This window comes from Papilio machaon, chromosome 5, assembly GCF_912999745.1.
Source record: "Papilio machaon chromosome 5, ilPapMach1.1, whole genome shotgun sequence".
In the NCBI taxonomy this organism is placed as follows: domain Eukaryota; kingdom Metazoa; phylum Arthropoda; class Insecta; order Lepidoptera; family Papilionidae; genus Papilio; species Papilio machaon.
This window is the reverse complement of record NC_059990.1, coordinates 1856932-2001110: the sequence shown is the minus strand read 5'-3', so window position 1 is coordinate 2001110 and position 144179 is coordinate 1856932. Positions and strand designations below refer to the sequence as shown.

Below are 144179 nucleotides of genomic sequence, written 5' to 3'. Positions count from 1 at the left end.
TAATTTTTAATAATTATCACGAACAAAATAATTAATTATATAAAAGATGAAGCTAATGAAAGAAAAACGCAACCATTAATTTAAAAATTTGAAATCAATTTACCTAATACTTATTGGTGTAAAGTTGTAAATAATTGATCTTTTATGAGAATATTTTTTTTATTATATATACTTTAGGTATGTAATAGGATTAACCACATTAACAATGCTTAGCGGTAATGTTACAGACAATTTCTACTCGTCATGGCATTTGTAAGGATTTCGAGTGACGTAATAGACATTTCCTAATACTGTCGGGCTTACAGTGAGGCTTTCGCTAATGACAGGCAATTTAAAGCCTGGATCAAGCAAGGCGCCTACACTCTAACTATTATAATATAGATACAAAGATGCATTCGGTTTTTATATCTTACTAATATAATAAATGCGAAAGTTTAGATGGATGGATAAATGTTTGTTTAAGGTATCTACTGATTTTGATGTAATTTGGCACAGATGTAGAACATATCTGGAAGATCACATAGGCTATTTTTAAGATTTTTTTAATTCCTCGTGGACGGAATCTCGGACGAGAGCTAATAAATTATATTAAAACATTTGAATTTTGATTTGATATCAGATCCACTTATTGTAGATTAAAAATACAAATTGATTAATAAAGTAAATTTAATTGCAGTTAAATTGACGATTATTTTTTTACAGAAGGAGTGGCCGAAGCAAAACCGCGGTTACCTTGCCGCTTGGATTGCAACTTGCTGTGTCAGCAGCGCGGAAAGAACTCTGGGGTTTGTTTGCGCGGTCACTGCCATTGTAGGAGTCGAGTCTCTACCTGAGACCCAATTAAACATGTAATTTATTAAAAAAAATTGTTTTAGTTTATATACAATCCTGAGTTAGTTGCGCTTCCAAAGTAAATGAACTAGGAATGGAAAGTATTCTTAACTAGCTGTAGCCCACGACTCCGTCCGCGCAGAATTAAAAAAAACGTAATAAGTAGCCTACGTGTTCTACCATACTATGTTCTACATCTGTGTCAAATTTCATCAAGATCCATTGAGCCGTTTCGAAGATACCTTCAAACAAGCTTGCATCCATCCATCAATCATGGCTAAGCTAATAAAGTGATAGTTTCATTTAATATAAGATATCGATTTTATCGTTTTTTCAAATTTTTTGTTCATAAATAAAGTATTTTGATTTGTCAGTTTGTGTTTTATTTATAAATAACTAGCTTTTACCCGCGACTCCGTCCGCGCGTAATAAAAAAGTAGAAAACGGGGTAAAAATTATCCTATGTCCGTTTCCTGGTTCAAAGCTACCTGCCCACCAATTTTCAGTCAAATCGATTCAGCCGATCTTGAGTTATAAATAGTGTAAATAACACGACTTTCTTTTATATATATAAGATGATCACATAAACAAAAAAGTAATGAGAAAGTAAGCAGCTGGCTATAAAGGTAGAGGAAGACCAAAGAAAGTATGTATAAGAAGGCGGTGAACTCAGATATGACAAACTGTGCTGACCTTCCATAGGGACTAGGGCAGGTAATGACTTAGAGTTGTAGTTGTAGTTGAATGTACGTAGATTATTTTGATATATTAATTTTAAAAACTAGTTTGCTTTGACTTTAAGTATATCTAATAAGATAAACACTAAGTTAAGTGCTTCTGGCGTTTTTTTATCAGTTAACTCACAATATTTGCACTACGAATTATCACGTATTTACTTTGTTTGCAATCAAAGAACGTTTGTTCATTGTATGGTAAAATGATTCAACTATATTGTATGAATCACACTGCATCATATATGCTTGCTTGTATACTTCAGTATGTATGAATCAGTAATCTTTATCTCCCAGGACCTCCCCTAAGCTAGGCAACTCTTGGAATTTTGATAAAGAGTTTCGCACTAACCCTGTTATAATTATATAAATAATCATGTCTAGTGTGATGACTGCATTACGCTTTACTAGTAAGCATATATGATGCAGTGTTTGTACGGAATTCATTTTTTCATACTTTTCTCAGTCGTCTCGCAAATATTTTGCGATGACCAGGTCAAAAAAGGTAACTAATTACATTTTTCCTAGTTTTTTTTTTAAATAAGTGTATTGTTCTTAAATAAAGAATTTAACATAGATTACATATATGTAGAAATAAAAAAATGAAAAAAAAAACAGAAAATTGTATTTAGATTGAAAATATATTTTTTTTGTAGAATATCTATATAAGTAGGAAAATATGCTATTTCATATTGTTTTTTTTTTGTACAGGTGAAATTTCAACATATAATCACAGCACCACCATCAAAGCTTACAACATTGGAGTAGAATTAGGAATAATAAGTACCGAAAAGTATACATTTGATTCATTCCTAAACGATGAAAAAAATATATTCAAACCCTTATATGAAGAATACAAAGCAACGAATGGCACAGAACCGATTAACTATGAAGATTGGCTAATCGTGAACAATTATGGAATTCTGAGCGACACCCAAGAATCTTTATTTCAGAAGAAGATTTCAAAACGGAGTACCGCAGATAATAAAAGAAGATTCGTAAATTTGGTTAAGAAAGGAGATATTTTAATAACTGGAAGAGGAATAGGGGGTTTAGTTGGACATGCTGCTATAATGACAACTGACTATTGGGTGTTAGAAATGCCGGGAGGTAAAGGTTGGGAGAACGGGATAAGAGACAACAACAGACAAGTTCCTAAACACAAATGGTTTGATCAACACGCATCTGACTGGACTACCGTATATCGCAACAGAGATGCTTCAGTCGCTCGACAAGCTGCGGATTGGGCCGATAGAACATATTACAATCCGTCAGGTGGCGCCACTAAAACGAAACATATAACATACAAGATCAGTACAGACATTTGGTCTACTAACCCCAGCTATTGCTCCAAACTTGTTATACAAGCATATTACTTTGGAACGGGAAAGAAGAAAGTTATACGTGATTTATCTATTGTGGGAAGAATAATCGTTCCTTCGACAATACCGAACTACTTTTTACCGCCGTACACGTTGGTGAATAAAGGAAAATATTGAAATAGTTTTTTCTTGTTTTCTTGATTGTCGTTTAGGAGAAAAGTAGCTTGAATTTTAGTTCATAGAACATTTATTATAAAAGTATTTATATAGCATTAAACGTTATTGAAATAAAATAAATTTATATGGCAAAGTAATAGTGTTTTTTTGTACCTTTTTCATATAAAATTCCAAGTCGTTTCGGAAGATAACAAACGCATAATGTACACTCACGCATATTACATTACATCAACAATTGTCTTTATAAAATTAACTTTGATACTGATTCACAATTTTCAATTATCAAAAAAAATTCCACCTGTATTTTTTCAGAAAAGGAAGTAAGTTTAAAGAAAAAAAAATATCAGAAGAAAAAACTAAATACTAAGAAAAACAAGCCTGCATTGACTTCGAAAAGTCACCAGGTAATTTCTTTCAATCGGTGAAATAAAACAACCACAATATAGAATTATATTTTAGGTGAGCGGTGAATTCCCGTCCGCCTCTGATGAAGTTAGTCTCCGATTAATTTACCTAACGTTAATCACACGGTCGTCGCCCTTAGGATTGCATGATTAGTCTGTTACATCCTTTACTTTGTATTGTTTTTTAAGACTCAGTTTTCCGTTAAAGTATCAGTAATTTCAGATTTTGTTAAAGTGATTAAAATTAATAATTATCATAAACAGATTACTGAAAACCCAACAACACAGACCAATGTACATTTTTAAATCAACACAAAGGAATTCATGGTTTAAATAATGAGCGATTTCAGTCAGTATTAAATGTATTTATCCTAAACATTGACATCCATTGATGGTGCAGTAGCCACCGGACAGGTAGCCGCGCTGTCTGCAGCGAGCAATGCACTCGTAGAAAACGCAACCTTTAGGAGATTTTACAATAATCGTTTCACGTTTTAGTCTCGTTAGTAATGATGGTACTGCAATAATAAAGAATTGTTTAAACTTTCGTGAGACATCATAATTAATTAATTAAGAAACGGTTTAACTCACGTTTTGATCGTCCGGTGGCGGCACCGACTAGTTTCGGACCGCGAAGTGCTCGAATTAAACACTCGCCCTGAAGATGGACCCCCGATGGGTCCGAAACTAGTCGGTGCCGCCACCGGACGATCAAAACGTGAGTTAAGCCGTTTCTTAATTAATTAATAATAAAGAAATAAATAAGTCATTAGTAAAAAAAAAATAAGAAGCGCCAATGACTGTCTTCCTTTAATACACCGAGGAAATATTTCAGGAATATGAATCGATGGTGTCCCATATCGATTGAACTGTTTAGACAACAGATGATCACATTGGAATTGACCAACTGTCAAATAGTAAATATAAGTTACATAAACAACTTACGTCTGAATTCTTCTAGTGATAATGTGGCTACGAAAGTCAACCCAATTAATAAAAAGAAAAAAATGGTACGACCCTTCATCGTGTGTACTATGTGTTAATCTGAGGAGCAAATGGATCCAACTTATTTATATATCTCCCATCTCGACTTCCAATGCTTTCATACTACATTCTTTCAAAGAAAAATAACTAGAAACAATAACATCCCTAATACTACTATCCAATACTACTTCTACAATGTTTTGTAAAATCGTATAACATTATAAAACAGCAATGTAGCGTACAGGAAAGATAAAACACGAATCGTCGGTATTTTAAACAGTGACGTATAATAGGCATGCTAAATGTGGAATGTAAAGGGAATACCCGGCGTCAATTTCTCTCATAACAAATTGCATCCAATAAATCTATTTCTTTGCAGTACAAATTGAAAGTGTAATATTTTGCTAGCAAAGCTGAAAGTCGTTTTCGCGTATAATAGCATAGGTTAGGTTAGAAATTTGTGTTAAAATTGGATTCGAGATAAGGTGTCAGTCACATTATTTATTCAACCGTGTTTCGTTTGTTTGCGCAAAATAAAATCCATACGTCAATAAAATCCGATTACAATACCCATTTACAAAAAGTGTTTATTTTTTTCATTATCAGGCTCTAATTATACCATCGAGAATAAATTGAGATACAAGTTACAATGTTTTTATTTTGTAAATGTTTTGCTCGTACATTTCATTAAGACAAAGAAAAAATCTAAGAAAGAAACAATAAATTTGTGTACATTTAAAATTGAAACACAAAAACTAGCTTTGACTGTCCACATTTGACCATTTATTTTCCTTAGTATATTGAGCGGTCATTACGAAAGGATAGTTTTTTGCGGCTGCGGCCAGTGCCCGGGTCGAGTGCCGCTCGCAATTTATTTTATTCTAAGAGAGCAATTCACAATAAGTGGACATGATGACACTGACTGATATATTTCTTATTGGGATCGCTTTAGTCATGTTGACTCATATTTTCTTTCATATCAACTATTTATTTTATATTTATTTTGGACACAAGGTATATTTATGACGTCAAGTGAATTAACTATGTAACTGGTATAACAAAATAGTTATAGGTCAATAATGAACACAGCAAGAACAGTAAAACACGAGTCCTGACATCGGAAAATACAGTTACATTTCTAAGCTTTGTCTCGTGAGTGTTATAACACTATTTTACAGTCGTTTGCACGCAAATATTGTACTTGTACATTTTAGAAAAATGGAACTCACTCGCATTAATTTGTTATCAACTGTGATGAAATGTTATTCAATTCTTTGATTCATATTTTAATCTGTAACGCAAATAAAAGTTCGCTTGGAAACATAATTTGTGCTCGTTAACCGTTTGCAAACACCTTGGAAGCGGGCTTCAGCTTGTTTATTGACACAGCCGAGCTGTGTAATGGATCGCGGATTGTTTCGCTGAGAGCATTCCATTAACTGATTTAAGAGATTAATAAACCTAGAGTATACTAGTACTGTGGAATTTAAATAAAACATTTCATTGTTTGTGGTTTTACTAATTGATTTTAATAATTGATTTATACCATAGACTCTTTGATAACTTCTTTTTGTTGTCATCCTTTAATTTCATTTTTTGTTCTACTATATAAAGGTGACAAAGCACCTGTGACAGAAAAAGGTTATATTTTTTTAATTTTACTGAAATATATATTTGATAACAATTTGATTATCGATTAACATTAATAATTTTGCAAAGTTAAATGGCTATGAAATGGATTGATTGTAGTTAAGCTATGATATAATATTAAACAGTAGGTTGTGTCTTAATTAATAGTTTATGAGGCTCAAACATTATGGGTCTTAGTTTGTGTTAAATACGTATAATATTAAGACCGGACTTACGTTAGGATGTTATCGTCATGATAAAGCAGAATTGTATTGTATTGTATTTAACAAGGAGACTTAAAAACATGAGTTTAGAAAGCATATTTTCTAACCACAAGTTGGTTGTGTGTGAAAAAAAATTTGAAGGGAAATTTAATTTTAATTTAATTCATCCAACCCAACCAGGAAAGCATAGTGAGGTGATGATGATGAATTCAAATATGACGGGTGATAGAGATTGCAAAAGAAGTACATGTACTAACACTCCGTAAGTAAAAGGCGATGATTGATATCAAAAAGTTATATAAAATGATAAATATAAATCCTCTGTGGTAAACGTTACGTTAAGGGAAGAATCTTAGCAATAATGGTTTCAGGTGGGATTTACTGTAAGCCGTGTGCCGATATCGTCGCGGTTAACTCGCATTACGCATTCGTATCGCCCAAAGCCCGATAAGCTAAGAATGATAAGATTAATATCCTGGTGACTTACAAACAATTAAGTTACATTTAGATTTATTTTAAAAGAGAAAACAAAAGAGAACCTTAGATTTATTAAAATACCAAATAAATTTATTAACTGAACTTATCCGAACGAAACTGAAAGATGTACCAAATGATATGGGAAATTACTAATAAATTATATACTAATTTTAGACAGATGCCACAATTAATGATACAGTGAAAATTGGCTTATTATTGAAGAACTCTTGGCAGAACCGTGGAGAGAAGTCAAATTTTAGTTCTGGCTGCAAAATATTTGTTACCTGTCCACATTTGGAATGTAATTCACATAATGTATTGCTCTGTATATCTCATTTAAGATAAGTAACGTTATTTAAAAAGTAGACGGTAAATAAATTGAAAATTTACACCCCACTGAAATCAGTGTGATATAAATGATTTCGAAAATAAATGAAATTTCGATATCATAAGGACAATTTATTTCTTAAAATTGAATCATGCGTAAATATGAACTGTGTTGCAATTTTATACTCTAGTGCTATTCCAATAAGGTTAAAATGAACTGAAAATTTTAATGGTTTGAGCATGTTTTACGTATTGAAATTCAGTACATATAAAGGTGGAGAGGATTTCATCGATTTAACGTTTGTAGGTTTTGTTGAGGTTCAGTCATAATGATAAAATATAGGCTTTTTATATCAAAAGGTGGCAAAAGAGCAAGCGGCCACTTGAATTCACCAAAATAGCGAAGGAACCGTTACCCGTACATATCTGCGTTGCCTACCTTTAATAGACAGAGGAGGGGCGCACAGTTATTTTCCGTTCCTATGCGTCCACTCCTCTGTCAATTCCACTTCTCCATTACATCCTTTCTTTATAAGAAAAGGATGGGTTAAATGGGATGACTAAAATTAGGTCTCCAACACGCACACTCAACAGACGAAACGCGGAATTACTTAAACTTCAGCTTCTTCAACTTTAACTTCTTTTTTTTATAAGAGAAGGCGGCAAACGAGCAGCGGGAACACCAAGGTGTTCATCGACGCCCATGGACATCTACAATACCAGAGGAATCGCAGATGCGTTACCGGCCTTTGAGATGGTGATACGCTAGCTTCTTGAAGGACCCTAAGTCGTCTTCTTCTTCTTTCTAAGAAATTACATATAGATACAAAGTTTTATTTATTTAAATATGTGTTAAATTATTTTCTTATCTAGACGTACCGTCATATTATAACTAAACTCAGTCACAATAAAAACAAATGATTCGTAAAATACGAGCATAAATAATAGTTTATCACACGTTCAATTTATACAAATGTTTCCAACCGTGCTATGGTTTGTTGTAAAACTGCAAGCCAGTGCTCACAAAATTATAGTTCCAATTTTCACAATGTGAAAATAGATTTATCGTTTGCAATTTACAACTGGGAAATAAACTAGATTTCCTTTACACGTTGAACAAATATTTTCTCTAATATGTCACGCTTATATTACTTAAATTGTTAAAGAAAGTAAGAAGAATATTATTACAGAAATTGTGGATGAGATATCTTCTATATATATAAAAGAAAGTCGTGTTAGTTATACTATTTATAACTCAAGAACGGCTGAATCGATTTGACTGAAAATTGGTGGGCAGGTAGCTTAGAACCAGGAAACGGACATAGGATAATTTTTACCCCGTTTTCTATTCTTCATTCCGCGCGGACGGAGTTGCGGGTAAAAGCTAGTATTTTATAAATTAGTATTTTTTATGTTTATTAAATTGAAAAATGTTTTCATATTCAGTGTGATCAGGCCGAGATAATTCGTGACTTATGTATCAATATGTCTTTCCAGTGCTCACCATCTCGATAATGATAAAATAAAATCGTAACAGTTTGTGGTTCACAAAAAATGTAATACAATGTTACAAATTATTTTTCTAACTTCTATCCAGTGATTGTGAAAGAAACGAGAGCTTTTTATGACGCTTTCTACAAGTGAGCTCTTTGTAAAAAAATCTTTTTGTAGTGTTTCTTTGAGTGCTAAAGTACGTGACCCTCGGCAAACGCAAGGCGATGCTACGCACGTTCATTTTGCGTACACCTTGTATATACACCTAAAGAATAAGGTTTAAAGGTGTTTATTTTACATCGTACTCCGCATCTTTCTGTTGAGATAGGTTAGAAAAGCAAGCATTAAAATATTTCTCATCTTTCACATCGTTGAAACTTAGAGAATCACGTAATATCTTTATATGATATTTTATTGAAAAATGTTATAACAACAGCATTCGTCATATTCACGGGGGTTTTGCGAATATTACAGTTAAATCTCTTTGTTTGGTCGAACAGCCCGGTCTCTGTGCTTCGATAACAGAAGCGCTTGTGACAAATTACTGTGCGCTCACAAACGACAACTGTGGCCACGAATAAATTTTACTCAAATGTTATCTTCTTATATTGTAAATTGAAATATTATTTCAACTGCAACAGAAAATCTTATAAAATATATGGTACGTATTACGAATGTGAACAGTACACTAAAAATAATTTGGATGCATTTTGGAATTAGTAATGATTTTAAGGGTCTGAATTGGTAATTATGTAATAACTAGCTGTCGCTCGCGACTCTGTCCGTGCGGAATCAAAAAAAACTTAATAAATAGCCTACGTGATCTTCCAGATTATGTTCTACATCTGTGCCTAATTTCATCAAAATCAGTTGAACCGTTCCGGAGATATGTACCTTCAAACAAACATTCATCCATACATCCATCCATCTAAACATTCGCATTTATAATATTAGTAACACTTATACTCGATAGATTAGTTATGTTGTGGTAACTAGTCAATATCAATAGGTAGGTATAGATACTCCTCTTAATCTTCGCGTGAGAACAATATTACGTGTAATCTTTCCCCTTACTCATACTTCTGATCTTCGCAACAGTACTGATATTTAGATAACAAGTTTATTTTGTTTAATAAATATTAATAGAATTTCAGTTGACAATAGCATAATGTTAAGTAGCAAATTATCTCTTTGTACATAAAAATTTCGTAACAGAATAGAGAAAATGAAAATATTTTTATTTGTATACGACTTAAATAAATAGTTAGGCAACTCGTCGAGCTAGATCCAGCAAACAGTCTCTGAAGTAAAAACAAGAAGCTAATAAATTGAGTTGCCGTGACGTCCTGCCTGCGCCCCCCTCCCCCGCTCCCACCCCCGCCATCACCCCCGCGCCCATGCCACGTAATCCCACTACTCCATTTATATCTTCTATATTGTTTTCTTTGCGTCTTGAAGCCACTTAGAAAAATTACTGCTGTGCTTCTGTAAGCTGTTCATCTTTATCAACATTCATTTATATATTTTTTTTTTATCATGCGACGTACAGTTGTGGACATTCGCCGTTCATGACACAAAGGACATTCGGACGTTCGCCGAAATGACATCCTACCCGGATGTAAATGAATACCCAATTCGGCGAAATGTCATTTTACAGTTGGTTTCGACTGCCGAAGCACTTTTTGGAAATTTTATCGTCATCCAACTAGTTCTTTTTTAATAAAATAGAGACAAAAATATGGGTCAGTAAGTGACACTGACACGGTAGTGGAATTCCACGCTAACGGTAAAAATGCTATTACGTGGAAAACTTTTCATGGCAATATACATGTATATACATACATGTATATGATATTAGAAATATTAATTAAATCACTTAAATCCTTTCTATTATCTATATATATAAAAGAAAGTCGTGTTAGTTACACCATTTATAACTCAAGAACGGCTGAATCTTTTTGACTGAAAATTGGTGGGCAGGTAGCTTAGAACCAGGAATAGGACATAGGATAATTTTTACCCCGTTTTCTTTTCTTTTTTTTTTTTTTTATTCCGCGCGGACGGAGTCGCGGGTAAAAGCTAGTATTAAATATAAAAACATGTTATATATATCCTCAAATTATATTTAATTTTACTAATATTATAAATGCGAAACTTTAGATGGAAGGATGTATGGATGTTTGTTAGCAACTCCAAAGTGGCTAAATGGATCTGGTTGAAATTTGGCACAGTTACTTAAGTTTTTATTATACCGCTCGGACGCAGTCGCGGGTAACAGCTAGTATCGTTATTAATTGTATAAAACCTTTATTTCAGTAGTGTAAAATCTAAATTGTTAACGATCTAATCGACAGAAGTTTGTGATCATTTTAATAAATTATTAATTAATCAAACGTAAATTGATGCAAAACATTTTATTAAATGCAAAATAAATCTAGAAAATGATCAATTTAAGTTTAAATTTATATTATGTTTGTACAACATTTTGTAATTGATTGTATTTTGTTGAGAAGAATCGTGTTATATCCGAAATACAATTACATTTGGAACAATTGTAACTGTAATAACAACTTTGAAACGTTTGTTGTTTGTACAACCGATCGCTTTGTTCCGTTTAATAGGGAGAGCTCGTTGTCAGCGCGGGAGATGTGACGCCTGACAATTGTTAGTTCCATAACAGAACTAGATTTCCTTGCATTGAGAGCTATATTCAAATAGCCTTTGATAAGTAATTACATACTAAGTATTAATAGTATTTTTATTATGCTGAATAAAAAATACAGCAGAAACAGACTTTTTACATTAGAAAATAAAAGGATAGAAAAAGTACTGATTATATTTGACCTTTTCCTTTAAATTTAGAGAAATAAGAAACCGCGTAATATGACTCAATAACAATGTGATGATTGAATTCTTTGTAAACGTCATGACATGAACAAAATTTTTGAATTTACTCCTAAAAAGTTTTTAAGACCTTTTCTTTAATCTACGTCAAGAATAAACAAATCTGATCACACACAGTAAAAACTAATTGACTTAGTTTGACGTTTGGGATACGGCTTCTTTTTGGTCCTCCTATTATAAGGGTCAATGACCTAGTGTAGATAGCAAGAAGTCTTGGAATGTGAAAAGCGGATGACCTTACTCTGAAGAAGGCTTGTCCAGTAGTAGACCGACACAGGGTGATGATATCGATATTTTTATAATTGTGAACCGACATTAAACTAGTATTAGTTATATAGAAAATTCAAAGAAGGTGTATTGGTTACTCGGCATTTCTCTTTCTGTGATAAAATAGTAGTTAAATCCCAAATACGAAGGAAATTACGCCGTCTATTTATCATTAGAGTAACATTAAAAAAGCATGTATCAAATGAAAGGAAATCTTTGATAAATTCTAATTTGCAATTTTCTGCTTAATGTTCCCGTCGAAGTCGTAAATCTCTCTGTATAAACAAAGAAGCAATTTATTGGCGGCTGTTTTCAGGTTAAGGGCCAAGTTATGTTATTGTAACTTTCTACGTAAACAACTATATTCAAAGCTGTTATATGAAAAATATTAAATTCTCATTTATATGAAACTTATCTTTTAGAATCTAAGGTTTAGTTATTAAAATGAACGAAGAAAAATTTGATTTTGATAACTTGATAACTTTTTATTTTATTAACTTTAATCCAATTTATTAGTAATACTTATACCTTGTTGAAATAATTCACAAGAAAACTTATTTGCAGCTTAATAATTAACGCCAGTGGTGTACAAAGTGAGTTCGGGCGAGTATAATACACATCTAGTTAGGCGGGATCGATTGCTTTGTGGTGAAACACGATAGTCCGATAAGGCAATTACCATATGCCTTGTTGTTGCATTTGTACGCGACGTTATTGCGACGCCAGAGACCACTACTGGATCAAAGGAACTCTATGTCAAATTATTATGTTTGTCGCACACATTTCTTTTGTTATTTGATTCCGCGTATAATTTCGATGACATGACTCAAGATATTAATAATGTTGAAGTTTATGATTAATGAATAAAAAGAAAAAAATAACGTTTTCAACTGTAGCATTCTAAAATACTAAATGGGGACTTTTATTTCAAAAAATAATATGTAACGCGTCAAGAAACTGGGCACTAAAATCTTTTTTAACCCGATACATTTCTTATTATAGAATACGATCAGGCAAATATGGAAGTAGATGGACACACGTAGTATTAATAGGATAAAAGGAAATACCAGTCTTATTTTAAATACACTAGTTTAATTCATGTCTTCTTTTAGAGTCTAACTTAAACGCGAAGTTCAAGGAGTTTCTATGTGACTGTTGTCGCTGGCATTCAGGTAGAAGAAAAGTGATAAATAGTCTTTTTGCAGCTTCTGTTTGAGTCAGGCTCAATATCACTGAGAACATTTGTCTGACTGTCACTGCGCCATATATCTCACAAATAAAGATATGACTTGTAACAAATCAAACTTAGTGAAAAAGAGGCTGATTTAGTTATGTCCTTTGAAAAAATTGTGGACTAAGTTTATTTGAAAGAAATATCTTTTTATTCCACAAAGCAGTTAATTAAAAAAATAGACGGAGTTAGTAAGATATGAAAAGTATCTAATATTAAGCAAAACAAAACTAAAAAAGGTAAAACATAAAACATTTAATGTGTAAAAAAGACAAATAAAGGGCGATAAACCCATAATGTCCTTGAGAATTAACTCACGCCGGCAGTTGAAAGGTTAACTTGTCACGAATTCCCGTACCGTTCGCCTGAATAATGTATTGCACTCACAGTTAAAATGGAAGACTTCATTTTCGCATTCAGTATTATTTGAACGTGTATGGTTCTCTGATAAATAATTATTTTTATGTCACTTAAATAACGTAGAGAAAAAATAAGAAAAGGAATTCGAGAGAAGAGCATGATAATAATTATAATTTAGTAATATACTTTATTATTACAGCATTGATTACGATATTCCTTAGGTGCTCTCTGCCATAAACCTGGTTCGACTATAGATAGCTCTTCAAAGCCCTTGTCTTCTATCTATAGTCCTTACTTGTGTTTCAGTTACGGCAAAAAAATTAGGATCTTTTTAACATGGGTTGCGAAAAGATAAAAGTAAAGGATGCAAGAAATAAATCGTTCTGAAGGACGTAACGTCGAAGCTACGTGAAAGAGACACGACGGTAATCGATCAGGTAGCTTCTTCCTGGCAGGAGGCAGTAATCCTCACGCATTATGAATGTTATCAACGGACAGATCGACGACCGTACATCCCAAATCTAACCTTACTACCTTTGTTATACAGTTGATTTTGTCTTTAACACTAATTCCAACATTTTGTACACGTGTGATTAGAAAAATGTTTTTGTAGTATTCACGCCGATTTAATAACTTATCTGAGATTTGTTAATATTTTTCTGTGTAAGTGTAAACGGTGTGATTATTTTGAATTTGAGTTTTTTTTTTTTATCGTAAGGTGGCAAACCAGCGAGCGGCAACCGAAATTCACCAAAATAGCGAAGTGACGGCTTCCCGTAGACATCCACAATTGCAGATGTTTTGCCTATCTATAATCGACGAAAGAGAATCCCTCCGTCCAATCCACTTCCTTTCCTTATGAGAAAAAGGTTCGAAGGAAAAGAGAACTAAAATTAGGTCTCCGCCACCACACTCTTCAGACGAAACGCGGAAGTGCTTCCACTTCACGCCTATCTACTGTGTGGTCGTGGTAGGTATTGCACCGCGCGAGCCAGCCCTTTCATGCAACAGATATTGTTGTTGCTGGCGTCTACCACTGTTAAAAGTTTAGATGATTTATATAAAAATAATTTGATCAACAGAGTAAAAAATTGAATGCTAACTTGATAGTTGGCATTTCATTACAATGAGGTTTTTCATAATCTCTTTGTACCCCATTATTTGTAGTATGTATCCATTTTGTCCGTGATGTTCAAACTGTTTTTGTTGTTTTGGCGTGTAACAAGGTACGTGACGGATAAAAATGTTAATTTATTAACTCTTCACTCAACGTCGGATAGTCCGGTAAATGAATACCGCGTGTAGCCGCGATTTATGGACAAAAACAAGTTGCGCGCAACGTTCATGTCTCTGTTACAAAATAATTATGACATAGAATTTTTTATTGTTGAAACTTAAAATTTTATGATAGACTGATTAATATTAAACGACGGGGACAATATATATCTATGTGTCATAGATAACAAGAAATTTTAGGGTGAACCCTAACTAATCCTAATCACCTTCCACTATAATATAAACCTTCTATAGTTTGTTTTGTAAAAATAGCTGTAAAATTCTATTAACACCCACAAGTAAAGTTATATGATGACGAATCCAACACGTAAATTAAAAAAAGACTGACCAAAAGAATATAGAACGGATTTATTTATACAAGACAAAGAAAAATGCGAGATAAAAGAAAACTCGGCTGAGGCAATCCATCTTCACCTTTATACTAGTGTCCAATTCTGTTTCCCATGTAGCTCTCCGCTATAACGATAACGTGATGAATATGGTCTTTCATTTGTACACTAATCAGTCTTGTCTCTGTCATCAATTAATTATTAATCAATGTTTAACTATATTTTAAGCATGTTATTGAAGTGCCTATAATGTTAGAAAAATATAATTTAATTATTCCTAACTCACCATAGTATTTAATTTAGTGTTTTGCCCGATTCATAGAAGACTAATGATATCGCGGATTTGTATTTGAGTGTGTTTATGTGATGTGTTTTCTTCCTTGTAGTGTAGGAGTCAATGCAGGGTTCTCGGTTTTCACTAAATAAATAAGTGTAGGCGTTAAAATTCGTTTCCTTTTAAGCTTCATATCTTCAAGTTCATTTCATTAAGTCGCCTTCACAAGAAAATCTAAGCAATTCCATTTGGGTCGACCTAAAAGTTCAACGCATTACGCACATGAATGAGCAAATGTAATGGACCCTACATTAAAGACATTTTCACCCACTAACTTTTAATACTGAAGTAAAGAAAATTTGCAAAAAAAAGGACTTCAGATTCTAAAAAAAATTCAACACAGTCCTTTTATTTTGTAACAAAATAAACTTGAAAAATGTATTATTTATGGTACATATAAACCCGCGAAAACATCATCTTTCCATAAGTGTGTAAAACAATGTATTCATCCGTGCGCTGTTTTAAAGTTAAATTTCGAGCTCTACGCCTTGTTTAAATTGGATACATTCATTCAAAGTAAAATACAATTCCTATCGGCTTAGCTATTGTTCGAACATAGCGTTGTTCAGCACGCATAAGCTGGTAAGTAATTTTTTAATAAAGATGGATCTCGCTGCAATCGCACAACATAGGACTAATTGAATCTTCAAGGTCAGATATTTTAGGGTAGTCAGCTGAGAACAGAATACTACCAATTATTTCCATGCAATATCTATTTCCGAACCGAGTTTGTTCCGCTGATTCGACGCGACGAGAGAAAAATGACACCGATACGTAAAATGCGGCCTTTTTTCTTTTTCGCTTGCTGGCATTCATTGCCCCAAAGGAATTCAATCGGAAAAACTATCATAGACTAAGTCGATTGTGTAATAACCGTTTTCGTTTATATAAAATACGCTATAAAATGAGATCGCAGCACCGAAATATTATCTAGCCGTATATCCTACAAATGTAGACTACTGAGCTCAAACTTTACATTATTGTTAGTGTTAAATAAACATTAAGAGTTGTAAAGGGTTTAATAATGTTAATAAAATAATTAGTCATATTTAAATGTTTACAATAACATAAGACCTGTTTTCGATGACGTCATGGAGGAGATCTGGTACAATTTATAAAGTTTCCATAACAGATACCAATACAATACTGTTCTTATAAAAAATGTTAAGTAAAACTTTTCATAGCTATGTATAGTTTGCGCAGTTATTTCCTTATTTTAAAAACATACTTTGTACATCCTTTTTTAATTTTAAAAATATGTCTTACTAGCTGTGCCTTCGTCGCGACTTCGTCCGAGTGAAATTTCGTTTTCTGGTAATGTACTAACATTATAATTATTTGTTAAATAATCAGCCTATGTAATTAAAAATGCTACCAGAAAAAGCTAGTGATTTCGCCAGCGACTCAACCTTCAACCATCCATCCATACATCCATCCATCCATCGAAACATTCATAATATTAGTAAGATAACAACAAAATTTATTAAACTTACAAAACATTCACATAAACCTTAGACAATTTTCACTTTCTATGAGTATATTCAGTTGTAATGCAGTAATGATGAAAGTTATGATACATTTGAGGAATTTAAAGTTAAAAGTAAAAATTTTAGAACTTAATAAGAACTACGATAAAACATCCAATCAACATTTATATTTATGTAAGTTAAAAAAGACATTTTTAAACAAAATATATCCTATACAAATAAATTAAATACAAAGTGAACTGAATTTATGTTGCGGTTAAAACGAAAAAACGAGCATTTAGCAAATGGCAAATGTAAAACATTTTCAAATATCCGTTTTTCCCGCAATACTTTACCTTTTCCCATATATTTATCAATTTCAGATCAAGAACGAAACACATTTTATGTTCTTCTATAAGAACAAAAATAAACGTGGTTTAAACTATTTTATTAAGTGGGCCAGGATAGATATTATTTATAGTTTTAACAAAGATTAGACGATGTAGAGTGGAAAATAGTAATTGTTGATATTAATAGGAGGTTTTTATTTATTTTTTCTTTAGAGTTTATTTCTCGCTGCCAGTAATTTTTCTCTATGTTTTTGACAATTTTACAGTTGGGGCAGTTTTCATGATATAGTGTAATAACTCTCAAAACATGTTTATATATAAAGACTTGTACCATAAATAAATATAAGCTTCTCTTAAATAAAAAAAAGAAGAACAGAGTCGTATCTAAAGAGTAGTATTCTTAAGATAGAGAGGACGTGACCTATTCAACATAACATGGAACTGCACTCGGCTTGTTTTAAAATGCTGCAATTGTGAGCCAATCGCTTATTGATCTTCACTTAAATGTGGTCTTGTATTTACAATAGATTTTTACTAGACCTTATAAATTAAAATAAAAATATATTTTAAACACAGCTGGGTGAAGTCAATTTTCATACATTTTTTGTATTTGACTGCTCTTTACGGCAATTTATATTTAATTTGCATATGGAATTAAACTGGTATGATTTTTTTATATGGCTCAGTCTTCATTGTGAGATGAATCTAACGAATGTTTCATATGCTTTGATCATAATCTATTTAACTTTCTAATTTTAAACTATAATAGATGCAGATGTTATCTGTTTTGGCTGAGAAAATTTCAGGCAAAACTTTTTTTTTTATTAAAGCCCAGTCAAAAAAAGATATAATACAAGTAAAATATATAAAATAACACTTGTTTATAAAACCGAGGCCTGACATAAAACCAATTAGGTCAAGCGCTAGACCACTTGAAAGACATCGATACGCAGCCGTCTCTTTTTAGCAAATACTTTGTGAAAAATTGTTTCAATGTTCAATGATATAATACAAATAAAAATAAACTGTAAATAAACAACGTATTTATTGCTACAGGAAAACTGCAATAGAGAGAGACACGGTACAGATACCTACGTTTCGTAAGAGTAATGGCAAAGAGGAGTTTCAGTTGAGCCGTCTCTTTCTGTAAAAAAAACCACACACATCAAGTTAATTAAAATTATAAAACTCATATTATAAATGTTAATTATTTGTCACTGGTACCATCGACTCGACTGACATGGAAGTGATTGCGTAATTATATAGAGTCAAATCCACACTCGAATGTACGAAATAGTATTGTTTACTTTGAATGTACATTTGTGATTTATACCTAATGAATTCAGCGAGTTTAAAGTCAATATTGTATTAATATTTCCACTACAGTGTTAACAAACAATTTGTGAAAGGAATGGACGAATACGCTATGTACGCATAAGTCCAATTGTATAATTACCTGTACCTACTTGAAGAAAAATAATTATAAAGGAAAGAATTAAAATATCTGATCTAATCATATTGTATAACCGCTCACTTCATATAAGGCTGTTGCAGATTAAAATCATCATAGATTAGAGTACACTGGCTGAAATGAGGAACATGTAGAAATATAAAGGTGTCAATGTAAGAGACATTTTAGAGGTCGAAAAAGTAAAGACGTGTGTCTGCATAACTCCACAATAGTACCTGAAAAGTGAAACATAGTTTTATTAATAAGATCCCTCACAAAGAGCTTACGTATCATTGAAGTCTGTAGATGACCTTAAAATATTGATTCCAGTCAAACAATAATACCCAAACAATTTCAGAATTACTTCACTCTAATTTCAGTTCTGTACACAAGCTGCTCGAACTTACCCAGTTGTTAACAACATATATTGAGTTCAAACAAACTTCGCCACTAAAGATAAGGTGACCTCGAAATTAGTTACTTTTTGTTCGATGTCTGTGCAAAATGTTTGAAACACTTTGAAATTAGACACAATCAAAAAACTTCATGAATTAATTATGTAAACTGGTTAATTAATTTTGTTTAGGTTTACTTAAAAACTAGAACTTTTTAAATATGGTATGATTTTAGTATTTTTATTTTTGTTTAAAATGGCACTCTAACCGTGGGTTACTGTCACCAAAATCTCCGTTTAAAACAAATTCTTGTCTCTGTTTTGTCAAAGATGATGACAGGGGTGATGATATGTTTTATACAGAGATTATGGTCTCAGAAACCAACTGTAAGTAACGCGGGAACGGGCGCGAGAGCGAGCGCGGACACGGGCGATTGTCATTAACTAGTTGCGCCCGTGCCTTAGTGTACATATGTAACTCTCGACAAAAGAATGTACAGTTTGTCAACAGTTCGTTTGCACGATGTCGTTTTTGTTGATTCTTGCTCAAGGTCCAAGTTACTAACAATATTATCGCTTCAAAAATTCTAAAAAAGGAACTGTAAATAATAATATGTGAATCTAGAATTGATTTAGTAGGGTCGTAAGGGTTAATCTTTTACCCTTTTCCATGACAAATCTCTTCAACGTGTCAAAAACACAAAGTGGAATAAACGCTAAACGTAGTCATGCGAAAAAGCGAATCCCTATTTCTTGACCAATATTATTATGATGAGAATAAATATTAGTCTGGTCATTGGTATGTACATTTACTATAATTTATTGACATAAGATGTTAACCTATTTTATGTTTTACCAAATACACTTACAATTGAAATCTTAATATATTAACTGTAAGGCCCGAATCGGGTTGCGCCCGCTCCGCACACACAACGTTGAATCGTCGATGCGAGTCGTCTATTCGGTCAAAATAGGCATAGCGACTAAATATTAAATATAGTTTTGCTCCGCCATCTTGAAAAATCGAAGCCACTTCTCACGACGATCTTGACAAACAGGTTGCGAGCGACTTTGGCGATGACAAATAGAAATGTCGGCGATGCGCGCTGTACGAACCTCTAAGACATTGTATTGCGTAAGTCGCTCAACGTCTAAAATCGCCAGGTTTCGAAGATTAACGTGCCTTGTTGTGTAACGAAGGGCCTAAGGATACATATTTGACATTTTTTGTCGTTCATTTTATTTTCTCATTTGTCTTAAATATTATATTTTTCTGTGTAGATACTAAAAATTGTAACATAAAATTATGTGTGTGTGGTAAAATTAGTGAATCACGAAACTAATAAAATAGTCATAACAGCGGTTCGAACTGAATTAGAATTTTAGTTTGACGCTATTCAATGTTTTTAATTTTAATCCAATTGTATGAAAAAATTTAAAATATTATGACTTGCAAAATATATAATATACATTATGATCACAGTATGATGAGGGACGGGTTTCATTTTGACGTCAAGTTCGCGTGAAATGAGTTTACGGGTCATTCACGTTGTTGTATTATACAGATTGCTGCCATTTTTCATGACGCAAAATACGAAGCTTATATATTAGGTCCTTACATATGAAATTGGCGTTTTGTATGGGAGGAACAAAAAGTCGAATATTTTTTAATATAATATATTTAACTAATCAAAGTATGAACCATTATTTTCTATGCACTTTTGCCATCTTATAGGTAGTTCATTGATCCCTTTACTAAAAAAAACAGTCGGACAGGAATCAATAAAATCTTTGAAGGCGATTTGGACTGCCCCATCGGAGTTGAATTTTTTCCCTTGCAAGAAGTTATCCAAATTTCGAAAAAAATGGTAATCTGTTGGAGCAAGGTCCGGGGAGTACGGAGGATGTGTTAGACTTTCCAATTGAAGCTCTTCTAATTTAGTAGCCGTCTGTTGCGCAGTGTGTGGTCTAGCGTTGTCGTGAAGCAGCAGTGGCGTGGAGCGATTGACCAGCCTAGGTTGTTTAGCCGCTAGCTTTTCCATCATGGTTTGCAATTGCTGACAATAGACATCAGCCGTAATAGTCTGGCCAGATTTGAGAAAACTGTAATGAACAATACCGGCACTAGTCCACCAAACGCTTACAAGTAACTTTTTTGGGGTTAATTTTCGCTTGGGGCAGGATTTGGCTGGCTGGCCAGGATCCAACCATTGCGCTGAGCGATTCCGATTATCGTAAAGAACCCATTTTTCATCACAGGTAATGATTCGGTTTAAAATACCTTCATTATTGAGCCGGTTTAGTAATGTAACGCAACAGTCGACGCGCGTTTGCCGGTTTGCTTCAGTCAATTCGTGAGGTACCCACCTTTCAAGCTTTTTAATCTTCCCAATTTGCTTCAAGTGAATTAAAACAGTTTTATCACTAACATCGCAGCCTGCAGCTAACTCTGACGTGGTTTGCGATGGATCCGCTTCCACAATAGCCTTCAACTCTTCATTATAAACTTGAGTCTCAGGCCGTCCACGGGGCTTGTTTTGCAGATCGAAATTTCCAGAACCAAAACGTTGGAACCAAAAACGAACTGTGTTTTCTTTTGCAACACGACCGCCATACACATCATTCACCCTTCGAGTCGTTTCCGCAGTACTAGTGCCACGGCGGAACTCGTACTCGTAAATAATGCGATATTTTAAGTTTTCCGTTTTGTAAAATGAGTGACGCAAACAGAAAAAAACAGAAGAAAAAAACAAATGAATGATGGTCATCGAACCACAAATACATGAGTCTATAGCTGTACAAATTTGAATTTGGAATTCCTTACCAAAGAGGAGAAATTCGTGATTAAAGTGGCCAGTACGAAAAACGCCAATTTCATATGTAAAGACCTAATATAAACACATATTAACTATGTTATATAAGCATAGGCATATATGGTTTAAAATAAACATTTGATGTATAGCAAAACCAAACCAAGAAAGTATAGACTAGAAATGTTAGCTTGGACAAGTATTCGGTAGAAATTAAAGACTACTGTTCATTAAAAAGGTAAGTAATGACAAGTATAACTAAGTGGTGACAACACAAAGAAGAAATATGAACTTAAATACGTAGTATAATGTTACTAATTTAAATATGTAATAACTGACAAATCGACCGTAACGATTTTAATGTTTTGTATTTTATTTCATAATACATACATATTTTTTACACAGTAGCGAGACAAAAGAAGAATTCAGGGCTTGACTTTTAGTGTAAGAATGTACTGATTGCAAAAATATGTTTTCGCTTTCTGTAATATAAATCTTAATGCAAATTGAAGGAGGGCCTTGGTGTTGAATAATTAGTGGCACAATCAAAACCGGGACCTGAACAATAGCAGTGGAGTGTCATCCAGCACCTCAAGCCCGCTCCGCGCCTCTCGAGCCCTAACCCAAAGGCGATTGGTCACGTGCTCTTCTATTCATGAATAATTCTGCGAAAATCGATTCTGTTGAAATTTGTAAATTATTCAGATAATTTTTGATTACTTCAACTTTGTTTCTAGAGTGGTATAATGATAGAATCTAGGTATGTTAAAACATATTTTAAAGAAATACCTGGGAAAAGTGTTAAGCGAATTTTTGTTGTTTCCGAGATTGATTAATTATTTGATTTGTTCCCAAAGCTGTGCACCAAATTTTTTTTACTAACTATATAGATAAATTAAATAATGATATAATGAGTTGATTTGTAAAAAATCTGCAGTAGGTCATTTTCAATTCAGATGCACCTTGAGCCACGCATTGAAATTTCATTTTTAGCCGACTTCAAAAAGAAGGAGGTTTTAATCGAAAGGAAGTGCTTGCAGATGGGTCCCATTTTTATTTTTTTTAAATAACTAAAAGACTAGTAGATTTTTATTAAAACAAGAGGGCAATATGTTGACGGCAACTGTCGGAAGTCGCAGCAACTATCTCCAAACAACTCCCTGGCGAAGTGGCTGCATCCGACATTAAATGTTCAAGATATTTGAATTAGTCTTAGGATTAACCTAACCCATAGTATAACTACGATATGTTAAATTGTATAGTCGTAGGTACTGCAATCGGATGTTATTAGAATGAGTCTTCGAAGTTTTATTACAACGATAATGGAAAATTCGAAACTAGCCTCTTTGAAGAAACAATTTAAATAGTATGTTGGAATATTGACAATTTGTATATATTATAAATGCGAATGTTTGGATGGATAGATGGATGTTTGCTTGAAGATATCTCAAGAACGGCTTAACGGATCTTGATGAAATTTGGCACAGACGTAGAACATAGTCTGGAAGAACACATAGGCTAGTTATTGCGTTTTTTTCAATTCCGCGCGGATGGAGTCACGGGCGACAGCTAGTATAGTATAAAAATGTAAACAATAGTACGAGTATTTAAAAGTAGTATGAAAGAGATTTACACACATTTAACTGTTATTAATTGAAATTGAAAACTTAAAATGGACATGAAACTAACAAGCTAAAATGTCTTCAGTTTATTCGTAAGAAACAAAAGAACCTCTATTCCGCAGTTTTAGCAACGGAAGTCATAATAAGTTTTTCATGAAGCAACATCAAAAGTTCTGTAGCATTGTAAACTTGGCCGCATCTTTCTTTGCAACTCTTTAGCCCTCAGTTTTTGTTTCATTTCTATAATTTTTCCTTGTATATACTTTGAAAAGTATTAAAGTTATTAAATGTTGCTAAATACTGGATGTTATGAGTTATTTAAATGAAATGTTATGTTATGTTAGTTAAATGAAATTTGAAAACGCCCGTGTAAAAATTATGTAAGCTTAATTTTTTTTCAAACCCACAAAAGTAAATTTTTCTTTTTTGTAAGCGAGAATTAGAAATGAACTTGAATAAATTTGAATAATTCCCTTTGACTCGTTGCTTTGCTTAGGTTGAATAGTCAACATATTTTTTTGCTTCCATTTCAAAGTTAAACAAACTTTAATTTGAAGATCGTTGAAAGGTCTTTAGGCTTATTTTTACACTTATGTACTTTATTACAAATTCTGAAATAGGCTTTGTGTTTTAACAAACTGTTTATATTTGCTTCGGCTATGTAAATATATGTAAGTACACAATACAAATGACTAATTTACTTCTGTTTATTTCATATTATTTTTCTTTCGTGACCTTTTCCAACAAAACGTAATTGTGTTTTTGGCTTAGAGATTTATTTGTTTATTAAAACATTTTCTAAAAATAAAATTAATATTACATAGAACCTTAATTTAAGCACTATGTGCGGTAAAAACTAATTTTAAAACATGCATTATTTATATTTGTTCAAAATGTTCGCTCTGGAAATGAAACTTTCTCAATTTTCGTGGCGTTTGCGGTCGCGACGTCGTGATATTTGTATGAATAGCGACTTCTGTTATACTGACTTTAAAATGAAAGGTGAAAATAATACTATTTGTTAAGACTAAAAATATATCAAAACAATAGAGCGATAATAAAAAATAAATAAATAATGTATTGATGCTTAATAGTTTATAGTTTATTTTCCCGGCGACTCCAACCGCGCGTAATAAAAAAGAACTTAATTAGTAGACTATGTGTTTTTCCAGATTACATTCTACATCTATGCCAAATGTTATCACGATCCTTTAAGCCGTTACAGAGATACCTTCTAACAAACATGAATGCACGTTCATCCGTCCATCTAAGCTTTCGCATTTAGAATATTAGCAAGATATTTTTTTTAACTTAACAATGATATTATAAATAACAAAGTCAAGTTATACAACATCCTGTATGACCATGGACACAAGCTTTTTACAAACAAAATACTACGGGCCATTTTATTAATAACAATGGCTTGGGATGTAGTGTGTGGGCGGGGAGTAACTCTCCTTGCGGCTTTTTAACCGACCTCAAAAATCTCTCTGGTTCTCAATTTGCCTGTATGTTTTTTATAAATAGAATGGGCGGAAACTTTTAGTACAAGCGTTATCTTTGTGTGTGCGCGCACGCACACTGATACATTTATTGCAATCGATATAATAATTAGGTTCTTTTGTAGGACTATTTTTAGGTTTCTATTTGCTATTTTTATTTCTTAAATGTGTTTAGTATACTAAGGTAATGCTATTTTTTTCTGGTACTTAAAATAGTTGTGTAGATATATCGCATTAATAGAATATCATAGAAAATTGTAGATATAACGAGTACCCTAGAATGTCATAATAACAAGCCATTTAGTATCTTCCCCGTCCTTGACGGCCTCATTGTTACTACCTTCATTACGAATGCAAAAGCTTTTTAGTCATTAACATGTTTCACCTGATGCTGATGTAACGGTGCATATTAAATATTTGCGCTATTTTTATCACGTACAATCTACGTACTTTGTTAATAAAAGAGACGTCCAAATTACAATTTCATGACCACACATGTGTGTAAAGCATTATCTAGTTAAATAAAGTGATTGTTTAATAAGAATCCGTATTTTGTTAAATTATTTTTTTAATCTATTCCAGGATTTTGTCTAGGAAATTCTGAATTCAAGCACAGGCACGTAGTAACAACTTAATTTAATGCCTAACTGATAAGAGGTTAATGTTTTCACGGGCATGTTTGTGAGAATAACCATTCGATTAAAATTTTCTGCAGTATTTCTTTCTATGTAAAATTATAACAGATTTTTTTTAACTCATAAAAATATTTTTAGAAGTTAAAAGTACAGTATTTTCTCCTAAAAGTTTTAAACGTGTAATAAATCAAATGCAAATGTTATCAAATATAAGTTCTCAAATAACTTAGAGTTAAGATTATCATAGTATTGAGGTGTATCTCTTACTCAATGTGTCTCGTGAACTTCTAACCTTTGTGATATCATCCATAGTCTAGAACTTAAACAATATAAACTTTTTTTCTTTAAAGAGGGGAATGCTTTATTCATACGCCGTGTCCCGGTGGGGACATGGGAGTTATGTGGGATTCTCTCCCCTAAACGGGAGCATACCTACTAAACCACCTCTGTTCCTCCTACGCATGATGACGGGGCTACGGCGGCCCCGAAAACAATATAAACCAACGTTCGAATTCGAAAATACGTTTTTTTTTCATTGTTTATTTTTACACCGACAACAATGTTATAAAAATATTATTAATAATTTTTACGAATATTTGTTGTTCAACGCAATGATTATAAGTTCAATTGTACTATTTTTTAACCGAGAACATTTTAGACACAAATAAAAAATAAATTTCATATTTCTGCAAAAGTATTATCACTGGTATATGATAGGTATTATTACAAATACGGTACTGTAGACCTAGCACGAATTAGTGACAAGCGCTATCGTATCGTCTCGACGAAATTTGTTTTTTTTGCAGTGCAGCGTACAGCAAAAATCTCTTTCTAATTTTGACATAATTAACGATGACGGCACGAAGGCGCTTATCACAATATTCGTGTTAAGCCCATTAGTTAAAATATTATAAATATTTAACAGGTAACAAGTTATTTTTTTAATTGCGACTTTTTACAGCAATAAGTATTAAGTTTAGATTAAAAAAATTAATTTACCGAGGTTAGCGTTTCAGTGAGGTAGTCCTTCGAGGGCTGCACTTCACCTACATTTGCTGGCTGTTCCTTTAATGGCTTCTATTGAAATGACTTGCAAAGATCTCATTCAGTCCAAGATGCTTTTCAACGTCAATCTTTTCAAACAAGATTTTGTTTGACTTGTAAGAAATTGAGAACGACTTTTATGCATATATTTTTTTTAAAGACCAAAGATAGTACACATTTATGAGTCTAGTTACAAAGTACGCAATTGTTTGACTGTTTCAAACAATACGCAATAATGATAAGCGCGTGTTTTTAAGTGATTGGAAATACATTCCGGTTTAAAACGGCAAGTCTAAAAATACATGCTGAGTCCTCGTGTAAGTAATTGCGCAGTAAATTTATTATACAATATAACATTTAACTCCCATTTAATAAAACCCGTCATTTTATCGAAACGTCCTACGCATTTGTTCGGCATATTAAATAATAAATACTTCCTGTATGATTTTATTTTCACGTCCGATACAGGTATATAAAACATAATTAATAGAAGAACAAATAACAACTTATTTGAACGATTAATGATCACAAAACTAGATTACATGTGATAAGAACGAAACGAAATGATCGAGTTAAAGGAAAAACGATTTGTTTCGACGTAATTCTCTTGTTCTACTTTTTCATTGATGTAAGGAAAGTTTGTACTAGAATATTGTTTTATATGTTAGAGAGTCAGGACTTTGGAACTATGATAAACAAGTCGTATTATTAAAATATTTAATTAACCATAACCTACCAACATCGTAACCATAAAATAATAATGTACCGAATCGATCTATTTAAAATTTAGAAAAGCTGTTTTGCTGAATAAATAAATTTCTATATTTTTTGGTCTAAACAACCAGTATCTTTGATACATTTTATGAAACACATTATGGAAAAAGCAAAAGAGGGAATTTTATCCTTGGAGATAACAGATCCTATTAAGGGAGACCGCAGTGAATTAAGTTCCAGATTAACCATTATTAGGATAAGCTTGTGCCCGACCAGAGACTGTGGAATTGCCGAGACGACTAACTACTACTGCTTCGGTTTATCGTATCTTTAAACGATCTTATTTTGACTAAGCCTTTTATTTTAATGATGAAAATTTCATAAAAACTTTCGAATGTGGCAATTCTACAATATTTTCTATTGCAGAATTACTACAAGTAGCATTTTTTTTTTAGGAAATTGACGGGGTAAATTCAAAAATAATGATAACCAGTTCGTCGAATCATTCTAGTCTAGTATTAACAGAGTTTTTTTTTAAAGAATTAAGAACAAAGTACTTACTTAAATGTGCCTATATGAGAAAAAATGTACATAAAAGATAAACGTTGCTGAATTAGGATTTGTGGTATATTTATGAACCCGTCCAAAGTACTCGAAGAGCCAACATAAATTTGTCTTAAAGAGAGTTTAATCTGACATCATTATTCAGATAGCAAATAAGATTTATTAGCTTTTCGAGACACTTTATTTTAAATTCGAGTTAGTAATGAAATTCGATACATATCGAATAAAACTTTTCTAGATAACTGATATCTCAAATATGAAATGAAATAATGCAACAAAAATATTTGTTTAGCAATAAAAGGAACTATAATCTTACTTATAATATTATAAATGCGAATGTTTGTATGGATGGATGGATGGATGTTTGTTTGTTTGAAGTTATCTCCGGTACGCATCAAAGGATCTTGATGAAATTTGGCATAGATATAGAACATAGTCTGAAAGAACGCATAGGCTACTAATAAAGTTTTCTAGTTCCGCGCCGACGGAGTCGCGGGCGACAACTAGTTCATATTAAAAATAACTGTTATCAATTTTCGCAATGAACAATAACAATACCAATCAAATGAAAGAGTAAATATATAAACAATGTCCTTAAATATAGAACGTAATTGTTTGAAAATATTTATCGTCACCTTGATAAATTACGCGTATCTGGATCTGGGAATAACATGTTTCGTGTGTACTTTGTGATTCAGTTTATCAGTTGATTCACTCTTTCATGTTATAAAAATACTTGTACGGGAATAAATTGTCACAAAGTTTCTAGAAGCGTAATAATAATGAATAATACCATTTTCATTCTTTTAATAATCGCTTCATCAATATTAACTGCATCGACTATTGAAGGTTTGTTAATTTTAATATTATAAATGAATATATTTAAATGATTTAGTTCTTGTTTCGGTCTAATTAAAAACTGATTATGGTTATTTTTTTTCTTATATTTTATAGCTTTTTATGCCAGCTTTGTAACCCGTAAGCTATCATACTCTGTACAATGTGAAATTACTTTAATAATTATGACTCTTACTTGTGTTAGATATTCCTGATAGTATTAACAAAGATTTCATAACGTTTTCAGAAATTAGTGACGATGTCCTGAGTTCTGCTCAAGCCAGTCAATCGGATATTATAAAGTACAGAGTGAAAAGAAAACTATGCGACAATAAGAAATGTAATGATCAATGTAAATTTTTTAGTGGATTGCGAGGGAAATGTTATTTAATTTGTGTTTGTTATAAATAAAACAAACTTAGAAATAAATTATTAATTTTATTTAATATACTCCTTGTTTGATAACTTTTTAACATAGAAGATTTTTACGAATTTAAGAATACGAGTAAAACTTAAAGGAGCTTTAAATGAGCCTTAAATGTAAATTTATTTTTTATTTAGTTATTTATTTATGCAGTACATCTTATTTAATTGCAATACAATAATTTCGCCAAACTGCAAGAGCAGTTTATTGGCGAAAAACTGTACCTTAAATCCTTACAATACACTAATACTTATTACTACAAATGAGACACTACAATCTAATATATAAAATTCTCGTGTCACAGTTTTCGTTCCCGTACTCCTCCGAAACGGCTTGACCGATTCTCATGAAATTTTGTGAGCATATTCAGTAGGTCTGAGAATCGGCCAACATCTATTTTTCATACCCCCCATTTTTTAACTGCGCGCGGACGGAGTCGCGGGCGACAGCTAGTTTAAAATAAAAATATCAAATTAACCTATACAATACAAATGATACAATTACTTACTCGGCAGCGTAGGTATCTAGTAACAGCGCTTTGAATTTTTTCTTATCGCTGCCATTTCTCAGATGGTGATGACCAACGATGAACGGTATTGTGTAAAAAATGTTTATTTTGTACAATAATAATGTTGTCAATGAGGTTCGGGGAATTACATGTTTCATTTAATTCAATGTACTTTTATTCTCTTTATCAGTCATTTCACTCTTCGTGTTATAAAAAGATTTGAAATAAATCATTACAGTAAGTCTGAAGCAGTGATACGTGATAGTACGATTTTCATAACTTTAATGATCGCTTCAGTAGTATTAACTGCATCAACTATTGGAGGTTTGTCAATACATTTTGTATCTTATTTTTTAATAGCTTTATTATCAGCTACTTTTATATCTATCATCGAGGTTTCGACTAGTTATGGCATTACAAAATTATACTCTTCATAATGCGGTTTGATTTTTGACTTTACCAATAAAATTTCATTACATTTCAGGATCTTCTGAAGACGTCATTAGATCCTCTCAAAGTGATAAGGATGTCATGCTGCACAGAGTTAAAAGAAAAATATGCGAAAATTTTAAATGTAACGATCACTGTAGATTTCTATATGGATTGCGAGGGAAATGTTTCATTCTTTGTGTTTGTTACAAATAATACATTTTTTAAAATAAATTCCAAATAATAATCAATGTTAATTAATTAATTAATCTGATTAATTAATTTAGTTAATTTCTTTCAATTGTCGTTCAATTGATGTTAAAAATTAATGTAAAGTCAGCTGTAAGCCATGTTCGTATTTTTAATGGAGGACCTTAATCAATGTACTCTTTTTTGTTGTTTGTATCAACAAAATGCCTTTAAATGTATTTGTTGCGCGAAAAGGTTACGAAAAAAGGTACCGTTTGAAATAATGAGGTCGTTTCGTTTTGTTGCAAGATCCTTGAACAATGGACGACCCCTGCCGACATAAGGGTTGTGGGGTGACTTTTTATATTCAAAATACAGAAATAATTCGTAAATAATGAATTTAATAAAAAAAATGATAGTTAATAGGTAACATTTTTATATCATAAAGTGGCAAACGAGCGAGCAGCCACCGCCCATAGACGTTCGCAATTGCAGATGTGTTGCCTACCTCTAATCGACGGAGGAAGGAACGCACAAAATGAAAAGTTGAAGTCAACCAAACCGTACTGGGTGGGCGTGTTGGACTTAAGCCTAGTCACTTTTAACATCTGCTCCGAGGCCTTTGGTCGGGACGTGTACGAGATCGATTCAACAAACACAAGAGCAATAATATCCAGTACATCAATGTACTAATATTTTCAAAATATCAGAATTTATATCACAATTAATAATAAAACAGCATGATTAAATTAATTATAAGAAAATACTTATCCGAAGTAATTAATCTTAAATGAGATATTATATTAACTATACAACTAAATAAATGTAATCAACTATCTTAAATATAATATAAAAGCTAAAATATATCATTAAAAGGAGTCCCTTTAGGCAAGGTTCCGAAGATACTGGCAGCATTCCCCCTTTGAATAGCTAAACTAATTCTTAATCTTCTTAATTAGAATTCTTTCTTAATTAATCTTTAATTTTACGATTAACAATTAACTATTATTATAATAAATTGATAATAGTTAATTAATCACTTACTAAACAATTTAATAGCGATATAATTTGCTGCAAATGTTAGCTTCAGCATTACCAAATTTAACGGATAAATTATCTGATAGATGAAAGGATGTATTAGTACATGGATGTGCTTTTCTATAAAACATAGATTTGTTCGTTTTTTGCGTTTCTTGCAATAAACATATAGTTCAACATACGGTGAAGGACTTTTTATGAATCCTTTATTCCTATTACTTATATTTTTTCAGTCATATTGAATGAAATGAATAATTCCGTGTCAATACAAAATGAAAACTGAGAAATAACCCGAGAAGTATTCCTTTTAAAATTTCTATTTGAATAGTCTTTAAAGATGTTACGCAGTCTAGATTCCTTTTGACGTCTAGAATCTTTAAAACTAGATTATATTTTCCACGAAATTTAAACTTTGTTATTTCTTTTTTTCTTTTATAAAAAATTAATGAAATAGCTATCTAATTCCTATATAAGAGTAAAAGTTTTGTATTTGTATTTTTTGTATTTTGTATTTTATATGAACTATACTTCCGTAAGTAAGTAATATTTCCATGAAAATGTATTTTTCAACAGAAATAGATTTGGTAACTCAAAACTCTCCGAATACCAGAAGTACTTTAATAATTTATTTACACTCCTAGTGAGTTTCACAAAACAAACTTCCGTTTGAATATTTAATACGGCTTCAAAATTATTTTCCGAAGCCCACGTACCCTTTTACAGTTAAACAGCTCCGGTATACTCGGTCTTTCGTTTTTGACACTTTCATATATTTGTTACAAGCTTTTGGGCGCAACTTCAGCAGCACTGAAAAAAATACTTAATAGCCTATGTGTTCTTCCAGACTATGTTCTACATTTGTGCTAAATTTCATCAAGATCCGTTAAGCCGTTTTGGTGATAGGTAGTAACTAACATCCGTCCATCCATCCAAATTATCACATTTATAATATTAAGGCGAGTATGATTTGAATTAAACCTTTTCAAAAATGTGTTCAGTTGGCAAAAAGCGTATGTGCGTATGGCTGTCAGATTTTCCATAAAAAATTTACCACTATAATGTGCTACATGACTTAAGTTATTTTAGTTTAAACCATTATTAACACGATTAAAATTATGTTATAAAATAATTTTTGAATAAAGGCTTCGAAGTCATAGACTAACTATTAAATTATTGTTTATTTTAGTAAGTTACTTTGACAAAAAAAAAAAATCACTACAAAAATCTGATGTTCTTTTATACATTGGAATTTCAAAGGGATTTAGAATAACAAGAAAACAGGTATGTAATTTTTAATTGAAGGGTTGCGTTGGCCGCTGCGGCAAGCGCGTTGCCAAGCTGATAGCAGTAACTCCATTAAGAAGCAGATATAATATTACCGTTTCGTGCCAAATTGTCAAATATACTTTCATTTATGTCTACACTCTACTACCTGTATTAAGTTGTTGAAGTGAAACAAAAATATAAACCATTTAATGAATTATCAAGTTATGGCGTAATACGTGCTAATAAAATGAAACGTCTCATTAACCTAAAACAAACTAAAAATGTTATGGTATATTTTTTAATACTAGAAAATTTAGCCAGTAAAAAAGTACCTTTGTATTTATTATTTAATATTATAAATGTGAATGTTTAGATGGATGGATGTTAGAAGGTATCTTTAGAACGGCTCAACGGATCTTGATGTAATTTGGCACAGATGTAGATAACAGTCTGCAAGAACACATAGGCTACTAATTATTTTATTTTTTCCGCTCAGACAAAGTTGCGTGCGACAGCTAGTCAATAAATAATTCAAACATACGAGTAAGTACGTCATTTATTTACCTTTGATTTGCCTAAAATGTCTTCTATAAACAATAGCAATAGTGATTGTTATTTTTGATCGAAATAAATGTACAGAAATAGTCTTGCAAAATTTTAGATGTCTTACAGAAATATAACGTACAGATCTGAAAGTCGTTGAATTCGAGGAAATATAGTCGTCCAAATTGATACAAACGACTTCAGTGTTGATAAATCTGACGTTATCTTATACTCTGCTATACAGTTCACTGGTTGCAAAGATGAAAAGCAATTTATTAAGATAATTAAGTTTTTGATGTTGAATGAAGACAGCAGTATTTTTTTTTTCAGTTACGTTCAGTTAGGAAAATCAACAGACACCAGCAAGACGTGACACCATCTGCATTTTTTGTACGATGATAAGTCGAAACATTGACTTGTTTATTTATTAACTAATATTGAAAGAATGTTCTTGTTATATTGAGTTATATAGGTATGTATACAATATATGTATACTGGTATGAATAATATCATAAAAACTCTATATAAATTGAACGTACTTTTACTTGATGGGAAGACATATTTAATTTATCTATATATATATAAAAGAAAGTCCTGTTAGTTACACTATTTATAACTCAAGAACGGCTGAATCGATTAAACTGAAAATTGGTGGGCAGGTAGCTTAGAACCAGGAAACGGACATAGGATAATTTTTACCCCGTTTTCTATTTTTTTATTCCGCGCGGACGGAGTCGCGGGTAAAAGCTAGTTAAAAATAAATCAGTTATTGTGATTAAATAAAATTAAAAAAACATTGTAAGAGAAGGACAGAGCGGCCGTCGACATTCGTTTGCTTAGTATTCCAGTGACAAATTGTGCCGCAAGCACTCCGGAGTAATTAACTACGAAAAGAAAAAGCGGACAAGGAAAAGGTGGAGGGTGAAGTGATGAATTTTAAATAGGTCCTTACGAATGAGGTCTTTGTTGTTGTTCTTTGTGTTATATGTAAATGTTTGTAACATGAATAATAATTAACATGTAGTAAATCTAAGGAATAAGGTTTTTATATTAACTTTATAGTCTAAATTATAAGTAACCTATGTTTTCTTCCATATTATGTTCTACATCTGTGCCAAATTTCATCAAGATCCATTCATTTTATTATAATTTCAACTACGTTACTTAAAGTTTGCATGTTTTATATAAATATTTATTCAATAGCTAGATGATTCCTACATTGCTGGAATTGATTGTTGATGATTGTTTTCTATGATATGTCCGTTGATAATTTCTTCTGCGAGAAAACCTAATGTTACAATGTGGCATTTTAAATACATTTATAATTGACTATTTTGACAGCCCTAATTGAATCGGAGTTCACATATGCAGAAATGAAACTAATTATAATTTAAGTTCACGATCAGTTGGAGAGGTAGGCACATTCGCTAAGTTTAATAAGTCGTAGCAGCTACGCCTCGAATCATTTATTTCCAATACTAAGGAAATTAATTTTCCTTTAACATTCGCCACATGTTCGGAAAGAAGGTACTATGTACACTACTTTGCTTCAATAATTTAATTTGAAAAGAGAAAATTATTTTATAAACTTCCTTTAAATTTAAATTTTGCAGATTACGAAAAACAACCTGAGAGTTCTTATGGTGAAGGAAAACAACCTGCAAATATCGTTGATGTAATTTTAAGATATGTGTGAAGTCAATGGGAACTTTCTTCCCATTGGGAAGATCGAATCTATAAAATCAGTTCAATGATCGTAACCAAAGAATCAATCGTCCCAACGGGAAAACAATCCCATTGGGACGATCGATCAGTGGTCCGATTCAAGAAGCTTTACTTTTGTTTCTTCATGTCCCATGCATTTGACACGTTATTGCAGTCATATGAGGAAAGATCGTACAGATAAAGCAGTTTTAGGACCCCGATTGGCTGCCGACCCGTCGGCCGGCCCAGATACCGCTGGCGAGACTCCGTAGAGCTGGACCTGCGGGAGCTACAAGCGATGGAATGGCAGGGGACGGCGTAGGACAGTCGAGCGATCTTTTCTATCGGAGGTCAAGACCCAATCTGGGTCGCTGAGACAGCGGAGTAAACAAGTAAGTTGCGGTCATAAATATGCAGCAATTGTATGCATTGACAATTATAACTGTACATTTTAAAGGGATTTTAGTTCAGTGTAAAATGTAACAATTTTAAAATAGTGAAATAGGGTACTAAAATAAATGTAGGTACAATGAAAATTTTCAAAGTTAAATTTCATACACTGAATATTAGTTGTAGCACAATTAACAAACTTTGCGCCGACTGCAAGCTCTGATACAACTCTGGATGTGCACTAGTGATGCAACGGAAGTGTCTTAGCGGAACCAGAAACGGAAACAGATGTCAAAAATAAATTTTAGCAGAAACGGAAACGGAAGCGGATGCGGAAACAGAAGTGTAAATAATATGAAAAAAAAAACATATTTACATTTTTTTTTGGTAAAAACAGTTTGTATTTGTTTTTAATTTATTAAGGCATTGGATATCGGTGTCCTTTAGCCTTCAATGTATGTATTTTTACTGTGCTGCAATAAGTTAAAATACGTGTTGACAAACGGAGGCTTTTAAATATTAAAACCATTTTACAAATATATTTCTTTATTAACACATTCACTGCTGACCACTCGGATCCGAGTTTGCAGAGCTATTAGTAGCAGCGCCTCCCCCTCGGATCCGAGCGAGGGGCCCGTTCACTTTGTAGTAGCCAGTAAGCCGCCGGCGTTTGAAGCGAGTCCATGTTGCTTTGTGTAGCCATGACTTTGTCAAAATCTTGTAACATATTAGTACACAGATATGCGATCGTGGAACAAATATCTACATATTAGTGAACTAAACCATTGCCATCCCTAGCGCTCAATTGCAAAAAATGTGTTTTTTTTTATTGAAATAATTATATGTTCAAACATTCCCAGATACTAAATAAAAATTCACCATAAAAAGTTTTGGCTCCCAGCTGTTACCTTTTTTTTATTTTGTAAACAGTGAATGTGTTAAGTATCAAATACACCAAATCTAGATTAGAAAAAGATATAATTATTAGGCGTCGTTGGCTCGTGGCACTTGACTTGCAATCTGCAGGGCCTGGGTTCGAATCCCGCCATGTACCAATGTGTTTTTCGGTTTACATATGTACATTTATCCGACGTTCTTACGGTGAAGGAAAACATAACGCTCTGAGCCAGTATGGTTGACTATGGCCTAGTCACCCCTAATTTGGGGTAGGCTCCAAGCGCCTCAGTGGGGATGTATAGTGACCTGATGATAATAATGATGATGACATATTACATGGTTATCACTTATTCAAAAGTACATTTAATAACTCGTAAGTATGAAATAGTCACATTTTGCCAGTTGTCAAATTTTATATGGACAACAACTAGACAGTTTACTCCAGCAAGAGAAACTGATTGTTTCAAACAGCAGCAGAAAATATTACGTACGATTAAAAAGTACGTAAACAAACAAATGCGACAAGTGCCGAAAGGCAGCGCACGGACTGCGCGCCTCGCGCCGCGCATTTGGATCTCTCAGCCGTCGTAAAGTTCCGTTTTATCTCCGTTATAAAAGTTGCGGAAACAGAAACAGAAACGGATGTTGAAAAGCATGCGGAACTTCCGCAGTTGCGGAAACGGAAACAGACATCCGTTGCATCACTAATGTGCACCAACTATCCTGTTTGAATACTGCTTAAAATTTCCAAATATGTTTTAACTCTCCGGTAAATTGGGGAAAAGATAATCAAATAGACCATTAACACTTAAGGTACAATTAATACCTTTACCTTAAGGTACAAAATTGTTTTTAAAATTTACATTTGAGTAAACATTGTTGAAAACTCTACTCACTTCATTTAAAAGTAGATGTGGTTTTCTGCAGTCTCAACCCGCTAGATATGCTTAGTTTTACCTGAAAGGTCAAACTGATCAGATAAAACTGACGTGTGTAGGCAAAACTGAGAACTGTTCAGTTCAACTGATGATCTAATGAAAATTTAATTAGATAAAACTGATCCGATAAAACTGTTCAGTTAAAACTGATAGTGTGTAGCGAAAAACTGCTTAGTTATAAGTTTTAGTCGTTGAGTCGCGGGCGACAGCTAGTATAAAATATAGTACAATAAAAAAAATAGTTTCATTGATTGTACTACAATATTCATTGGTATTATTCTAATATGATTGTATTACGCCCACGCTTTGAAGGCACGTCTTTTCAGCTGCGTGTTTTTTTAGATGGATGATATAACAATTCATTTACATTGTTTTCCTTTCTTCTTTGCCATTATCTCATTTGTCGTGGTGAAACATTGCCGTTTGTTTTTATAAGAAATAACAGAATCAAGCTTAATTCTGTATAATAATAAGTGACGCATTATAAAAGTCGTGAATAAAAAGCTTTTGTTGGCAGCAGGTAGGAATTAATTAGGTAGGCGGGCGATGCGGCTCGTCATAAATCACAATCAATCTTTGTCAGTTATGGAGCAATTTTGGTAATACTAAAGAAAAACACTTTTATCTATTGAATTAATCGTTTTTGAAATTATTGCACCAATAATTTAATTTTGTCTGCCAATTATCATTAAATTGGCGAAAATTTTAATTAATTGGAGTTAAAATTTTGCATCAATCAATTTTATTACTCTATGTTTTTGCCCGCGACTTCCTTAATTATGCTTATTATATATATAACCTTAATATTACCTAATTATGCTTATTATATATATAACCTTAATGCATACGTGTTTTTCTAGACTATGCTCTACAGCTGTACCACAATTAGCATAATTTTAATGTAATGTCACAAGTTCAGCAGTAGTTTTATTTTTTAATTTATTTTTTTTACGAAATGAAAAATGAAAAAAGAATTTTAGTTATTACGTAATTAATATACCACAAAAGTATTTTGGGCTTTTGCTCGAGAATTTTCAAGGTAAAAGTCGAAATTGTTTATCTGGTTCTACGACAAAAGTGTTCCGTTTGCGAGAACACACTAAAGAGCTGCGAAAACGAAATTGCCTCATTTCGTCTTCCAATAAGTTTCCTTTGGGTATTCTTTTTAGAACAGTCGTTTTCAGATACATACAATATTTTAAAATGGCTTCGCCCGCTACTGTAAAGAAGACTTTTCGTTATATTCTAAAAATATCTCTTGAGAACGTTACCTTTTAAGTTAATGAGGGTTTCCATTTTGATTGCAGAAAAAAAATGTTAGTTATTTCATGTTATTATTTATTACAATTCTATAGCTTGCATTTTGTTGTGCTATCTCATAATTCAAAATATTTTATCTCTACTACATACCAGAAGGCAAGAATCTTTATAGAAATTATCTTGCCGTAATTTTAAAGTAGGCGTTTTATTGTATTATTCATCATTAAAGAAAATACAAAACGACAAAAAGTTTAATTTAAGATTATTTTTCGTACTAGGTAACATAGATTCAATAGAACTTAACTTTAATTGTTAGATATCTAAATTTTATTCTTTACACGCATGTAAACGAGTAATGTAGGTGGTTATTTTGGTAAAATTCTATGTTGAATACGAAAACCACTACTGCGGGTATCCACAAATTATTGTGAGTGCTGTACTGTTATATTATGTTAGGACGCCAATAATCATGACCCGTACCTTTATTACCAACTTCAATCTGGTGGTGTTTTACTAAAAACGTATTACGAACTCCCCTAAACATGTAAAAATCATTAGAATGGTCAGAAGAATACAATAGATATGAATTTGTTTTTACTCGCAAATAACTATAGAAAAACCATTCTAGATTTGCTCTAAAATCAGATACGTGTACTGATCAAAAAAAGAAAATGGCTGTTCGATAAAAAATATAACATTTATTCTATTTGTCCGTGCTTAAGGACAAAATGTCTGTCAACATTCATTTGCATAGTATTCTTGTGACAAATTGTGGCGAAAGCACTCCCGACTAATTAGCTGTAAAAATAATGAAACAAACAGGGAAATGGTAGGCGTAGAATAAACAATGAATTTTAAATAGATTCTACGAATGTGTTTTTTTTTGTCTTACTTTTTGGAAGAGATAAATAATTTCGGGAAGGGATGGTTAGCAAAGGAAACAAGCTTTTTTCTGATAAAATTTCTACTGTTCATTTAGGTAGACTACGAATTTGCAAATCAATAGCTAATTTCAAATTCTTATAGACTGCAGATGCTTAAGATCATGTTCCATAGAAATAAATTTATATTGTTAAGTAAATACAAAAGTTTAAGTTTTAGATTGCAGCTGCTCATTTACTTACATGGCGAAATGTTCCTCGCTGCAATAACTTTAATTAATTACAAACTTAGTCAATATCACAGATCAGTTTCGCAGGTAACAGTTTTAGGAGAGCAAATACAGAGCACTAACCAAAGTCTTTGTTAAGTTCTGCTGCAACTGGGTCTTGAATTGGGATAGTTATTTTCATTAAGAATACTGTTACTTCAATTTATTTGATTATGCTAATTTGTTAGTATTTGAAAGTTCTCAAACCTTAACATAGATTTAAAAAGACGAGGAAAACAAGCACCTACACCTCGTATCGTACCGTCATGTCATGGTATTTTTGTATGCATATGCGATTACTGGTTCCTATAACTAAGGGAAAAAATATCGAAATTCCCTTAACAAATGATGAACACATTGATAATTTTTTTTTAACGAATAAATATAACGAGTACAGAAAAGCGAACTTCTAAAATGAAATATTGACAGTTGAATGCAAATTTTTTATCCAAAATTGATTCCATTGTTCTAAATCCCATCTGTAAACTACAGTAACATATTTGATAAAAACAAGCCTATATTGGGGTAGAGTATAGTAGAATTTTAATTGAAAATCTCTCAACTACTTGAAAAGTATAAAACATTGATACACAGTTGGCTCTACAAAATTCGATAAATCCATTCAGTGCAGTTAAAATCTATATGAATAACGGTACGTATTGAAATGGAATGAAGTAGGAAATACCGGGTACGCTTGAAATTTCATTCGGCTGCATTTCTAGTTGCATGTTTGGCCTCGTTATTTATATTAATGAGTTTTTTTTTTTATTTACGAAGATTAAATATAGTATTTCCATATTACATGATAATATTACGAAAGTTCGGTTAAATAAATCTACTTAGATATTACATTCAAAGTGTAAGTATTCTTTCCTCCCAAGTAGGGTTGGCGACAGGCAGGTGGCCGACCGTAAAAAATTAAACCAAAACTTCAAGGTTTATAAAACCTTCTGTACCGACCCTACGTGAGTGGGATAAGGCCAGGGCGATGTTGATTACATTCAATGTGTTATTCAAAATTTTCAAGTCGATTCGATCGGGAATATCATCAAATACGTAAAAAAAAAGTAATAGATTTATAAGGTATTTTGTTTGAAACATTACCTTACCATTATGATTGATGTTAGTTTTTTTTTATATTTTTTAAAACTGTTATATATTTATTTTTTGTTTTATTCATGAAAATAGGCTGTATGGTATTTATCTAGAGATACACTGAGATAGACAATTAACAAACGTTTATATAACCAGAGACAAACAAGACTACAAGCATCGTGAGGTAAAAAAGAACGAGAAACTTAGATGAAAGTCCAGATGATGAATTCTAAACGAATCTGGCAGAACAATACCTAAAACCTTTTTCGCGACAAATTTGAGTCTGTTTCAATAGAAATAAACTTTTTGTTTTTAACCGACAGATAGGAGAGTTTTTTTTTCGCAAGTCAGTAGCACTTATTGTTATATTTAATTAATTACTGGTTTTATTTTATTGTGTTGATTTGAGTAAATCTTGAAGTAATCAAAATAATAGAGCAACGAAGCTCAGGTTACCTAATTTATTTTTTGATACAAATTCATCGACGGGATCTAAGGATGTGACTCACTGACTGAATCACGGATATGAATCGTTCTTTAGATTATAGATAAAAATCACTAAAATGATATAAGGATTAAATTTTATGATATAGATTTAATGAATCTGTTTTTGCTTTTTTGGCTTTATGGCATGTTGCCATATCAACGAAGTAAAATGAAGGATAGCAAAATAGATAAGACCAATTTTGTTGACTTTGTTATTCAAAAGTTAAACAAAGTAATTTAATAAAATTATTCCTATTTAACTAAATGTATATTCAATTTTAATTTATGTCTATACTTGGAGATTCGCTCATATTCACTTTTTATACTATCAGATATCTGTATAAAAGCAATCTCAATGAAAACTTCGCAATACAATTGTTATTGAAAAGTCAAGTGGGAATAGCACGGAAATATATCATCATTTTTTCTATGTTTTACAAGATATTCAAATAAAAAAAGTAATACCCAAATATTCATATAAAGTGGGATATAGTGAAGAGCACTTGCCAATTTCATTCATTTGCGGATCTCGTGAGAGTAGACGTAGGCACTTTTATTATTTTAGATTTATGATATACCAAATGTATTCCTTTATATCTATAAATAGGGACAGTTTGTGTTTTATAAGTTGTTTTTTTAACAGATTAAGTTTTGTTTTAAAACTCTACATGCTTCTTCCAGGTGTACAGACGTGAAGTGTCCTAGTTAAATATTGCAGCTGATTGCTCAGCTCGAAGCCTTGTTGTCAGTTAATGTTTAGTCAGGACACACAAACAATCCACAGTTGTACTTAATAGTACACTAAAAGCTTTGATAATATACTATGTTTTGTATTTTTGTTTTAAACTTCTTATACTTTTATAAGTTAATATTGAATTTTCATATGTATATTTCTTGCTATGTTTTATTTCACAGGCGCTAAGCAACTTTAAACAAAATATCGACGTGCGAGATATTGCATCAGAAGTTTCTATTCAATCGAAGCTAAAATATTTCGTTCTAAGCGCAAGGAAACTGGTTCACTGGAATATTTTCCCCGTTCCAATTTATCGTGTAAAGAGCCGTTTGTATCAATTTGGAGTTCCATGTTTTCCCAAAGTCCACGATTTCCCGATTGGAACATTATGCTTATTTGTTGACACGCTCCAAGATTTTCTCTTAGTTTAACTTGAAAACTTACACTAACAGTTGTGATCCGTGATTAATATAAGTTACTTTAAAAGTAACATAATCCACATACTTATATATTTATGTTTGTTTTGCAGAATATTCCATAGGTATTCAGTGGAAGGAATTATTACTACAATATTGTTTAATTGCCAAGGAAACTAGCATTCAATAAAGTTATTTACATTATGCAAATGTAACAGTATCTTATTAGCCGCGTACCCACCTAGCGCACAGGCTCACGCGGCAGCCTCGGTGTCCGGATCGCGAGCGATGGCTCCTGCGGCAGCCTCAGTAGTTTTGTTCCGCGTGGCCGTGGCCGCCTCGCGAGGCAGGCTGAGCCATCATAAGTCCGCGAGTATTCGTAATGGACAGTCGTGTATTTTCAGTGCTATTTTCTATTGCTATTTTCCTAGCTGCTTATTGTTTAAAGAAACGAAAACAGTCAAGTATCAAAAAAAACCTACTGGACTCCTCCTGACTGCCCATGATATGAAAATTACAGAAGACAAACACGGCAAGAGACAAAACTTGAAGTAGCTTCGCGCGCGAGCCAAAACATAACCGTCCCCACCTAACGCACAGCGCTCACTGAGGCACCTTTGAGCGCGTCAAGTTTACCGACAACAGATGGCTCGGGGCCGAGCCGTGCTCGGTCGAACAAACGCGCGCCCGAGGCAGGCCGAGGCACGTCCACACCAGAAGAGGCATTGGCTCACGAGGCTGCCGCGTGAGCCTGTGCGCTAGGTGGGTACGCGGCTAATGATAGTCTATACCGAATACCTTATACTTTAAGTGTTAATCCGCGCAATATACATTTTATATTTTCATCTTCATAATTTGGATCGTATCGGTATAGTTTTAACCTTATACTTTTGAAACGTTACGAAATAAAACATTTAACAGTTAAAATATTTCCTATAATTTAACTTTTAATTTTTTTACAAAAACATTTTACAATGTCACACATTGCTCTAAGAATAATACTCAACCCCTTAAGTTCGGCAAGCCGGTTACTGTTCCTTCTTATCTTCTGTTTCGTCATCGCTGTATTTATTTGGCGTCTCTCCTGGCTTCAGCAGCCGACCAACAATGTCATATTTCTCTGCAAACATAATAAATATTAACATTAAAACTATGCATAGCTTATTTATTATTTCCAGATATTTATATGGTAGCATAGTAGCATTGTCCTCATTGCAACTAAACTATTTGTTACAAAATAAACATCACAATAAATGGAGATAATGCTGTTTTTCTCACTTGGTTTTATTACTAAATGCCCTTTAACTTTTCTCTTTGCTCATTTTATTGTTATTGAACGGTATTTAAACTGTTGTTTTGTTTAACGGAATTTTTACATTCTGATATTCAACCGTACAAAGTACATTCATTCGTAAGACAGGTTATGTTCAAGCCGTTGGTAGCGTAGCATGTCTTGCATTAAAACATGGGAGAATAACCGAAAACAAGATATACTAGTCTTAACAAAAACTCGTCTTACGCTGGGGGCATTGGGTCACTGTCCGTTCATTCACTTTTACTTTCATTGTAGCAAGAAACTTTTTTCTTTAATTGACTTTAATGTTGATAATTTAGTTAAATTGATTCGTAAATTCTTGTTTAAAATTTTGTCGTTTCTTTTAAAAACTTGTTTTTATACAATAATACAGCAATCTTGAGAATCATCAATTTTATGATACTATTGCAAAATTGCATTCATAATCTTGTATCGAGTTTTAATGCTGCATACATATATTGTTTACGATGGGTTTAAATCCATACTTACCCATAGGCATTAATCCATACTTACCCATATAAGGTGCCCATCGGTTATTCAAAGTAGTTTTTTGAAAATAACAAAAAAATAAATTTAAAAAGACATGTTATAATATTTACTTACCCCTGAATTGATCTTCCCATTCTTTGGCTGAGGCAATCTCATCAGCGTTGAGATCGCTGACGTCATCCCATTCTTTGTCTTCCGCGGACACTGAACCCGTTCCTAGGCCGCGTGTAGCATCCCTGCCAGCGAAAGCCGAGTATGGCCCACCTGAAATTAACATGGAAACACATTTTAAACGACTTTGTTGACAATAACAATGTTGTAGAAAGGTTAAAAGTTATCACAAGAAAATAATTAAGTGTTTGAAGTTATGTTGTTATTGTTACAAACTTGTATTCTTTTTATGCAAGTGGTACTAAATATTTTTCTTAATAATGTGTTTAATGAGACTTTGTGTTAGTTATACAAGTTATAAGAGAAGAAAAAATACAGATTGACTGCATTTAATTATTTCTTTTCTTGGTGATCCATAAAAATTGCAAGAATTTTTCCTAACACCATTGAAAAACCCCCGACGGTTCCGAAACTAGTCGGTGCCGTGAGTTAAGCCGTTTTTAATTATTTACACCGTTGAGATTATTTATATCCCTTTTAACTTTACTAAGACATGTAGTCATGAAATAGCACCCAAATTTTGAATCCGTGTAGCGAACTTAATAACAACCTATATTGAAAAGAAAAACTATTGTTTTTAAAATTTAGGTAATTATAGTTCTGAATCACAAAAATATGTCTACAGCATGATTGTTAATTATGAATATGGTAATAAGAACTCTTTTAATTATTCCCAATTAATTTTATTAGCCAATGTGTAGAATAATTAGTTGAATCATTTTTGTTATCAGGATTTCCGATATTTGCATATAATTATTACAAAGGTGATTTTTTTATTTTTTACAATTTTTATATCATAAAATGGAAAATGAACAAACAGCCGCCTGAATACGCCGTAAAATGTACTATGAAGACATCCACAATTGCAGATGCATTGCCTACCTTGGAGGAGACGCACAGAAAAAGGATATTCCTATGGGTCCCCCCCTCTGTCAAATTTATTTCCCCTCGGAGATAGCGGAAAGTACATATACGAATGTTATATTTGTGTAAACGACTGACTGGTTTTGTTTGTTGAAATAATATTAACCATTGCATCATACATGAAAACTGCATATTTTATATACAGATAATAGATATAAAAATAACTTGTCAAAGAGCAAAAAAATCGAGGTCGAGTGACACCAAAACTTCGCTGAAGTGATGGCGTAAATCTAGACGCGACGAATGTTAGTATAGTAGCAAACAGCCGTGGCCAAAGATAGACCGAAATGGATAAAGTTCGTAGACCAAATCAAAGTGCACGAAGGTCTCTAGAACTAGAAGAAGAAGCAGAAATAGCGAAAAATGACTAAGTTAGATGAAATGATGATAAGCACTGACGATGACTATAATTATTCCAAACGGAGTCCATTCAAGCTGTGAATTTTGATTGCCGGGATATTTATATTAACACTAGCTATCGCCCGCGACTTTGTCCGCGCGGAATAAAAAAACTTAATTAGAAGCTGATGTGTTCTTCCAGGCCAAATTCCAGTGACATCCGTTTAGCGGTTCTGTAGATACCTACTAACAAACATCCATCCATCTTAACATTCGCATTTATAATATTAGTATTAGTAAGATATGTATTGACATCCTACTCATTGTCTTTGAGTAAACAGAGACAATAAGATATGTCAATACATGTGTAACTGCGTCTAAATCCACAGCTAACACAGGTAGATTTTTTGAACAAAAGACATATTATAGTTATTAGTTATTTCTCCTATAATAATGTACGTAGAGTGGTGAATAGAATCTATTCGATTGTTATGGTTTTACAATTTCATAAAATACGCGGTACCTTTCGTTGTTACAATTTGCTTTGATTCTGACAACGGACTGACTATTGTCTGAGTGTTTGTGAGTAAATCAGTCGTATATGAATGCTAAACAGCGGTTGACTTTGGACCTTATACAATTCAAGGTCGCATGCAGCGTTGTATTATTTTTATTTGTGATTCTATTTGTATATATTTATTTATTATAATAGTACTAGCTTATTACTCGAAATAGTCAAAGATTTTTTTTTTATTTTGGATTAAAAAACAATTTTACGCTATTCTTCTCTGCAACTTTACCTGTCTGTCTTTTACTGTCAAATTCACGTTCATCCATTCGTGGAATTTCCTTAAAAAGGTTCACGTATCAATATTTAGATGATATTGCACACAGTTTATCATTTTAGCATCTCTTATACAGGATGTCCTTGTTATTTAGGTCGAGTCCAGAGTAACGGCAGTTGGTTGCTTGCTTGGTTGCCAAGGAGACCTTTGCCATTCGTTGGCATAGCACGTACGATTTTGATGAATCCAAAACTTTAATGTATTTTTTTATGAACATAATTTACTTAAGATCGACAGGTTATCTTCCAAAGATATTTTAAAATGTTCATTGTTTACTTGACGACATTCATCTGGATGTTTTATTGGAACTCTTTATCTAAACGTCAGATTTCTGACACTTAAAAAAATTGTTTATATGAAGGTACTAGAAGTTTGGCATTGAATTTTATTGTCTCTATAATCATCATAACAAAACAGTTTAATTCATGAGCTGAGTTAACTTTATAACATTGTTTCTATCTGGCACATGACTTGCAAGTATGCTAGCCGGCATTTTATAGTGTCAGCATTACATTACTTCGTTACCAAGATTTTTATATATTACTGTTTATGTTCACAGCACAGTGTATACATAATTATACATAGAACCGTTCTTGATCGTTAGAATCAGTGTAGTAAGACATGTTACCGTTATGATTGTGTAGATAACACTACAATGTTGCGCAATACCTATATGTTTTGGCAGTTAACTAGGTTATGGAATGTCCGAATCAACGTAATATAAATCGGTTTAGTTTACATCAAGAATGTTCTAATATTTTTAGTCCTAGTTATCTTAAGTATTTTGTTGATAGTCACGATGTTTGTAAGCAGAAAACATAAAAACCGGTTATAAACGAGCCGGTTCAATATCGCTGTTAGTGGCACAAAGAAATTCAATATTCGTGCATATTAATATGAACGAATGTGCCTATGTTTAACGAAAAACATGTATGTAAACTGAGTGGAACTGAAAATTATAAAAGCAAATTTCCGTTCGTTAAAAAGAAACAATAATGGCGGATACTCGATAGCGGTACCTACTACGATAACATTATCGCGTAATGATGTCAGAGTGAATGAAGTACGGAGAATGCTTACCTGGCCCATAAAATCTTTTTCCTCTTGTTACGTCAAAAATCACGCCATTTACAGCTAAAAGCACTCTTCCATCAGGTCCCGTTCCGTCATATTTCTTTAATTCAGCCGTAGTTAAATCTTTACGAAGTTTTTTCATACGCGGTGGCGGTGGGGCCGGTGTGTTGTCCTCTGCTTGTAAATGAGACCTTAAAATCTTGTAGATAAGGTACAGAATAACCCCGATTAACACTAAGTTGAGTGGGTTCGTTAATTCGTCCCAAAAAGTAGAAGGGGCCTCTTCTTTGCTCGTCATTTTGAACGCGTCCACTGCGCACGAGATGTCGGAATAAACTGATTCGTTTTATCAAGTACGCTTCAAATTATAAGGTCAACACGTATCGTCTATTTATTATTGATGTTAAAGTGACTGTACACTGTCGTTGGCTACAGATAGCGTCTGATAATTGGAAGTAATTGTCCAATTTTTTACTTAAATTCAAGTACACTTTTAAGATTAACTTGTGGAGTACTACAACTGTACTTGCGAGTACAAAAGTGACTTCTGCAATGAATGGCTTTGGTGCTAGGTGCTATATTTTATGGTGTTTTAATTCTAGGTTATTCATTTTAACTAATTAATTATAAAACAATTGCAAATCACTACGACAGTGCGATTTGTATGATACTTGTGATAAAGAAAAAAATATTTTAATATTACTAAAATATCATGACTCATTATTACTTTTAAAAATACTTATTTCATTGGAAGTATATAAGAATAAGTAGGTATTTAAATTAATATTATGAAAATTTTTTTGAAGATTATCTATATTATATAAATCTTGACTAATTTCGAAATGTTCACCGACTTTTTTAAACTTTATCTTCAGTTAAATTGGTTTCATACAAATATCCAGAGCTGGGCATTAACTCGTTAATCCGTTAATCGTTAATTAACGAAGTTAACATTTTGCTTAACGGATTAACTTTTAAGTTAACTTCAAAAAGTGTTAACGCTTTTGTTAACTTCCGTTAAACTCAACTTCCGTTAATAAAAGTCCGTTAATCGTTAAATTAGTAACTTGGAGACGTGTTGTCATTTTGTTAAAATTACGTGCCACGCCACGCTCGTAAGTTCAACTGTGTTGGGCGACTGTCGGCGACTCGAATGGTGAACGAACGAGTTGATAATTGATATATGTGAAGTTCGCGTGCAAGTGTGATGCATCAGAGCGTCCGGGAAAGACGTGACCAACAGGACAAAATTAAAAGAAGGTTCGAAATAGTATATTTCATTACGAGTATATTAAAGCAAGAGTATGTAATAGCCCACATTCCGAACGCTCTTCGTCCCTGCAATACGCCACTCTGAGCAACTGTATTAAAACACTTTTTTACTTGTGCTTTTTCTTAAGCTTTTCCAAACTCGTCCGTTCTCTTTTCCAACTGTCAAAATAATGTCTATTAAAAAGAAAAAAACTAACCACGATTTTTACAAAAAAAAATCATTGAAGTTTCTATGATTCATGCAAATATTTCTAAAAAGAAGCTCCTAATTTGTTGCAATATCAGATTTAATGATTTGATTCAATGAATTAGGTTGGGTTTCATTTTATTTCATCTCATTAAATTTAATTTTCATTTCAATAAAAATAATCTACTGAAGATTTGGCCGTTAAGTTCCCTTTGCCTACCCAGAATGGGTGAAGAAAACAAAAAAAAATCTCTGTTTGTATTCTTTTACGGTTGGTGCCATTTTTCAAACATTTTAGTTAGTTGAGTTTATTGTGTTTTTATTATTCTATTAAATTGCTTAATTTTTTCGCAACTGTATTAAAAATGTTGTTTAGTTGTTTAGTACACGTGCGGAACTGTCATTACAACTTGTTCCAACTGTCAACCCTCACCTTCGGCTGCGCCTCGGCTCGGGTAGACATTTGTCGGAACTCTTTGCAATGACAGGCTTTCCGCACTCGTAATGAAATATACTATAATGCATTCATACTTGTCTGATATTAATGTGTTATAGAATGTATAGTCAAATTACTATTTTAAACAAGTGTCGCCACAGTAAGTGTGAAATTAGTATGTATAATTTGGTATGGTTAACTGTTAACGATTAACTTTAACTTGCGTTAAATATTCGAGAACTTAACGCTTTAACGATTAACGAAGTTAATTTTTTAATTAACGAATTAACGATTAACGAAGTTAACTTTTTGATTAACTGTGCCCACCTGTGCAAATATCGTTATTTTAGGCACTACTGAATTACTGAAGCCTATAATAGAGATAAAAAATATATCTTTGTGCAGGTATTTCAGAATTGAAAATTCATGGTTACTTCGTTAAGGGATTTTAAGCTTTATTGTTATTGTTATAGAACACTATAAAATTGCTAAAGATGTACTTTTGTACTCCATTTTTGTAAAATAATTGGTGTATTTTTATTATTTTTACGTAAAAAAAATGTCGGAAAACATAAGCATTTATATGTAGTTTCGCTCTTGTTGTAACGTTTTAATGAATTTAATTCTACAAGGTGCTGGTTTTGAACTAAGGTTTTAATTACGAACTCGGTTCGGTAGACTAAGGTCAGGTGCGCACTAGTCGTGATGAATAGCTCTTTGTTTTTTTAATATAATGTAATTTAACGTAAAATCTCTTGTTTCAATAGGTCCGTTTATAGTTGGCATGTATGCTAGAGGTAGTTGTATTTTAGAACTAAAGCTATATAGTCTAAAGGAGATTTTTACTTATGAACTTAAATCAAGTTATATATGTATATGTAATAATCTGGGAAATCAACAAGTGGCTACCTGAATAAGCTGAAGTAGTGAAGCGATTGCTGCCCTTAGATATCCGCGATTGCAGTTGCGTTGCCGATCTCTAATCGACGAAGGAGAGGACGCACAGATCCACTTCCTATGCGTCCCTTCCACCATCTAATTCACTTCCGCGGACGAAAGCGGACTAAAATTAGGCCCACACCTACCCTCATCAGACAAAAGCCGGGATTGCATTTGTGCGGTTGTGGTATGGCATTGGTCAAGCCGGCTATTTCGTGCAACAGATATTATTGTTGCTGGTGTTTATCACTGTTAATATATTACCAGTTATTAAAGTAATAAAATAAAAAATCAGTTGAGATTTTAATTTTTTTTTTCTAATTGGCATCTCAGACTTAAAAATTGCTTAAGCTACCTAATCAGTAATTTAAAGGTACTAAGATAAATTAGTTAATGTAGCTGTGTCCGCAATAAAACAGACATTCACAATACTTTCATATTCACAATAATACTTCATATTACGTGTCTACACCCATACACACCTAAAAATATCCTTCTGTCAGTCGGGTAAAAACAATAAAGTACATAATTTGACTCTACTTAAGTGTAGAATACTGCGCTGAATGGGATATAACATGATCGAATTTTATATTCAGATTTGCCTTCATACATAAATTGCCTACAAAATCCTTTGAAACAAACTAAAATACGAAACGAAATCTTAATACTATTAAGTATGTATTATTCCCGCTGCCATTGACGCACGAGAATGAACAATTCAAAAGAATACTGTTACAGAAATCTGGAACGCATTGAAATTCAAATTTCAAGTTTTGGAAACAACACCCTGCTTTATCATATCCTACTTGAGGTCACAACGATTTTGGTACATATCAAATGTGTCTTACAACCGTATTCATAGTTTATGCTCACATAGACAGTCTTTTAGTGAACGATACACCCAGAGACTATTCAAATGACTGATCAGTATTTCGTGCTGATATATTGATCTAGATATATTGATTCAGTCCATGTGAAGTTTGTATATGGATATAGTAACAATCCACTAACAAGTAATCTATTTTTAAAATTAGAATTTAATTGAAACTACTTATTACAAATGATTGGAAAAATATACCTACATTATGATTACGAATTTTAATAACCTTATCAACGTATTTCGGTCAAGAGATTAGAAGTTAAGAGATATTATTCTTTCATGTTTTTAACTTTTTAAATGTATTGTACTCTAACTTATTAGTATAATATTTATGCTACTAAACTAATTTTTAACACGACACGTTTTACTCTTACATATAAAATACGAAATTATCGCATGTCTAGACGTCTGAATGAACAAATTTAAAAGCTTGTACAACATAAAATTTTGTAACTCATCGTGACGAACTAGAGAATTTGGTGCTTTGCTTGTATTATTAAAAATTGTTAAACAAACTTAAGTATTAACCTAGATATTAAAGTACTTCGACGTTACGGGTCCTGAGACTCTGGGTCGTTATGTCAAAGAAACACAAGAGAGGATACTTTTTAATTTAGATATGATTCGTCGCGATTTTCATGATTTAAGTTAAATTAAACTTCGCTTAGTTTCAGGTACATTTCCAACAACAGTGTAACAAATTTAACACATATTATCATAACTCCTCTGCTATCTATATATATAAAAGAAAGTCGTGTTAGTTACACTATTTATAACTCTAGAACGGCTGAATCGATTTGACTGAAAATTGGTGGGCAGGTAGCTAAGAACCAGGAAACGGACATAGGATAATTTTTACCCCGTTTTCTATTTTTTATTCCGCGCGGAAGGAGTCGCGGGTAAAAGATAGTTTGATATAAAGAATCTTCGTTGTGTAAAGGAAACATTGGAATTATAATTTTTGTTTGCGCTATCTGAAAGTGGAACGATCTCTTTCTTATCTCAAAGAAAAAGTTTCAATTAGTACGCTAAACAGTAACAGTACTGTTTTTGTTTACTCTTTTCATCTTTCCATTTATATAACATACGAATGTTGAATAATAAAACAAAATGGAGTATTTTTTATAATCGAAAATACTGTATTTGTCAATGATTCTAATATCTGAAGTTAATTTGTGATCTAAGCATGCTATACTTTAAGACTGGCATCTAAACACCACTTGATAGTTTATTGAAAACCTTGTTTCCTGAAATTATGGTATATGTCCAATATATATAACAGAAATATCTTACTTCTTACTAATATTATAAACTAGCTTTCACCCGCGACTCCGTCCGCGCGGAATAAAAAAAAGAAAACGGGGTAAAAATTATCCTATGTCCGTTTCCTGGTTCAAAGCCCACCAATTTTCAGTCAAATCGATTCAGCCGTTCTTGAGTTATAAATAGTGTAACTAACACGACTTTCTTTTATATATATAGATGCTAATGTTTAGATGGATGGATGTTTGTTTGAAGGTATCTCCGGAACGGCCTAACGGATCTTGACCAAATTTGGTACAGATGTAGAACGTATTCTAGAAGAACATATAAGCTACTTATTTAGTTTTTTTTTTAAATACCGCGCGGACGGAGTTGCGGATGACAGCTAGGGTGATAATATATGTGTAATGCAGTAAGATTCCAAACTTCACCAATCTAAAATCGTCATCTGAACGTGATAGATAACGTGTTTTTGGAAAACAAAGTAACAAAATCACCATTATAAGTAAAAATTATAATTGTTTAAAAAATATGTACATTTAATTTACCAATTCATGATGATGTATAATCTTTATAAATTATGAATTGTTTTGTATTGTAAAACAAGTTAGAGAAATAAATATAATTAAGAGAACAGCCCAGGCCTTTTACTGTTGTATTCAATGCACAGTAGAAATTATTGTCATGACAGACTTTTCACAGCGCACAAATTTGTATTGTCTCAACTTTAGGTTGTTCATAATTTAGCCACAAACATGTGGTGAAAACACAAAAACTCAGAGATCGCTTATAATTTTTACACATTTCACTTGAAATCATATTTTACATAGAAGTTTTAAATGCCTTATATATAAAGCCAAATTACTGTCTACGTTATTTGTAGGTTGAATATTGGTTAAATTTTACTAAAGTGGCGCATTGAATCGACACGTGCCGTATATTCATGTAATAATTTTATTTATTTCAATTCTTGGTAATTTGCAACGTAAAAAGTGTTACATTTCACCTTAGATATTATTTTTATAACATTGTAGTTGGCGCTCAGCTTGCGATATGCGCATTTCATATATATGTGTATATACGAGTATATTATATTTATATATGTTTTTGTACAATAGTTAAATGTGTTATTAAATTAAATTATATTTCTGTACTCTATGCTAGCATGCGTGGCAACAAATGAACCAAGTCTCTTAAAGTCTAGAACTCTACAAATTCTCTACTAGTCCCTACGATATTTCTTTTCGATTGATTCACGTCAACAATACTCTGTATATGTAATGCATGAATGTGTTCTTAATGTTTGTCTTAAATGGATTAGTAGTTTTCCAAATCTATTGTAATTTTAAAACAATAGAAAAGCTTTTCGGTTTACAATTTAAATACAGTTGACGAATTAAAATGGATACTTCTTTGTTCACAATTCTAGCTGCATTGTTAAATGTCGGGGTGCATTAAAACACGGATTTTAAATTTAACTTCAACTTCGCAATTCGTGTTCCAACTAAGACTACTTAGTTCGTAATTATTGCAGTATTCTTGAATTTAACTGTATTAGTTAAGTTTAAAATTCTCTTTCAGTCAAGTTGTTCTTTTACTTTTATCAACCTTTTTTATATCATAAGGTGGAAAACGAGCAAGCGGTTACCTGAATCCGCCTAAATAGCGAAGCGACCCCTGCCCATAGACATCCGCAATTGCATATGCGTTGTCTACCTTTAATCGAGAGAGGAGGGGATGCACAGAAAGAGGAGATCCTCCTCCGTCAAATCCACTTCCCCTTCCCATCCTTTCCTTATAAGAAAAGTGTAGGAAGGGAACGTGGACTAAAATTAGGGCTCCGGCACCACACTCGTCAGGCTGTAAGCGGAATTGCTTTCACTTCTCTCCTGTCTTCTGTGTGGTCGTCGGTTGTAATTAGTTGTTTTATATTGTCAGGATGCTATCTACCAAATACTATAGTTGTTTATTTTATGTAAGTTGTTGTTTGAATTAAATGTTTTTTTTGATGGATGTAACTTGTTCGCTGGAAACTTTAGTGACTAACCTTTATATTTGCTAAAACCCTTTTCTTATTACAAACCAAATCACTTATTAATTACCTTTTCGAAATCTGTCTATCCATCGCCATTGCAAAGTAAAATAGAGTTTGAAGTAACAAATGAAACTTTAACAATACATTGAAAATGTAAGTTTCCTCAAGAATTTCCAACGAGTAATCAACCAACTTTAAGAACTGTTTGCATAAGAAACAGCTGGAATGCGGAATAACTGTCTCTAAGAATGCAATAGTCTATTTACATGTACAGTATAATGTTATCATTTGCAAGTTATTTTTTCTTTATAGCAATTCCAAATATTAATTTATAATACTTTGCTTCAAATAACAAAATTTGATGGGACCAAAAATAGAAATCCACTATTGGACGCGAGCCTTCCCATTCCATCAATCCATACGTCCATCTATTGATCCCAGTGGCTGCCCGCAACTGGACGTAAGCAGGCTTGAAGGCTAAGTCCAGCCTTCCGACAGATCGACACAATTATGGTCCCACCGCTCACCATTTAACGCTCAGATTTTTTTTCGCTTGGATGAGAAAATTCATCTTTTCTCAAGTGTCCTAATTTGAATGTAAAACAAAAAACAGCACGACTTCCATATTAAAATCACAACGAAGTTAATAAGTACCTAATTAAATAGATATAGAAGACATTGTTGAGAGGCGGCTCGGCGTGTTCTTATATTAAATTCTTGAAAGGAAACCACCAAGTCCCGTTGAAACGTACAATGGAATTAATTTAGTGAAATTAAAAGAACAAGGAATCAAATTGAAATGCTATATAATGTACGCTACGAAGTTTGGAGGTGGTGGCGGTTAAATGTATTTGTTTTTGTATACTATGAGAAAATAAACAGAAGCCACAGTTTTTGGCAATTTTCGTAAGATCATTTGTCAATAAAATCTCTGTGTACTATTATCGTAAATGTTTTATTGGTTTTGTAAAATTAGCACTGTGGACTAAAATCGTAATATTTTTAATAAGTTTACTTAGAATTTTACGGTACTTATATTAAAGTACGATCTCCATTTTTCTGTAGGTTAGTATTTAGAATTTAAAGTTGAATTTCTGAGAAACATGAGGTGATGATGAGAAGATCACAGATTCTCGAATAGGAAAAAGCATTAGACGTATTTTGTAGCACCGTTAAAAATTATCTGGCAAAAAATTAATAAAGAATTACCTATAGTTAAGAATATTTAATACCTTCTCCAAAGGAAAAAATATATTTCTTAGATAGTTAAGAAGCTTAATAATTTACCCGCGGGATACAAGTGCTCTTCGCGAATACTCAATTAGATCTTGCTTTAAGTCTCACCGTACATTTTACTTCAATTCAATTTTTCATTGCAAATTCTAAAAGGAAGTGCATTTTATAAGATTCTAAGTTCTTAATGAAGATATTAGCGTTGATTACGTACTTATAATGCTAAAACGAGAACGCTTGAAATATTGTGAAATGATACACAATTACTAGCATCAATGAGTGGGATTTTTTTTTTAGTAGTCTTTTGACTTGATTCACTTACGTTGTTAATGAGATAAAACAATTGCTATTCGGTTTTTCCTGTTAATTTAATAAATTATACAAAAACGTAATATTCAAAGAAACCTTGAAAAAAAATCATACCTTCATTTATCTCTGACAAGGATCTGTTAGGCGTCTCAGCTGCGGCCAATTGCCACTTCAACTTCTTACACTCATTACAAACATTTAGTCAACAATATCTGACGGTTTGCAACTGATGCAAAGAAAAAATATGAAAATTGCTTTCTTACTTAGAAGTTTCTCATTTCTTTAACATAATTTTGAAGTGAAGCGTAATATCAATGTCTTAGCTTTAACTTGTTACAATTTTTTTTACCATGACAGACAGGAACTGGTGTAAATGTATTTAGACGACATTATATAACTTAACAATATATTTCTATAATGCTGATGTTAGATATTGTATTGTATTTGAATATTGTTTGCCATGGCATCATGTGCGAATACGGATTTATTTACCAGACTCCTGTAAAAAAATATTAGCAATTTTCTATTCTTACTTATTTGATACATTTTAATTAAAAAAGAAATACGGACGAATTTATAACGTCCTTCTTTTTGAAGTCGGATATAAATAGTCTACTATAATCGCAATAGAATCGACCACAAAATAAATTGAATGGATTTAACCTAGAAAGCAGACTCCATCTAAAATTGTATGTACAGATAAGATGGTTTGATATACAGTGAAGATGCTGGGAAGATCCTCGAAGAATTCTGTCGCCGGCTCCGTCGTCGGCGAATCGAAGGTGAGTGATGTATTTGTTATTAATGTTTACTCCTTATCGTTTCCAGCTCAGTTGTTTGAAAACGTCATTCAACGCAATGATCTCGAGAATGAAAGATAAAGAATCAACATATATTTGTTACATTTTATTTAATACCAACAAACTTGAAATTCAGCGCTAAGATTGTTAAAACATAAATCGAAATTTTCGGTATACTTATTTATTAATATTATTTTTATGACATATTTTGTTATTTAATTTTTTCAGACAAGAAGGAAAATTGTAATTATGTTTACAAGAATAAAATTTTAAAAAGAAATACAGCGTACATTTGTATGTAAAATTAACTCGCTCCGGCAAGTATTTCTTTGTCTTGGTTTAAATTTATTTACTTTTCGTAGACGTTTATTTGCTTGTGTAAGTTACAGAACAACGTTGGAAAATAAACAGACGTGGTATCTGAATGAGACGACGAAACATGTTTTGGCTTGTCTTTATTTATGTAACATAAGTTACATTATTTTAATTTCCAACATACATATTCTTAGTTTACATAAATGAGAACTTGAGTAAAAGAAAATAGCATAATTATCTTAAGAATTTTATACAGCATAATTTAACTTGAACCTTTTTGATACCTTATACATGGTGTTAAGTGACCCTTACCCATAGGCGTCTGCTAGAACATAATGCGTAACAGAGTCCTTGCTGTCCTATAAAATAATTATTAATAACAATCTATGTACATCTTAGATAACATAGTGTTTCATAGACTAATGATATATTATCTCTAGGGTATCATTAATACCAAAATGTTTGAATTTAAATAATATCAAAATAGTTATAAGGCAAAACGTTCAAATTCAATTAGCAATAGTTCTCTAGAGTCGAGTTGAGAGTTAACTAAATTTTGACAGGCGAGTGCGACACTGTTTCCCTAAGGGGTAATTCGGTAATTACCGTCTGCAAGTTCAACTTCAATAGGAATTACGAGTAGAAGTGACCGTTTGTTTTGGTCTTTTAGAAGAATCGCTATACTCGTATGTTACAAAATGTCAATAAATGTGTTTATTACGTTGCAATACAATTCATACAATACAAACAGTTGTATACAATCAAGCTTTCTTTCAAATGCTGAATAATATGAATGGGCCTAGCACGATTTTTCCTGACAATCGCTTTCGTATCATCATTGTCAATCATATCAAAATTAGTATGCGTTTTCGTGCGTGCAAATGAGTCATGGAAAACCATTCGTCAAAGTGAATCACATATTGGTTCTACACTTCTACTTGTTACAGCGCTTTCATATTGGTTTAATTTATATGTACATTAATGTCTGCACAAATGACATTGCTTGTAACTGTAAATATTTTGTTTACATCAACGTGTTACAAATGAGTTACAAAAAGAGAATGTAACGAAGCGTACTTGATAAAAGCTGTTTAATAATAAAGTGTAGAGTTCAAGGACTTCAGTAAATCTTTAGGTTATTGACCTTGGCTCTTACACTTTATTAAAATAGAGGATACATACATTCTCTTTGACAAAATAGAGACACATACAATATGTATGAATACAAGTGCCACTACAGTGAAAAGACACAGTTACGCATTTATATCCAATGTACAGACAAAGAGTTAAATTCGCTTCCCACTTTGAATCGAATATCATAAAGCAATCTGTGACAGACTTAACTCAAACAACTTATGCGGTGTTTCAATTATATTTCACAATACCAGAAAGCATATTGGTGATTTACTTAAGGGTGTTTTACTCCTTTATAACCACGTTGACGTCCAGTGTCAAACCGGCGTTCAAAGGGTTAAAACGCGTGTCTAACTAAGCAGTATGTTACTGTACTTTTTGTATTAATATAGTAAGAGTTGTAATTTAGCTTAGCACGTATGGTTACTCAAATTTTCGACCTACTTGAATTGTGAGCGTCAAATGAAATGGATAGAAAATAGGCGACTGCAACAAAGATTATAAATTGATTTTTTTTTTAGTAAAATCAACACCTGATAGTTGTCATTATACAAATATAAAAAACAAAAGCTTAGAAGAAATGTCATTACATAATCATTAAATATAACGTTGGAAATTGTTCTGCTTTCAGCTCATCGTTTTCAAAGTTGTGATTTATTAAGAAGTGGACGGTTTTGTCGTTAAATATTCAAGTTTTGAGCCATCGACTCGTGCAAGGAAATGAAGGTTTGACTTTAATAAAATATAAACGGCGTTCGCAGGTCAAGGATTCCGGTTGTAATTTTATACAACGAATGTTCTATGTTCTAATTATATGATAATTACATATATACTGTATCGATATAACATTGTATTTAACATATATAGTACCAATATTGTTACTATAAATAAATTTCATTGACTTCTTAATAAGGATACTGAAATTTTGAATATAAAATCATGTTTTACTCTAGGTCTTCCATTTTTAAAAGAAAATAATTTGTACAAATACTTAATAAAACATTTGTTGTAGACGATTTTTCCACTGTTGAAAGCTTTAAGGATTAACTAAGGGTTTGCGGCATGACATAAAATATTCAGCCTTTACACCCACGATTTGAAAAGCTAAGCAAGTTTTTTATTATGCATCATTTATTGCTTAAGTTCATGGGTCAAGAAAATGTCGAGATATCATTGGTTTGGGATATTTCTAAATCATTTCTAAATTTTAGGTAATACATACAGCTTTACACTCTCTTTTGGAACAAGGGGAAGGTTCAAGGTAATTAAAAAAAACTTAATTTTCCTTGGTTATAACATTTTAGAACGATTTCCTGTTGATTCATCCGTCAGACATTTATCTGATTGGCCCATAAAAATTACAATTTTTATAACGAACACATGTTTTATTTGTTTTGTAAAACAAATGCTTTTAAGCTTAAATATAGAAACTTAGTTAATGTCACGAGAGATTAACCAATCATATTGTGAGTTATTTTCAATTATTAATTTTGAATTATTATGTCTATAATATTTTGGACTAACAAAGTCTTTTTTAAATCTAAGTTAATACACACAATTATTGATTACGTCTCTTAAACTAAACAGAAAAAAGAAAGTGATTTCGGAATAATGCTTAGTCTGTGTTACACCTTTAACGTTTGACGTAGCCCAATTTTTTATGCAGATCACCTATTTTTTACGAGCCCGAATCGGTATTACATAAGCTACCATTGGCTGAATACTCTACGGCATCCCGCTATCTACGATTTTACTTACGAGTTATGGCCGTCCTTCCATAAATTTAGTACTACGTGAACGAGAAAGGCTGAAGGGAACTTTCGAATTAAGCCCGCTTATTTATTTTTGTTTATCACCGCATAAAACAGATTAATTTAATCAACTTTTCTAAGATGTTTTGGCGGCAATTTTCTTATTGTATTGTAGGATGTTGGCATATCTGAACGTATCAAAAGCAAAATGTACATACACATTTTCATAAAGCTTAAGAGCTTTCGTTGAAAAGTTAAGTTGCAGCGATTTAATGAAAATGCGCAATTCTCAAACCTAAGAGAAGGTGCATGCTCGAGGGCTCCCACGCTTTATACAGAATAATTGTCGTATTCGCCCGGAATTTTCCCACTGAAATTTCCTTTCTTTGAAATAGCTGGTGTTGTGGATAACATACGGGCTTATTCAAATGGCGAACAAAGCATAGTTTATCATTCATTTCTGAATGGATTTTTTCCATTTGCCAGTTTGATTCATTTTTCGACATAAATAAATTAGGTCACCACTTTTTTTCAAATAGTAGACAGATTAACACGCTTTATTTTATGAATATGAAATAGCCAGTATGAAATAGCAGTGAAAAGGTTAAAGCATGTCTGGTCTTTGATATTTGATTTAATACACAGACGATGATATTTTTCTATCGTAAATGCATATCAGAACCATGTAAATGTACCGTAACTTACTACTGAGTTTATTTAACACTTGAAAGCTCCGGCGAATAATAAATCAATCGCTACTGTATTATAGCGACGAAATTTGTGAAATATGGGAAAGATAAAGTCGTAACGGCTTACCGCTAATGCCGCGTGGAACCCTCTTCGCCCTTGTACTACGTCATAAATAGTGTTGAACTCTGATAACAGTTAGTGTGAAAAAAAATATTTTCATAGCCTACATAATGTGGAAATTTAATAAAAGTGTCGTACGTGCCGTTTGGTTAATTATACCAATTATACCAAGGGTTTGGTAAGGACTTAGAAGATGCGAGAAAGGTACGTTCAGATCGTACTAAACTCTGCAATATCTAATAAACCGTCTGAATTATGGTCGAGTGAATTTGCTTATGTTTTCGATATTGGTAACATATTTATTTTTGATCTACTGATTAGAGTTCAATATATTAATCGTTGATTTCTGAGACCAAAATCTCTATATGAAACATATGACGAAATAGATGACGGTATGTTTTGTACAGGAATTTGGAGGTCCCAGAAACCAACGATATTAAGGCTGAAATTTATAGTCGGTACTCGGACTTTGCTTAGACTTATCTTACGAGTTTGAAATTTATAGTCATATGCTAAGATTACCTTAGACGTTTGCTTAGCAAATGCTAAGTCGCCAAAATCGTCGACTTAGCGAAATCTTACACGTTTCTCGACTACTTTTTTATACGATAAGGTGGCAAATGAGCAGGTGACCATTTAAATTCGTTGAAATAGCGAAGCGACCGCCGCTTATGGACATTCGTAATTGCAGATACGTTGGCTTCATTTAATCGATGGAGGGACAGAAAGGGTATATTTCCCCGACCTAGGCTTCCACTCTTCCGTCAAATCCACTTCATTCCTTATAAGGAAAGGGTGCAATAATGAAGAGGACTAAACTTAGGCCTCAGACACGCCCATTCATCAGGCGAAACTAGGAATTACTTCCACTTCACGCCTATTTTCTGTGTGGTCGTGGTATTTCACTGGGCGAGCCGACCCATTCATGCAAAAGATATTGTTGTTGCTGGTGTTTACCACTGTTCTTCGATTTCGAAGGAGTTTACTAATATGCATTTGGCATTATATCAATATGGATTTGTCATTGTTATGGTTGCTTCGGAGTATGTGCGTACTTTGAACCTTTTTTATTTATTTTGGATTCACCTGATGACCACTCCGTTTCCAAGGATTTTGTACCTGCCTACTCTTACAAATACTTCTTTCTCACTTCAAAGGATTTCAATTTTGCTTACGACATGGATTGCTACAATAAAATAAACAAACAAAAACCATATTCTGAATATTTAAGAAGAAATATATTTATTAATATACATATATATTTATTAAGAATATTGTTCAGGCCATGCAGGTTGTTAGTGCTACCCGATTATTCCAATTTGCGTATATAGGTGGATAGGGAAACGTATAAATTGCGGTAGAAGTTTCTCTCAATTTTCTTGAAACTTTATTTATGATGACGTACAGTGTAGGTTGGCTTAAGCCTGGTAAATCTCCACAAACAGTCTACAACAGAAAGAAGAAAATTAGTACAAAAAATAATACCAAAGAAAAAGGTTTTTTTCTAAAGTATACATGATTATTTTTATTAACAGAAAAATAAATATAGTATTACTTATTGCCGGTACTGATCATATTTACCTGTTGATGCGATGTTCCAAGCTTGTTAATTTTATCTATTCGAGACAATATCCAAATTGTCCGTTCAATAAAATCCATTCGAAAATCTTTGTTTGTTCGTTAGCCAAATCCAAATGAAAGATAAAGTATGGAAAGTCCGTAAGAATACGGATCCAGGGTAAACGTCAAAGGATAGAATCTTTGTATGTCCAGGTAGATGAGCCAAAATCCAGAAGAAATGCATAAAATGGATCTCTAGTAACCTCAACAATAAAAAAATTAAATAGGTTATGGGTTTGACGTTGTCATTTACTTTGACAAGTCAAATAATCTCGTTCCGTTCTACCGTATACCTAATCATAATTTTACAAAAGTGTTAATTTAAAAATGTTAATTTCGTCGTTTTGCTTATAATTTCGATAGCAAATTATAAATGAATACAACTATTCGATTAAATTAATAAGTTAAATGATATATGGATCATGTATTTTAAATATATTTTTTCTAAATACTGAGAAGTACCAAGAAGATATTGTGCGAATAGAAACTTTGTAAAACTCTGTTGCTTAGCAAAATCACTGTTGCCACCTCGGCAACTTCAAAATGTGCTTAAAGACCCGTTATAATATGCCTAAATATACTATCTTTTTAAAAAGTCCTCCAAGTATTAAATGTGGCCTATTAAAGTGGATCTGCTATACTCGTTGTTATGAATGCCGAACTAAATTATATTAAAAAATATATAATGATTACTTTGTGATTTCTTGAATACGTCTAAAATGCATCATGTTCATTTTTAAATTTAATTTATATCTATATAAGTTAATATGGTAATAAAAATAATGATATATGCTAAATGAAGAAAAATGTGCTAAACGTACTAAAATTCTGCCAAATTTTGCATAAAATATGCTAAATTGGCAACACTGACAAAATCTCAGCCCAAAACGACTATAAATTCGAATCTGAGATAACTTTAAGCAAATGCTTAGATGAGTTTGTCATAAGATAAACCTAAGTCAAGTCGGAGCTAAGTCCGAGTACCGACTATAAATTTCAGCCTTATAGTCAACATAGGATATAAATTACATCTTTCTAGACGTAAACTAGATTAGATTTTAAAGTCGGCCTACTTCATAGTTCGTCGACTTTTTTATTGTAACTAGTGAATATTTACTTTTTGTCATCAAAACAATTTATGTCGTTGGAACAACATAAGAAAATAATTCAACAATAATGAAAGTGGCGTGATTTTTGTCTGCATAATTAAATCACGACGTTGTTCACATGTTATAATTATGGTCATTAAGAGCTGCTACTAAAACGACATTTGGGACTATGAAGACCTACGTCATAAAAATATAATAATAAAAAAACACGTAATATTGTACTAAGAATTCTGAAATTAATTTCATCTCTTTCAATCTGCCCGAAAATGCTGCAATAGAGATATATTTTTCAGCAGTGGAAACTCACTATAATAAGCATATTTGTACTTTTAACAAGCCTTAAATAACACTTTATGATGTTAGATACCGAGCTTGCCCACAGTTTTGTGTTCAGTGCACTGCAATACTCGTAAGTAAAAAGCCAGTCCAAATACGTAGACCAAGTTAATGGCACGCTATTTAAACTTGGCAAAATGGCTTCCGAGTTAATCGTTGTCATTTACGTGAGCACCTTCATAATAGTCAAAAGTTCTGAACTCACTTATTTTATTTCAGTCATTTGTGCAAAATTAAATTTCGGCCCTTTCAAGATTAAGTCTTTGTGATTTTTTTAAGTAATTATTGACAAATGACCTTTCCATTAATTTTTTTTACGTAAAGAGAAATATAGTAAAACTGGTTGATAAGTTGTTTTTTCTAAATGAAGAAAAGAAAAATTAAGAATAAAATTAAAACTTGTATATAAAATTTTATTTAATTTCTTTTTTTTCTATATTGATAATAATTGTTCGAATTAGTGACTTTTTTAATTTTATGTATAAATAAATTTAGTAACAATGTTTTAACCCTTCTAAGGATGTGCGAACAGACAAGACTTTCATGTTACATCCATGTATATCAATTTTATTTATTCATATAAATAGAGTAATAAAACTACTAAGCAATAGAGCATTAAAGCAAAATTTTGCTCTGGTTTAATATATATCTGTCTTATCTTCGTGTGTAGTTTTCATCCGACGGAACAATTCACAAGATACCAGAATAAATTGTATTGCGTGAGCCTTTTCCGCCCCCATGTAAATTCTGAGTATTATCTATGTCGAGATAATTTGGGTCAAATAAAATCAGAAAGGGCAAGATTCAGAATTGTTCAAAATTCTTCCTTGATTTTCTATCTCGTAAATTGATTTAAAATATTCCATCGTCTATTGAGTTTTTGTCGACATTTTCTTCGAAGAGCTTACCTATTATATATATATATATATATGTGTTAAGGAACTATTAATAATAGATAAAACCTCGTGAAGTTAATGTGATGATTACAAAATCATCATATTGCTGTTATATCAAATATTAATTTCATAAATAAAATGAGCGCCTCTTTTTAGTGAACGATTTATCAAATTCCTTTGGCAAGATAAAAAAACTTTTGAACCTTTAATTAGTTAAATACGACCTTGAATTCCTAATTTGTCTTCGTTATTTTTTGAGGCTTGACTCTTAAAATTGGAAGCAAAACTTTAGTAGGTCATAAATTTGCCTCTGGTTAAATATTAGAGCTTTTAATTTTTTAGCAGTTACAAAGGTTTTGAACATACGCAAATGTTTTTATTTTTTAGAATTCCTATGGGGCATTCTTTACAATTTACTATTTAAAATAAAAAAAAAAAAAACAATTTAAAATAAATTATAAATCCGTAAAGGAAAGGAACAGGTTATCTTTTGTTTTTCTCAACTTTTTTTTGTTTTTTTTTTTTTAATGTTAAAAAATACTTCAAATACTGCTTAAAGTAACAATGGAAATATTAAAGAAGTTATTAAATACTCTTACAACTGAAGTACTTCCTGCCACATAAAACGTTTAAATCCAAATGGTGCTGTAAAATTAAGCAACTAGGTACAATTGTAATTTACGTTTTCGCTCATTACAAGTCAAGTTTCACGGCAATTATCAAGAGCGCTCTCTTGGCTAATAGTTTCAAACAAAACGCATTTTATTTACTTTAAAGAATACTATTTAGAAAGTAAATCTCGTTTAAAATAAAGTTGAAGATTTAATTTTAAATGTGTAATTGCTTGTGTTTATGTGAAAGGTAAAGGTCGTGGAAGACTACTGCATAATATAGAATTAAGGAGCGGTTGCTTGTGGTAAACAGTTTGATCTTCTTGTTATATAACAAAAGGAGGTAAGTAAATAAATAATTGTATATAATTAAAGTACAGTCGAGCAGTAATTGTCATTAGTTAATTTTTGCATACGTTTCGAAAACATTCTACGTATACAGGCGATAATATAACGATTGTTAAATCTAAGTGCTAACGTTTTAATTATTACCGCATTATTCTCGAGAGCTTAATTAGCACAATCAATACTCAAGTGATGTTCTCCTTAGACCATAATTAATAATATTATATTAACTTCCTAAAATAACAAACACAGAAAACGTTTACATGCAAATGCTTCATATTTAAGATTTTGGATCGTTTATGGTGTATAATTTGCCATAAATTTTGACAAACAAATAGCTCATAATAGAAAAAATTATAACAATATTAGCAGTCTTTAATTATGAAATGAATTCAGTTGTAATTGTCTGAATTAGTGCACTGTGTAGTTATGTTTTCCAAAGCGTAATTGCATTTAGAATAAAGTTGCATGAGTTTGCACTGCAAAAGACCCCAACTATCAAGTGACTTTGCTAGCTTTAAGTGCTTCATAAATGTTTGTTCATCATTAATAAATATATTATTAGAGAATAGTTTCATCTGTGCTATATTTTTTCTCATATAGTAATATTATTTACCACAAATTATTTGCAGATCATGAGACGCTATTCTACTGTTTATAAGTGCTATGATAATCATGTCTTCTTAGTCCTTATTAGTATTATAAATGCGAATAATTGGATGGATGGATGGATGTTTGTTTGAAGGTATCTCCAGAACGGCTGCATGGATATTGATGAAATTTGGCGTAGATGTAGAACATAGTCTGGAAGAACATATAGGCTACTAATTAAGTTTATTTATTTTTAATTCCTCGCGGACGAGTCGCGTGCGACTGCTATTTTTTATAATACAAATTTTACCTTTCACTTTAAAAATAAAGCTGTTTTCACTTACATAGACAGTATTTTAGTATTGGTTAATAAAATATTGCAATATTATAGATTAAAAAATGTTTGTTCTCAAATGATAGCTAAATTGAGATCTGATAATGATAGAAATTTCATAGGTGCCATTTATAAATTGAACTTGCAGCTACAATTTCACTTCCACGAAAGTGAATGAATGTTTTATAAAGCTTTTCGTATCTATAGTAGATTCCATCGTTATCTTTTAAGTTTAATACTCCATCGGTATAAAATTCTGGTTGAAATATTTTCAGTTCACCGATATTATATTGTTTTAATTAAAAAAAACATCTAAGCTCGTGCTTATATTGTTATTACAAAACGACTGAAAGAAATATTACGATGCATGACATCACATCCTTGTCTATGTAATAAAATAAAAAACAAGCGCAACCCATTTGATACTGTGATGACTATTTCAATTGTTTTGTATGTTAATACACAGAGAAATAACCTAACCTAAAAATAACATCAAAAAAGATACCATTAATCTTACTAATATTATAAATGGGAATGTTTGGATGGATGGATTGATGGATGTTTGTTTGAAGGTATCTCCATAACGGCTCAACGGATATCGGATGAAATTTGGCATAGTTGTAGATCGTATCCTGGAAGAACACATAAGCTACTTATTATGTTTTTTTAATTCCGCGCAGATAGAGTCGCGGGCGACTGCTAGTAGTTGATGTAAAGTATATTAGCTGAAAAAAATTGTCTTAACATTTTATTAAGATCAAAATAAACTGTAATTAACGTTTCTGCGACAAAGTATGTATACCTATTATAAACCGTACGTACCTTTAGCAATTTGTTTTTCTGTATTCCGCAAAATATTGAACGGCTCAAAGCAATTAGCGAGGAATGCTTGCGAAAATCTCACGTTCATTTTATGAATCCACGCGAAAGCTGCTATTTTAATTAATTGCTGGCTTTATTATATGAAAACGAACACAAAATTGAGTTATTGTTATTCTTTTCCCTTTTTTTAATTACAACAAGGGTCATGAAAAATGAAAATAAGTTAATTCAGTTTATGTATGGTCAAAAATTCAAAATTATAATGTTTTAGTGGACAGTTGTACCGTTATTTTAAGATATTATTGTAAAAAAGATTTTTCTAGGTTATAAATATATTTTTCACTGTAAACGGTTAAGTATAGTATAATATATTGCTTTTTGTTACACTTTAAACATGCTTCGTAAGCATTTTACAAGTAAGAACAGAAGTTTAGTAGAGACTTTCAGTGGACTGTAGAAATCCATCATCATACATTCACATCCATGAATGTATGACGGGTGAATTAAAGAACTTGTCATAATAAAACATTTGAGCGGTCACATGAAAATGTTTTCGTTTTCGAATGCTATTTGTCATCAGTCTCTGACAGCGTGACCGCTTTGAGTCGGAATAAAGTGGAAACGTGACCGCATAACCGGCCCCCGGAGATAATGACGTCATTAAGAGGACGAGGCGGTAAGTAATGAAAGCTTTTGTCCCTTGTAGGTCAAAATACTTGAATGATACCTGTGCCTGATTTTTCTCACCTGTAAAGAAGCAAAAGTAATTACAAGAGTAATGAAAAATTTTAACATTTCGTATCTTTATTTTCAACATACACACGTATTGAAATTAAAAATTCAGAATCGTAGGCAAAATTTTTCCTTCCTTCTTCAAATGACGTTGAATAATTCATATTCATTCATCCTTAAATTTTTTTTTTTATTAATGAAAGTTCAAATGGAATTGTTGATGACGTGCTGTATTCTTTTCGTTAAATAATCTTAATTGCATTTTAACATACATTGTAACCTTATATTCTGCACCAATTACCGGCTTGTCAAAAAGTTTGATCCCTTGTCACAGTGACCTGTAGTCGGATTAATTGGCAGTTGTGTTTGTCTCCGGAACTCTCGACGCCTTTTATTTTTCAAACTCTAAATTTTTTTCGCTTTTATAAATCGCTGTTAAAATATAGGATTGAGTTTTGGTACTTAAATATTTTTAAATACTTTAATCTTTTACCTTAACCTTTAAGAGATGTAATTACCTTAGCTAATTGCTTATTACATCCACAAATCTTTGTTTTATACTTTTAATAAAAATCCCTTAAATTTCAATCATAAAAACAAATATCAAATAGGCATTGAGATGTTTATTTTGGGACTTTTAAAAGAAAAATATACTTAAAAGGAAATAATATTATTGCTTTTATATCAATAAACACTTTATTAAATGTTAAGCATTCGCGAAATGTGAATACAATGAGAAATGTTAATTATTGACATAATATTTTTTGATTGTATTGACATTGAGTTTTTGATATGTAGTAATAAATCTATATATCTATATATATAAAAGAAAGTTGTGTTAGTTACACCATTTATAACTCAAGAACGGCTGAATCGATTTGACTGAAAATTGGTGGGCAGGTAGCTTAGAACCAGGAAAAGGACATAGGATAAGTTTTACCCCGTTTTCTATTTTTTTTTATTCCGCGCGGACGGAGTCGCGGGTAAATCTATATATATAAAAGAAAGTTGTGTTAGTTACACCATTTATAACTCAAGAACGGCTGAATCGATTTGACTGAAAATTGGTGGGCAGGTAGCTTAGAACCAGGAAAAGGACATAGGATAAGTTTTACCCCGTTTTCTATTTTTTTTTATTCCGCGCGGACGGAGTCGCGGGTACAAGCTAGTATAATATAGTGAGGAAAAATTTATTTCATTGTTATAAAAACATATTTATAATTTCAATTTATAAGATCTAGTCTCATTTTACGATATGAAGAAAGTGGGTCACAAAAGTTAGCTTTATCTGACGCGAACTTGCGAATGTTCCAAGCTGTAGACGTCATATATTTCCCCACATTGCGTGTTCTTACATAGTTTAGTGAAATTGTGTTGTTTTCTTGATATGAAACGGAATGCATTCATATTATTCAATAGCGTTTATTTGAATAATTTTTGCTTTATTGTGATGGATTAATTATTGTAATGCAAAGAGAACAAAACTTTACATATGATAATTTAATTCTGTAAACAGTGTTATTAAATAGTCAAAACTAAATATCAACATAATTAGTTTCAATAAAAGTATTTAAGGAAATTGGCGATAAATGTCCTTAAATAATATCATTTTTAGTAAAACAAGTAACCTAAGTCATTAAAAATGCTACCCGAATACGCGGGGACATCTAGTATGTTATAAATACATTGACAACATCGATTGTGCCGTACACGACGGGTTCGGGTCCCGCGGCACAACCTGCCTTAAACTACGTATCACAAGGCCTGGCGTAAATAATGTAAATATATGAATTGGCACTCACCTACTCGATGCCCCGTTCACCGCCTGCAGGTGCCTGGTCACTCTGTCGGTGTCAGTCGAGTCGAATAAGTCACAGTCATACAGTCTAAAGGCGCCAGCAATGCTGCACTCCTGATGCACCCGATGCACCGCTTCCCGTAAGCGGCCTATAGACGCGTCCTTTATCGAACCGAACGCGGAACCGTAAACTTAGCGACCCTGTACGCTAATTAATAGACACGTCCGATGTGCTATCTAACTGCCGACCACTTTTTATGCTGCCACGATGAGCTCTGTCGACTCACTCCTTCCCCGCTCAAGCCCCCCGCAGGCCCCGCGCCCGTCCGTAGCGGAGAGGGATTTCCAACTACCCGCTTGTGCGGGAGAATAAAAATGAGTCGACCTACCAACATAAAACCCGTATTGGTCAACCGCGAAATTCAAAACGGCATTAACACGACGTAAGCACATCGCAACTATACCGAACAGTCCCCCGCCCCAGCCAGACGATATCTGGCTGCGTCTAAAACCGTAATTCGAAACCCAAAATTAAACGAGCTGGGGGAGAGTTGCCACTGCTCGCTTTACCACCAAGTGGCCTAATAAAATCTATGTAACCATCCAATTCGCTTTACCTGTTCCGCGAATAAATCCGTAATCCGTACCCGGTCGATCCGCGACCGTAAATGTTCCACCGACCGTATTTAAACAATGCATCCCTATGAACCCGAGTCCAAAACCGCGCGCGTGGTTACCTATTTACTCCGAAGAGAACCGACGCGAACCTGAGCGGTGGACAGTGAAACCGTACTAAGCGATGAGATGCATTGCGATGGAAAAGTGGAACGAATTATCGTTCCTGTGAAGATTTATATATATGTGGTGTGGAGGAAAGGCGACCCTGATCACTTATCACCTGATGATCCGATCGATGCGGTCGGCGACGCTCCAACCGAGGCCAGTCCAAGAAGTGGAGTGGCGAGCGAGCGCCGGCCGCACCAGGCTCCTCTGCCGCCGCTTGAGGGGCGCTACAGGAGTCACGCGCCCCCCCGCCCGTGCTCGTTGGTGAGCCCTGAACACATTGCCGTCCGCTGTTTGACCTAAGCCGTGGTGGAGACCTAACATCACGGCGACCTGATGTCCGCTGCATAGCTCCAGATCAGTGCTCCCCTGCATTTTTACTACGAACAGGGGAAGTTACAAGTCCCCGAGTGTTTGGCGAGTGCGAGCCGTTGCGGTTCCCACACAGCAGGAGATGATGCCTACCTCCACACTGACCGCACGCACGAGTGGACTGGCAGTGCGAGACAAGGTGGTTCCCCAAGCAGCAATAACACCAAAACCGTTGGCGAGCAATACCGCGCCGAGCTTGCCAACGTAGTTCCCGGAACTTGGGGCAACCCGTAACACCGTGTCCTGTATCCCGACAATAACTGCAGTGAATATCCTGTGCCTGCCGTACAGCTGCGTTAAACATCCGTGGCCTATTACGCGCCCAAACCGGTGGACGGTGTTCGTTACCCGCGGGCCTCGCTCTAGGAGCAACTACGGGAGGCCCCGAAGGGGGAGGGGGGACATTCTCCGATCGACGACACTCATCCTCCAGGAATAAAATTAAGTTGTCAAAGCTGGGAAGATGAGTGGCGGAGTCCCCGCCGTATTCCAGTTCAAATCTATGTTGTAAATCGTATGGTAATTTGGAAAGAATTATGTGCAATAATAAAAACGACCACGTGGACACAGGTAAATCCAAACCCTTGAGACCGTTGACCGCTATTAACAACGGGTTAAGAAGCCGTGTGCGCAACGACTGCGTAACCGAAATCCTAGGTAGGCCTAGAATAGCAGCAACATGACTATCTGCTAATCGCCGAACATTCTGATACCTACGATTGAGTAAGTCCCGGGCGATATCATAATTACCGTCAACAAGACCTAAATGTTGGACAAGGCCCTTGGCCTCTCCCGTTAACGACGCCAACAAATAGGCAAGCTTCTGAGCAGGGGTCAAATCCCTACGACTGTGAACAATGCTTTCAAATAAATTATTAAATGCGACCCACTGATCCAAGTCACCGTTAAATTGTGGCAAATCGAGCAGCGGCAATCTACTCATGAGCGCTGGTGACGCCTCCGACTCCGCAGTAACGCGCGCGTCAGCAGCGCTTGACCCCTTAAGAGAACCGACAGCCTGAATAATTTGATCAGCCAGGTCGTCGGCCTGATCAATGTCGGCATTAATCTTCGCCATGGCATCCGCTTCTAAACCTAACTCTAGAATGCCACGGTACGCCGCATATAGATCCGCCATTTGATCGTCTAAAACCTGGTATCTAGCCATAAGGGCCTGCGCACGGTCCGGCCTAGAAATATTCAAAACCGCTGAGCCGAGCCATCTCAGCACACCTGTTATCCTAGCGGTATATTTTCCGGCCATAATTAATAAAGTTCAAAAATTTATAAATAAATAAAAATGAAGGTAGAAAATTATCGACGCTTCCAGAAACCGCTTACTACAAATGGTCGATAAAGGAAAAAAATATAAAAGGTGGGTAGATAATTCTCCCCTTAACCAAATGTATGAAACCCGTTACAAAGAATTACCTAATAAAAAAAAAAAAACAAAAAACAAACAACCGTAATGAAAACTGCCCAACTTAAATTATCGACGGTAACATAAAAACTACCAAACGAAAAAAAATACTAAATTAAATTATTAACCGTAACATTAAAAAAAAATCAAATTAAAAAATCACCAAATTAAATTATGCACCGTAACATAAACTACAAAAAAAAAAAACCGATGCGTAAAAAAGACCTAATTTAAATATACTAGAAAAAACCGTGAAATTACTCAATTAAATATTATGAAAGAACCCTAAATTAAATAATCTAAACTATAAGAAATCAACAAACGGAACCCTAATGGCCGATTAATATTACGTAGCAATCGTACAATAAAAAATGTAACGTAAACGACCCGATTAAAAACCTAATATTGTACGACGTAATATGTTATAATATTCTGTATTCCGTTGTATTCCGTTATATTCCGCGCGAGAAGGACGTTACAATATTACGCCAAGCAATGCAAATACGTACCCGAAAAACACGTAACCCGAATATAACCACGCGGTTATAACCTACGTGTTAACCTAACCACGCTCTGCTACCATCGAATTGTGCCGTACACGACGGGTTCGGGTCCCGCGGCACAACCTGCCTTAAACTACGTATCACAAGGCCTGGCGTAAATAATGTAAATATATGAATTGGCACTCACCTACTCGATGCCCCGTTCACCGCCTGCAGGTGCCTGGTCACTCTGTCGGTGTCAGTCGAGTCGAATAAGTCACAGTCATACAGTCTAAAGGCGCCAGCAATGCTGCACTCCTGATGCACCCGATGCACCGCTTCCCGTAAGCGGCCTATAGACGCGTCCTTTATCGAACCGAACGCGGAACCGTAAACTTAGCGACCCTGTACGCTAATTAATAGACACGTCCGATGTGCTATCTAACTGCCGACCACTTTTTATGCTGCCACGATGAGCTCTGTCGACTCACTCCTTCCCCGCTCAAGCCCCCCGCAGGCCCCGCGCCCGTCCGTAGCGGAGAGGGATTTCCAACTACCCGCTTGTGCGGGAGAATAAAAATGAGTCGACCTACCAACATAAAACCCGTATTGGTCAACCGCGAAATTCAAAACGGCATTAACACGACGTAAGCACATCGCAACTATACCGAACATCGATAATATTTCCTATATGTGTTTGTGTATGTATCATACATAACTAACTAGGGTGACGCAGTGACCCGAAGTGGGCCTTAGTCTCCAACTACAAAAGTCTTCACTTTCTTCGATCCCGCGCCGTCCTACCCAGTCCCGGGCCTGTAGCTCTCAAAGATCTTTATTCACCTGATCCATGTTATTTTCGTGGTGTCAAACCGCGTACATGAGACGACCGAGTGGTCGGCGACCAGTTGGCCGTCCCAGGTATCGCTGGATGGATGAGTTGAATGTATGATGCATAAAATATATTTATTTTATTTTAATGCTTTTATTTTATAACTTGGATTCTTAGATTTGAGCAAGGACAATGCCAATCGTAGATAACTCTGTTTCATTAGGCTAGACTCTAGCGAGCCGACCATACGTCACTACGGATGACTTAATCTAGACTTAACCCGTCTAACAAACACTATCACGGACATATAATATCAGGTTATACACATAACAATATATTTTAAACGGGGATCTTGGTCTCAGAAACCCACGATAAGAATATTATAAGGAATATTAGTGTATAAAATATTAATGTTTGTTGAATTGTGACTTAATGAACATTAAAAGATATTGAAAATCCGCACTAAACCGTAGCGTATTGCTTGAATATTAGCGCTGGAACAACTACATATTACTACGCTAGATACATTTTATTTCATAAATTTACTACGTTTTCATAAATTAAATTTTATATGAAAGATTTTTATGAAACAAAACTTAGCTAAAAAAACTTACAAGAGCTTTCTTTAATGACGTCATTATCTTGAGGTTTTGTGGAGCGATCACGTCTCAACTTAATTCCATCTCGCGAGCGCAACGGAGATGTAAAAAAAAACAATGATAAATGAGACGGATCAAAGCGATTATATTTTCGCGAGCAACCCCCAGTTGTTATAAACTTATGACCTCTGAACAAAATGATGTCTGATAAATTTGAATGGTGGAATATGGTTTTCAGTCATAAGCATTTTTGAGTCAAGATATTCAATGATCTTTAATAATAAGGTCATCTTCCATAGCAAAACTAATTTCATGTTTACGAAATGTAAACAAAAAGTACGTGTGAAGCAATTTCCTTAGCAGTTTTGTTATGTAGTTGGCAGACAAACGTATTTAACAGATATCAACATAACTTAATGCCATGAAATGCTCACATCTAGGAGTATAATGACGTAGCAATGTGAGAATGTGCTCAACGTTTACAGTTTCAAAACACGTTGAAATGCTGACGTATTTCATGTACGTTCCTAACAAGGTCTACTGCACGAGGGAGAGCTTGAATGTTTTATAAGCCAGCGCCCATTGTCGGGCCGTGCTGGCGCTTTTCTTATAAATTATTTAATGTGTTCAGCAGTTCTTATGATGCTTTTTACGACCAATTTCGTCAATTCGTTCAAGCAATACGATTTCATTGTCACTTTTATTTGCTGGAAACAATCATTGTATTATAAGGAAAATGAAATGTGTTCATTAATTTCTTTTACAATTAAAAATAATTAAATTATATTAAATTTAATCGAACTAACCAAGACAGAGCGTAATATTTTTTGTTAATATTTTTGTTCCATTACGAGAAGTCTCTTGTAATCGTTCATCTCGAATATATTTTTTCGTTTATAACCGTAATTGCTCAGACATAAAGTAAACAAAGATAACAATATTTATGTACATTATAGTTACAGATGGATGCATCCAATTTCTCAGACTTGCACTCCACGTTGCTATAATAAAACCCTACGTCATAAAATGTATTGCCCTCTTCCAATCTGCTGTGAAGAAGGTTGTATTGCGCTGTTGCGTAGCTCAGTTTCTTCCTATGGTACTGCAATCAGCAAGACCAATAAATACTTAGCATTAAATAAAAGTGTCATGTAATTGTCAAATGTAATTTTAATAAGGAATTTATGACCGAATAAAAAGGTTGAAAATACATTGATTTTGATTATCAGTTGGAGTATAGTGACATTTACAAACAAAGATGCTTGTAATCTTACTCTGACTAATATTATAAATGCGAATGTTTGTATGTTTATAAGAAGGTATCTCCAGAACGGCTGCATTAATCACGGTGAAATTTGGCATAGGTGTAGATGGTCTGGAGGAACACATTGGGTACTAATTAACTTTTTTTAATTCCGAGGAAGGATTCGCGGGCGTCAGCTAGTGTCAAATAATAGTTACCAAGTTTTTTTAAAGTAAAACCAAAAATGACTCCTGTCGACTATATGTGTTTATATATTTTTTTTCAGATTATATGTATTGGGTTATTAAAAAATTTTGATATCACTTAAATATATCGCTTATAGTTATTTGAAAAATCAATGACAAAACAGTACGAGAGTCGTCTATCAAAACACGAAATAATAAAAAACCATTAATAATAAAATGTTTTTCGACACCGGGCCCCTGTTCTATTCCTTGACATCAATAAATTTACTTTTGAAGTGGCAATGTACGTGACTTTGGACGATTCGCAAGGAGTAATGACGACTTCGAAATAAGATCGTACCGCGCACCGTAAATTCCTTTAAGATGGAAGACCGGTGTTTTGCTTTTCATTTGGTCACGTATTTTAATGTTTGAATATAGAACAAGGCAACAGAAATATGATTGTTAGGAATAATCATCACATGACACAACTGATAAACTAAGCTCCCTTTCTTTTAAACTTTTATAACATTTACTTGACCAGTGAGTACACTTAAACCCTGTGGGTTTTTGTACTGCTGACATGTCGAAATTGTGTATGTTTTTGTATTTTTTTTTATCACAAGGTGCCAAACGAGCAAGCGGCCACATGAATTCACCGAAATGGCGAAGCGACCGCTGCCTATAGACATTCGCAATTGCAGATGCGTTGCCTACCCTAAATTGTTTTGTGCAATTAAAAAAAAAACTTAAAATCTATCAATGTTCTTCAAACTTAACTAGTAACAAAAACCAGGTTCGCTAGAATAATATACACAAATAGAAGTTTTCAGTTAATCTAGAACGAAGAAATTTTATTATGTTTATCGTTAGTACAAAGAACGACAAAATGAGCCTCCATTTTGTCATTGTTTACTATTGAACCATTCGAAAAGAAATAAATGTAGAATAAGAGTGTTCAAGTAGAAATAAAGAAATGAATAGATAGTTAAGTAAATTATAACAACGAAATTGGTTTAAGCTTCTATCAAATACTTACGTCTTCTTTTTTATAAATAATCTATTTTTATTCGGTGTCAATATGATGTTTGGAGGACAGACGGGTTCACATGAAATATTCAAGGATTACATGAGCCTGTTGTTCCCTGAATAAAGATATTCCCTATGAGCATTTCAGATACAAGATAAAAAAATTCTTGACCTGGTATGTGTCAAGATATTTAACGAAAAATTTTTAGTGAGTTTTCAGAATCTTGTTAGAAAATTACAGCGTCTTCTGTTACACTTTGTGTATTTTAAATGAAATTTTAAATTACTTTGAATACTGAATACTTATTTAAAAATATGTAAATAACTGTAATCATAAAGGTTATAAAATATTTTTCTGCTTTTTGTAATAAATAAAAGTCACGTCCAAACATGAAATGTTTTCATATCGGTAACATTAAAAATATTAAAAATAAAGTGATAAAATTGGATTGAATAAGACGAAAATAATATTGCAATATACATCATCATCATCATCATCAGCTCACTATACGTCCCCACCGAGGGGCTCGGAGCCTACCCCAAGTTAGGGGTGACTAGGCCATAGTCAACCACGCTGGCCAAGTGCGGGTTGGTTGACTTCACACATATCATTGAATTTCTTCTCAGATATGTGCAGGTTGCATCACGATGTTTTCCTTCGTTGCAATATACGATTGATGAATATTTTAAACTATATATGGCTGTGTTCTGTTATAACTTGCAATAGCACAAAATATTACGCAAAATAATAATTGTAAAATATTAATTTAATAAGTCTCTACAACATACAAATATTACGATATTATGTATTTGGTTTATTCTGTTATGTAAACAGACTACTTATTATGCAGACACCAAAGATTTGATATACAATCTTATTTTCTTATTTAAGTTCTACATTTTGTATAATTCAAACACTTTGTGAAAAAAAAACTCAATGTTAGTATTACCATTTGGTACCTAAATTTGTTGAGGGACAGATTTATTCAAAGTTATTTGGGACGCAGCAATTGTAGTCACTTTAATGATATGAATCTTGTCGGGCGACGACCCGAGCAACGTTGAAAATTTGCTTCAATTCAACCGGAATCAGATAAAATCCTTTATTATTGAAATTTAACAATAGATATTTTCTATTTGACTTACAGATGACACCACTATCGCTAGTATTGAACAATCGAAAAACACTTTTAACATTAAAAGAAATAAATAAATTGATTATTTTTATCTATGAATCTACTTTCTGTAAGAAAGACACATATATCAATTCTTATCCTCTTTTCTTTTAATATATGTTCAGACGATATAAGTTAACAAAGTAAATCTGTAATCTCAAAAAGTCGTAAAATCTACATTAAATTCTTCGTAAAATTCTATTATAACAAAGGATAGTATTAGTTACATTACTAAAATGAGAAGGTAGGACCTTACATGTCAGTAAATTTATTGCGTTATCAGAGATTAGACCCTCGTCACATTAATTTGTAGCAGCGTTAGGACTATTAGACGAATTAATCATTAATTACATCTGTCTTTATATGAAAACTAATTGTTTCATAAATCTTTTGACATGAATCTTAAGTAACGTTGTCGTAAATTAATATAGAATATCATATTCAATATACGACTGTGTCGGTCATTTTAGTAATACTGGTAACTTATGACGTCATAAGATGCAATGTATGAAGATCTCTCACAAATAATACATATTGCCGGAGTCGACTAGATGACAGAACATAACTTAAGATTTATTTTAACAGTGGTAAATCCCTTAACAACAATATTTGTTGTGTACACGAATGGGCTGGGTCGACCGGTGAAAGGAAGGGAAAGAGGATACATAGGAAGGGGAAATATCCGTTTTCTGTGTGTCCCCCCTCTGCTGAATAAAGGTAGGTAGGTATTTCGGCGAATTCAGGTTGCCATTTCTTTGTTTACCACTTTTTTTATAATAAAATTGTAATTAAAGTAAAGATGCAACGTTTTTATAACGACAATATATATTTAACTAGGAAACATTTATGTTTAAGAACTTGAAACCGCTCATATAAGCCTTCTTAGCTTAACGCGCTAGTTGCCTCGCGGAGCAAACTTTTACGAAACTACACGAAACGAGTTCACGTGCTCTAGAACACGGCTGGAATCGCGCCGCCTCAGATAATTGCAGTGAAACGCGACTCGTAATGAGGCAGTTAGTGTTGCAGTTGCCCAGCTCTCATACAGATTAGGTAAAACTACATATAATTTTACTGTAGTTATTCATATTTTCATAGGCAGCTATGATTTTTAACCAGAAGTAGAAGGGGTAGCAGTAATCCGGATGAACTGATATCCATATGTGGAAGACAGGTTTTTCACCGAATAGGGTGGGTTGCTGGTGGCCATGTACGCCGGTGACCTCTTTTCTTTAAAGGTCCCAGTGCTTGTTTGCCACCTATTCATATAAAAATACTAATTTAGTGACTCGATGTTTAGGGTACGAACGAATTTACATATATGTGGAGATTTTTTTAGAAAGTTAGAAGAAATTATGTAATGTATGGCAACACATTGCTTTAGTGATGTAAATGATTACAGTATTTCTTTTACATTTTAGTAATCTAAAAAGAAAAAACTATTCAGTAGACTTAAGTATAAACGAATTTTTTTCAATTGAAAGTGAAATAAAAAAATATAAAACGAATCGTTATTCTTACACTTCATTACTTTTGTTTTGGGTAAAGTTAAAATTGCCTAAATTCAATTACTTTTTTTATTTCAATAGAGAGGGGTTGTTCTGTTTGGCTCATTTAATTTTCGTCGGACGAACGACGTACCTTTGAAATGGAAATCCAGTAAACGTGTTATGTAATCAGGAATGGAGTATTCTGCTCGTGAAGGCAGAAGGTATTTATTTAATCACTATATATACAAAAATTATAATATACATAAGTACAACGTTTTATTAATACTGAGAAATATAATGTCCAGTGCTAAATGCTGCTACACTATGACTTTAGAAATATAATTATGAAAATGTATTCTTTAAATATGCAGTTATGATTTTTTTTTTGTTGCTGATTCTCCAGTGTTTTTGGCGTATTATTTAGATTACAGAAAAAGCTTAATAAAGTTAATTTTGTTATAACGACACCCTCGTCAATCATTAAGAAGTACAATATAGGAGGGTTAACATAAATTTCATTATTGTTAACCAAATTACTTTCTCATCGTTTGGAGATCGGAGAAATTAGTTATTTCGTCGAGAAATTGTCCTCATTTCGCGTCATTCATTTCTATCTCATAGCAATGTCTTGATTTTTATTTCCAAATATCAAGGAAATACGTTATAATAGTAAGTAATGAGAATATTCTGTGAAAACCTAATTGAATTTATGATTCTTTTTTTAATTGGAAAAGATAATATCATATTTAAGTATTTTTTTGTTTCAATTGAGAAGATAAAAATAGAGCTGTGATGAAATTGTACTGGTAATAAAAATTAAATGAAACTTCTGAATACATACTTGTTTCTTTCAAAATATTTTTGACATCATTCTATACGTCGTGGTCTAAGCTTTTCAATGAAGGTCCATTGAGGAGCCTATTTCAACTTTCAATTAACAGTCTATAGAGTGCTTTACCTTTTTCAAAACAACATGACGGTCACAAGTCACATGTCAAAATGTTCTGCACCGAATCTTAAAATCGCTTTATGTATAATTTTTACTATTATAAAATTACAGTAGCATATATGAACCAGATTAATAAAAAAAAAACTTTAAATTTTATGATGTTGCACAATGAAAACGTTAAATAATAAAACTAAGTGCGAGAGAATGAAATAACGGCGAGCCGTCATAAAGTGCATTTTCCGGTGATATTAGTAGCATGGACGGCTGCCTCACAACGGCCGGCCGGCTATTATGTGGCTTATGTCACAGCCTTGCGTTTGCCCAACTAAATTGTATTACCAATGTTTATATACATGCTAGTTATATTAGATGTATGTTTCTTTAATGTTTATTAAATTTATAATCTTACTATAGATAATAATAAATAAAGTATGATGATTTTTGGCGGGTCAAGGTCATCAGCTCCTTGCACAATTCCAACCCTGCATGCCGTTACGCCGAAAATTATGCAACCGCCAAAATATCTGAAATCGGTAGTACTACTCGTATACATTAAATACTTGACAAACTATTAAAAATAAACAATTTGAGAGATTTTTCGTAGAGGAAATTAGTAAATTGGAATTAAATTCCTGTTTATGTGTTTGTGCTGCGTATTAACTTTATGGTTTCGTAACTTGTAAGTCGATTTTAAAGTCTTATTTTACAAATATGTACAGGAATATGAGGACATAATTCAAACTTGCTAAACGTATATTGGGTACATTTTATTTTAGAAGTAAAAATTTACTTATGTTTATCTGTTCGTCTGTTTAAGTTGAAATACTTTAAATCAGTCTACTATTACCTTTTTATAAAAATACCACTCCGTATGTTCAAGGCTGATTGTCTTTGAATAGCTAACTTTATTTCTATAACAAACTTCAAAGAGTTATGTACAATACATAGATGTATAATCTTGTATATAAATCTTTATTATTATGACTAATTACTCTAAATAAATCACAAAAGATCTGAAATATGTCGATGACAAAAGCTATATTTTGATTCAACTAAGTATTATTTCTAAAATAGCCTTTTTTTAAAATAAATCAAAAGTCATTATTTTATTATAAGCAATCAAATGATATTATTCTCTGACTTCATAATATAAAATATTTTCCAACATAATATGGATCTGTTGTTTGAATGCGAGGACGTGGATCGTTGCACAAAATTAATAAGCGATATAAAAATAGAATTGGCGCAAGCGATGACCTTATTTCATAGAATGAATATTCAATTGTGACGTCGAAATTGTGCGATTTATTTTTCTACGTCAGCACCAGCTATTAAGTATGGATAAGGCTTAAACATTTCATTCACTGGATAATCAAAATTATATTGGTAAATTAATCTTCTGATTATTTTTAATAACTGGCCGTATTCCAGACAAGGTCATCAAAGAAAGTAAAAACCGTAATACAAAATTTTTATTCATAGTTTTGTGCTTAAACCAAAGTAATTTTGCTTATTTCTACTGCCAAAAATTTCAGATTGCTATGATACAATTGTATTGGGTAAAAATATTACCATAATGTAATAAAAGAAAAAGAGTTAATTGTCTTTTTTCTTACGTCTCCCTCACCCTTGTATTGTACTAGTTTTATATAGTGGGGTTGAGTACCCACTAGATAGAATAACAATGGATTCGCGACACGTTTTTGTGTGCTTTTTTTGACTGTGTTAGTAACGATTACAAAACTAGATGGCGCTGTTCGATAATGAAACGCGATATGGTTTGGTGTAACTATTTTGAATATACATTGTATAAATTTAAGATTTTTTGAGTTGAGTTGTTCTTTTACTTGTGAATTGTTAAGTGAGTTGTGAGTAATAAATCTATATCAGTGAGTGAGTGTCTAGTGCTTTCCCCTACAATTTTATGGTCCAATCTACGCCGGATTTTGAGATAACGGGACTTTCAGTTATTCAAACACTTAGAATAATTTGGAGAATTTCGCTTATAAGCGACTTAGAATATTTTACTGATTACGAGACTTGTAAAATTTTCAAGTTCACTGATCAAGGGACTTAGAAAAATTTGAAGAAATTTGGACTTAGAAAAATTTTCAATAAATTTGGACTTAGAAAATTTTGTAAATTACAAGTGAATCAATAACATTGCAAATGGAGACCTTAATATCAGAACAAGAAGTTACTTTAGAACTTATTAAAAAAATTGGAGTAAATTTCAGAAAATCCTCTAAGTCAAGATTGAAAGTTGCTACAATCCAAGTGAAAGTTGAGACATTAAATGAGTATTGGACGAAATTCAGAACAACACATTTTTCTATAGTGCAAATAGCTACTTCTGAGCAAAAATTAAAGCATAAATATTTCGCTATAGACATGTTTGGCATAGGAGAAGAGGAATATATCAACACAAAATCAGACATGTTAGAGAAAATAGAGGAGTTAAGTGAGAAAGCACCTGAGTCATTAGAGAAAAATATAACACATAACCAAACACAGGAAGTCAAGCTACCAAAAATTAATATACCCCAATTTTCTGGAAATTATCATGACTGGAGTACATTTAGAGATTTGTATACAAGACTTATACATAACAATCATTCTTTATCCAAAGTTCAAAAGCTACATTATTTAAAATCAAGTATAACCGGTGAGGCAGAGCAATTATTAAGACAAATACAAATCACGGAAAGAAATTACGATGTTGCATGGGAGACTTTAAATAACAGATATAATAATCGAAGAATAATTGTTCAAACTATACTAAATCGACTTTTTAACCAAAGAAAACTATCCCAAAGTACAGCCAAAGGAATCAAAGATTTATTGGATACGACAGTCGAATGTCTTAACAGTTTAAAGAACAATGATGTGGAAACCACAAACTGGGACATCATAGTTATCCATTTGATAGTCAATAAGCTAGACGATGAATCACATAAGCAATGGGAAGAAGATGTTGGAGAGTTACCCATAGATATCTTACCCACTTTTGAGAGATTTACGAAATTCCTAGAGACAAGATTTAGAGTCTATGAAATGATGTGTACTACTTCAGTTAATGTGTCAAGAGAGAGAAACGCTTCAAAAACAAAATCATTTATTACAACTAATAATACTCAACATTGTCCATTTTGCAAACAAGATCACCGCTTATCAGCATGTACAGAATTTGCGAAATTAGATGTGAATAAACGAATTGAACATATACAGAACGAGAGATTATGTTTTAATTGTCTATCACCGAGTCACAGTGTCATACATTGTAGATCCAAGGCGTCCTGTCATGAGTGCAGAAAGAGACATCATACATTAATTCATCTAACCAGAACAGAAAGAGAGAGTGAGCCTAACAGGTCTGAAAATACAACAATAGAGACTCCAACTACATCTGAATCGAGAGTTATTCGATCACATCTTACAGTACAAGGAAAAACTGCATTATTAGCAACTGCACTGGTTAACATCGAAACTAGTAAAGGGCCTCAAACCTTAAGAGCTCTTATAGATCCATGTTCACAAGAGTCCTTTGTAAATGAAATAACTGTGAAACGTTTACAATTACGCAGAAGAATAGTGGAAGGCGAGGTGAGTGGTGTAGATCAGATGACATCAAAAATCAAATATGCTACTGAGTTGGAGATCACTTCGAGACTTACAAATGCATTCAAAATTAACTGTACAGCATTTGTAGTAAAACAAATCACAGACTTTTTACCCACTTCAAGAGTCAAAAATGAATCATTCTCTCACATCCAACATTTAACTTTGGCAGATCCAACATACATGGAGCCAGGTACCATAGATTTACTTTTAGGAGTTAATGTATTTACTGAAATAATAATGAGTGGAGTAATTAAAGGAAGTGAAGGGTCACCAATTGCCCAACAAACACAGTTTGGTTGGATAATATCTGGAGGAGGTATAAAAGAAAATATAACAAGAGGAATAGTAAGCATGCACTTAAACGTAAAACTAGAGAAAATGTTAGAGAAATTTTGGGAAGACGAGAATGTGGAGATTAGAACTAACACATCTTATACAGTAGAAGAGTTACGAGCTGAGCAAATTTACGAGAATACTACAATACGAGAACCTAATGGAAGATACGTCGTCGCACTTCCGTTTAAGCACGACGAACCTAACCTACCTACACATACTTATGAGAGAGCACTAGACAGATTCAAGAGATTAGAGAAAAAACTATCACAAGATGAGAAACTGAGTCACGAGTATAATAAAGTCATGAGAGAGTATCTTACTTTAAACCACATGGAGCCGGTAAAAGAGAGAACGAGAAACGAGAGAGCCATATACCTACCGCACCATGCAGTATTGAGAGAAGATAAAATTACGACAAAAGTTAGAGTTGTGTTTGATGCTTCGAGTAAAGGAAGCAACAATATTTCACTTAATGATGAGTTATTAATTGGTCCACCCCTTCAAGAAGAATTACGTAGTATTTTGATGAGATGGAGAATACATAAAATATGTTTTACAGCGGACATAATCAAAATGTACCGACAAATAAGACTGAGAAAGGAAGATACAGATTATCACAGAATATTATGGCGTTTTAGTGATGAAGAAGAAATACAAGATTATAGATTGCTAACAGTCACATTTGGCACAGCATGCGCGCCATACCTTGCAATAAAAACACTTAAACAAGTAGCGATAGACGGAAACAAGGATGAGTCATTACAAGAGGCACAGAGAGCCATTCTAAACGATTTTTTCGTCGATGACATTTTATCAGGAAGTTACGATATAGAAACTGCAATCGACATTCAAAGTAAAGTAACAAAAATACTACAATCAGGAGGTTTTGAGCTACAAAAATGGAATTCTAATAGTAAACAATTTATGGAAGAGATAGAGAATAGTAAAAGAGCATCAAAAAATGAGATAGAGCCAAACATAAAAGATACAACAAAAACGTTAGGTATTAACTGGAATACACTAACTGACAAGTTACAAATAACAAATACAGTCCACAATTCGAAAATACTACTTGAACGAACTATAACTAAGAGAAAGGTACTTACCGTAATAGCTTCGCTATTCGATCCTATGGGTTGGCTAGCACCGAGTATTATTGTTGCAAAAATCTTCATGCAAAAACTGTGGGCAGCAAAGATTGCATGGGATGATGAGCTACCAGCCTCACTACGCAATGAATGGTGCAAATACAATTCTCAGTTAAACAAACTTTTTGAAATAAATGTAGATAGATGGATGGGTACCTCGAATACACATCGTAGATTTGAGTTGCATGGTTTTTCAGACGCTTCAGCAGCAGCATATGCCGCAGTGGTTTATGCTAGAGTTGTGCAATCCAATGATGAGATCAAGGTTTCGTTGATAATATCAAAAACAAAGGTAGCACCTTTAAAACAAGTAGCGCTCCCACGTTTAGAATTATGTGCTGCTCTTCTGCTGACAAAACTTTTAAAGCATGTCGCGACCGCATTGAGAGTTGATGAGACACATACTTACGCTTGGTCCGACTCACAAGTAGCTCTATGTTGGATAAACGGCGATCCCAATAGATGGAAACCATATGTAAAAAACAGAGTGATTGAAATATCAAATACTTTCAAACCAAATTGGTCTTACATACCTACAAAAGAGAATCCTGCTGACCCAGCATCACGAGGAGTAGCGCCTGAAAAATTAAAATCCCATGAGTTGTGGTGGCAAGGTCCATTATTTCTAAAAGATAAATACATAAAAAGACTTACCTGTGAAGTACCAACTACATTGGAGCTAAAAGAAACAGTTTCTTGTATGACAGTTAAGTCGCAAGAGTCAGAAGATGTGGAAATACTTACCTTATTAACTAAATATTCTTCTTTGAGAAAACTAATAACGGTGATAGCATACTGTAGACGATGGCTGCACCTGAAAAATAAAGACAAGGTTAATACATCATTTATAAATTTTGAGGAAAGAGAAGAAGCACTTACCGTTTGTTTAAAGTTATCACAAGGCATAGAGTTCAGAGATGAAATTGAGAATTTGAAAAGGGACTTACCTCTACAAAAGAAAAGTCGTTTGTTATCATTAAAACCGTTCTTGGATGAGAACGAAGTGTTAAGAGTCGGAGGTCGCCTAAAGCACGCTCACATTCAGTATCAGAGTAAACATCCTGTAATTATATCAAAAACTAATGTACTCTTACCATTATTGTTAGCAGATGCCCATTACCTGATGTTTAAAGGACTATCGTCCTTTCCGGGGGGAGTGTGTTAGTAACGATTACAAAACTAGATGGCGCTGTTCGATAATGAAACGCGATATGGTTTGGTGTAACTATTTTGAATATACATTGTATAAATTTAAGATTTTTTGAGTTGAGTTGTTCTTTTACTTGTGAATTGTTAAGTGAGTTGTGAGTAATAAATCTATATCAGTGAGTGAGTGTCTAGTGCTTTCCCCTACAGACTGCTTAAAGTATCGTCTACATATACAATTTCAAAGGGTCGTCAAATGTAACCCTACCCTAAATATTAACCTCTACAGGCGTGAAAATGAGTGAAAGCTTTACTAAATACATCGTTAAGAGAACAGCTCTTGGTTTCTTGGCATAAAAAATATTATGATGTTTGAGTTGGTTCATAAACCTGGATGTCTTCAGCCTATAATTAAGTTCAAATCCCGCCAATATATTATTTAGCAACAGTCAAAGTGTTAAAAATTTAATTAAATGTTTTGTAGCATAGAAGAAAATACACCAACAAAATTATTGACGAAATTCTAGTGAAACCATCTCAGTAAACTCTCATTACGATTCCTATCGCCTTTGATATAACGGATGTTGAATATTAATAAGAATTGTCAAAGCAATAAAATGAAAATAAAATGAAATTAAAATATAAATTAACTTTTTACCGATAAAGTCGATGTTGGAAATACTTCATTTAATAATTCAAAAATAATTTACAAAAAAGAAATAACGATCGTTACCTAACAGTAAGTATGTCTAAGATTCCCTTGATTTAATTATTATTCGTAGAGACATGAAAAGGTCTTGATAACTGATGTAATTTATTTGATGTTACTAGCAATAATCTTACAACATATACCAAATGATAATGTTTTAAATATAAATATTCGTGAAAATGTAAAATATGCTCATACAGCATTACCTCATAAGCAACTTTATAAAATTGTAATATTGTACCTTAAGGTATTTGCAAAAGTTAATTGTGCTTCCTTGTTAAAAGATTTAATTAAACGCTCTTTTGTTCATGTTTAGGTACTCAAAGCCCCTCGGATGTTTAACGCAACAGCATCGATATCTAGTTGGTTTTTAATTAACAGTACTAAGATATTATTCTACGCAATTTTATCCACAGACAAGAAGCCACATCTGAAAATGTTTAAAATTTATTAAATTTTGTGCCATTAAATAGATAAATATAATTAAAAAGCTTTATTTGAGTAATTAAGTAATGTAAAGATATCAAATCTTATCATTAAACGATAAAATTAAAATTTAATGGAGTTCATACTAACATAGTCCCTACATCTATAAATACAAAAGAAAGTCGTGTTAGTTACACTATTTATAACTCAAGAACGGCTGAATCGATTTGACTGAAAATTGGTGGGCAGGTAGCTTACAACCAGGAAACGGACATAGGATAATTTTTACCCCGTTTTATATTTTATATATATTTTATATAGATCTTGGGGTCACTAGTTCTCATTGGTGAGCAGGGTTGTCTGCAGTGATGCACCTCCTTACTCTTATGTAAAATACGCGCTACACATGGAGTTGCGGAAAACTTTGCCACTACTACTATGATCTTGTTAGCCTTCGTGTATATCTCAAGAAGTCAATGTTAACCATTTTTTTTTTGGTAGTTAGTTAAGGAATACTTCTGGATCAAATTTGGTCTTATCTTTGGATAAAACATGAATAACATAGTTATATAATTATTACCTAGCTATATCAGAGCCGATATCATACTCCTTTACAATAGTTATTTTATATTAAATAGTCTATAGTACTTTAACGTCTGCTTTGAAAGACGCCGGTAAATCAGTGGAGCGTATTTTTGAAGGGATTATTTCACTCGGCGTGATTTTATCTTTATGGTTTATATTTCTCTTATAGCTTAATTTTTAAAAATAACAATTTTCTCATCAAAATTTGTTTTATTATTTTTAAAATATGCTAGAATCTAAAACTAAAAACCTTAAAAAATATAAAGTAAAAACTAAAATATGTCATTAAAAGGAGTCCCTTTAAAATATTAAATTAACCCTTCCGATCAAATATTTCATTTGAAAAAATTGTAACAATATAAGTTGCAAAGGTATAAGTACAAAACAATAATAATAATATAATGCAAGGTCATCATTTAAGGATAAACAAATTTGTTGAGTACTTCATAATATTCAGTCGGATTCTTTCAATTCGGATATCTCATCAACAAAGTATTTTAGTTAATTATCACAGTTTTACAGCAGAAGAATATACCTATAGATTATGAATATATATAATATCCAAGGAAAAATACAACGACAACCATGTAGAGATAAATAGAAAAGAAAAAAATAAATATACCGTCAAATTTAGCTGAATATGATGTAACATAAATGTATCAGCAACGTATGGATTGCTTGCTAGAGCCCGATCAAGTGTTAACGTGTGCGACGTCTCCCTGTAATTGCCTTGCGATAATGAACTTCCGTACGTGCGACGTGTGCAGCGAAATTATACATGAAATTCACTATTGCCTGCAAGTACTCTCTCAAATAAACAGAATATTTAGATTAGAAGACAGAAAAAAAGAATTGTTCACTTATGAGGAACATTACGTGGTGAAGTGGGTCAAAAGAAGTTTTCGAGGAAAATCATGGTTGGATTGCACCAATTAGCAGATCATCCCGGGATGGTTTGTCTTAACCATATATCAGGTCACAGTATTTGGTCTTTTAAAATGTTACATTCGTTTTTTTATAAGATAAGAAACAATCGAGCAGCGGGAAAACCGAGGTGTTCAACGACGCCCATGGACATCTACAATATCAGAAGAACCGCAACCTTTGAAATGAAAATATAGTTACTAAACTATTTTTGTTTGAATTAATATTCCGTGTGTGTTTCTAAAAGCCTCATATTTTCTAAATGCCATGTGCGCTTAATGAACCGAAAGATGCAAATGAGAACACACTGGACTTGCATTTCTAACAAGCTAACGCGCTGAATGACAAGCCTGCTACAAACTGATTAGCTTAAAGCGAAGAACAAAGTATCCTTTTAGATTCCATTATAGTATTATAAATTAGTCTGTAGGTTGCTTTATTTTCCTTTAACTAGTTTAATTATATCGCCTTTTGACATAATTTTTTAAATAATAATAATAATATTTCGTTTGTAATAAAAATGTTATTTAGGTGGTCGTCTATTACAATCGTTTTAAAACGAATTAACATGTTAATTATAAAACATGTATCGATTTTTAAATTACGAACATTTACTCACCAAACAATGTAACTTCTAGCAACATTTTCAAACTTAAAACATAACTTGCATTTTAGAAACAGGTGGCGTTATAAACTATATTGATCAATACCTTGGAGTTATTCCGGCATTAGTGCGAACGTGCAAGTACAGTGAACGATAAATCGAGTTGGAGTTCCGCCGGCGAGGCCGCTAGTGCTGCGCCGGCCGCCTCGCCGGCTTCAAGCTAAAAGCTGTTAATTTCCGCCAGCTTGTATCGGCTGAGCGGAGCAGAGACGGTATTATTACATCTTGCCAGTAGTTTGCGACCTATTATATAACGTTATAAAGGTGCACCTACAGTACATAAAACGTGATACTATATCGAAAAGTTTTCCAACATAAATATTACAAGGATTCAAACAGGACAAAGACATCAAAAACAGATATCAAAAGAACACTGCTGACCAGTCAAAATCTGGTACGAGTTCTAACATTTACGATAACTGTGTTAAAGATCATTGTGCTTTAAATTAGTAAGTCTTAAGTTTTATGTACCATTTATACGACAATTCAGAAATATTGTATTTTTTATTTCTTTCTAAGTTGTTTAGAAAATATGAATCGCTTCCCGCCAATCTCAACCAGCAACATTTCATGCGATCTCTCACATAGGCTACACAGCTTGGTTATTGAGGAAATGGCACATGCGATTAAGACCCGATTAAATTCTACATATATACGTATATTTCAACGTATTCCTAAACTACTTCTTTAATGTTATTTTTAATTTAACTGTTTATTGTTTTTTGACACATTTTCGTGACAATTAAAAAATATAAATAAAAACAACATAATTGGTCAATTAAAAGTGGATCTTATGAGATTTGTTTGCTAAGTAAACTAGTGTATAATATGCTCTTGAAATTTAGTTTGTACCAGACTCCCAAGCCTCAAATTAAGTTCGATGAAAGGAAAGCAATAATAGCTAGTGTAATCAATCTTTCGAAGCTTGCGGTTTAAGCTGAAATTTTCAAGATTTATTGTACACTAATGTGCTATAATTAGCATTACATATGATTTAAAAGCGACATATAATTGATTCTATTTCGTCTTGACTATAATATTTCAAACAATTTTAAATACAAAATTAGAATTTGTATGTTTGTCCGCTTTGTGTTCTTACCCTTGGGTAAGTTTTGATGTGACTTTTATTAGATACTAGCTTTTACCCGCAACTCCGTCCGCGCGGAATAAAAAAAATGCACACAAGATAAAAAGATAAAAAAGTTCCTATGTCCGTCTCCTAGTTCTAAGCTACCTCCCCAGCAATTTTCAGCTAAATCAGTTCGACCGATCTTGAGTTATAAATAGAGTAACTAACACGACTTTCTTTTATATATGTAGATAAGGGACTCTAGTTGAAGGAAAACGTCGTGATTCAACCGAAACATGTTTGGATAGAAATTCAAAGATGTATGTGAAGTCAACTGGCTTGAGCCCTTCGGTTTAGCTAGTAGAAATCAGAACATTTGCAAGCAAAATGGTAGCAGTAGTAGACGCCAGCAATAATAACATCTGTTAAACGAATGGGTCGGCTCGCTCGGTGCAATACCACGACCACACAAACGACAAACATGAAATGGAAGTAATTCCGCGTTCCGTCTGATAAGTATGCGTGCTGGAGGCCTAATTATAAAATTCTCTTTCCCTTCCCCTAATTATAAGAAAGGATAGGGGAGTTGGATTTAATGAAGGAGTGGACGCATAAGATGGGGAAATATTTTCTTTCTGTGCGTCTTCTCCTCCGTCGATTAAAAGTAGGCTACGCATCTGCAATTACGGATGTCAAGTTAGCGACCACTTCAATATTTCAGCTAATTCAGGTGACCGCTTACTCGCTTGCAACGTTATAATATAAATATATAAAGTTACTAGCTGTCGCCCGCGACTCCGTCCGCGCACAGTTAAAAAAACTTAATAGGAAAATAGATGTTGTCCGATTCTCAGACTTACTGAATACGCATATAAAATTTGGTAAAAAACGGTTAAATTATGCTGTTAAAATGTAGCTTATATGACACGTTCGTAGATTTACCATAGCAGCGCCATCTATTGATTACTTACTCAACCTAGTCGAAAGGTATCGACATTTGTTAGAATCATTTGGAGTTAACAGATAATTGTAACTGTCAAATAATAACAGACAGATAATTAGCAATAAATTAAAATTGCGACTATAATTTGAGATTTAAACTATCCTATCTCTCAAGTTGGATCGAACTGCACATGGTGTGCGAATTTTATTATAATCGGTTAAGTGGTTTAGGAGTCCATTGAGGACAAACATTGTGACACGAGATTTATATATATTAAGATATTTATATCTTAATAAAATTTTAAATTATTTCTTGACAACATACTTTATTTGTTGCTTTGTAACATTTTATTACGTATCCGATAATTCAGCTTTGAAGTAACCTGCTGGTCTTTAATATAATAACGGCGCTCTAAAGCAATTTTATGTAGCCAGTAGGTATGCCAAGTTTTATGCAATATTTCTCAGTAATCTTCCGAGAAAATAGTTTCTTTTGCGAACGTAAAGTTTTATTTTATTCACTTTGTATTGCGGATAAGATGTATACTTAGTTAATTAAGAAAGATAAGCTTCTTACTTAACTCTTTGAGATAAACTTTATGCGAGAAAAATATTCATTATTTTAATTAATAAAAAAAAAAATCTATGTTCACCAAAATATTAAAAACACAATGAGTATTTTCTGTATTAATTGGAAGGTAGTGGTACTCACGTACACTGCATAGACTAAGATTTTGTTATTCTTAACTCTAACAATGGGTTTCTACTGCTATAGAGTTCATATAAACACAACTGTTCGAAACAACTGAAATGACAATGTTTTTTATAGATGTTTCTGCAGTGGAAACTCCTGCATGTTTCTTTACGGCCTAATACATATTAATTATCATACTTATCTAATTTTATTTTATATTAATTTAAATTTAAATTAAATTTTTTGATCCCACAGTCAAATTATTTTATATAATTTTGTGGGACATAGTTCTATTTTAGGTTATCATTGTATTGTAAATAAATAAATAAATAATATAAAGGGTGTATTACGATCGATACAAAATAGAAAATACTCAAGACTTATTATTACAAAAAGGCATTATTTTTATTTGATTTTACAGCAGAGAATCAGGAGTGTACTATTATTGTGTATTTTTTTATATCCGTATAAGTACACTCGTGAGATTAAGCCAACAGTAAGATTCTGCTTCCCCTATTTTTCGAGATAAACACAATTGTTATTCATGCTTAGGATTTTATTGCTTAATAGGATGTTCGTAGTTATTGCATGCGCGACAAACATTTTAGTATTCCCCACTGAATAATATAAGATATTTGCAGTTTTATGCAGAGTTCTTATATTTCATATTTAATTTGCTGGGCTATATTACGACCTACATAATATACATTATGTATTGTGAATTTGTGATAATTTATTTACTTAGTTATTTACAATATATTGATCGAAATATAACTAATGTTAGTGAAATAAGAATGACAAATATAAAATTAATTGTTTTGGTTAGTTTTATAAATTATTTTTTTAAATTTAAATAAGTTATTTTTAAATTACATTGAATGAAGATGTATGATACAATTTTACTATGTTTTTTTTTAAGTTATTACCGATAGCATATGTAAGTTAATTAGTCACTTATTTTTCAATAGAACAGCTGGATTAAAAAAATAGTAATGACTAAAATAACGTAAGCGCAATTCCATTTTCTTTAAGTTCTTTAAGTTATTTAAATTTTGTGGCCATTTGTACTGTGTGTCTAAAGCGACTGCGCCCTTAATTCTTTTCCAAGGTCGATGTTTAATATCAGATGAAGTTATTCTCCAAGTTATTCTTCTACGATATAATGTATTTTATCTTAGACTGTTATTTATTCATTTTAATTGATTTATAAAAAATACAATCGGGGAACTCACCAAATCTAATATTATGAAAGTACATATAAAAACGTCTACGGTATTTTGGAAATTAAAAAAATATAGTTTTGTAATTTATTCATAGTTAGAAAGAATGAATTTGAAAACAGAAGAAAGTTTTCTAATCCTGACTGTACTTGAAATGTAATTTATTTGAAGTATTTATTAGAAATTAAAGACGGGCGTTAATCTACCACAACTCTTTATTAAGTTTAAATTAAATTGCGAATTCGTTTGCTTTTAAGCCAATACAAGGTTTGATTAATGCAACGTAATTTACGATATCGTTTGACCTTTCGTTTAATTTGCTCCTTGTTTCGAGGGTTTCATTAACACATTTAGGAAATAAAATGAACGAAGGGAGACGCGAGAACATGAAATCACGTTACCCCTGGACAGGGGCCCATCGCGGGATGGAATGAATACATTGAATGGCTAATTTGATATTTACCCACCCTTCAGACGAGTTGATGAACTTTGATACACGTTTTTATTCTTGTACCAAATTGGATTACATTTAACTCACTTAATGTAGCACCAATTATATGCCAAAAATATTACAGAATTGAGAATATTTAAGAATATATTGAATTTTACAGAACTTGAGCTCATTACTCGATTACACAAGCTTTGAAATAAGTATTATGAAATATACTTAAAATAATCTAATCTTGTGAAATCATATTTTTTAAATGAATTCTACATCAAGCTATAATGGCTTAGATAAATAAAATAAGATAGATACAACTCTATGTTTAACATCGGAATGCGCGCATTGGAAGCCTACGTAATACGAGTAGGATGCGGAGACAGGACACGCAATCGCAATAGGACATATTAATGAAATGTAATACTGTGTTCCCGATGACGAAGGTATTAATATAATTGGGTTAAATCGATTGGTACAAAACATGTCAAAGTGTAGCATATCAGAAATAAACAATTTGTTGGATATATGGGTAGTGCTTCGCTAAAATAGCTTGCTCGATTGACACTTCGAGACTTGTCTATAGCCTTAAATAAATCGAATGTAGTCTTGAAAATAGACCCTCTTGTTATTTGGGTAATAACTAAAAACTTAATATGTCCTATCTTTTTTAAGGTCATAAGCATCTTGTCTTTTTTTAACGTATATATTCGATGTTATCTTGAATCGGAACGGAGAAAAAGTCAATTTATAAAACGAATAATCGAATTACTAAAATACTACTAAATATAATAGTTTTTAAAACCTCCACCTCATTGTAGAAGTCAATCACTTATAGGCAAATGTTCGTAGAAACTAGAGTAGTTTCACCTTCGACTACAAAATCTATTAGATTCCGGTATAGAAATAATTGGATAACACTCGGGGTGTAAAGTTTCAAGTGAAACGACAATTAACTTAGGTTTATATATTTCACTACGATAACAGACTAAGCGCTACATTTCTGGGGCTTTACTTGTGGTTATTTCCGCGGATGCCGTTAACCTTATTCTTTGTTTTTTTAAAAGCTAGTGTACATAATTTTTGTTTCTTGCCTTAATTTTTTATTAATCTAGTGTTTTTAACATATTTCTGAAATTGGAATGAGGATAAAAGATATAAGAAAATAATAGATAAAAAAAGAGTGAACCCTATCTTACTTTATAGAAATGTAAGAATTAAAAATGCTTTTATCTAAGTTTTAAATACAGTCCTTTGTTCTACTTCATATTAAAGGTAATTCATTTCAAACTTTATAATAACTTTAAGTTTTGAGCGCTTACGAAACGGTCTGGTAACCACAATATCCGATCACCAAAATATTATTCGAACTCTCGCCGAATATTCCGTTTTATATTTTCGTATACCTCAATTGAAGGGAATGAACCGTATAATATCGTTCAATTAAACATCGAATAACATTAAAGAAATCTAAACAATCGTGTTACGCAATTTTAGTCTTTATGCCGTAGCCAAATAGGTCAAGCCGAAACAAACCCCTGATACAATTGAGCTACGCAACGTTCCGGGGCCGCCGTCAACTGCCCTTAATGGTCTAGAACGAAACGAAACAGTGAAATTAGTGAAGCGCTAATTAAACAGACATTAGTAATTACCGTATAGCATGTTTTAAACAACTATCGAAGAAATGATCTCAAAGAATATTCTTTTAATAATAATAACAATTAGTTGCTTTCAAAAGTTTAATTTAAGAATGAAGAAACAAACTTCACGCCTGTGTTGTACAGGGGTACAATACTTAAACTTAATATTACTTAGTATCTTGTTTATTTTACATACAATTTCTCAATTTTTTATTTTTTATTTATTGACTACAGGTACATCTTACTAATATTATAAATGCGAATGCTTAGATGGATGGATGGATGTTTGTTTGAAGGTATCTCCAGAACGGCTCAATGGATATTGATGAGATTTGGCACATATGTAGATCATAGTCTGTAAGAACACATAGGCTACTTATTCAGTTTTTTTTTAATTCCACGCGGACGGAGTCGCAGGCGACAGCAAGTTTAGTATAATTACACCAACAATCAAGTACACAATAAACAAGTTATTGCAACAGATTTTGTCGGATAAATTTAATAAATAATAATGTGCATCATTTATTATAAGTAAAAATAACATTTAATGTTATAAATTTTAATAAAGTGTTATCATATTTTATTATATAACAGTACATTCTCATGTCATTTATAAAAGGAGGTAAAAACACTTGTTGACCTCCTTAATCCGATGTAACGCCACTGTGATAATATCAGGGTAAGGCTCGGATGACGTGCTACCGACAGTGTACAAACACAACATGCTTATAATATGTTGAAGCTCTGAAAAAAATACATATTAAACAAAAATAAGTTTAGTATTAATTTAAAGAAAAAAAAAACTGGCATAATATTAAATGGCAATACACACGAGCCACTAATTACTACATAGCATGTATGTTAAGATCGTCCAGTATCGGGAGCAGCGCAGCGTCTTCAAAGAAAGCTCTTTTAATTTTCTAATACGAATATTCTATATGTTTATGGAAGTATACTGATTTTAATGATTATTAGTACAAGCTAAAATCCTTTTCTGCAACTCGTAAACCTTTAATAGATGCACAGTACCTGACCACATGCAGTGTACTTTGGTATCATCGCCTATTATCTTCTTATTACCTATTATAACATTTTATTTAAAAAAATATATATGCAATCATGATAGTTGTTTGCATATAAGCAGAGTGGTCGGTGTATTTGATGCCACGATATCTACAGACTTCTGCGAAAATTTATGTATTTTCAACACAAAAGTCATTAAATTAAAGAACTTCAGAAAGCTTGTAGCGTAGCATCTAACTACCTCAGGCCTCAGGCCGGAGGCATTCGGCTACGTTTTTCTTTAGCGTTCTGTCCTTACAGCGCATACTTTATTTCTATTTGGCCGTAGCAGGAGGTGAGCGGGTAGCGGGGTGGCGGGGTGGCGGGGAGCCGAGGGTAGGGCTGGGACACGCGCGGTAGCGTCGCCCCAGCCAGTTGAGGCTGCGGCGGACCCGCGTGCGCTTGTCGTACGAACGTATCTCATAAAAAAACTGTGACCTACCAGTGTGTGTGACGTGATATAGTGCAGCAGAACCGATGCGTGCCGCCGCCGCCGTGCTGCGGTGTTCGACTCACGCATGTGACTTGTGATTGCCTTTGGTTTGCGTGCGACTAAGTGAGTTCGTAGCAAGTTCGTAATGTATTAACTCTCGGTGCAATCACGGTAATTGCCTCCGGTAAGTCATACTGTTTTTGTATAACAATTATCATAGCTCTATGCATATTGCTATAAGTTGGGATGTTTTTTATATGTATTTGAAGCCATTATTTTACGCTATTTTACCAGAATTGTACCATTTTATTTAGTTTAAAATGTTCCCGTCGGGTACGGAGCTTAAAGATTATTTCAATATTTGAAATTTACTCAAAGTCGAGGTTGAAAAATCTGATAAAACGACTAATAATGGTCTTGTTTTAATTATGAATTTTATAATTTTAAAATTAAGTATAAAACAAGATCATGAAAATGAATTAGATTTCAATTAATATTTAATCATAATAAATTCTAGAAGCAGTTGACAACAGTATTACGTATAGATATTATAAAACATTTGCAGTAACGTCATCTGTACAGAGCCCTAGAAAAATGAATATTCTTGACTTGGTATTAAAACGGCACCAGAAATATTATGTTTTATTACGGAAAAGAAAATAAAAAAAAAATACCGGACCTTAGAACAGTTCTAATTAGAATTAATGTATTTTTGAGTAAAAGACTACTTAAAAAATAAAATAAAATAATTGCTGGGCTGTAACAGCAGTATTTGAAATAATATAAAATTATCTTAATAATTCATTTTAATCCGAGTCACAATTTTATTTTCTACTATTCGACAAATTGATTGTCGTGGTGTACTCGGCTATAAATACGAAAAATTAAGTAAAAAATTTAAGTTTTATGCACATCCTCTGAGAACCATCCTTTAATAGAAATGGTTACGAATGTACCTTTCTGTATCGTGAACGTTTTGAAAATAATATAGACACAATAATTTAACTAAAGTGGAATAAAAAAAAAATCTGGATTCAAATGTGAATACATTATTTATTTTTATTTATTCGTTAACATCAGTTAAACAGATTAGGAGAGATTACAATGTGTAACTCATACCTACATTCGAAGAACAATTACAAAAGTTGTGACAGTCCGGTGATTAAATTTTTAACAAGCCAAAGTGAAAATAGCAAAAGATTGTCATGCTGTAGGCAACAAGGTTATATTTCAGGTGTAACAATCAAACAAAAGCCGGAGCCCAAATAATCTTTAGAATTCTACATAAATTTTTAGACTGGGCTATCTCATATCATTTCCGTAAATTAGTCAAACCTATTCTGAACTTATAGCAAAAGACTCCATAACTATATTGTAAGTAATTTGTTCAACGGCATCTAAAATTGGTAGGAGTAAGAGTGGAGTTGATTGAATGACCTCACGTAGCCAACCCAACTTTGATAAATCGTAGCAATGTCTACGGAAGGTCTACGCCTGAATGTATCGGTTACGAGTTTTCGATTTATACTAATGTAATCACATGTTCAAGTATATTTTCTTCGTGTTTTTCATTATTGACTAAACAGTAAAATAAAATTGGGGAAAAAGGCTAATTTAGATAGTTTTTCAAAGCAAACAAATTCACAGTATTTATGCACAACGCTACTTATTTTTGTATTACTGTCAAGAGAGAAAGTTAATAGAATTTGTAAATGTATGTTTTGAATTGCCTCAGTACAACGAAAATATTTTTGCCAGAGTAATATCGTAAGCGCTAAGAGGGTTGAGTACTTTTAACTTATTCCCATAAGACCGCTTTGTACAAAATTTCAAATTTTCATCTTAAGCTTATGAATGATTCTTTTTGAACATCGACTTTCTTGTTTTCCTTTTATATTAAATGGAACTAATATGTCTATAACATTTTCATAATGGATACCTTTGTGTCATGTAATTAAAAATTAGAATACTAAAGCAATTCAAAAATGTATTTACCTATATTAAGCTGTTTATTTAGCGATTAATATTAGATTACCTTTTCTCTGTCCATATTTTGTTTGACCTGGTTTTACTATATTTTTGATCTTTATTTTTTTTACTAGAATAAAATTATAGAAGTTTCAGGGTAAATACAATCTGCATAAACTGTCTGTTTGTAGTTTTATCCTTGAAAATGTGCAATAATATGGTAATTCTAATAACTAATCAAACAATCGTACTGCAAATGCTATTTATAAAGTAACTAGCTGTCGCCCCGACTCCGTCGGCGTGTAATTAAAAAAAAACTTAATAAATAGCCTATGTGTTCTTCCAGACTATGGTCTACATCTGTGCAAAATTTCATCAAGATCTGTTGAGCGGTTCCAGAGATAACTTCAAACAAACATCCACCCATCCATCTAAACATTCGCATTTATAACATTAGTAAGATCTGTATTTGCTACTCTGTATTTCAGTGTATCAAAGCGTGCTATGTTGGTAAATTTATACGAAAAAGTAAAGACAAGTCTATATTCGACAATAAAATTATTTCATAGCTTCTCGAAAACAACTCAAATGCTTTTAGAAATTCTAATCAGAAAATAGAATTTTTTTTGGTACTATCACTGTAGCAACTTAAGTCAAAAAACATTTTGTTTTACCGCTTAGTCTATATACAGTTCCATCAAACCACAATATCATATTTTTCAAAGTGAAGACGCAATTTAAAGTAAGCAATATCTAAGCTTAAGCCTGCCTTGTGGAACTGAGACGGTCTCTCGAGAAATTTCCGTCTTTTATAGGACAAAATAAATAGACTATTTATTTCAGAAACAAAAGTAAAAAAACGTGATTCTGAAAATTTTCTTTTAACATTAATTTATCGAAGTTTATATGTATAGCATTATTGAATGTAAATTAGTTTTTTTTTTTAGTAAAACATTGATTAATTAAATCATTTACTTTTATTTTTTTTCTTTCATTTCATAGAAAAATTGAGAAAATAACTCAGGAATACAAAAAAAAAGTGAACTTTCAAGAACGGCACAAAAACATCAATTTCATTTCAGATAAACGATGAAATTTCTGTGTATTTTTATGCTTTAATCAAGGCTAGAATAATTTATGCCGGAATCTGTTGGACCGAGATGCAGAGCGGTATTGATTTTGTTCAGAAATAGCAACGAGTTCTTTTACTGTTCACGATCCGATACTCAAACAATGAGCTTTAATATAATGTCAATGCGATATAAACTAAAAAAAAAAAAAATAGTTAAATATACTGCATGCATGAAAAGTTATCTTTTAAATTGGACGTTCCTTTTCTTCTTTTTGAGGTCTCCTTGAATTTGCGCTCGGTACTATCAAGAGTATATACAACTTTAATCATATACATTTATAATATTTACATTCATATTTCACAGTGTCTCTATTCACGTATGACAGACATGTGAAAAGCTTTATACCCTGTTGTCAATCGAAAAAAAAAAGTAAAGGTATATAATAATTTAAACTCATACAATATTATTAACTAATTGCCCTTGCTTTGAAGTGAATTAATTTTCAGCATTACAGTAATTAAGTCATCAGTGCTGGAATGCAATTTTGGTTAAGCTTTTATCATTGTAAATTTATATTTCAGCAGCGAATGAACTGGAATGTTCAGCAAATTAATCGAGTTAAAATGGTGTTTCAGTGGTAAATATTTTTAGCCATTCAGTTGCATTGATTACAACTTTTAAATTAATGTCTTTTAATTTTGTTAAATTACTAAATATGAGCCAACGCCCTTTACATTGTTCACTAAGAAACGTTTAATATTATGTCGACCACGTAAACATAAAAAAGTAATCAAAATCGTGAACAAATTACCTATAGAAAAAGACTTAATAAATTAATGGCAATAATTTTTTCCTACCCACTATGACAAAGGTACATTCAAAACCTACGGCTACCTGCTACGAAAACTGCTACGAATACATCATTGTTAAACTAGTAGAGATACTTCGATAACATTGCCAATTAACTTTAGGTTTGAGGTGTTAAATTTTAAGTTCTTTGAAGGCAAATCACATTTTGGTGTACTGTTCAATAATTAGTATACAGAATTAAAATTAATAAGGCTGACATTTCAGAATTTGTGTTGTATACGAACAATTTCATTTACTCTTTATTACGATACATGTGTGGCGCTTATCTTGCATCTTAAAACTCGGACTCCATTGGGCTAAATGCCAATTAAGAGTAAGTAGCAGCTAAATTGGTAGTTAGTCGAGCCGTTTTAGTGTTCAGATATATGTAGCTTATCCTACTAAGTTATATCAAAATACTTTGTTAATCTATTCGACCTCCTTTCTGTATAAGGTTAGGTTTCTTACATGAAAAGTTTTGATAGAATGAATATTATTATAGTGTTTAAAATAGTCAGCCGAATCAATTTTTCTTATATTATATAGTGGCAAACGAGCAAACGATTACCTAAATTCGCTTAAATAGCGAAGTGACCGTTGCCCATAGACATCCGCAATTGCCATTGCGTTGTTTATTACTTAATCGTCGGAGAATCGAATGCATAGAAAGAAAATATATTACCATTTCCTATGCGTCCCATCCTCCGTCAAATTTACCTCCCCTTTTTCTTACTTTCTTTAGAAAAGGGGACTCAAATTAAGCTTACGGCATGCAAGTATGTTGTGTATAATAAAAATTTGCTGTAATTTGAGAACATTTCGTACTATGACAGGCTCCAACGGTCAACCTATTTGTATAACCATATGTTTGTAAAAAAATTAAATCCTTACTAATATTATAAATGCGAAAGTAACTCTGTCTGTCTGTCTCGCTTTCACGCAAAAACTACTGAACCGATTTAAATGAAATTTTGTACACAGATAGTCTAGAGCCTGAGGATGGACATAGGCTACATTTTAACGCGAAAAAGGGGTTGTAAGGGGTTGAAAGTGGGGGTGAAAGTTTGTATGGAATTATCGTCATTTTTACAGGTAGAAGGTTGAAACTTATTTTTAAGGCTAATTTGATAAAGATAAATATGAAATTAAATTTTTGGAAAATTTTTACCCCCAGGGGTGCTAAATAACAATAGGGGATGAAATTTTGTTTGGCAATATATTCGGTTTTGGTGAATGTTTTGTTTGATATGCTTTGCTGTAACCCTTTCCAATATTTAGTCTAGAGCCTGATCAAAGACGTAGGCTACATTTTAACACGAAAAAGGGGTTTGAAGGGGTTGAAAGTGGGGGTTAAAGTTTGTATGGAATTATCGTCATTTTTACAGGTAGAAGGTTGAAACTTATTTTCAAGACTGCTAATTTGATAAAGATAAATATGAAATTAAATTTTTGTAAAATTTTACCCCCAAGGGTGCTTAATAACAATAGGGGATGAAATTTTGTTTGGGAATATGTGGGGTTTTGTTGAATGTTTTCTTTAATATGTTTTGCTATTACCCTTACCAATATTTAGTCTAGAGCCTGAGGAAGGACATAGGGCACATTTTAACGCGAAAAAGGGTTTGCAAGGGGTTGAACGTGGGGGTGTAAGTTTGTATGGAATTATCATCATTTTTACAGTTGAAAGCTTGAAACTTATTTTTGAGGTTGCTAATTCTATATAAATAAATATGAAATTAATTTATTGTAAAAAATTTACCCCCAAGGGTGCTAAATACCAATAGGGGATGAAATTTTGATTGGCAATATGCTCGGTTTTGGTGAATGTTTTGTTTAACATGTTTTGCTGTTATCCTTGCCAATATTTAGTCTAGAGCCTGAGGAAAGACGTAGGCTACATTTTAACGCGAAAAGGGGGTTGTAAGGGGTTGAAAGAGGGGATGAAAAATTGTATGGAAGTATCGTCTTTTTTACAGTTAGAAGCTTGAAACCTATTTTTGAGGCTGCTAATTTGATATAAAGAAATTAATATTCAATATTTGAAAAAAGTTTACTCTTAAGGGTGCTAAATAACAATTAGGGATGAAATTTTGTTTGGGAATATCTTAGATTTGTTTGGGAATATTTTGATTTTGTTGAATGTTTTGTTCAATATGTTTTGCTGTTACCGTTACAAATATTTAGTTTAGAGCCCGAGAAAGGATAAAGACTACTTTACAACGCGAAAAAGGGTTTGTAAGGGGTTGAAAGTTAGGGTGGAAATTTGTATGAAAGTATCGTCATTTTTACAGTTGGAAGCTTGAAACTTATTTTTGAGGTTACTAATTCTATATAAATATATAGGAAATTAAATTTTAGTAAAAATTTTGCCCCCAAGAGTGCTAAATAACAATAGGGGATGAAATTTTGTAAGGCAATATGTAAGGTTTTGGTGAATATTTTGTTTAATATATTTTGCTATTACCCTTACCAATACTTAGTCTAGAGCCTGAGGAAGGACAAAGCCTACTTTTTAACGCGAAAAAGGGGCTATAAGAGGCTGAAAGTGAGGGTGGAAATTTGTATGGAATTATCGTCATTTTTACAGTTAGAAGCTTTAAACTTATTTTTTAGGCTGCTAATTTGATATAAATAAATATGACATTTTAAATTTGTAAAACTTTTACCCTCAAGGTTGCAATGTAACAAAACGAAATAGGGGATGAATGTTTGTATGGGAAGATGTTTATGTGAATATTTTATAAGTTTTATATTTTTTGGCATTTTTTATAAATTTAAGTAAAAACCACAACAACAACATAATTCACGACCCGTAACCCAGAGGGGTAGGCAGAGACCCAGGACGTACATTTGGCGCGGTCCGGGCACACCTCTTTCTATGTTCTTCTACATACATCAAAGCATAGCACGTTGGTTAAATAAAATAATTAGCCCAAAAAAATGCTACCCAAAATAGTATTTCACGCGGACGAAGTCGCGGGCACAGCTAGTAAATAAATAAATTTAAATGAAAATATTAATTATGTCGTCTTTTCGATTGAACTGTAGTCAAAAAATTGCTTTTAACTCAAATTAAATTGATATAAATTTACCATTCCGGAATATTTATATTTTACAGACGTCGTATTAAAAATATAGGTTACGTACTGATAAAATTTCCTACTAAAGTTACAAGACCTAGTATTCAGAGTGGGAGTGCATATGACCTAGTCACCGCATTAAACTTTATTCTAACAACCGTATGCAGCTTTTTCTCTTCAGCTCCAACTAAAAGCCAAGAAAAGTTCTCAAACTTGTGCAATTAAACTGTATCTATTGACCTCCTTTCAAAAAATCCTTTTATAGTACTTGTGAGTTTTTTTTACTTAACACTGTTAAATGCAAATAAAATATATATTAATCCCTACATTATCTGCAAAAGATTTGATGCCATAAAAATATCGCAAATGTAATCTAATAAAAAAGATTGTAAAGAGTGGAAAAGTTAACATTTGCTGTTAATTTCACAAAATTTAACATTTAATGCAAAACTAAACTTAAATTATTTTCGCAGAGTAGTGAAGTGATATATTTATGACATTTGCTAATCTGTGCTAAAAAACAGTTTTATCAGTTTTATGAATGCTTTTCTGTTTCACCTCATTCATCACTGTGAAATCAACAAAAGAAATTGTTCCATAAAGTACTGACAAAAAATCACATGGCATATAAAACACTGATGTACAGCTACCAAGCGTTCCATTGTGTTGCTGGTATTGAAGATTTATTGGTACAAACCGCAGCTCTATGCGAAAAAAGCGGAAAAAAATGGAAAACAAAACAAATGTGAAATTGGATGGTGGTCGCGGACAAACCGGCGTTCGATTCAAACGCGCGCAAAGAGTAAAGAAGAAAAGAGTAAAGAGATAAAGAAGGAAATTGGAAAATTGTACGGAGCTGAAGCAAGAAATGGGGAGAGATGTATTTTAAGAAAGAGACTAATTTTCATAAATTTATAATGGTTTCCTAGTTTGTTATTTTCTGCCGTTCAAAAAAAAAATAACCAGTAAAATTTTATTTGCAGAAAATATAATTTTATGAAATATCTTTAATATTTATTTCAAGGTTAACAATTTGTGAAATCAGAAAAAAAAAACTGTCAAACATAAGAGACTAAAGTACTTTTTTTTTCTTTCCATCATAATTTACATTGCCAGTAAAATCGAATTACCATAGATACGCACATCGGGTATAAATATTCCATTGCTCGTAGTTCGCATTCAAAGCGTCATTCCTATGACAGACTATTACGTTACCGAGCTTGTTACTATTATTCGTGAAATAAAATTCTCTCAGCGTACTACATGACCCACGGGTGCCATTACTTCTACACAATGCCTGGCTTCAGCACACATCAAATAAAACTTTATTTATGACTTCCTACTACACTTCCCGTGAATGTGTGTAACACGAACTTTATAGTATTTTTAAATTTTAGTGTGTACTTTTATTTTTTATTTTTACACTATCTTTTTCCAGCGACTCCGTCCGCACAGAATTGTAATAAACTTAATGAGGAGTCTCGTGTTCTTACAGACTATGTTCTACATCCATGTTAAATTTCAGCGAGGTCCGTTGAGCGCTTCGCGTTAATATTAGCTTAATATTATATTGTATGCATGTGGTAGCCTAACATCTTAACGTTGGGCTACAATATGCATCCAATGCAATGCTAACTTAATTAAGAAATAAATATATATATGTGTATTTGATAAAATATACTTTACCAAAATATTATCATAATTTGATTTGTCGTTCAGGGGATTATTTTTTAAAGATGTTGCAACTTATTTAAATCTCATAGTAAAGTGCGATTACACTGAGATAGTCAGAGTACTATATTATTTTCAGAATTTTTTAAGTCATAAATTAAAATTACATACTTTTCATGTTTATTGAATTCAAAACTGAACTTGGTCTAAAATAACTATTAACATACTGTAATTTAGTGGCAGTTAGTACTTTGAAATCTGAATTAAAAACAAATGGGCATCAACTAAGCTGAATCCTTCCACTCGAGGGATATGAACAGCAAACAAACTGAAGTTACTAAATCCACCACAAAGTCCATTAATTGATTCAGAAGCAACTTTGAGTTCCGAGTTACTGTCATTTACTTCTAATCCCATATAAGTGATAAGTTGAATTAAAATAATTTTATTACTTTATTTTTTAGTTTTATTTAAAACTAGCTTTTACCCGCGACTCCGTCCGCGCGGAATAAAAAATAGAAAACGGGGTAAAAATTATCCTATGTCCGTTTCCTGGTTCTAAGCTACCTGCCCACCAATTTTCAGTCAAATCGATTCAGCCGTTCTTGAGTTATAAATAGTGTAACTAACACGACTTTCTTTTATATATATAGATTAATAATCAAATGAAAAACAATGAGTTTTATTATTAATAAAGTATTTAAACTTGTGACTTTGTTAAAAAATTCTATCGATTTATAGTTTTTTGTTAATATAGTTTTACTTTATTTTTAATATCAAACGACAAATGAATTACAAAAGACCTAGTATATTTGCTAATGTGTTTTAACATTTTTTTTTTCATCATTAGTTGGAATCTTATCACGGACAACACTTTATACAAACATAATAGGAGTAATAAAACAAAATTACACCGTCTAAGTAGTGTAAAAAGTATCATCAGGCCGCACATTACGTAGCGAGGAACGCGACCTCTGTCGGATAATATCTTGATGAATAAATTACATCACGGAAGTCGGAAAGCGCAACGCTACTGCGGACTAGTTTTGTCACGAAATACAGTAGTTGCATTTGAAATTTTATTATATAATACAATTGTTTTCTTATCGTACCTTTTATCTTTTAAAAATATGCGTACTTTTTAGCCCGATTGACAGTAACTAGAATAATTGCAACTATGTTCTATTTTGAACTGCTCTTAGTTTACACAGACGCAACGCTTGTACAAAACATATCTTCATCCCGCTCAATTTCTTTGGAAATGCAGAGTATGTATACATATTCGAACCAAAATAATCGTATTAATCAAAATTGTTGTACCTTTTTTGCTAAGTAGATAACACAAGCCTTTTTCTATGGAACCATTTCCAATCTGTTCGGATGATTATCTCTGTCTCTCCGACATTAATTCTCGTTACCGCACAAACTTTAGCAATCTCAATACTAATAAATTTATCTTTGTAATCGCTTCTTTTATACGATAACAGACGGACAATATTTATGTTTTTTGTCTACGTTATTGTTTTTATGTTAGTAATATCTGTAAAGAATTCCAACTTAGTAGAAATAAAAACTAACTAGGGAAATCCAAAATCTATTTTCTGCAAGAGGACAGACGAAAAATGTGTTCCGTATAATTTTTATGTCATATTTGAGTACATGAAGTTTTAAACACATGTAATTTTGCCATATAGTAGTACATAAAGGTTTTCACCACATCGATGTTCATGTTTGCAATGGTCATAATAATTACTATTACAATAAAGACTATGTATTGTTAATTATAAAACTACCTATAACATAAGCATGCATGTCTAAATGTGTATGTTAAAAAAGCTAGAGAAATAGTGCCAAATGTAAATCTGTAAGTGTTTACAAACTCGGTATGTTACATTATATAACAGAAACATAATCACATCAACAAAACGTGACAAGTTAATCAAGTAGATTTATATAAATTCAAGGTAACACAAACGTCGTCGTCTTTAGCTTATTTAAGGGCAGACACGCAACACTGAATGGTTCATTGCACCTGCCTCGAAGACATTGATCAATCTCTCACGACTCAACGATTTTATTTATTCATATCTCCAGCGATAAAATGAGAAATTCGCAAGCTTACTCATGGCACCTAGACACTGAAAGTTTGAACATAAATTATAATAAACTGCAACATACATTTTATGCAGACTCAAAAAACCATTTATTGTCAATTTAAATAAGTTAATGCGCATTTTTGGCATAGCTAAAGACAAAAGTTACAAATTTGTTTATTTTTGCATTACTAACTACAACAAACGGAATTCGTTTATTCTTTTGTTTCTCGTAAAAATGTTGTTCCGAGAATAAATGGTCACGGTTTTGGAAATCCAGTAAAAAGAACGTAAAATATTGTTAAACACGGCATAAAATATGCAACAAAACATAAAAGCTCTTAGTGGCATTAGCAATAGCGATAGAAGCGCGTGAAATGACACATTTGTTTAAGTGCCGTTTACGAAGCCCGCCATTGGCTAAAGGCGAATCAGCAACGTATATTTTTATGATAGGGACACACTGACGGCACGGTTTACTTACATTTTGCACATTTTACTGTTTTTTTCTTTCGATGTAACGACCATAATTTGATATTTTATGCTCAATGGAAACAAACGAAGTGGTTTCACGTACGTTACGTTCAGTTTTTGTGTGTTTTTAACAACGACATACCGCAAATACATTTAAACCTAAATTAATGAATAAGAGTTGTAAAACTATAAAAACTGTATTTAAAAAAATGTATTGTATGCCATTAGCTCTAAAATTGTTTTAAGATTTTAAAACAATCTGTAAGTGGTGCCGGAATTTGATCATGAATCAGAAGAGCCAAGTCTGCGGACTATCCGAAAAAAAGTTGTTTCTTATTTCATACTGTAAAAAAATAAAGAAGTAACTATTTCTTGTTAAACACGAAGACAGTATTGTCGCCTCTAAAATCACGATTTTTTCAACTACTTTAATAAAATTCTTCTCAACATATTAAAGACAAAATCTAGGGATAGTTAACCAAAACATTTAGGGCGATATTTTCTTAATCATTTCTTAAGATGTGCAATGTGTTCCATATTCAGAAATGCATTGGAATGTTGCCAAGTACATTTCGTTGTTATGTTGGTCACAATATACCCCAAAACTAACCATTTCTTTCGTAATAACTTCCACAATCTTACATATATTGGATTAAGGGCAGCCGATGTAAAACAATTGTATCTTTTTTTAGTATACAGTATCGTGGTTATGACAAGAATGTAAACTTGAATGTTATTTCTACCGCTATAAAATTATTCAGCTATAATTGAAAAAATTAAGAGGACTTGAGATTTGGAAAGTATATATTACTAGCTGTCGCCCGCGACTCCGTCCGCGCGCTGTTAAAAAAAACTTAATAGCGGTTAAAAAAATAGATAGTAGCCGATTCTCAGACCTATTGAATTTGAATATAAAATATCATAACAATCGGTCAAGCCATTACGGAGGAGTATGGTAACTAGATAACATAGTGACATGAGAATTTTATATATAAGACTAGCTGTCGCCCGCGACTACGTCCGCGCGCAGTAAAAAAAATGGGGGGGGGGTATGAAAAATAGATGTTGACCGATTCTCAGACCTACTGAATATGCTCACTAAATTTCATGAGAATCGGTCAAGCCGTTTCGGAGGAGTTCAAGTTCGAACCCCGTGACACGAGAATTTTATATATTAGATTTACATAAGTACATATTTATAATTAATAATAGTGATTCTATTTTATAACTGTAGGATACAAAGGTGTTTATTTTATTACTCGTATAAGTCGTGTAAAGCCTTTATAATTCTAATATTAAATTAAAAATTTACGAATAGCAAAGGTTTTGTAGTCATTGATGTTAATATGACACATATATAGCCCTAAAGCCTTTAAAGGTCAGAAAGTTCCAAAAATAAACGCTATTACACTTTATTAAATTCTAATCGATTTCACGTATCCGTTATTCGGATAAATGGGTAAATTATAAAAAAAAATTGTTTCACTTCTAAAAGAAACAATATTATTTTCGAATTATATAGCTCATGAAATTTAGTTTAAGGAAATTGCCGTTACGCGAAGGAACACTGAACACGCGAAACGTTCGTAGGAGAAAATTTGATAGCTTATAGCTTTGATGGCAGACGTGAGTGTATGGCTCAGGTGATCGGCCGAGACGTGACGTGGAATAATTTAAACATTGATTTATTTAATGCTCTCTTATAACTTTACTGATGCTTGTCAAAACATTACGTATATTATGTAGATAGTCTTTAAAAGAAGACCAGATACGTAAAAACAAGTCTTATTGTACTAATTAGACGAATTTTTATTTCTATTACTCTGCACTAAAATCACATCCACGTAACTCCTCAACATTGTCAAAGTATTGAGGCTACAAGATAGACATCAGAAAATTTACATAAATACAAGTTTACTCACAGAAAATACTTACCAGTGTGAGTGTGGAAAATGGCACCAAATACGATTTCAAGAACATTATCGAAACGTGAAACTCAAAATGGCGGGTAACCTAGGGATTAAAATAGTACCGAATACCAAAAAATTTACCTAAAAGTAACTATTTTGTACCTCGCTCTAAGAAAATACATAGTTTAAATTGAAAACGAATCTATTACCAATAAGAAAAAAACTATAACTAGGTTTACTAACATATATATCGCTATGTCTTTCACAGCTCGTTGGTTCTCTCCGTCGGTAGCTAAGCAATGTAAGTAAAAAGTCTAACTATTATTCCATCTATCCATCCATTCAGCCTCGTAACGCCCACTGCTGGGCATAGGCCTCCCCCCAAAGATCGCCACGATGATCGGTCCTACTAACTATTATTACTTATAATAAAATATTTTCATTGTACGACGACTTAATTGCAACGACTAATTTAAAAATGGCATTAAATTGCTACCTATCCTAAAATAAAATAAAAAAATTATCCAAAAAGATGACGATAAATATTCCAAATTGAAATAAAACATTTCGAAGTACAAGACCTTTCTGCTTTTATTATTGTAGTATGCTTTCGTATTCTAAAAATAGTTACAATTCGGGATAACGGTTGGGCTACATGTTACACAAGTATCATACGGGATGAATGTAAATCACCCTATCGGTTGGCTTCCAGCCCATTGGTGTTGTAACCTTGGATTGTTGAAACAATGTTTTTTTTTAAAGGAAACATATTCTTTTGTAATCAAATACACGTCTACCTCTTATTTATTATTATCTAACAATTACGCGTATCTTTTATTATAATTGTCATAAACAGAAAATCATGTTCTGATTTTAAATGAATTCAATAGAATTATATTTACACATGTCACTGGCTGACAATGCCATTTGTATGGATTTATTTTTAAACGTGTTTAAAATAATATTACGATCATATCGGTAAAATTGTTTGGATAGGTTTGTTATAATTTCACATTTCAAATGAATTATACGTCATTATGTTTTCTTTGCTACCAATCAAAAATTAGTGCAGTTTCCTTTGTGAGCATTGTGAAAATTGATAACGTGTTTTTTTACTTCAAGTACTTTAGTAGACGCCTTGTTATTAAAATCCATTATGAATCTGATGGAAGCTGTTAATGTATAATTAAAATTGATGTCGTAATACACCGAGGACTAAAGTAATCGTTACAACAAAGCCTTTTCACAATGTGCAAAGGGAAATAATAGCAATTTAGCTCCCAAAAGGCCTTGTAAATCTTTGTAATTTATATTAATAGGCCAGAATTTAGGTTAGTTTTGTTATAAGTCGACACTTGGGGACCGATTTCGGTGTTAACTAGACGATACTAAATCAAAATGAATCGTGTTGTTTTGGAATGCCATAATACGTACACAAGTATTGGTTATTACATCAACAATTTTGTTATGTTTTTGCTTCTTCTGAATTTAAAGATTTATCTTATAATGATTAGGCAGCTCAGGGTTTCTCGTTCATTCTTGAATTAAGTTTACAATTTTCTTATTTTTATTAAAAACTAAGGTTTGTAGAAATATGGTTGTTTAAGGCATTTTGTGGTGTTAATTGTAGTATATTTTTATCATATTTAATAATTAGATCATTTTTTCACTTATGTACCAAAGCATTTATACCTGGTCAAGGCCGTGGAGTATATAATGCAGCAAAATTGTAACTGTTAGCCTTGAGGCTCAATGTCAAGCACCTTTAATGCGTTAAACTGTTTGTAGCGTTGTTAATAATTAAATAAGCCTGAGTGGTTTTGTATAAAGTGCGTTTGCCTATAGGTAGTTGTGTATAAAGTGCGCATGTCTTAAAGTTTATGTTTATCTGTACAAGAAAATACTGAAAATAATGAAGTAAAATTAGTAATAATACTAATTATTACCTTACTGACACGAATCTCTTCAGCATTGGTAAGACTATGCAATATTTTTATATTAGTCTTCATAAATATTGTCATATTCCATGTACCGACTAAATTACTTTCATTACAGTAATGAAAGTCATCTCCCAGAAACAAAAGCAAAACTCAATGTTCTGTAAAAACATAATACTCATAAATAATGGACACAATTTCGTTGACGCCGTTTCATCGTGCGAGAATTTTATACCGGGAATTGTGTTACGCATAAAAACATCGCAACGATTTATTGTAATAAGCCGTCGACACGGCAAGTTATTTGTACTATAACTAGGAAATACTATTGCAATTAAATTATTCGTTATAGTTTCACATTTTTTTACCTGTGACAATAATGAACCACAAGACCAGTCTGGAAAGACTAAAGCAGACTAAAGCTTTAGTCTTTCCAGACTGGTCTTGATCATAGTGTATCAGTGACCCGCTTCACAAGCCACTGTTACTCCTTCCTGATTGCTTCCTTTCGTCTTTCATCTTTGTACATTTTTAATTTCTTGATTTTAGTTGACAATTGTAAAAATATAATCTATCAGGACTTTAAAACAGTTAAAAGTTTCGTTTAAGAAAATTATATTAGTATTTCTACTACGTTGTGAATAAAGCAAAGTACTTCGTCGGGCGTGAAGATAAACAAAATGAAAATGCAAAACTGAGCTGTGATTTATGGTGGTAATAAATTATAAATAATAACTTGAATATCAAGTTTAAGTAATAATAAAATGTTAAGATGCACTAGTATTAATTAAAGTATACGATCGTGATATTCAAGACTTTGTAAGAAGTCCTATAAGTTTGTTGTAACGCGATCTAAGCTTAGACCTAAAAATAAGTTGGAAAGGTTTCAGACGAACCTGTGCATGTATACATGGCAAAGGAATAGATCAATTGTTTCAAGTATGGTCAGCAAAACAAAATATGTAAGATTAGAAATGTTTTACAAAAATTACTCTGATGCGAATGATAAGTGGAGCTAGAAAAAGTCGGTGCATATTTCTTAATATTTAAGACAATTCGTAGTGCTTAATAAATTAAAACCAACTATCAATTTAAAATTAAGTTCTTAGGGTTATACGAGTACATTCATATTTAAAATAATATTTGTTTTATAAGAAACAAACAACGTGTTTGTCTTAACATGCTGTGGTAAATTGCGTTACATCTCATATATACATATACCATCATAAGTTGTCTCCGCGGACCTTGATAATACTATTAGTGTTGGCGCCAACTCAACCCACTCTTTTTGTAGTTGGTAAACAGCCAAAGATAACACTGCTTACTTATTTGTCAGAACAACCCTTACGTAGGCGTTGGCGAATACGTATGTATACAGCCCAGTTAGTCGGAACTCTGCCCCACGACTAATTAAAAATTTAGTATGTAGTATTAATTGTTAAAGAGTTACTCACTTTGTAATTCTCTGTAACTCTTTAAAATGAATTATTTTAAAGAATTTGTTACTTTGAATAAAGTCCAGAACTCCCGATTTCACTATTTTGTAACGTTTTCAAGCAACTCGACAGAATTTTCCGATATCAAAAGTTATTTGATATTCCACGTGAGTTTGCACCCTGATTCGCGGATAAGAATTGGCTCGTCTCTTTCGTGCAAGACTGTACTTATATACACTGGACGTGACATATTTCCTCTTTGGATATTACGTACATTCGGGATGTAAAGTGTCAAAGCGGGGATTACTTTGAAGATATTGAAATTTATTTGAAGTGTTGCACGTTTTGGTATTTTATTATACTATTTGTGTTGACAGTACCAAAGGTAGAGTATAGTGCGTTCACGCTTGCACGGCGTACAATGATCCGTATGTTCTGTTAGCAATCGATGCGGATCAACGATAAAAGGTTTTATGTCGGCAATGTACAAAACTTGCTTTTACGACGTGTTTATGTGTCGGTGAGCTGCTATTGATGGATGTCGGTGATCTTTTATTTATTTGTTTTGTCGTATTGCTGTTTTATTGAGAACATGAGTATGACTATTGGTACCTCTGTATGACAGTTGGTAACGCAGTTCGACAAATTATTGAACGCTAAATATTATGCACTTAGTGCTTGTACTTGTGAGTAGAGTGTGTGATTTTCACAATTTCACCCGCGTCAATTTATTTATTTTAATTGGTTACTAATAGAAGTAGTATGCGATTACGCGGAGACACACATGTACCAGTTTAAAAAGAACTCATTTAGTTTTACGCAACCTTGACCATTAGTAGTTTGAAGCATATTAGAATATCGTATATAAAACGGAATTAATTTATTTTATTGAGTAAAGCTTAAAACTCCGAACAAAATAATAAAATAAATCTTTTTTTGCGACGCTTTATCATCTAAAATTGAAGAAAGCCTAAAAGGTATAGAATTTTGCAGTCTCTTTGAATAATCACTAATCCTTCATTTCGTTCCCTTTTCGTCTAAATGTTGATTACTTCGTTTGGATTACGCAAATTGAAAAAAGGTTGGAAAACTTTTAAATGCTAAAACGAATAAAACACCTTTTGAAGAAAAACATATTATTGCTATATACAAAGAAACATATTACACGTCTAAAACATTTATATTACTTATTTTAAATATAAAATAGTAATTACTTAAAGAAACACACAGCCACGTAAATATATATGTAGTCTATGGTTTGAACTGGAAACAATTAGCATATATTTAAACATGCAAACTCTGAATCAAAATCGCGGACCCAGCTAGAAATCAAAGTGCGTTTGCTTTACCCACTCCTTTTTGAACTAGATTATTTGATATTTATTAACCGTAAACATAAAATATAACAAAGAAATCTATAAATCATTAAAAAGTTTAAAGTCCTATTTACGAAGTTCTAAAATTAAATTAAGTTTTAATTTACAGCTAGGCTAGTTTAATTGACAGTGTTGCACTGAACCAATTATTCTAACATGTTAGTTTTTATTACGATAAAGAGTGTATTTTCTTTGAAATTATTTTGACACTACTTCAATATGCCACTCAATATCGTTAGCTTTCGATTTAATTCTGACAGAACAAAAACATCGTTTACCACACGCTTGGAGTAATCCAAACAAACGGCACAAATATTTGCTCTACATTTCACCATAGACGTGGAATAACAATGTGCAAGAAGTACTATTAATTAGGTGACATGACAGAGGAGTGTGTAGCCGGTAAACACGAACACTTCTGGCAGGCATTAAACTGCGTTCACAATACAATTTCTGCCGCTGACGCCTTTGTATGTTACGTCGTTCTTTTTCAGGTCAATTCCAGCGGCATGCTTAACAGATAATTGTGTTCAGCTCGTTGGACGAGAAATAGAATTAGCCTTTGAATTTAGAAATAGATTTATAAATTCTATTTTATTATCAAGTTAGAAATATCTTTGTCCTTTTCCCATTTTGTATGGTCGGCATAGCATGTTCAAATGTTAATGCATCATTCGTCACTTACATGACTTTATTCTAAATTAAGTCAACTTTTACACAATTTATTCAACCCTAATAACAAACCTTTCTGTCCCAACGTATACAACTACATACACAACTAAGTTTCTTTTTGTATATCTCCTTCAACTCTCTAGCTGTGGGTGTCTACTGCAGTGAATTGACTGATATTACTGTCTCTATTATTACAAAGAGATTGTAAGTTACCCAGTGTGTAATAAACCCATAGTTAAAGCATTGCATAACAATTTTAAATTCAGAACATTCTAAATTTCTTTGTTTTTGTTTCAGGTGGACCTAACCATAATCTGATGGAAACATCAACATAGCATTCATAATGCTGTTCAAACGATCGAAATCTAAAGTATCAAGAATACAGAATCAACGGGTATTTTAGGCAATTAATTGGCTATAGAAAATGAGAATGTTCGTGAAAGCCAGCGTCGGTTGAGGAGCACGAGGAAACATGGCCGGCAAACTGTGCGGCGATGTGTTGGGCGTATTACTGGCACTCGTCATCTGTGTGACGCGCCCTGAACACGGTCAGTTACATTTTTATTAACAATTTTGTTTTCTAATATTTTGAATGGTTACATATGTTGAGACCAAAGTTTGGTTCATGACTATCCGATTGAAGAATTCGAATTTGGCAATTCATTTAGGTTATCTCTACATTAATTGTTTTCATTTTTTTTTTACTTTGCCTTTCATAGTAATAAAGAAATATAAGAATAGAATTTCTAAATAAATAATTCATAAAAGTAAAAAGTATAAATTGAGAGAAAACCGAAACGAGAGTTTAAATTCCAGACTACCAGGAAATCTGACCAGCTCTTCCTGGAAAAAAGAATTTACAAAGCACCTTTTAATTAAGCTCTGACCTGAAATAAATTCAACAGGTCAAAAGTTACATTCATGGAATCAATGTGGCCTCGACCTGAAAATTACTATTACGATAAAAGCAAAATGAAATCGAAAAATACCTCACTTCTCAAGTGTGAAACAAAAGAGATGCTTAATAATGATTTTATTAAATACGTTGATTAAGAAGAAATAGAAATTATGATTCAGAATTTTAAAACAACAAAATGATATAATGTTAAGAACGTTACATCATTTTGCTTTAATAAATTAATTTTGACAAAGATTGGATTGGTATGTGCCAACCAATCCAATCTTTGTCAAAATTAATTTATTAATCTATCAAATATTTATTTTTTATTTATATCAAAATTAATCTTAGATTTATTTTAATACTTATGCAACGAAAAATTATATACTTATATCTTAATCTTTTCCTAATTTGGATTTAGTGCTATTATTTTTATTGCAAAATTTGATAGTAAAATGAATCACGATGTGGATAAACTATCACAGTTTGATACAATTGCATGACTCTAGTAATGCATTAAAAGAATATTTTTCTTCATAACAAACGTTTATTAAAGTGCAGCAAAGATCAGAACTAACAAAAGATTCACAATCGCGTTTCTAGTCAACGTTTCCGTGTCTAAAAAAACAAAATGCATTCAAAAGTACCATAAAAAACAATCTCAAACAAAATACACTAAAAAGAAACAAAATAATGTCATGAAAACTTCTTTCTTTCTTTCTTCTCTCTTTCAAAAACCCTCTAAACTCTAAAGAAAGTTCTCTTCTTTCTTGTAACATGTCTATATTGTATAATTATTGTTATTTCGCAGTCGGTGTCGGCCGAAGTAAATAGGTGACATTTTATATTTGAGATGTATTAGACATACTTACGTTTATGTCCCTACTTAGGCCGAAACCGACTCCAAAATAACAATAATTATACAATATAGACATGTTACAAGAAAGAAGAGAACTTTCTTTAGAGTTTAGAGGGTTTTTGAAAGAGAGAAGAAAGAAAGAAAGAAGTTTTCATGACATTATTTTGTTTCTTTTTAGTGTATTTTGTTTGAGATTGTTTTTTATGGTACTTTTGAATGCATTTTGTTTGAAATTGTTTTTTTATGTTACTTTTGAGTGAATTTTGTTTGAAATTGTTTTTTTACGTTACTTTTGAGTGCATTTTGTTTGAAATTGTTTTTTTTTAAGTTACTTTTGAGCGCATTTTGTTTGAGATAGTTTTTTTTGTTTTGAAGTCGGCTATTTTTTTTTCTTAAAATGTTTGTTTTATTTCTCAATTTTTAGTGAATTTGAAGTTTAATTACAAATTTCCTTAATACGTATAAGGACATAAATAAGACAAATAAAGAAAAGGACTTTCCTATTTAATATGTGTGTACTTCAATTCAAAAACTAATTTAGAATACACCAGATAACCACTTATCCTTTAAACAATGAAATAATTATCAAAATCGGTATACAAATTGAAAATTAACGAACTAATACATAGTAGCGTGCCTTTAATTTTGTCCAGCCGCGCGCCGCAGTAGCATTTTTCGAATGCGCGTAGTTTTTAATAATTTAATATCTTCCAAACTATTGATCAGAATTACATAGTTTAAAGGCTAATGTAATCTGCTTTTAATACTCTAGCCATCAAACATATTTATTTGGATAAGGATTCATATCGAATATAATATAATAGCGCCGTAAGCTTACGACGCTGTTTTTCGTGTGCAATTTAATCGAAGTTTGTTCATAATAACATGGTTTTTGTGAGACATCCATAGATGATAGATATATGCCACCTGAGACTTTTATTTAGCAAATTTAAGGATCTATAATTACTCGATACATCATTTTAATGTAGGTCATATAGTTTGACCTACGTAAGCCCAGAAAGCAAATTTGTGCTATTCATTGTAACGCGATGTAGCATTTTTCGTTTCCGCGTAATTTTATTCTTACGATATCTCCTAAACTATTAGACAGAATGATATAGTTTCAATTGCAAATATAATCTACATTTAATTCTCTTGATAATGAACATATTTATTTACATAACGGTTAATACTGAACTTGAATAATAGCGTCGGAAATAGGGCATGAATTTAATTAATGTTTCTAAAGAAAAAAATGGTTATTGTGAGAAAACTATAAAAGATAGATATATGCTATCGCGGACTTTTATTTAGCACATTTAAAGAGCTACAATTCGCCATACATCATTTTTATGTAGGTCCTATAGTTTAGCCTACGTAAGCGCTGAAAGCAAAAATGTCCCTAATTTCCGCAACAAATTTTGAAGCTATATTCAAAATCTACTAGTCTTCTAGTTATTTAAAAAAAAAAACAAAAAAATGGGACCCACCTGCAAGCACTTCCTTTCGATTAAAATATTTTTTATCAAAATCGGACCACCAGGGGCCGAGTTTCGCGGTAACACACATAAAAAAAAAAAAAAAAAAAAAAAAATACAGTCGAATTGATAACCTCCTTCTTTTTGAAGTCGGCTAAAAAGTACAACTCAGTTTACGAACAATAGTTATTTATTTTATTTTTGTGATGACAATAGGTAAGCGTTTTTATAAAGGAAAAGTATGTTTGTTGGTACAAAAGTATGACATAATCATTCATGTCTATTTTGTAGATTAATTCTTTCAGTATATTTTATCTTGTTATAAATAACTTCCTACAGATTTTCTTTAGGTGATTTATAAATTTTATTACGATATTATTAAAAAAAGCAAAAAAAAATTGCGATACTAGTTTTCAATGCCAGTAAGAAGAAACAATTTGACAACTTGTATATTTTGTTTTGAGATCGTGAGAGGTGGCTTAGAGGTTAAGCACTTGACTTGTAATCTGGAGGCCCTGGGTTTGAATCCACCCATATATAAATGTGTTTTTCGATTTTTATATTTACACTTATTCGTCGTTCTTACGGTGAAGGAAAACATTGTGATGCTGCACATATCTGAGAAGAAATTCAATATGTGTGAAGTCAATGAACTCGGGTCAGTGGGCCAGTATGGTTGACTACGGCCTAGTCACCCCTAACATAGGATTTATAGTGAGCTGATGATGATGAGGATGATTATATTTTGCTACATTTTGCGATAAAAATAATTTAGCAGCTGCTTAAAAATCAAAATGTAATTAATATTAATAAGTACTATATATAAAGTCACTATCAATTCAACTTGTAATAAAGGTCAGAGCCAAAATTCACCATTTGTGTTTTAGAATTACAGCTTTCCAAAGTTTTTTTTATTCAGAGAAAACTAAACGGGCTCGTAAATTGTTTGCAAACGCAATTATTACAGGACGAGAACAAATTTTCGGGTTCCAACCACAAAGTTTTGGAGTTTAGTAACTTATTTAACAAAGTCAAATATAGTTTTATGTTTCTAAACTCAAATTGCCATAGATTTTATAAACGTTTAGTCGAAAGGTTGAATTAAGATCAGAAATATCTGGAATATCAGGAAGTTTTATTGATGTAACAAGAGAATAAAACTCCTTCAAATAGCATGCTTTAACAATTTAGTAAAATCTGTAAGTTGCGAAAATAAAAATATTAATCATAAGAAACTTTAGATTATTATTTATTTTGTATAAAAAATAGAAGGTTTTAAATATTACATCCATTATTTAAAAGCTTTAGGATACGATACAATGAACTTTGGTAAACTTTACAACTGTAATAGCAATTGCGCAGTACGAAAAGTTTATCTGCAAAATAATTAAAATAGTTATGTTGAGTTTAAGCTTGCACACTAAAGATGAAGGAAATTTGTGATTGGAGTTGGTGTTCAGTAAGTACTAAAACAAGTGTTTTACCTCTACGAAATCAATCCCAATCGCAGTGATTTTATTTAAAATCGCTAAAAGACTTCTAATGAGGTTTATAACTGGTGAAGATTTTATATTGACTTACACGAAAGTATTTTTTTAGTTGCAAAAATTGTGTTTTGTAATTCATTAGTTGATCTTTTTATACATAAAAAAATTGTATGAATAGATGGCCTGAGATTGATCCTGAGAGATTAAATCAGCGCGCCATCTAAAATCGCCAAAATAAAGAAGCTATCGCTGCGCATAGAATTCGCAATTGCCATCTGCAATGCGTTGTCTACCTTTAATCGACGGAGACGCGAAAACGAGGACCATTCTCACGCTTTCCTTAAAAGAACAGGGTAGGAAGGGAAAGAAGACTAAAATTACGCCTCTGGCATCACAGTTATCAGACTGTGCGCGGAATTTTTTTCACTTAACGCCAGGCTTCTGTGTGGTCGTGGTATTGCACCGGGCGCGCCAACCAATTCTTGCAACAGATGTTGTACTAGCGTCTACCACTGTTATAATGAGATGAAAAGCGAAATTTTATTTAAAAAAATATCCGAACCGACATAATCTTGGCGTAGTAACGTTCTGTTTTATTAAAACTATTAAGTCCTAGAACTAATTTTTAGGTTAAATAAATGTAGCTAAAAATCCAACCTATTCTGAACTCGATAAACATAATTATTAGCCACAGAAAATAAAATTTCTTTGCCACACACGTAATTGAGCGATTATCCGACCAATAAGTTGAATATTAAAGTGACCACAGAATATAATGACCGCATACATAATGCAGTGACCACAAAACATAGCTTAAGAAATTATAATTTAAGGAATAGTCAATTTCATTTAAGGTGAAAGGTAGTAGTTATGTTTAGGTTAAAATTCATTTAATATACTAAGCAATACTACGAAAGATGATCTACCGATTAGTAATTTATGTAAAAAATATATTAGTGTTACCGCGAGTAACAACAGGTACCTACATATACGAGTTGTACTTGCCTGGCGGATCTCGAGCGACGTCACGGCGAAGTCACGACCCAACCCCGGCGCCGGACCCGCGCCAGCAGACTGCACCTTACAGCCGCGACGGCAATACATGTTATCAATACAAATTATACTTACCTGTACCTAACAATTAGATTACCGTAATTATCACACAATATTTGTTTGATACCACATTGCTACGTATAATTAGTTTCACATACTGTGGCAGAATCAAATTTACTATTCCTTGCCATGTCCAAACTATTTTACATCAAAAAAAGTTTACTTCATACACAGTTTATAATAACTTCAACTGTAAGTATGCCGAAAGGAAACTTAACCACGAAATTGTATTTATAAAGTAAAATTAAATTGAATTCTATGAAGTGTGCCATATTCGGTATAACGACATTCAGCCTCGAAACAACTATGTAGACCGACATAATAACACGAGGCGAGTTTCTTATTAGCTTCACGATCGCAAGTAGGTCGCCGACGATTCCTTACGTACACTAACCCAATTAACTTTGTTACGAAACTGTAGACATATATTACAAAGGTATGTAACATTCAGAAACGCAAATGTATGTTATAAATACAATACCTAATTTTAGTCCTCTTTCCTTTCAAATACTTTTTTATTAGGAAAGAATGGATAAGGGAAGTGGATATGGCGGAAGAGGGGACGCATAGGAAGGGCAAATATCCTCTTTCTGTGCGTCCACTTCTCCGTTGATTACAAGTAGACATCCCATCTGCATTTGCGGATGTCTAGGGCCAACGGTCGCTTCGCTATTTCGGCGAATTCAGGTGGACGTTTGCTCGTTTCCTACATTTAAAAAAAAAAACCTAATATTTAAGCGTCACAAATATCTTATTAGAGTAAGCAGAGAAGTTAATAACCCGATGTGGAATATAAATTTGGAAGATTTAAGAAACGTCACTGCTGGAAATGTGTAGATTGGATTAGGTTACAACTTTTAACTATCCTTTTTAAATAAAGGTAGATAAAGTTCGATAAGTGATATCTTAATTAGATGAACATTTATTTAATTATATTATTTAACAATAATTATAAATTTCGCAGTGATTAGTCAAACTGCAGATAACTTTCCTGCAGTAGAACAACTGCGCAGTTTTCACTAATTAACCGCAGATATTTAGCGTTGGAGTCCTCAATACGGCAAACAGAGCTTTTAATCAAATTACAATAGGTTTTTGTATTCATGTGTGTAACTGAATAATTTTTAAAACAGGTTTATGACTCTCAAGTATATATATATATATATATATATAAACTGGTTTGTACTTTTGCCGCTGAATTATTTTAGGGCGACAACTCAAGTATTATTAATTAAATAATTAAATTTTAATAGAGAAAGGATCGCAACAGCAACCTAAATATCTGATATGTCGCTTAGAGTTTAAAGCGCTTCAATCCATTCACAAATCCAGGATACACATCAATCTGTACATTTTTTTCTACGAAAAGTATAACATGTAACTTTAAAAATGGTGAATTTTGTATTAATGTTAATACTGTAATTTGTATTAAATCGATAGACTTCGAAACATTACGTAAGATGCTATTAAAAACCCATTACATCTATTTATTATTCAAAGCATTACATTGAAGTCAATTTTATTATTCATGGCATTCTAAAATATGTTCATGCGAATACGAAACAAGGAAAGTTATATTAACTTTAAGAAGTTAGATTAGCGTTTATCCAAACAAGCAACGTGGCTGTGTTACACGATGTGCTTGTTACTGTTCTCTATGAATTTTCACTTTATAAGTCTCGTACGCAATTAGATTTATTTGGTAGTCTTTTGAATAGTTCCTTAGTGTAGTTTTTTTACGATACGTAGGGTTTTTAGATATAATTTAACACTTCCCAATGCGGCAATGTTCATTGACTATACATTGTAGGTTCTCTGTGTAGGTATTTCGGCATTTAAAATATAAAATATCAATTTCTCTGGTCTCTTATATCTAGTTGTATATTTTATGAAAATTTCATGTATAATTTAATAAAATCTTGTTATATTAGTAGGTATACGATGTAAATAATCTCCGACCTTTATATAGCTTTCGCAAATAGGACATTTCAGTTGAGATTTATTACTATGACTCCTTCACTAATATTGTTTACTTTGGTAATGGTCAGTTTTATTACAACGAATCGTCTCGAGCTTTTATTTTGTTCTACGCTATATCTATAAATCATCAGTGTACTAAAATGGTTTAGTCTTAAATGTAAACCATACAATTTCAGAGAATATAAAAATACTAGGTGTCGCCCGCGACTCCGTCCGCACGGAATTAAAAAAAACGGAAGAAGTAGGCTATGTATTCTTCCAGACTATGTTCTACATCTGTGCCAAATTTCATCAAGATCCGTTTAGCCGTTCCGGATATACCTTCGTTTGTTTGAAATTCTATCCATCCATCCATCTAAACATTCGCATTTATAATATTAGTAAGATAGAATTTATTTCATAGAAAATTATAAAAATACTTTTTACTTTCAACGTGTGAAATATTGTTAGTTATTAGCATAATAATATTTTATTAAGAATTTCATAAAGGATTAATGTTATAAAATATTTTACAAAATGTTTAAAAAAATGATCTAATATTCTTTAATACAATAAATATGTAAAATTTAAAACATTTCAGTCAATTTATTACGATTAATATATGACTTCATAGTTAAGTAAATCGGACATTAGAAGAAAGCGGTAATATAACCTTTTCTTCGTGATTTATTCCTTTACATATCACCCTTGTACGTTGTTGCGACCCTCGTATACTGTTATTTTATGTTATTCAATACTATTAATAATAACAGCGCCCCACGCGTTCCCTTCCTTTCTTTATTATCTTCGTATGTACTAGCATACAGTATTACTTCAAACTGTCGTAGTTTTTACTAATATACTGTTCGTAAGAAACGGGATTTTTACCACGATTAGGCTGTATGAATCCCTGGTAAGAATACCGTTTCATAAGAACAGTATATTAGTACTTAGTATTGCATAAATATAATAATTTTCTCATATCATTGTATTTTAAAATTAAACCTAATGTTTTAAATATGCAAAGTTTGCAATTGATCACTAGTTATTATAATAATAGTCTATTGATGAGTTAAATAATATATAAATAGCAAGTTTTTTTAATAATAAATAAAATAGCAGTTGTTCACAATCCCACCAAATGTTAAGCGGTCACGTTATTACGTCAATGTAGGTAAGTGCTTATTCACTATACCAATTTTACGTTACATTGGTCAAAAACTGACGCCGTTAACTAGTTCCGCTCCTTTGCTGAGCACACAATGAAACAAGTTTTTTCCGAAGTAAAATATGTTATTTTCTAAATTAGATCTAAACATACTGTTACTAACATTATCTTCTTAGTTTCATGTTATCTCTATTTTTAAAGAAAATGAGAAGGTTGTCAATATGTTTCTGCATATATGTTTCTGTAGTGAAAACTTGTAAATTAATTAAAACAATGACGAAAAAAAAATCTTACCTAATATATTTTAGAAAGTTATTGAAAGAATCGCTTCAATTAAATTACCTGGCTTTGTTGTACTTGATACTTTCTAAGCTTTGAAATTTAAATGAAATTCGTCGAAAAGTCGAGACGGCTATGTCACAGTTGTCGGCCGCAGGGCCGTGCGGATTACAACTGCCTGTCTAATGGACTGATGCGGACTAAAGTTTTAGATAAATACAAGATTTATTTTGTTTATCGTGTAAAGAGAATATTATAACAAAGAAAATTAATTTATACACGTTTTTAAGTACAGAAATTTGTATACAAGTTTACGCTCTCAAAATGTACCTTACAGTATGCTCTATCTCTTACTTGTTACAAATATTGATTGCGGATTTTTAAGCACAATCATATTTTTGAAGCAGCTGTCATGTCAAATACAACGTAAAAATCGCAACAAACTTATGTAAGCATGTTTTGGAGAAAACCACAAGTCGATAACGGCAATTACTGTCAAATTGCCATAATTTTAAGATGGAAAGGGATGAGTTGTACTTCGTACGATATAAAGGCCGCGTAGCCGTCGGATGCCGAAATGACATGTCATTTAACAGTGACAAGAGCCACTAAATGTCGTAAATACGCCCTGAAGGGTCTTAATAATGTTCCCCGGATAAATGAGGCATATTTGAGAATGTTTGAAGCAATGGGCTTATTTTGATTCAGAAATATGTATTATACTTATAATATTGATAAATGACGGCATTTCAAATTTTCATCCTTTAAGACAGTTTTTTTTTCAACGTAATATTATCATTGTCGTTATCACCCACAATCACAATATACTTGCTTTCTTATTATAATTAAATCAAGTATCAAACACGATAAATCCATTTTGTTCGCTCCCATTTTATACAAATCATTTAATTTGACGCAGTATCGTCGGCGCAGCGCGAACTAGGCAAGGGCGTTTCCGGCAACGCGTCGGCGACGTCCCCGCCCGGATCCGATAATGCGATCCGAGCCGGACCCGCCGGCGACGGGCCGCGACCCACGCCTCGCACCGGACCATACTTCGACTTGGCGATGTCGAAAAACGTCACAGCACTACTCGGCAAAACAGCTTACCTAAATTGCCGAGTTAAAAATCTAGGAAATAAGACGGTAAGTGCATACACATTGAAGACGAAAATCAAGGGATAAAAGGTCAAGTTTAAACATGATTTTTATAGTCCAAAAACGTTTATAGATTAAGTTACCCAAATTTTATCATAATCGGTTTAACGGTTTGTAAATGCAAAGAGTAAGAATAGATGAATTAAATTTCAAATTAATAAATGCGTTCATAATAACTTCTACTAAAACATCAGTAAACAGTGATAGGATTTTATAAGCTTTTTCAGTCTCACGTTATTATTGTGCCCGTAAACGTTTCTGCAGACAATGATGTAAATAAGTAAGATTTAATTTAAGCGCACACGCTTCCAGTAACGAGTTTCCTTTTATTCTGAAGCCAACGTCCAATTTACATAGCGGTATACAAAGTAATGCACATTTTAAAATGAAATACAACAATAGCACAATGCAACTCTAAAGACTGCCCATTGTAAGTCAGACTTTATAAATAAAACTCTCATTAAGCGATGCCACATCTTATACATGAATAAGGAAATATAACGAGTTACTGGAGTTGTTGTACCCGCCGACTTATACTGCCAATGTACTATCCGGAAATCTGGCGGTATTCCACCTTAAAGGCGACAGTCGTAAGAACGCTTTGTAAACATTGAGAAGACGTCCCGGAAACAATAACCAATAGGAGAGGTTTCTAAATTTATTTGTAACAAAAAAGCCGATCATTAGTATACGACTAATTGCTTTTTAATATTATGATGTCTGCATAACTCACTGCTACCTAAATGATATTTAGTAAGAAAGGGGGAAGTTTGTCTCATTGCAAAAAAAATCTGTAAGTGAAACACCTCGAAGGGCCCTGACTGTACATAATACATTATACGGGGCTAACAAGCTTAACAAAAGTTTTATTCCAATAGGATAATCAGGATTAGAGATTACTTAATTATCATTTAACTATTATTACTATACACAAAACAAACATACCTATATAAAAACTTAAATCTTATTGTATTTAAAAATAAAATATTTAAATCTGTTTAAATTTGTTTAATATTGCATATGTCAATAATATATAACAAGAGTTTTTAGTGACGTATCCCCCTTCATATAAATTAGTGCGGGTAATGTCCAATTACTTAACCGCATCCACTGTTGGTGGCTCTAATTACAGCAAAGCACGACGCTAATGGCGTCTTGAAAATTGTTAGAAATTACTCTCAAGCGACTTACGAGCGTAACTTGAAGTCTAAAATTAAGTGTTGAGTTCTTGTACTTGAATAACAATGTACAATGTAAGGCTAGAACTGTACTGTACTACCATAAATGTAACACTTTAAATATGTATATTTCTACTAGAAGTTTGATTCAAAAACTTATATAAAGTGCTTGGAATAAGTTTTAAAGAAGCATCAGTCGTACGTGACCAGAGTTATATTTGCAAGCCAAGCAATTTCTAGGTACTTTCTGTATCATAATAAAGCTAGTAAACTGATTTTTTTTTTTTTATATAAAAACTACAGTAATTTTATAACCTGTTTCTGTGGCAAAATCTGTAGGTAAAAATGTTTGATTTTGTTATTTAAGTAACAATAGAATGAGGGAAAATAATAGTTCTTTCTTTTCTCATTTAGAGAATTTCTGAATTCCGACATTCTCAATTTATATAATTCATTTTAAATCAGCTTATTAGATATACTTGAGAGCGAACTCACCTATTATTATTAAATTTTATAAATAAGAAAACTAATTCATAGTTCTACCCTCATAAATAAGTACTTCTTAATATAAATGAGTTCGATGAAAATACTTAAATCAGAATAATTTTCAAGTGAATCTTTCGCTTCTTCGTAATAGGTGATGGAAGTACCCATTTTTTCTTCTTAACCTTTAACTGTGGACATCAAAATATTGTAACACTACCATGGACGCGAGGTCTCACGGACCGCTATAACTTCAAGTAATATTTTTAAGAAAACTGCCATTTTATTTTTTTTTTTTATTTTTGACGTGCCTAAAGATTATCAAATTAAAAGATTCTAATATGTAATTTAGCTTATATTCATTTATTTTCTTAATAATGATGTAAATCACATTTAGGGCACTTTTCAGTCTTAAATTGCCTTAGATCAAATTAGAGACTACAACTTAAAAAAAAATTACTTCTTGAAAAAAAAAACACATTAATCTGTAAGTATATACTATACCAAACATAAAAAACAAAAAATCAACTTCTAAACTTGAAACATAAAAATTCTGACAACGGTCCAATATCAGTAAAATTATTGACAGTCATTTTACAAAGGCTTAGAACACTGAAGGCATATAGCTTTTTTACAGCCAACACAAGTGTAGTTAGTCTTCCTCTTTAGTTTAGGTGGACAGATTCGGTAGGTCTTTCGTTTCGAACACTCGATTTCTAAAGTAGGGGGCTCCGCAATATGCAGATCTGCTCCTAAAACGCGCTTCAATGTCATATGCAATTCCTTTGGCAAATATAAGGTTTAAATGGATTACACATCTTTGCATATGTGGTACGACCAAGGAGGCTAATTTCTTAAGAAAATTCCTTCTTTCTATTGCTTTGCGCTGATGCTGATTATGTAAAATGTGCACTCACTGCACACAAGTCCAGTATCCTATAGAAAATGACCATAGGCCACCTTCTTGTTCTACGGCTACTACTATATATAGAACATTTCTTGTCAGTCTCGTCTACTCCTCCTTTAGTGGAGTTATAGAAGTGAATAATTTCAGGTTTGATGTCTACAGCAAATGCTAAACAAACGGCAAAGTTGTTTTCATCTTCAGATTAATCTGACTCGAAAAGCATTTGATTAATTTCATCTTCAAATGAAGGATCGTCAACGTGTTTTTTTTTTTTTTGACATCTGTTGGGCCGTCCCACATTGACCTTGAAGTTAGTTTAGCCGCAGAAGTACTCGGTTTTATGTTTTTTGATATTTTTTTTGCTTATAACCTATAAAAAATATAATCGCAGTCAATAAATATTTGTATTGAAAACGTGGACTCGCGGTCTCACAGACCGCAGGCGAAATTTAAAACAAAATTTCTCAGCCAAATTGCAGCCAGCGATGCAACTTCTTCTCTTCACAGTCGTTTCGCCACTAAAGTCGAAGCTACTAAACGTCACAAGAGCGAGGAGTGAGGGGAAGTAGGGTAAATACAATTTTCAGAAACGAGAGCGGTCTGTCAGACCGCGCGTCCATAGTTAAAGGTTAATAATGTAGTAAAAATTATTTTCCATAACAATTATTTTCCCACTTCTTCTCCAGTCTTTAGATTTCAATAGTGCCATTTTCAGCATTTTGTTTGTACCATTATAAGTTTATATCTGCTCTAGCTGAACATGCAAGTGTCGTGGGTTCGGCACAGAGACATCCATTTATTGACGGTTGGCAGATACACGTATACAAGTGATCAGAGATTTAGAGCGATCCACCTCCCACATTCCGAGGATTGGACTTTACAGGTGAGTGAAGACTAGCTAACAATAGATGGCGCTGTTATTGATATTAATTTTTTAATGATGTACGTTCCGGGCCGGTAGAGTGCGTTTGTTTTAACGGTTTACTAGTTTAAAATAATGTCTAATTGCAGGTGTTAAAGGTTTTTTAAATGAAGTTATTTGAGCTACGGCAAATTCAATTAGCACTATATAGTAGTGAAATAATAAATAATATTAGTCAAAAATAACAGACTAAAATATTTCATGAAGGGATACAAAAGAATAAATATTTAAGAAAGTAGCGTAATATTCTAAGATAATATTTTGTGAAAAATAAATGCGTTGAAATACATACCAGTTGTTGAAAATTGTTCAGTAGACTGTTAAACATTGTTAAGCAGTCGAGCGAGTTTATATTTGACATAATAATGTAATTGGAAACAATTGTTTCAGATAAAATATCCTCAGCACAGGGATTCTGGTATTTATGAGTGCCAGATTTCAACGACCCCGCACATGAGTCATTTCATACATTTGAATGTTGTTGGTATGTATTTAAACATTTTTGTATTGTATTTAAGTGGTAGATAATGAACATGAAATTCTGAAGATGCTTCTAAAATTGGTCAGACTTGAACAATCATTACTAGGATCCTGACATCTTTAACATTTTCGTCGTTTTGATTTGCCATTTTAATCGTAACTATGTTATTATATGTGCGAAAGACTTACTATATGTGATTTGCATAATTTGAATGGCAAATAGGTAGTAATTTTCTCATTGCTTGAGCATAATTTATATAAAAATTTAACGATTCACATAAATTCGAAAAAAAGAAATTCAATAGTTGAAGTGGATTAGTAACGTGATTAGTTCTACTGGGATTAGAAAGTTCTGATCGTTATATTAAAAGTCCGTAGCGCAAATGTTAGACTTTCTGAACAATCCATACAAAGTTAAACTTCTTAATACCTAAATCTTGAAAACAGTAAAAAAACTATTGACAATATCTGTCATCTCCTGAAGACTTATATCTCCTCAATTACAGTGTAATTCTTCTTTTGGTGCCTATCTTTTCTAATCTATCTATAAATGTATGTTAAAACTTTAAAGCTGATGTTACACATGAGAATTCTAAACTCTGCCCCAAATATTGTCTTTACACAACTTTGCCAGCTATTGCGTTTAAACAACTTAATTAGTTCGATGTTATTACGCTGTGCACGCGAATCGGTGCGAGTTGAAACAAAATTAGTTTGCCCATAATCATATAGCTAGGTCGGTCTACGTATGTTTGATTTCAATTATAAATTGCTAGCTCCGTCCGTCCTTAGACTCCGTCCTCGCAGAATTAATAAGTAGCCTATGTGTTCTTCCAGACTATGTTCTACATCTGTGCCAAATTTCATCCAGATCCGTTGAGCCGTTCCGTAGTTTCAAAGAAACATCCATCAACCATCTAAACATTCGCATTTATAATATTAGTATGATTTGTGATTTTTTATTCATTGTTAATTAGAGTCAATATTTTATTATATTTTTTTTGAGGTACGATCACATTGAGGAACTAAACAGAAATAAACAAAATACGAACCTTACCATATGCAGTGCAGACGTCGAACAAATGTTGAAAAATTTGAATTCTAAAATTTTAAATTTGAAAATTTGAAAAATAATAATTACTAACTTATTATATTTATGAAACCCTAAAACATTTATGTTAATTGAACTAAAACTATTTGATAATTCACGTGGTAAAGCAATGCTTATACTATGAAAGTTGCTGCAGGGCGAATGGGTCGATTTAACCTGGCAAAGAGCACGCCTCCGCAATATACATTATAATAAGCATTTGCGGTATATTCTGACTTACCTTTTGGAATGGAAACCAATTTCTATAATGAGGCTTTTAATAATTCACCTTTAAATAATACAGCTAATATAACCTTAATTATAGTAAATCTCAATAGAACAGTCTTTAATAACGTGCAAAAGATATATTACAATATGCCTTTACTCGTAACATGGCTGGACTAATGTTATTGTTTGGTGAAAATAAGCAAATATACCAAGTACGAATCAACACGGCAAATGTAAAAACACAAAAACGTTATATGGGTGAAATAAGACAATTAATGAATAGAAAATTTTTATTTCATCATTTTATATTCAGCCGTTTTTTTACAATTGTTTGAGTTTCAATTTTTTTTTAGATTTTATCTAACAATTTGGTTTAATTAACAATGTTTATGGCGGGTTGTTTATTATCCGGTAGTTAAAGCTCCGTAGGGCGCTGCTTTCGGGCTTGATAACAAATAACGTCTTGCTTATAATTAATTCGCAACGCATTTAATTAAGGAAGATGTTTACGTACTTTTATTTAATTACAAAGTAAGCGGGTAAAATGTTAAGCCGTATAAAGGAAAAACATTTTGCAGCCAAGGAATAATTAGCTTCGTTGAATTATCACAACAAAGTGACTACGCTATATTTTTTCAGAGCCAACGACGGAGATAATTGGTGGTCCAGACCTTTATATAGATCGGGGGAGCACCATAAATCTAACATGCGTGGTTCTTTACTCGCCGGAACCTCCGGCCTACATTTTCTGGAATCACAATGATGCGGTAAAATTATTCACTAATTATACTTATTCTTTTAGAACTGATGTAAAATTGTAAAAAAGAATATAATTTTACGAGAGATATATAATTGAATATTTTCTAAACTCAAAATAAAAATAATCAAAAATATTTAATAAATAATACTGAGTATTTTGACAATCAACATGTTAGTATTCAAATAATAATAATAATCTACGAATTTATTAAAACAGAAATCACTGCTCAATTCCCTTGACGCTACTCGTAACCATAAAGCTATTATACATTCTTTCTGTTGTTGTTATTTTATACCGTTATATTTTCCAACAGATTATTAGCTACGATTCCCCTCGAGGCGGCGTGTCGGTTGTAACGGAGAAGGGGGAAACAACCACGTCTTTCTTACTGATTCAACAAGCGAGGCCGTCGGATTCAGGCACTTACCAATGTAATCCAAGCAACGCACAATCCAAAAGTGTTATGGTTCACGTTTTAAATGGTGAGTACTTCTAATAATAAATATAAGGCTTGTCAGTCATCATTTCAATCAAAGTATTTTTTTTATTCCTGTTAATGCTATTAAAGCAACGGCAATAAATCAAGTTAATGAAACGATCGATCTTAAAATTACGTTTTATGTTTCTAACTCATAACCAACGAAGTACAAATTGCAATTAAGAATTTTGGTGTTGCTATTAGACAAGACTTTTAGTGAAGGTTACTTAACGTTGGTTTCTCAGATCATAATTTCTGTATAACATATATCTGAGATTCTGGTCTCAAAAATCCACGATTAGTTTTTTCAGAATTAAACACATTTTTATTCACTTGTCAATTGGAGATTGTATTGAAAACTTATTGTTAATTATATTTATCTGTTCTTTATACCATAGCATGTTGTTGGTTTATTTGAGAACAGTTTTAATTTTTGCCAAAGAAGCAAATTCCATTTTTCCTTTGTCAGGGGAGTACCCGGCGGCCATGCAGCGCGGAGGACAAGCGTTCGCGCCCACGTCGCCCGCCCACTGCTTTGTGCTTGCAGTGAGTCTTTTGATATCTCTTTCCTGACAAACACAAGTGACTTTGGCGATGTAAATAGACATTAAATATATTTCACTGTTCATGATTATATTTGTGACCAAATTATTAGACTGGCTAATAGGTAAATGTAATGCTTTGATCACAAATGTCATTAGTTACAGATGAAGAATTATTCGCTGATATATAGGGTTGGGTTGTGTTATGTAAAATTAAAAAATAAACCCTAAGGCAAATAGATCGAATGCTTGACTCATATAGAATTGTAAATATTGTTAGTTAATATATTCTGGTGTATGTATTTATTTTACTACTTTGATGTTAAACCTTAGTACATCAAATTTGATTGAATAAAATAAAAAAAAAAATTGAAATGACAAAATTGTTACAAGAATTACGATGGTGACTAAACGGAGATTATGTTCGAAGTAAAATTGACAAAATAATTGCAAACTTTATAGGAAATTGTGAGATCATTTTAAAATACAGAATAAGAGACATATTGATAAAGACACAGGAAGGATGAACAGCTGACAATACTATATTAACAAAAATGTTTAGAGAATACATTGATTGTACATAACATATAATGAAGAGCAAAGATATACGAATCACTATATCTAGCTTTATTCTATTCTAAGGAATGTAAATTGTAAGTAATTTGCAGAAAAGAAAATATTTCGCGAATAATCTTTTTTTTTTTTGTAAATATAGTTGAATGATAGTACACAGGTATTTAATTTTTTTTATTTTTAATTAATTCTATCAATAATGTAAGTATTAATTTTTTTAATCTACATCTCAACATAATTGTTAATCAGACAGATTGAAGTCCATAAATTTATTCGATTCTCAATACATTTGGATCCAAATTATATTTTTTTTTGTATCGTTATGATTCTACGTCATCATTATGGTTTTTAATTAACCTGTGTAATCTATTTTTTATGTAACTAAAATTATAAAATTAGTAAGCAAAGTAGAAATAAGAAATAAAAATTAGGAAGCAGATGTTAAGATATAATTATAATTTATATTTCGTACTTTTTAACTAAATACCCTTTTCCCCCTTCCAGCGTAAACTTCCCAGTGTTAGATATATGTGATTTTATTTTACATCGCCCACCGAATAGATTCATAAAATTAATTCATTTTTGGCTCATATGGAAAAAACTTAATTTTTAAAAATATTCTAGTCGCATTCCCCGTCCCTTGTCTTAAAAAAATAACCTTAAATTGAGTAAAACGAGATATTCGAAGTGCTTTTAAGGACAGAAACTGTCAATAAATCTGAGTATTTATTTATTTTTAAAAATAGATTTTAGCGTTTGTAAATAGTCACCTACATGTTGTCCAATAGAATTTTTCAATATCTCATTTATCTTGATGTAAAATAACAATGTGTACGAACTATTGAACTTGAAATAGGCTATCGAATAGAAAACTCGATTAATATAACCAGTTATTATTATGTCAGAAGTTTATTATTGTATACAAGTAACAATAGTATGTATTTAACTCTGTTGTATGTATATCATGAATGTGCGTTTAGCACAACATAAATTACATGTATTATAAACATTATAAAGAAATAATAAAGTTTTGAAAAAAATATAAGCACGTTTCATTCGTATCCATTAATAATTATTCTTACAACAACATCTGTTGCATGAAATGGTCCCTTCACCCGGTGCAATGTGCATCACGACCACACAGAAGATAGGCGTGAAGTGGAAACAATTCCTGATTTCGCCTGATGTCTGCGGGCCGGGAGTCTAATTCTAGCCCTCGCTCCTTTCCCTTCGCTTTTCTATAAGGAAAGGATGGGAACGGGAAGTTCATTCAACGGAGAAGGGGGTGCATAGGAAGGGAAATATCTTCTTCCGTCGATTAAAGGCAGGCAACGCATCGCAATTGCTGATACCTATGGGCAGAAATAACTTTGCGCTAACCAAGTCGCGGCAGACCGCTATTTGTTTTATAAAAAGCGTATACGACATTTAGCAGAAAAGTGCCTTAGGTGTAGGCTCTAGTATACGTATTGTCTTAGCAAGACGGTCGCTTGTATAAATATGAAATATAGTAAAAAAAATCGTTCGAGATTTACAAAAGGATAAATTCAAAGCGAAGATAACACCCTTGGGCGAAGAAAAATGAAAAAGATATATTATAGATTCATATTAGTCCGAAGCACAGAAAGTTTTTGTTTACGTAGAGAAGAAAAACAGAATCCATTTGTTGGGGAAAAATAGGGTCGGAAAAGCGGGCGGTCCACACACCGATTTATGAATATGTAATGCGACGATATAAAATATGTATTTTATAATTCACAAAATCTTTTACATGGCACGATAACTGTATAATAAAATGTGTCACAATAAAAATTAATCGATACAAAATGTAATTAAAAAATTAGGGTCTTCTTCTACCTTTCTGACCTCGGCTCGTTAATATTTTAATAATTTTCATATTATGTTATCACAAGTTTCACTGTACATAATTGTCATAATATTTTATCATAATTTATTGAAAATAATTAAGGCATGTCCAATTTATGAAAATCACCACCTTTCGCTATTTCGTCTGACGGCTTGGCGTGTTAACTCGTAAAGGTAGAGTCTTTCGTAATCTGGAATCGATCGCTCTACACGCACCTATTTCCTTTTATGCATGGTCGGCGTTTTACCAAATTGCCCCGCGTGACTTGCCTAACTTCATCGGCTTAGGGCAGTGACACAGAAAACATTGTAGTTACATATTCGAAACTTTGTTAACTACAAGATCAGGTTTTTTTAGATCTTATTCCTACTGTTAAAATAAAACTCTTAATGTAGAAATGTAGGTCTTAAAACACTTATTATTTTGCTCATAAACTTAAGTAGTTTTTTTTTACATTACCTTTACTGCTTGTAACAAAAAACTGAAAAGCTGATGTACAAATTACATTGTATATTAACTACAAAACTTGTCTCATACCTATTAAATTATTATGAAACTAGAAGTCTGCACATCGTGGAAATATTAAGTTAAACTGCACGTGAAATTATCTCTGACAAACGTTAAATCCGTTATAACGGAGCTTCAAAGCTAACAGCGGCGGCTTATTACTGACTGATCTGGCTCAGAGCCAACCCGTCTCAACGCGCACTTCTGCTCCCCTGACCAGTCACTGCAGTAAGCATCTCACTATTTATCTCTATTATATATATATAATATATAAGGATATAATAATATAATATAATTAATAATATACATATATTATAAGAATTAAAATTAGTCCAGATGACTGATGCAAATAATTTAATAACAAAGAAAGGAATTGCGATTCGTTATATAGAAAAATTAGACGACTTGTAAATGATTCTTGTCAACTTATACAATGTTAATCGGAAAAATAAAATAAAAACTGAACACAAATTTTAAGATTAAGTTTAAAATCAAACGTAGCTACCAATATGACTAAGTTAGTTAAAGTCACAAACTAAAGTTTTAAATTAATTTCATTTTTACGTTACAAGCATTAAATTACTGAATTATAGTTCGCAGTGTAGCAAGTGAAACTATTCAATCCGTTGCTATAATAAACGTGGTAGCTACATATTAAAATCTCAATACAATATTATATTACGTCACCAGTATGCGTATCACACACATATCTCAGTTATAATAACGAGGTAAAACTTCACGTTTATCTCGTAGTTTAATGATGTGTAGAGACAAACATGGGACCGTTGCTCAGAATCTAGGTCACAGTAATTACTAGGTCACTTGGCCTCCAAAATATTTTACTTGAATGAAAAAAAATCTTGCCTAGATTCGTAATTTAAAGTAAAACTTGTCACGAGCATCTTTGCCAGTAAAATTCAGGTTGCATACAAAAACTGTTTTTTGATTAAAAAAATAAGTTTATTAAATATTATTTGGTGTTTAAGTCTGAGGTAACTGCTTATTGTGTGATAAAGAATCGGAGCAATAAAATATCTCATCCTTTATATGTTTGAGTGCAGTATTCTTTGAAATAAATAACATCTATTTGAGCCCACAGATAAAGGGAGCACAAAGTAATGACACATTACTTTCACGATGTTTGAAATCTCCTTCGTGTCTTTATTCATTGAATTATATGAAAACATCTTTACAACGCTCGGGATATCAAATGAATATTTTTTTTCCTCTGAGTATTAGTTGTAATGATATTTTAAAGTAGTTATTAAACGACTATTAACGTTAGTATGATTCAACGCTCGTTGAAAAGAAATGGTGATGTTCAAACGACTTTTCCTTAATATCTTTTCATAAAAATATCTTTTTTTATATCAAGTTTTTCTTAAACTTATGATAGAGATAATATTTAAGGTTACTTATTTCTCAGCTAAAGTGGCAAAGACTAAAAACAGTTTGTGTTTAGGATCACCGTAAATTTTACTACTTCCTTCTTTATATATCCGTAATATTTCTATAAAAAAGCTTGTTCGACCCTTTTTCATGTATAAACAACGTATGGCTTTCATCGGATCCCCAACCACTTTATTGCAATTGTGTTTGTTCTGCCATTTGCTACCAAAAATGAAACAGGGTTATATTGATGCTGACGTAAGAACAGTTCGTGTTGGCGCTCCCATTCCGCGTAGTGTCGTACATAAATATACATCCACTCTCCTATCCCACAAGAAAGTATTATTACTTTCATAACAAATGTTTGCATTGTTTGATAAATATTGAAATACGTCAAAAGAGTAGCGATCAATCAATCGATCTTGACCTTAACAGATCTTTGCAATATTGTTTTACTATAAGTTTATTAATGAAATGTAATACTCTTAATATTTTTATATAGCTAATCATTTCTGTTTCTTAAAAATAAAGTAACAGGAAACTTTCAGATACTTTTCAGTTTTCATTAATTACAGAACAACCAACGTTCGCTTCTTGATTAGTATGCTCCAATTTTTTTCCTTAATTATATTCAAAAAATTAAAATAGAAAACAGAATTGTTTATTGCTTTGTTGGTATTTATTGTTGATAAATTTAAAACAATACGTGTTTGCCAAATGTGGACACAAATAAATTACAAATGTTTGGCTAACAGCGCTCGCGGCTGTAACAATAGTCAATATAACTCCCTCAGTTCGAGGCTGGCAAATTAAACTGTCAATTTATTTACTTTGGCAGATGGATCGTTTCCCGTCTAGCGGGACCGTGGCAATCATAACTTGAACCATTTCAATTCATCAAAGGTTCTCAAACAGCTGTTATTTCTAAGAAATTTGTGGAGTTGAAGGTTTCATTGCTATCTGGCGCTTAAAGCTTGTCAGTTTTGGCGGACAGACGGACGTCCGGAGGTTACGTGATGAATCCAATCCATTTCCGATGAATGATTTGACTCACTTCATGTTTATGGACTTTTCACGTTTCTTACAAAAAAGAAAATGTTGTTTTGAATATATGGCATTGACCACTTATAAGTTTAATACATTAAAGACTTGTAAGATGATTATCAGTCCAGTAAGACTATTATTTACCACAACTGATAAAATAAATGTTTACCTATTGTAATAACGGCCTATTATACCTTACCTTTTTGACTTAATGTCCTATAACACGTAGTGGGGCAGATGGCGTCCATAGTACGCCGCCAGCTCGCTCTATCTTGGACTCTGCATTTGGTCTCCTTATTAATTAAGTAATATTTAAAAGTGAAAAGATTTGATTGTTTGTTTATATCGAATAGGCTCCAAAACTACTGAACACATTTAAAAATTCTTCCACTCTTGGGAAGCTACACTATTCCCGGGTGATATAGCTATATTAATTACTAGGTTTTTTTAATGCCGCGCGGACGAAGTCGCATGTAATTAACGGCTAGTTATTTAAGAAAAAAATAATCAAACTTATTTTTAATTGATTTTAAATTAATTCGCACTAAGCTACTTAGTAACACAATTCTATCCGACGACACTTTTCTTAAGGAAATGCTTTAAAAATAAGATACTACTAAGAAAACAATATTCCAATATAATTTCTAACTATTCCTTTTTTAATGGTAGAAATTCTAACCAACAATTCAGTTATTACTTAGTGTGCATTGTTGAGAGGCACGGCACGTACGTTCCGGATACGGGTCTGATGGTTTTCAAGAACGCTTATTGTTTTTATTCCTCTCTTAATTAGTATTTGTTAGTGGCCGGGAATATAATGAGCCTTTTTTGTAATAAGTTTCTTCTCTTTTATAACTTCAGTCTTCATTAATAATTATGAATTGTTTTACTAGATTTAAATATTCCTCATCCGTTAATTTTGCTGTAATCCTTACATGGAATTTAAATTTAAAATATGTTAATGAACAACTGCTTATTATTCAATGGAATATTCCAAGATTAAATGAATATAGCTATCATTAAAATGTTCTTTAATACGCACTAATAATTATCTCTTTAAGCGCAGTAAGTATGACCCCATTGGGTATGATTTCGTTTATGTGGAGCATAAAATCTAATGAGACCTACTGAAAATAGCTCTGCTTCATTAAGTTTTCGGAGCACCAAATGAAAGAGGTTTAAAGGTTTTCATTATATTTTTATTGCAAGCCGTTATACCCGTATTAATTGAAACTCTTAATAATATGGATTATTATGAAAATATTTTTAGAGTGTTAATCGTATTTATTTATATCTCATTAAATTCTTTTTATTTCACTGAGTGTTAAGGTAAAGTTTTATTAAAAAGTGGGTAGGAAAATAAAAAAGTCCTGTTGTAGGAAGTAAAAGTTGCATCAACACTTCTCCCTTTTGTTTCCACCTTTACTTTCAACAATGTTTCAGCAAGTTAGTCTACGAGATCCAAGCAAACTGCGGCCCGTGGAATGGACTGCAATTCAAGTAGTCTACACAGTAAATACTCGTATTTGTTGAATACTCGTCGGGCGCCTGCAAGGCGAGTTGAGTCTGCTTTATTTGAATAATTTGATTAAGCCGACCTACGGTGTCAGATCGCACTCTATGTCGACACCCTTAAGTCAACTGTGATAAGATTCAATCTCGTATATTTCGAGATAAATATAAACTTTTATTTGCAAATGTCACAATTTTGTGCGGTGTTGTTTATAAGTTTTCAGCTTACGATAAGGATACTTTATTTTAATATCCATTTATTCATTTTATAATACATTTTTATTTCTTGATAAGTTATATTCGCCTCTACATTATACCGTCTCTACTATACTAGCAGTGAAATATAAGACTTCTCTTTTTAGTTAACTTCTTTCTTATCTTTTTCTTTCTTTGCACAAAGTTGTATCTTTGTGTTGTATGTTTTCAGCTTTTATAAAGTCTGAATATTCTTCCATTATTGTATAAGTTATACGCAAATTTTAAAGAAACATGTGAATTATAAATTTAAATACTTGGTCGTGGGTATATTATGTTTACCACAGAAGTTCAACCTTTGCCTCCGGTCTTGGGAAATAACGATAAATTACCTCATGTATATGTAACAATGTAAAATCGACCATAAATAAAAAAATGAGGTACCGTCAAACAAATGTGATACGTAAATGTGATACAAAAAAAAAAACTTGAGAGGTGTCAAGGGACACCCGGATGGAACGAAGTTCCTTTCGATTAATTAGTGAAGGAACCAATGTTTATTCTATGAATAAAAAACTTAAGTCTTCACAAGAAGTACATTTTATTTCTATGAATTTTCATTATATATTGTCACGTCGTTGCCAGGGTGAAGTAGCGCTCATTCGTCGTTAACATACTTACTATAGCAAAAAGGGTCGTGACAACTTTTCGTAAGAATTTTTTCCGTCTAGCCCCCTTTCACAACGCGCGATAAGGAACTTCGTTCCAAAAACCTTTTTAGCAAACGTATCATACGTGCCTTTTCCCCATAGTGAAATAAATTGTATAACGAAAACTTTACATTATTACAGACACCCTTTAAAGTATATATAATCGGATACTTAATTAAGCAGTCACTCAATTTTGCTAAGAAAACTATAAAGTGTACGGCCTTAACCGTTACCTTCACACATTAAACAATAAGCAATTATATTCCAAGGCACGTATAGCGCTCACAACTTTACGATTTAGTGGCAATCAGCCGATCTAATGGCCTGATGCCATGTCAAAGAAATTTCATAAAATTGCTCGAGTAAATATGACTGTACCGAAATCGAAGACGGAGGTAATAAAATCTTAAGCGTCACTTTGCGTGACTTACTACCAATGTATACCTTTGCAAAAATTGACATACAAAGACATAATATTTGCATTTTTTGACATTACGTAATAATGTCCATGTAAGTCTAGGGCAAACAGTTCTATTCTACTATTCAAGATATAGCATTTTTTGGCAATCTTATTGTTTTACTATAATATAACGTAGCTCGGAATATAAGGCGCAATATAGTGTGCTTTCGCTAAATTGACTCGGGTGATAAACTGTGCGAAAAAGCATTGCTTGCAAAGTTTGTTCCGCACTGCATTACCAACGCTTAAAGATGGATTCAGTCATTCTATTAATTTAATACTGCTCTGAACAGTATTGTCAAAGTAAAATCTGCAGACAATATTCAAAGATGAGTACGACATTCTGTGAGCCACAATATTCGTTTAACAAAACTGTAGTAAGCAAACTGCAGCCGGTCTGACCTTTTATTCCGTCGTTTTGTATCGATACGAAAAAGTGCCATAACTGTACGGCGAATGGTAAAAAAAAAATTGTGAATATTCACAAGAGGAACTTTGTAAATTGAAGGAGACCAGGATATTCTGTATAACAACTCTATGCATGAATCTTAAGCGATATTAATCGAAAAGTAAAAAAAAAAAATTGGAATTCTCTAAAACGTTGCACAAAAACTCGTGGGTACAGACTGAAAACCACAATATAAATGATCTTTTAATTTTCAACGAACGTTTATATACCACTCATCTAATCCATTTTGTATTGCCTGTCAAGCCTCGCTTGACATTAGCCCTTGTCATTTGCCTGTCAACCAAAATCACGTTCAAATTGACGCGGTGAACAAATATTCTTATGAAATTTTAACGTAAATATTTCTTTCCACTTGTTTACTATTCAAATGCAAGCATCAAAATTTTTGGAAACTGTTTTGCTTAGTTTAAATAAATTTAAGTGCTAACTTAAAATTTACTGAAAAATCAAATTTAATTAAGTTTATTTACATTTTAGTTAACCTTTTAAATATGATACTAAGTTTATGAGAAAAAATATAATGTTTTCTATCGGTATTTACAAAACTTGTTAAAACTTGAAAGGTTTGTAAGTTTATGATGAACAAATGCATTAACTAAACATGAACTAAACTTGGAAGACGTGTCTAATTTGTCGTTTAAAAGTTTAAACAAAACGCATCATTTTGGTAGTTTTCAAAGTCAGTTGGAGACTTATCTGAAATCGATATGGAATCAATTCCTAGCGTTACTTTGAGAATAATCGCTTCAAGTAATTGGATACTAGTAATTCGTGGTCTATGAAAACGTTTTCACAAGTAAAAAAATCAGCATATTTGTAATATAATCTTTGTAATTCTCTTTAACTGTGTAATATGTGTATCTTAAAAAAAAGAAAAATGTTAGTGGATTGATTTTCTTTTAATCCACCCTTTGGAAAAGTAGATAATTTGAATTGTTTCTTTCTTATAATTGTTTATCATTTGGGGGAAATAATAACAAAAAATAACTTAGACAGTTACACGCTGTCTTAAAGATTAATTATAAAATACAACCAAAAATATTTTGTTTACACGAAAACATTAGCATTTGCGCCGTAGGTGGTATTTAATATGAATAAAAAAGTATTCGTCACGCTTGACGAATTAAAATGAAAGCATGCCGCTCTATTAGTACCGAGTCAGTTATTTTAATGAAGAATTTAATTAATTACTTCGTGTATTTTACGTAATTTATTTTGAATCAAGTTTCAATTTCTATTTATATACATGAATATAAACCTCACGCATTTCAAAAAGGTAATTAAGGTTAAATAATGTAAGGAGCACATAAGCACCCTTTTATACATACATAGTATGTATATGTGTTTATCATTTTAAATATAGGTACTATAAATCAAGTCATATAATAAAAAAAAAATAGCAGTTGGTGTTTAAAATTCATTGTCTTCTGATATAATTTACTTCTGTTCAGTCAATCGCCAAAAGGAATACGTCTTTCGGTCTTCCTCGGTTGTTTTCTGTGAGAAGTCTTATTGCAAGTTCCAGAATATTTTATTTTACTTTGTAATAAAAGTATATTAATTTCTACCTATTTAAAATACTTACTTAAAGTAATTTAACACTACAGTTAAAATTTATAGTATCCATTATTTTAATAGGTACTTAAATAAAAAATGAAAATATTTGGACTAATTCGAAATCAAAGCACTTAGTCCTCAAACCACGTGAGCTTAATTTATTGATCTGGTCGACACGCAAGGCCATGCTTAGCAATTCCACCGTTATTTTTTCATTGATTTATCGGCACTAGAAGTAATTGTATTACAATTTTCGATATAATTTTCGATTTGATTATTCAAATGCGAAGCTCAATACTGTTTTGTTGAAGCAAGCTGTTGAATTATATCCTTTAATAATTTTAAGATGCGTATAAAGTTTCTTGTTTATACAACTA

At 32.4% G+C, this 144179-nt stretch overlaps 4 protein-coding genes and 1 long non-coding RNA gene across 7 annotated transcripts in view; 4 read left to right on the top strand and 1 right to left on the bottom strand.

The window, feature by feature from the left end:
• The window catches only part of LOC123721036, a 4213-nt gene extending 3357 nt beyond the window's left edge, over positions 1 to 856 (top strand). The window contains exon 3 of the long non-coding RNA XR_006756126.1: positions 703 to 856. This is a non-coding gene — a long non-coding RNA (uncharacterized LOC123721036). The remainder of the gene's footprint in view (positions 1 to 702) is intronic.
• Positions 857 to 1963: 1107 nt separating this feature from the next.
• LOC106715688 (uncharacterized 30.3 kDa protein) lies at positions 1964 to 3188 on the top strand. The gene is made up of 2 exons (XM_014509022.2): positions 1964 to 2067; positions 2274 to 3188. The coding sequence occupies exons 1-2, from the start codon at positions 1983 to 1985 to the stop codon at positions 3059 to 3061; spliced, it is 873 nt and encodes a 290-aa protein (XP_014364508.2). The 5' UTR covers positions 1964 to 1982; the 3' UTR covers positions 3062 to 3188.
• Positions 3189 to 43098: 39910 nt separating this feature from the next.
• On the bottom strand, positions 43099 to 47699 carry LOC106715679 (membrane-associated progesterone receptor component 1). The gene is made up of 3 exons (XM_014509010.2): positions 47342 to 47699; positions 44097 to 44246; positions 43099 to 43298 (listed from the first exon to the last, which is right to left on the bottom strand). Exons 1-3 carry the CDS (start codon positions 47631 to 47633, stop codon positions 43207 to 43209), a joined length of 534 nt encoding a protein of 177 aa, XP_014364496.1. The 5' UTR covers positions 47634 to 47699; the 3' UTR covers positions 43099 to 43206.
• A 34922-nt stretch (positions 47700 to 82621) lies between these two features.
• LOC123721012 lies at positions 82622 to 86722 on the top strand. The gene has a single exon (XM_045678002.1). The coding sequence runs from the start codon at positions 82622 to 82624 to the stop codon at positions 86720 to 86722; it is 4101 nt and encodes a 1366-aa protein (XP_045533958.1).
• Positions 86723 to 97470: 10748 nt separating this feature from the next.
• On the top strand, positions 97471 to 134200 carry LOC106715680 (lachesin). Of its 3 annotated transcripts, none has more exons than XM_014509014.2 (8): positions 97471 to 97697; positions 116350 to 116600; positions 126213 to 126439; positions 129774 to 129902; positions 130332 to 130425; positions 132379 to 132506; positions 132813 to 132981; positions 133447 to 134200. In XM_014509014.2, the coding sequence occupies exons 2-8, from the start codon at positions 116525 to 116527 to the stop codon at positions 133548 to 133550; spliced, it is 927 nt and encodes a 308-aa protein (XP_014364500.1). In that variant the 5' UTR covers positions 97471 to 97697; positions 116350 to 116524; the 3' UTR covers positions 133551 to 134200. The 3 variants fall into 3 exon arrangements, with proteins under 3 accessions (XP_014364500.1, XP_014364499.1, XP_014364498.1); XM_014509013.2 differs by having other exon boundaries at positions 133423 to 134200; XM_014509012.2 differs by having other exon boundaries at positions 133420 to 134200.
• The last annotated feature ends 9979 nt before the right edge of the window (positions 134201 to 144179 follow it).

Excerpts from the sequence above, each read along its gene's own strand:
- LOC106715688 (XM_014509022.2), top strand. The coding sequence starts at position 1,983 with ATGATGCAGTGTTTGTACGGAATTCATTTTTTCATACTTTTCTCAGTC. Across the intron at positions 2,068-2,273 it reads CGATGACCAGGTCAAAAAAG|GTGAAATTTCAACATATAAT; the intron begins GTAACTAATTAC and ends TTTTTTGTACAG.
- LOC106715679 (XM_014509010.2), bottom strand. The coding sequence starts at position 47,633 with ATGACGAGCAAAGAAGAGGCCCCTTCTACTTTTTGGGACGAATTAACG. Across the intron at positions 44,247-47,341 it reads AAAAAGATTTTATGGGCCAG|GTGGGCCATACTCGGCTTTC; the intron begins GTAAGCATTCTC and ends TGTTAATTTCAG. Across the intron at positions 43,299-44,096 it reads ATGGGAAGATCAATTCAGGG|AGAAATATGACATTGTTGGT; the intron begins GTAAGTAAATAT and ends TTATGTTTGCAG.
- LOC123721012 (XM_045678002.1), top strand. The coding sequence starts at position 82,622 with ATGGAGACCTTAATATCAGAACAAGAAGTTACTTTAGAACTTATTAAA.
- LOC106715680 (XM_014509012.2), top strand. The coding sequence starts at position 116,525 with ATGGCCGGCAAACTGTGCGGCGATGTGTTGGGCGTATTACTGGCACTC. Across the intron at positions 116,601-126,212 it reads TGTGACGCGCCCTGAACACG|TATCGTCGGCGCAGCGCGAA; the intron begins GTCAGTTACATT and ends AATTTGACGCAG. Across the intron at positions 130,426-132,378 it reads CATACATTTGAATGTTGTTG|AGCCAACGACGGAGATAATT; the intron begins GTATGTATTTAA and ends ATATTTTTTCAG.